The following is a 142,914-nucleotide window of genomic DNA, read 5'->3' on the forward strand; positions in this document are numbered from 1 at the left end:
TCAACACGATCTCTACACACATTAATGTTATTTTTATCTCTCCCAAATATTTTTGGGTTTGGAACATCTCAACTATGGTGTATGTGAATTGTTATTTTTATCTCTTCGAAATCTTGATATGGAAAATGGTTGAAGACCAAATTAATTTTTTCAGATATACTATTGGATTTGACATATTAAGGATACGATTGAATCGAAAGTGAAAATAATACGAAAGAAATAAGAAGAAAGAATAGAAAGAATAAAAGTAAATGTAAATTATAGAGATGATGAAAATAATTTTCTTTTTTCTAAAATAAATATTAATAATGTAAGGGGTATCAAAACAAAAATGTAAGAAGTGAAAGGTAATTTCCATGTATTGGTATAACAAAATTATATTGATAATCAATAAAAACATTTAAATACAAATTTTGAAGTAATAATTCAAAAATCAACATATTGGTCATACAAAATTGTATGCAATTAAATGGCAATATATAACATTCACTGTATTTTAGTTATTTAAAAGATATTCAACCTAAAAGTTAAACTTTCTATTGTTTCATTTTTCTGAACCTAAAATATCATTTAGTCTTCAAACATTTTTATATAAGTATTTCTTTAATATTAATATATTATTAGTATTTTTTTTAATAGTTTAAAATTAAACAAAAAAATTATTGACGAAGTGTTTTTAGTCAACCAACGAACATATTCATTTGACTTTCGGTTATTAAGGCTTTGACATAAAAGATCAATAATCATGTTTTTGGATAAACGTGATGATTTCAGACATTTTTATTTGTGAATTTCCATGGGACCCTCAAATAATTTTTAAAGAGATTTATATTTATAAACTTAAAAAACAATATAGTGCTGTAAAATAAATAAATAAATAAATATATATATATATATATATATATATATATATATATATATTTATTTATTTATCATACAAAAGTTAATTGATAAAATGAAAGTAGTAAAAATAATAGAGAATGGTAAAAGTACACCCAGCAATAAACTTCTGAAAAGAGATTTATATTTCAAACTCACAAAACATAACGCGTTTCAAAAAGTATACTGCTTATGGAGGAAATTTTTTACAAAGAGATGGAAATGAGAGGTTCAAATGATTTCTGAATGCCTTTTGTCTTCACCCAATTATCATTTAATAAGAATTTTTATACCCTTTAAATAAAAAACATTGTGTTACATTTTAAATTACTTATAACTTTTAATTCAATCATCACTTTCAATCCACCTTTTTTTATGTATTGTATTCTGTTGACAATCCTCTGTTTTAATTTTTACCAGTTTTTTTATTCCTTAATTATGGGAAACTTCAACATCTTTTTAAGTCCGTCAATGAATAATTGTATTTATTTTTCAACAATAATTATTTTTTATTCATGAATTATAGACGATAATATATAAATTAATTATGAAGGGTGTAGTCATAGTTTATGTAGACCTAAGAAGAGTGATTACAATTTCTAACAATTATCCTAAATATTTTCTAAATCAAGATTATTGTTTCTGGCCCTATTTTCTAAATTCTCTTATTTTATATTAGAATCTAGTGTAGGCAATACTCTTATAAGACTTTTCCTCAATTTAGTCTTAGTTTTTTTCATTAAAATTTATTTTAACCTAAAATCCCCTGAATTCTTTTTATGGGATTCTTGGACATTGTTTGCTCTTCCATAATTGAAATATTTTTTTCTTCATAGTATTCAATACACTGAAACACCTTCACCCTCAAGTAAATTTTTTTTCCTTCTTTTTAAAGGAGATTGCTTTATACTAATGGAATCGAAATGGTAAAAACCTAAATAAAACCATATTTTTAATAAAATTTTCTTAAATTTATGTTCTTGATTTACAATAAGTTTTTTTCTAAGATAATAATTTATTAAATTGCTTTGTAATTCTCTAATGCATAATAATATAGACTTTTTTTTAAAATAAGATTATATTTAATTTGAGTCTTACTCTAAGACTCACAAGACAATTAATATATATATATATATATATATATATATATATATATATATATATATATATATATATATATATATATATATATATATATATATATATATAGACTTTTAAGTATGCATATATCATATTCATACATATATTATATTTACTCTTGTTTCATTTAGTTTAGTAAATATAGTTTTTAATTCATTTAACATTATTAGAAATCAAATGTGTAATATCTCACCAAAAGGTGTTATCTCTCATGTGATAAATTCTTAATATTATAAATTAGAAACACTTAACTTGCATAATAAAGTTATATTAATAGGAACTCGTTTTACTCATATAACCTTATGACTTACCATTTTTTTAACAGTAGACTAGGTTATAGGAATTTATTTTATTCTTTTCACCTTATATTTTCTTTTTGTGTGAGAAGAGTCTTGACCATATTCTTTAATGTCTTAATTTCAATACATAACTAATATTTCTTTTCTAAAATTAATTATGTTAACAACACATCATATCTCATATCACAATCATACCATCATGGATTTTCATTCCTATACATCCAACTCAATTTAAATGCTCACAAATTACAATTAATTATCCATTATAATACAATAGTATTTAAATATAATATATATTAATCAAATATAAAAATAGTAAAAGACAAACCAAATTTAACATTTAAAAAAATTTAAAAACTTATTTCCTTAGAGTTTAGAAAACTCTATCTCACTCAAGTACTTTGCTCACCCAACAAATTAAACACATGTTGTAATTTATTTAGTTAAAGTCGTCAGCATATTCAATGAATTTTGACTCACCTAACGATAAAAAGACTGTCGAATTTTCAATTAAATAAATTTTGTCCGATGAAAGTTTGACTGATCCAACAAACAAATCACATGGAGTTTTATTTAAAAGATCATCCAACAACCAAACCTATCAATTAACTGAATTTATCCAGTGAGAGATGATTCACTGTATAATTCAAAAAATCAACAAAGCATATCTAGTAACCAAATTAATTCAGACTAAGTCTTTTTCTTCATTTTTTTTATGCCTACCATGATATTCTTTGGTTCTAAAATAGCATTAATGTGAACCAATATAACTGGATTTATTTATTCTAACTTTTCACTATTCAACTTAACATAAATACTAAACATATACCAATTAAGAAAACACACAAAACATGCATAAATAAGAAATATAATGACCAATTTAATCTATCATAGGATATTGTTAGAGACTTAACTAACTCCCCTTATTAAGACTTCTTGATTCAAGCTGGAACTCCCAAAAATCAGTAGTCTTATAGAAAAATTACACTTGTACACAAAAGACTATTATGCTAAATCCTTACAATCCTAAATTACTAAAGATTCATATTTGCCCTAACAACACCACATGCAAGATCTCCTCTCTCATGCATGCAAAACTCTCTAAAACTAACTCAAAAAAAAAAAAAGACAGGGAGGAACTTACTAAAAAATAAATTATAATCAAACATACTTGCTTTGTGTCACGTCTCATTTATTACTGTGCTGAATCACCTCTCTGCTTCCATTAATGCTCCGTGCCACGCGTCCAGTGCATTAAAAATCCACCACCGAGCCATGCATGCGCGCCACTTGTCAAATTGGAAACTTCTGAAGTCAGTGGTGGGGTGCAGGTGTCGACGAGAGGGACGCTCGTCCGTCTGACAGTGGGTTTTGAACAAAAGTGAATTTCTGGAAAAATCTCCCACTCTCTCTCACGCGCACCTTCTCCCCTTCCAAACTCAGAATCTTCATTTCTCCTCCTTCTCTCTAGAGCCCTTCTCCTTCTCTCTTCTGCAACTTACCACCCTTTTTCTCCGTTCACGTTTCAGCACCGTAGGAACGTTCCCTGCACCGTGAGCTTCATTTTAAACCGAACAACTTCCAGTTCTGGTAAGTTTCACTTGGACGCTCGTTTCTGGAGTTCTTGTAAAACTGTATTCCGTTGCATGCAATGGTGTGGATTAAGCCCTTCATTTTCTTTTGGTTAGTTTAGTTGGAGAGCTTAAGAGAAACGTTGAGAGAGCCTCTTTTAGACGAATCAAGATCCACTCATTTTAGGACGATCACTACTGAATCCGGGTAAGGGAAGCTTATTAGATTTAATTCTTATGATTTTACTGTACTGCATGTGCGTTATGTGTTGTTTGAAGTATGATTTATGATATTGGATGATTGGCATATGAGTATGATCCTGAATTGATGTATGGAAATGATGAAATGTTTTATGGTTTGATTAAACTGAAATATGAGCTGTATGATGAGATGAATGCATGAAAGTATATACTGAGAAAATGTATTTGATGTAAATGAAACTTTGAATATAAATTCTCATATGATATGGAACGTTCGTTATCGAAACGGTCTTTGACCGTTCGGTATTCTCAGTAAATTCTTTGAAATAGTCGAACCCTTTCATTTGGAAAGGATTCTATTTGAGGACGAACGCCCTCTTATAAATATCTTTACGTTTGAGCGTTCGGTCAAACGTAGATATCCTGAGTGTTGTGTGAGGATTTGAGAAGCTTGAGAATACCCATTCAGACACTTAGTCATATTGTCAAAAACATAACTTCACCATTTCTACTTATATAAAATCCTAATTCTATGATTTGGAATCAGCAAATGGTCTCGACCCATAGACGTACGTCCTAAAGCGTACGTGATAAGTAGCGCTCGGTCTTATACCGAACGCTCGTCCTAAAAGTGAAAATGATAAGTAGCGCTCGGTCCTATACCGAACGCTCGTTCTTTCCGTAATTAGCAACGAGCTGTAATAGCGTTCGTCCTGAATTGAAATAGCGTTCGTCCTGAATTCCCATAAGCGTTCGTCCATAAATTTAAATAGCGTTCGTCCAATAGATCTAGTAACGTTCGTCCAAGACTTCAGTGACGTTCGTTCAAAACTTCATTAAATGCCTATTTTCGCGCTCGGTCATTGACTGGCGGTTGGTCTCCTAAATTACCTCGTGTCCGGTTTATTTATCTAAACCAGTTTGGGACGTATCTATCCATTGGATTCGTTCCAGAGTTATTGAACTTAAATTATTCTAAGTATTTTCCAGATCGTACTAGATTCAGTTCATCTAACTGAGTCAAGTTAATATGAAGTCCGTCTAATAACCTGTATTGGTTTTATTCCACTCGTGAACGAACCTTCTTGGTATTGTATTAACGTTCGTCCTCTATTACAAAGAGGACTGGACGTTCGTCCTTTTATGAAAGTGGAACTAAGAATGAAAATGTGAATAAGAGGAAAGATTAAGATGTGCGAATGGTGTAAGAGATGAAATTATGATTGTTGAATTTGAACGAGCGTTCCAGGGAGGAACGACTCTTGAATGGAAATTGGGATTTGTAAAGTATGAATGTGGCAAGCTTAGCTGGCGGGTCATCCTGATATTCCGTGAGTGCCCGTTCTCAAGTAGAGAGGGGTATGTCATGTGTGGGAATGGCAGGAGGTCTTAGTCCATAACTGTAACTTGGACAGAACGGACTAACCTCAGGTGGCTGCTGACGAGTATTGCAGCTATCCCACCTAGGTGCACGGACGTCGTAGCTACACAGAATTCATACAGTCCGGACAGTCGGTCTAGTATCAGGATTTTGATTGAGTTAATGGATGAATTGAATGTATGTGTTGTGATTCATTTGATGTATTTGATATGTATGAAATGTATGTTTGACTTGAATTAAATTCAATAAGCTTATCCTTGCGTTTCCTTTGTGTTGTCTGTATATGTGTATCCGTCTTGTCCTTGCAATGATCATCCGTGTGGATGTGAGCAGAAGGAGAGGCTTCACTGGAGCAAACGCTTGAAGAGGAAATCATAGCTGAGGAGAATCTCGTAGAAGTAGAAGTGAAGGCCGAACTGTAGCGCGTTCGGTTTTTAGTTAGTGTATTTAGGATAGCGGGCCGCTTGTGAGCGAACGCCCTTTTGCTTGATGTAAATACTTGGACGTTCGGTATTTTATTTTGTAAACCGTTCGTCCTCATTGTTTTGTAAACACTCGTAACTTATGTATATGTGTAAGGCCGTTCGGCCATTCGCGAATTTAACCCCTCTTATTTTAGGACTGTTTTGTCATATTAATACATGTGATTATTCTAAGTATATAGTTGATGACTGTATAATTTTGGGATGTTACACTTTGTTTTTTTACAAAGATTCCTACAAAGTACTTTGATCTATAAAATGATGAGTGAATTTCTTAGAAATATAAAGAAAAGTAAAAAAAATTAAAGAGAAAGTATTTTCAAAAGGATGGTAGTTTTGATGCAATCATATATGAGTAGTTAACTTTTTATGTATAAATTTTATACTTTAATAATAAAATATGTATACTTCATCTTAGGTGTATCTCTTTCTACTTTTAAACAACTAGATCTTTTGACTAATAATTTTTTATTGGTATTACCTTTGATTTCAATGTATCTTAATTCATATCAGTATTAATTTCCACTGCAAGGACTTTAGAATTGAGTATTCAAAATACTATATTGGTTAGTTTTTTATGCCATGACTTAGAATTCTTTTTTTCAAGTCTATAGAATATATAATTCTCTTGTTTAAAATAATATACAATATATATTTTTGTTAAAAAGTAAATTTTAAATTTTACTCAATTTTAAAACTAGACATTAATTAGTAGTTCGATAATGATCTAATAACAAGTGCAATAATAAATATAATAAATAACTAATTTTGCAAAGACAAACTTTAATTCATGACTCTAATATCATGTTAAAATATATATTTTAAGTTTAATTCAACCTTATAAAATTCATTTGTAATATATATTTATCTTTAATGGACATGTTTCAAATATAAAGATCTTAATAACTTTTTTGTAATTTTTTTATATTTTTGTTTCCTTATAGCATTTTGAGTCAAATATATATACTTTTAACCGGTGGAATTATTGTTACATGGTATATTATATGTCCTAAAAAAACTTAGTTTAGATTGACTTCATGCCTTTAATTACTTTGGTTACGAAGAGTTTTGATTTAAATCCTAATGGAGTCGAGTCCTACACCTTTATGGTACATTAGCTTTAAAAATGCATTACCGAATAACTTCCCCATCTAACTTTATGAATAGTTTTACTGGATAGGACTTTTCAAAGCCATAACTATTCCAAAAATAATAAAAAAGAATTTTACAAACCCAACCTACTAAATTGAAACTACAACTATGAATGCTTAAATTTTGTTCAGATATGAAAGTAGATAGCTATGCCAAATATGTATTTGAAATATATGAACGTAAAGTAGTCTCATTCGAAAAATACCCTTTACTTAAGAGTTAATGTGTTTTCGAGAAAATGTTTCATTAAAATGAATAAAGCAAATTTTTGTTTGATGTAAAAACACTTTAATTAAAAATTTACGTATGAATTTAAATATCATATTAAATAAAAGTGAAGAAGTGAAAAAAAACCTTACAAATTTATCACTTAAAAAATTTAGACTAAAACTAGGGTGAGTTTAAATTGCTAAAATCAATAAAAAAAAAATTAAAAGATTGTCTTTAAAGTTATAATTTGTATTTTTCAAATTATGAGATGAGATGATGATTGTTAAAGGTTATAATTGTCCTTATATCTATGTCAACTTGCTGAGGATATTGAGAAACAATGTAATTGAGGGATATGACAGTTGTTGACATGTAAAAAGATGGAATAAATAACAAATTTAGTTACGATAGAATCTAACAATAGTTGTTATAGAAATAAACTTTAAGCATAACTTAACTTCAGAAAATTGACTTGTAAGATAAGATTTATACTCATTTATATACTCTAAATTAACATTATCTCTAATTGATATTAAACTCCCAATAAGAGAAATCGAGAAAAGGATACTCGAGATAAAGATTAAGACCAATTTAAGAAAAGGTTATATGCAATAACCACTATAGAATGTACAAGCAAATAGGACATCTGACATGATGTGGGCAGTTACCTTAATTTATATATTTTCATTTTATTTTATTCGACAAAGTAATTGTCAAATAGGGGAATTAAATGTAAAATATGAGTGATAAATTGTAAATACAATTTCAAACAAATTGACAACACTGCAAACAAGAATAAATGACAAAATCAATGTTGATTGTAACAATTTGGTTACCACTCTCATAAATTTAATTTACCAATTTCCATTTTATCCTTCATAATTTAGTTTTTTGTAATTTACATTTATGCAAACTCCTTCAACATCATTCTCTTCTTCATTTGTCATACTTCACTTTGTTTTGATTTTGATTCCTTCATTTTCCATCTTTAGCACAAAAAATACCCAAAATATGATATTTAGAAAGAAATGCACGATTTGGTGATTATAGTCAAAATAACGTGAGGATATAGCAAATTAAAAATTTGTGACTTTTGATTCAAAATATGAATGATTATTTTGTGAAATTTGTGAATTATCAAACAATAATTAAGCATTGAATCCAATTGTTCTGATCCCAAGTCTGTTCAGTGACATCGTTAAGGTCAATCACCTTTCATCCAATGCATTATTAGCTTTGGAGCATGTGCTCTGTCACGATTTATTCTTAAAAGATGCCTCAAAGGATGAAAGAAAGAATGAGTATTTAAACTGCCTTAGGTCTTGACTTTTAAGTGATGTGAAACTATTGAGCGTGATAGGAACATAATCCCCTTAGTCAAGGTCTAAGAGGAATGAATGTTTATCCCAATGAAGGGCTTAAGGGATCGATAATTCGTTTTAAGACCTCACAATATGTGCCAAATGTTCTTACCGGATTCGAAACATGGACTTTCGGACAAGTGACAAGATCTCAGTGGATTAAAAAGTCTTTATATATACTCCTAAGGGTTAGAACACATGAAAGTTTAGATCTTTATGAATAAAAGAGAGAATAAAAAAATGTGTATTTCTTGATGAAATACCATTTTCATTTATAGAGTTTTATAACTTATGTGATAAAATAAGATAATATCAATGTAATATTAAATAATATCAATACAAATAATAACTTACCGTATATATGAAATAATTATAATAATATGATATCTTACTTGATTAACTAAATAATATATCAAATAATATGTAAATATATAATAATAAAAAATATCATAAAATAATCAAACTATTAAGACTAATTGTTAATATATATTTACAGTGATAAGTACATCTTATAATATTATATAATAACTTTAGGTCAATAATATTTATAGAACTTGTTAGATCATATCACTTAACAATTTCCCAGTACATACAAAAACTAGTAAAGATTTCAAAGCTAACTTGAATGATCATTTGCAATTATGACAAAAAAATAATTACTCTTAGAAAAATATAATACCTTATCAACATCATAAAAGGGGGTGAAGATTCATGCCTATAAAAAGCACAAAATAAAAAAGGTAAAGATTGAAATTTGGTTGAGAATTTATAAATAATTAAAAATGCACGGTAATCATTTTTGAATTTGAGATGTAACAATTCTTATAAATTATTATGTCGGTGAAAGCGAAAGGCATCACTTAATAACTTGAGTTTTCCCTGTCAATTTTCTTGGGAATAATTCTCCTATTTGAAGCACGATTGTGTTTTAAAAATCTTTAAATATAAATTTATTTATGAATTTTCTATCCAGCTCTTCTCTTTTTTTTCGTGTTATTAATTAAATTTTGTGATATTATATTTATATATATATATATATATATGTGTGTGTGTGTGTATGTAGACTATCAATTCAATTATTACCATTTTAAAATGACTTACATAAAATAACCACACAAGTCCTTAACTGAAAAGTAATACAGAACCCCTTAATTTTTCTTCTTACAAAATTCATATTATATTTTTTACATCTAAAAATAGGAAAACATTGTATATTTTCGCTAATAATTATAAAAAATTAACGAAAATTCATATGAAATTTATTGTTTTTATGCTTTTCAGGTCTAGTAGAGTTGTAAAAAATGATCAAAATTAATTTAAAAAAATAAAAAAAAAATTATTAACGTGTATTGACAAAATTCGATGTCGTATATTAACAAAATTTGACATTAATTGTACGCAATTTTTATACTAGTAAAAAGTTTATTAATGAGTTTTCGCTTCATGAAAATTTATTATAAAAAAATACAAAGTAAATAGGAATACACCGAACTTAAGATAAAAATTACATTTCACAAAACATAGTTAACTATATCTATTATGTAAAAAATGTGAATAAATACATTGAGGTAAAATATTATATTGTTATGTATGAATCAAAACTAAATTAATTAACTTATCGACATAATGATTTTCTTCACAAAAAATATGAGAAACTTTGAACGATATATGATTACAAAAATGCAAGTATTGAATTATTTTCTCTAAAACTTCAAGAACCACAAAAGATGAATCATTATCCAACTAAAGATTTTGAAAGTCTTCCCTCCAAATATGTTCAAATGCATAAATAATCCCATAAATTCAACATAAATATAAGTCTATACTCCTGAAAAAGCTTAAAATATTTCTACATATTTACCTCAATTTCCTTTAAAAATATCAACACATAAAGTAAAACTAGGACAATCCCTACACCATCATTAAGTCAATTGATAGATGAAACTTGTCATATTACTTTCATAAATAAAACAACCTTATCTTTCATATAATGAATATTTTCAACGCAAAAAAATAAAAGAATATTATTAATATACTTTTTGAATTTATTTTAATTAAATCTCAAAATTTCAAATCATTCAAATAATTATAATAAAGACAATCACTTTAATTACTTAAAAAATATAATATCATAAACTCGACAACTAAATTCAAAAAATAAAAATGTAAATCCTGAAAATGTAATGTTCTTTAAACAGTAAGATTTATATTCTATTCCATATGTTTTTTTATCTATTTCTTTTCTTTTTATTTTCATTTATCCTTTATATATTTGAGAGAAAAGAGTTTAAGAAAAAGAATACATGTTAAAATTTAATAAATTGTAGAGAAAAAATAGAAAAAAAAGAGAATTAAGTTTTCTTCTTTTCTCTTTAACTAAATAAAGTAATACTATCTATATTTCTTTCTGTTTGGGGTTGCGTTTACAAGAATATTAGTAATATTTGTTCACGTATTATTTGTTAGACTATTATTGATTAAAATTATTTAAAAATAAATAAAAATATGTGCATCAGAAATTTGTCTGAAAACAGGGTGCATGAAAATAAAAGTAAAACTTATATAGTATAAACCATTTTACCGTAATTATAATTGATTTTACCGTAATTATGAGTGTGGAACATGTGGATATATATACACAATAAAATTTTGCGCATTTTTTTCAAGCATAGAAAATTTCAAAAGTGGGAGCCATCTCCTTCGTTTATACTTTGCTTTCATTTTTAATGCGATATTCCTGCGAATCCTCAGTCTCTACTTTCAAGTATCAATCCCAATTTGACCTCCTTCTAGAAAAGATTCTTCAAGAGCCAAGCAAAACTGAACCAGAAAAAAAAAAAGAATTTTATTATTATTATTATTATTATTTCTGCTGTAAAAGAAAAAGAAGAAAGAATATAGTATCATAATAAAAAAGTATTAAGAATAAAAAAGACTCCGTCACAATAATGATACCCTTCTTGTGTGTGAGCTGTGCTTTGGCAAGAGAGAATTTCTCGTTCTCTTACTTTCGAAAAACGAATAAGGCTTCACCGCTACGGTGTGTGTGCGCGCTTTGCTTCGCGTTTGTTATATTCTATTCTCACCTTCGATAGCTATTATTTCTCAGTCTTCTTTTTTTGTCTTCTTCATTTCACTCTCTCCGTCTTTTCCGTCGTTCAACATCACTACAACTGAAACCAGGTTTCGTGCGTTTTGCCATCTCACTCTCGCTTGCTATACATGTTTCTTTGCTTATCTCCAGTTTATTTTTTCATTTTCGTGTGATTTGTTCTGCTCTTAGATATGATTCAACTTCAAGGAACTCTCTATGATGTTGAATCTGAAGCTCTTCTCATGTATCATGTTCGAGATTCGTCGTTTTGCTTTGTTTCCTGCTTTGAAAAATTATAGAGGAAGAGGAAGTTTTAGTTGTGCGCTTTTTTTTTTTTTGTGGAGATTCTTTGCGAGTTTTTGACTCTGTAATTAACGGTTTTGTAGACAGCGGAGGAGTTATAAATAGGGTAAGTGAATACATTGAATTTGTTCCAGAGTGTGGAATAGTGATGTAGGGTTACTGCGAGTGCTTGTTTTTAATAGGGAAGGCTGTGCGAGAATGTGTTTTATTGAATAGGTAGTGGACTATGTTGTTAGGGTTCGCTACTTGTTGAAAATGTAGGATTCCTGAAAATTAGGAGTTGTAGGAACACTTGAAGAAAACACTGCGGGGTCGGGTTTGGCGTCGATTTGTGATTTCGTTCTTATAACATGTGATAAATATTACTATCCATGAGGAAGAGTCCCTGGAGAATACCGATTGACTGCTAGTCAACTACTACTGCCACTCTCTTCAACTGTGCCTCTACATTTGTATTTAGTCGTCGCAAGTCGTGAATTAATAGATTGACCGGATGTTGTGCATTCAGTGATTCCAAAAATAGTTGATAGATTTGGGATTCCACATGTATTCCGTATTGAAGTTAATATTGGTTGGCTTTTGCGGTCAGAGCTTAAAGTTATGTTTGTGTTTGATTTTTCTCTTTTTCTTCTCGTTATTTTCTGTTTTTGACGAAAGCTTCAGACAAGATTGAATTTTGTTCACTGAGCTTGGGTGAGTGAAACAAAAAAGCGCTGATGGATTTTTCTGTGGTAATGGTACTTTTAAAATAAAAATGTTGCACATATTAGGCATTTATTGCATGTTAAATTATGTTTTATAATTCCAGAAATATTATATCGGATATTTGGTTCATATTACATAAAGCAGATGTCTAAAACTCATTATTTGTACTTTTTTTTTATAAAAAAACTAAAATGTTTTGTCGGATAGGAAAGAGGGATAAGACTAATAATTGTAAATAATTGATACCCTAGTTGTGAGAAGATCATGTACGTATCCTAATGTTGAAGAAGATGATGATTATTCAAACTGGTGAATGAGACTTATGATACGAGTTAATAGCACAGTCTCAAATGACTGTGGATAATATGGTTATAGTGAACTATAAAGATCTCTATTGTATTGAACTAAAAAAAAAATGAATCACTGGAAAAGTTCATTTAGCTAAACTTCCCTGCTCAAAATTTAAGTCTACAGTTAATTACCTTCATATTTCATGCTTTTTTATCCTCCTAGTTTGTGCTATATAATGGAAGCTAATATTTTCTAGCTATTTTGCTTGGAAGGTCTACAAATGGAATCATATCTGATAAGTTATGCTTCATATATATAAAGGAGTATAGTTCATCTCTTTTACTCTGCAGGTGTCTACTTTCTGGCTACATATGTGCTGTTCACATTGTCTTCCAATAAGGTGAAATCTGATTGAAGACCAATGCAGAGGGATACTAGTACCACTGCCCCATCAACCACAAGTGGTCGGATTAGGCACCGAAAACGCTCAAATGAGGTTTGTTAATTAGAGTTTGATTAATCACTTAATCATCTTTTCCTTTTGCTTATTAAAAAGAATTTTGTATTAGTAGATTTCATATAGAAATTGATTCAACCTACTCTGTGTCATCTTGAAAATTGAAGAGAGAATGAAAAAGTGTCAAAATTATCTAATTATGAGTAACAAATAATTGGAAGCATGGTTAATTCTACTGTATTATTACTATTTGGTTCCTTCTTAATGTTGCTGTCTCCATAGATGAATTTGATGTGATAAGTTTCAATGAAATGATGTGAACTGAATCCTTGCAGTATCATTCTGGAAACAAAAAAATTCTGTATACTATTTGAATTTAATTTTATGATGTCTTTATCTAAGGTTATCCCGGAAGTTAGCAAAGCAAATGGGACCCAGTTACTTGTTAACGACAAAAGTAAATACAAGTCCATGCTAATTCGAGCATATTCATCCATATGGATGATTGGAGGCTTTGTGTTGATAATATATATGGGTCACCTCTACATCACTGCAATGGTGGTGGTTATTCAAATCTTCATGGCAAAGGAACTTTTCAATCTACTCAGGAGAGCTCATGAAGATAGGCAACTGCCTGGATTTAGGCTATTAAACTGGTATGTTCATAATTGTTACTCACATAAAAGTACAATCATTCTTTTTATGATGAATTAGTATCTAAATGGACAGGATATTTAAAAAACAAAAAAACCATTAAGTACATTTTCATTTTTCGTTCATGTACTTTCAGGCATTTTTTCTTCACTGCAATGTTATTTGTTTATGGACGTATTCTGAGTCCACGCCTGGTTAACACTGTAACTTCAGACATGGTTTTATATCGGCTAGTGAGCAGTCTAATTAAGTATCATATGGTTATCTGCTACGCCTTGTACATTGCAGGTAACTTACTTTTATTAATTTTATCCTTATAATGTTCATTAGCCAGTGCTTGTGCAATGTGTCTATTAGATTTGTGGCAAACATCAAGCTAGTTTTTTACCTTTGGAGCTAATACTTTGCTTATGCACGTTTTTATTGATTGAATGTAGGATTTATGTGGTTCATTCTCACATTGAAGAAGAAGATGTACAAGTACCAATTTGGCCAGTATGCTTGGACACATATGATTCTAATTGTTGTATTTGGCCAGTCCTCCTTCACTGTGGCGAGCATTTTCGAAGGGATTTTCTGGTAATATAACCTATAAACGGAAATGATGATTATGTAATAATAATGCTGAAAAATTTTCACCTCTTTTTTGAGGATTCTCTTTTGCATGAAATCGTATTATTCTTCACGATGCTCTTCCTCAAATATGTGGACACTTTTTATGCATGATTTTTTAAATGTTATTTTTCTGGTAATTGATGCAAAAACAATCACCTTGTGGAATTGTGTAAGCGAATCACATAATTTGTGGACTTGTTGGCTGAATTGCACAGAACGTGTTATCTGGTCTTGCCCAAATGGTGCAATCAAGTCCTTAGGATAGGAATGATGGAGAAAAGATTAGGGAGATGACCAAATAATTATATTCTCATCAAAGAGGACTATAAGAGAGACAATAAAACTGTAAAATAAGATCGATTGCCAACTTTTCAAAATGCAGGGGGCTGATTTTTAAAGTACATTCCCGTATGCTTTTGCTTGGGTTGATTGGAGGGTATTATTTTAATTTTTCCCCAATAAAAAACTGTACTGTTTAGTCATGATAGTCTGACATAATTAAACTGCTATGATTTAAAGTGACTTTATGCGTATGTCTATGTGCTTCCACAGAACCATCTTGTTCACACATTTTATTTAATGTTTGATCACTGCTATTATAGGAAATAAGTCATATCCTGTCCCCGTTGCTTTTAATTGTATTGACGTTGATGTCTTGCTTGTTTTATTGAACTGCTGTACAGGTTTCTTCTCCCAGCAACACTTATTGTCATTAATGATATTGCTGCTTATATCTTTGGTTTCTTCTTTGGAAAAACCCCTTTGATTAAGTTGTCTCCAAAGAAAACCTGGGAGGGTTTTATTGGGGCATCCGTTACCACCATCATCTCTGCATTTATGGTGAGCACAATTTCAATTTGTTATTGCCGGTACAAAAACTACTGGGATTTTTTTGGCAGGGGGTTTGTCACTTGTCACTGAACATGACTCACTTAGTAATGCTTTATATTCCTCTAATTATAGCATTATTAAATGATTGCAACAGCCTGAATAAGCTGTCCAAGAGCTTGCTCAGAATCATCATTTGTAGCAATTAAGTTTTTGCTTGAGTGTTTATACATCAATAAAGTTGTTATGAGCTAGATGATAATATTATCTTTGAAAACTTATTTTGTAGCTTGCTGACATCATGGGTCATTCTCAGTGGCTAACGTGTCCAAGGAAGGTAGCTGTGTAATGCATACCACAACTAACATTGTAAAGCATTATTCAACAATAAACTGATCAATGCTCACATCTCTTTGGTAATAACATGCAGGATTTGTCAACTGCTTGGCTTCACTGTGATCCTGGTCCTCTGTTTAAGCCAGAATCTTACTCCTTACGAGGATGGATCCCTCACTGGGTAAGCACTTGAAATTGAGCTGAATTTTGAATCTTGACTTACATCAATATCCACTTGAAAGTGTATGTGCATGGCCATATTGGTAAAAATATTCAACAAAAGCATAATTTAGATGCCTCAAATAACAAAATGAATCCTCAATTTTTTCTTAGAGAATAAAAAACTTGAAAAGTATTGAATGTGAACATTACTGATAAGGTTGAAAGACAATTAAGTCAACGAGTTGCATAGCCCAGCCAATGGCTCACTCAAATTGGCCCAGTCATTAGGATATTAGCTCGGAAATTTTTTATCATGAGTTTAAAGAAATTCAGATTTGGATATTTCATTTTAACTATCATTGTTTGGATAAAAGGAATATTTGGAAGAGATTGTGTGGTCTTATGACAGAAGTACTTGTGTAAACCGATAAAAAGGGCTCATGACCTGGAATAAAATATTTTCAGTTTATTCCAACAAGTTTTACAGAATAGATTATGAAACACCCTAAATGAGCTTGAGTGCTCTCTTCCTCTTTGATTTCAGTATAGTCCTTAAGGCCTGTTTGGGTATGCTTCTCTAAAAGTACTCTTAGAAGAAGAAAGTAAGAAGAATATGAAATAAAGTATTTCATAGGTAAAAACTAGCTTAACATAAGTTCAAATTCTAATTTTTTGGATAAGTTAAACGAGAATTTTTATAAATTAGTTTATGCATAATCTAGTCTTAATTTATGGAGAACCTGAATTAATTTTTCTTATTTTTTTCTTAAAAGTACTTTAGGAATATTCCAGCCAAACAGGCCCTTGAGCTTATCATGTAATCAGCACTTATTCAATAGGCGTGCAGTTAAGTTGTTTATCCAAACACACCAGTAGTTGCCACTACAAAACATATCTATTCTTAATAGGATTAGAAAACTAAATTTTCTAACGACCACTCTGTTAGATTTTCTATTTCCACTTTACATTTCACCATATAAAATGTGACTATTTTGTATAGATTATGAGACACCCTAAATGAGCTTGAGTGCTCTCTTCCTCTTTGATTTCAGTATAGTCCTTAAGGCCTGTTTGGGTATGCTTCTCTAAAAGTACTCTTAGAAGAAGAAAGTAAGAAGAATATGAAATAAAGTATTTCATAGGTAAAAACTAGCTTAACATAAGTTCAAATTCTAATTTTTGGATAAGTTAAACGAGAATTTTTATAAATTAGTTTATGCATAATCTAGTCTTAATTTATGGAGAACCTGAATTAATTTTTTTTATATTTTTCTTAAAAGTACTTTAGGAATATTCCAGCCAAACAGGCCCTTGAGCTTATCATGTAATCAGCACTCATTCAATAGGCGTGCAGTTAAGTTGTTTATCCAAACACACCAGTAGTTGCCACTACAAAACATACCTATTCTTAATAGGATTAGAAAACTAAATTTTCTAACGACCACTCTGTTAGATTTTCTATTTCCACTTTACATTTCACCATATAAAATGTGACTATTTTGTATAGATTATGAGACACCCTAAATGAGCTTGAGTGCTCTCTTCCTCTTTGATTTCAGTATAGTCCTTAAGGCCTGTTTGGGTATGCTTCTCTAAAAGTACTCTTAGAAGAAGAAAGTAAGAAGAATATGAAATAAAGTATTTCATAGGTAAAAACTAGCTTAACATAAGTTCAAATTCTAATTTTTGGATAAGTTAAACGAGAATTTTTATAAATTAGTTTATGCATAATCTAGTCTTAATTTATGGAGAACCTGAATTAATTTTTTTTATATTTTTCTTAAAAGTACTTTAGGAATATTCCAGCCAAACAGGCCCTTGAGCTTATCATGTAATCAGCACTCATTCAATAGGCGTGCAGTTAAGTTGTTTATCCAAACACACCAGTAGTTGCCACTACAAAACATACCTATTCTTAATAGGATTAGAAAACTAAATTTTCTAACGACCACTCTGTTAGATTTTCTATTTCCACTTTACATTTCACCATATAAAATGTGACTATTTTGTATAGATTATGAGACACCCTAAATGAGCTTGAGTGCTCTCTTCCTCTTTGATTTCAGTATAGTCCTTAAGGCCTGTTTGGGTATGCTTCTCTAAAAGTACTCTTAGAAGAAGAAAGTAAGAAGAATATGAAATAAAGTATTTCATAGGTAAAAACTAGCTTAACATAAGTTCAAATTCTAATTTTTGGATAAGTTAAACGAGAATTTTTATAAATTAGTTTATGCATAATCTAGTCTTAATTTATGGAGAACCTGAATTAATTTTTTTTATATTTTTCTTAAAAGTACTTTAGGAATATTCCAGCCAAACAGGCCCTTGAGCTTATCATGTAATCAGCACTCATTCAATAGGCGTGCACTTAAGTTGTTTATCCAAACACACCAGTAGTTGCCACTACAAAACATACCTATTCTTAATAGGATTAGAAAACTAAATTTTCTAACGACCACTCTGTTAGATTTTCTATTTCCACTTTACATTTCACCATATAAAATGTGACTATTTTGTATAGATTATGAGACACCCTAAATGAGCTTGAGTGCTCTCTTCCTCTTTGATTTCAGTATAGTCCTTAAGGCCTGTTTGGGTATGCTTCTCTAAAAGTACTCTTAGAAGAAGAAAGTAAGAAGAATATGAAATAAAGTATTTCATAGGTAAAAACTAGCTTAACATAAGTTCAAATTCTAATTTTTGGATAAGTTAAACGAGAATTTTTATAAATTAGTTTATGCATAATCTAGTCTTAATTTATGGAGAACCTGAATTAATTTTTTTTATATTTTTCTTAAAAGTACTTTAGGAATATTCCAGCCAAACAGGCCCTTGAGCTTATCATGTAATCAGCACTCATTCAATAGGCGTGCACTTAAGTTGTTTATCCAAACACACCAGTAGTTGCCACTACAAAACATACCTATTCTTAATAGGATTAGAAAACTAAATTTTCTAACGACCACTCTGTTAGATTTTCTATTTCCACTTTACATTTCAGCATATAAAATGTGACTATTCTGTAATCATGAGTTGCTAATCCAGGTTCTTGGAACATCTGAAAATATAACTTGCGACATGTTGTTCTATACAGTTTCCTTGGAAGGAGGTATCAATCCTACCTGTTCAATGGCATGCTTTATGTCTTGGCTTGTTTGCTTCGATTATTGCACCTTTTGGAGGTTTCTTTGCAAGTGGTTTTAAAAGGGCTTTCAAAATAAAGGTATGCAATTGTTTTTCTAATATGGAAGACCGCAAATATCAGCCATTTTGATCAAAGCATAAACAAACTTGCCGTGTGTTCTCAAATTTGCAGGATTTTGGTGATAGTATTCCTGGACATGGTGGAATTACCGACAGAATGGATTGCCAGGTAGACTATCTTTATGTTTCAATCTAGAAAATTGTATGTTTTTTTGTCTTTGTGCTCAACTTTTGATCTTCATATCACACAAACTAATGTGTTTTTTTTTCCACGATGACAAATAAACTTGTACCTTAATATCTCTCTCAGGAAATATACCTGGGTTGACAATACCCAACCTTTTGAATCCAGGACTGGGATGAGTATACGTGTCTATATATATATATATATACACACACACACACACATATATATATATATATATTTATATATTATATTGTTTCCATTTTAAATTATTAAGATATTTTTAGTTTATTTGGTACTATATTTTAAAATTTTATGCAATTATATATTATTTGGTGTTGAAGAAAAGAAAATGTGTTTTTCTATGTTGAATTCTTGATACTATAACGTTCTTTTACTTTAATTTTTACTTTTTGTAAAACATTATTTAATAATTATTTGAGCAGTTAAAAAAATCATTAACAAACTTTTACTAAGATATACATCAACCATGTAGTTAAAAAAATCACAAATATTGATATTTTTGAATTATTATCAATTGTTTAATATTTAAATAATTTTTTACATATGGTGGTAATTGAAATAATAATCTAAAATAAGAAATTTAAAATTTAATAAATTTTAATTGTCTTGTACAATTTGAAACGAATGTATTTAGATGTTTTAAAAATTATGAAATTTCCTCCTCTAACAAAATTAATTCAAGTGTGAAGTTCAATGAACTCAACAAGAAGGAATCTTTAGTGACCAATCAAGACGAGTAATCGGTAGAAGTCTTGGTGGTCCAGTCTAGTATGAATGTCAACTGCATACTGTTTAGACCCTGGCCTGATTTAATATATCTGTGAAAGTAGTTATAGGTATTTTATGCGAAACTGTTTGTCCATTTATAATTTTGATGCCATTCGAATAATCGTAACAGACCAAAATTTGCCCCTCCCTAACAACTCACTAACTTTTCACTCTCTTTTACATTCTGCTGCCTGACTCTATTTGTATCTTTAGTCCTGTTCATTCCATTGGCTGAGGGGCTAGCATTGGAAGTCAAAAGCTTCCTAGTACCAAGCTATTATGCATATGACGAGCAAAATTTGACTAATTTGTCTTGCTGTAGATGGTTATGGCCGTGTTTGCATATATATATCATCAGTCATTTGTTGTGCAACAAAGTCTCTCGGTTGAAATGATTTTGGACCAGGTATTATCTTTATTTTACAATTTATATTTCATATTTCTATCCAATAACATTTTAAGATGCTTAAGTTGTGGATCTACCGCTTGGCGTTTCAGATATTAATCAACCTATCATTCAATGAACAAGAAGCTCTATATTTGAGGCTTGGAGAAATTTTACAACAGGGGATTCCAAGGAACTCTTAGATTCATGGCGAGGTGTATTTGTTCTCACCTTCTATTGTATTCCTTTACATACATCTGTACAAGCGTTTTCTATCTTTTGAGTGAAACTAATCAAAGGTCCGGAAGCTGTCAAGATGTGCATAGTGTATGTTTACCGTTAGTTCCATTCTGTTTTTCTGGCTATAGTTGAATAGTTAATTGATGGCTTTGCATGAACACCTGCCGTTCACTCATGATCTTCAATATAAATAATTCACATGTTGGCTGAAAATGAACGCCTGTGCTGTATTTAATTCCTGGTGGTGAGGTGTGTTAATATTTTTCTAATACCTTAAATGTAGCTTGAATCACGTTTGATAATATATTTTAGTGCGATCGACAAATATTTTTGTTCAACTATCAAATGCTGCACCAATTATATGATGATATATATGATATATTTGTTTGTTTTTTTCCATTTCTATGGTACACTTTCGTTTTTATTTTGTTGACAGTTACTGTGGTTTTGGCATGCCTCAGATTCCTTAACAAGTGCAAATTTTGGTTGATTTTCTGGTATGTTTGAAGTTCAATTTGTAACTCAACTGTCGATACTGTTGCAATTGGAACAAAAGCCTCCTTTAGTTTATGAATAGATAATGATTCAATCATAAGAAATTGAAGGACTCTTATATTCCAGCAAGCCCAAAAGAATGCAATATTTCTCTATATGTAAAACTATCATTTTTCTCCAAATGAAAAACATGTTTTATATACATCAAGATCCAGAATACAACTTGTGCTTCGCAGAATAATATAGGTTACTACAAATTGCAGACATTTGTTTACACTTGCAACAGAAAGCAGACCATAGCGAACATGTTTTTCATGGTCTTATTATAATTTAATACATTATTGGAAATCAAATGACCTAGTTATTTTAATCGAGTGCAAAAAATGATTTATCTAGTCATGCATTTCGAATGCTACTCCTTAGTTATAAAAATGAATATGAACTTCGATGCACTTTTTCAGGGGATGAACATCTAGCTTTGGAAAGAATCTTAACGAAGTGGCTCTAGACAAAAGTTAACGTTAAAATGCCTAAACCTACTTTATTAAAGAAATTTATACCTTTAAACGCAATGCAATGGTGTCAACCTCGGTGTTGAGATTCAGGTAAAATTGGTCTAAACCAACTTAATATAAAACTATTTAACAGTTCATTATTTTAAAATTTCTTAAGAAACGTGAAATATTTGTTTTTTTATTCTCCATATAAACTTATCGTTATTGATATCTATTTCTGAAACTTTAATTGATGTATGATAACATGTTTTGTTTTTATTTTTATATTTATTTTAAATGTTAAAAACCTATAAGTTTATGTTTTAATTTAGTTTTCAACATCACAGAATTATGACATTATACTTTTAATATCATTCAATTATTATTATAATTTTATTAATACAAATAATTTAGTTTTGAGTAAATCACAGTTGAACTATTGAACGATGAATAAAATAGCCTGTCCAGTTGAAAAACCAGGCTAGTTTTAAAAACATTAGTTTAGTTGCAACTATATTTAGACTCAAGACTTTTTAGCAACTATTCAAACCTTTATCAGTAGACGGATTCTATTGAGTTTTAGAGCAGCATCAAACTGAGTTTGACGTTTAATGCTCCACAAAAATAACATACTAAATCACCCAGAAAGGGTTAAACAAAATTTTACATAAATATGTAGGATGATTCAACTGAATCCAATAACAACCAATATTACAAAAATTTTGGTTGTCATTAATGGAGTTTTGTCGGGCTTAAACAAACATCCAGTGTTGTGGCATAAATATGGTACATGTCCTAGGTGTAAAACACAATATCGAAAAACAAATAAATCATTATGTAAACCACTCTAAACCAAGAAAAAGGCCAAGAACATTGATACCTAACTACTCTTTACCCAAATGTATGATGACTGAAACCTTTTCATCTTGTATTGTTTTCTTTTACTGGTGTTTTGGCTTCTCAATCTTGACATAGGGCAAGACACCCATTACATGGACAACTTTTGGAGACCAGGCAAGTTGTTGAGCACGACAAAACATCAAGAATGTGTTTGCAAAGTAGGAATTGAAACCCATGAAGAGATGCCACAAAGCATGACCTTGTGGATTAATTGGCCAACTAGAAATTTGCTTGCAGAAAACATGATCGCATATCCAACACAAACCTCCCAATAGAAGAGTAACTACATAAAGCTTTCCCAGGCGCTTTGCAGACACATAATCAGTATAAATGTAATACTTGTACATTCTTGGACTGCAGAGGAGGCAGAGAATGATATAATGGACTTTGAAGCCAATTCCAAAACGGACCACTGAATGAACAATGGCAAAGATAACACAATACAAAAATAGGAAGATGGGCATTGTACGAGGATAGTGCCAATCCGGGGAATACAGGATGTACATGTATAGCAGAATCTCCCACATCATAGGAGTTTCATCGCTCTGTTGTTGCCTAAATCAAAGTGCAATAACTGGACAATAAATAAATACTCACTCAAAACAAAACAAACCTATGTCACCACTAAATTAACAATACGTCATAGTGGCCTTCTATATTAAGCATGTATAGTACAAATCCCAAACCAAACAACACAACTTCACTTACAACCTGCTTCAAATTTCTAAAACTTTTTTCACCAAAACTATGTCCAGAAGCTAATTAGCATGCTACTGTCTCAGAAAATTTTCCAACTCTCAATGATGAGAAAGAAACAGTTCAACAATAAACACTCATGGTATAACATCATATTGATCTCTCCTAATCCACTTGAAAAGAAAATACTTTCTCCCAAAGGGAAAAATAAGATCAAATAATGCCATTTAACATATGGAAACACAGAAATTCAAGGAAAAACATGGATGTAATGACATAAAAACTAGCCAGCGAAGTTAAATGCATTTGTGACTTGCTTGCATCATGGTATACCCTAACTGCATTAGATTGGATATTATTCATTAAAGGGTAGAAAATGCATAATTTTTTTTCTTTCTGAGCCATGAAAAGCAGTGCCAATTGTTGAAAAATAAGTCAATATTTTTTTGATCTATACCAAAATCAATATTTTGACCTGATATGAGGCTAATGTATGAATATGATGTGGCCATTGCAATCACCTTAAATAAGAATTCTTCAAATATTCAACAAACATTTATACAAAATGCCAAACTCATTTTGCATGACGCAGAATAACTCAGACAACATGAAAAAGTAAAAATCACCAACCAAAACCTTATATAAATTGCTGCAGGAATTGATAGAGTTCAATACTTACATACGCTGTAGCGTGGCATGGTACAACATGCTTCCAATGGCAAGTGCCATAATTGTTACATAAAGAACACAAAATCTTTTCTCAAACCGTTCTCTATAAGCATTTATAAGACCGACAAGAGCCAAAAGAATGGTCGGAATGGTGGATATTGTGTTATAAAATTCTGCAATATAAGATGAATATTCATAATTCTTTTCACAGCAATCTGTAGTTGATGTAACCGGACCCCAGAAGCTAGACATTTTCATCTCCATCTGGTTTATTTGTTTACCTAATTATCCGTATTCAAAGCTGCAGAGCTCACAAATCCCTGAAAAATCATGAGGCAACGTCAACATACCAAAATACAATCAACCCCACAACACAGAAACCTCAAAATCCTTGCAACAGAAACTGTAAATAGCTATTAGTGATTAAAATACATATTAAAGCAATAAAATAAGAGATTAAAAAATATTCATACTTGGAAAGATTATGTAAGAACCACGTAGATCTCATTCTCTCTTCTCTTCCTGTCTCTAACAATAATAAAATTCGGTGATATAGGGAGCTTCCCAAAATCAATTTTTCTTCTCTGTTATTTTTCAAACCCTATGTTAAAGAAACAAACTTTATTTGAAGTAGAATATGTTTGATGTTGTAACACAAAAAGAATGTGATGTATCCGATAGAGGCACAAACGGATGGTCAGTAGAAGGTGTTTTCGAGAGAAGCAGACAATGAAAGAAGGTTTCATTGTAGAGAAGAAGATGCAACCGTTATTACCGTTACGAATTGTGATTCATTGGTGTTAGAAAAAGGAAATAGAAGAGGCTGATACGTGTCGGACCACATACATGCACATGTGGGTCGGCCAGTTTCTTGCATTTTGGATATGGTGAAGGTGAACCAGTGTCTATAAACTCTAATTAAGGAATTAAAAATAGATTTTTTTGTTATCGAAACAGGTAAAAGATACATATTGTTTTATGATTTTTTTAATGCTTTTATATTATTTTCAACAGAAAAACATCTTTAATTTCTTAACCAGTATCCTAAATATAGAGGGTAGGAGTATCTCTGTTATTAAGCATATCCAACTCTTTGTATCCATGTGAAAAGTTCCTTGTTTCAAATTGCACATTGAAATTGACAAGCTGAAACAAATGAGTGACATTATGAGAAGTGATTCAAGAACGTAAACTCAAAAAAAATTGGAAAATGGTTATAGTGTAACTAATGACATGTTTGTTCAAACTTCCAAACAAGCTACGGAACTATTGTAGTTTGCTGTGGCACCATAATTTACTCATTGGCAGGGGCATGGTAGGTTGTATAGAAAAGAAGAAAGAAACAAACTTTATCCTGTTCCCAGAAAGGCTGCAATTTTCTTGGCAACACAATATGCAGTAGATTGTATAGTTATCATGGGATTCACACCAATTGCAGTTGGCAGCAAACTTGCATCACACACAAACAGACCTTCTGCTTCCCAACTCATCCCATTTACATCCACTGCACCTTCTTTTTCACTGATCCCCATCCTGCAACTCCCCATCTGGTGTGCTGAACTATATATACTCCATTTTTCTTCTTGTGACATTGACCCTCCTGTTGCATATATGGATTCCACAAACCTCTCCAATTCCTTTTCATTATTCCCATTACATTCAATTCTCTGTCCGTCACTTCTATGAGTACCTACCTCAACAGCTCCAGCTGCTATAAGAATTCTCAGTGCCTGCTTCACTCCATCCTTCATATTCTCTTTGTCCGATTCATCTAACTCATAGTGCACCCTACCCTCACTCCTAACTACTCCACAGCCCTTGTCCCTAATAATTGTGATCAGATGAACAGTCCTTGAATATTTCAGCATTCTTTCTTTGAAGTCAGGTCCAGACACCCAAGGAACCAGTGTAGATAACGCTGCTGGCCCCAGTGCTGGAGTTTCAACTATGGCTTTCACTTTAGACTCCTCGGATACCACCTTATGAACTGAAGTTATTATTCCCCCCTCATAGCATTTACCCTTGAGATCAGAATTTGAGTCTGGAAAATACCCCCACGACATTAGCACTGGATGCATGCGAAGATTCTTTCCAATGTGCTTGTTTTTCAATCCACTGGAGATCATTAAAGGTGGCGTCAGAAGAGCCCCACAGGCTGAAACTGTGACTTTGGCCTCAATTTTCAGTCTCCGAGTTACGTTATTTGTTAAAACATTGGCCATCACTCCTAAGCATTTCTTTCTTCTCGCTCTCCCTCCCTTGTTGTTTTCCAATATAAATCTTTCAGCTTTCGTTCCTGTTAGTATCACTGCATCATGATCCACAGCATCGACGAGCCATGTAACCTCTGTTCCTTGTTTTTCTCCTCTTGTACAACCGTAGTTGCAAGACCCACAGTAATGTCGTTCTGATGAGTTTCTTGGCACGTAATCAACTTGAAGACCAAGATTCTTACAACCTTTTCTGAGAACTTGATTCTGGAGCCCTTCCTCCACACACTTGTCGGTTACACCAATCCTTTTGCACACCATGTCCATGGCAGAAAGGTATTCATGGCTCGAAAAGATTGATAAGTTGTGGTCTTTTTCCCATTCCTTAAGCACACTTTCTGGTGTTCTAATAGATGCCGCCCAATTAACAGCAGATCCACCACCCACTGTTGACCCTGCCAGAATCGCCATTTTTCCATCCCAGGATGCAAAAGTTCCTCCTAATTCATAAAGCTCATTCAAAGAAGGCCCTTCTAGAGAAGAATAATCACCGGAGGCATAGTAGTTACCCTTCTCAAGAACAAGCACCTTGAAGCCTGAACTTGCTAGAATAGCAGCTGCAACTCCTCCCCCACAACCAGACCCAACAATTACCACATCACACTTTATTCCAAGGACATTGTTTTCAGCATCCATAGAAACTTCAAGACCTTTCTCAGCAAGAGACTTAGGCAGGCTCCAATCACTCTCATTCGCAGCTTCCACTATTCCCTTTTCAAGAGGCCTCTCTTTCTGAACCTTGCTTGTGATCCCATCAGTGTCAACCTTATATCCTATAGCTTCCCATGCTGGGTTTTCACCCTTCTCATCACACTGCACACAAGGGAATATTCCATTGCTCACACAATTAGTAACAGAGAGGAAAGAGATATGATGATGAATGAGAAGTTGTAGATGAAGAAAGTGGCATGACCTGAGAGAAGAAAACAAAGAGGCACAGAACTTTGACGTAAAGGAATGCAAGTCTAACAGGTGTGAGGAAGCGATGCTTAAACCATTTCTGCAGAACCTTTTCTCTGTTGGCCAAAGAAATATTTGAGAAGTTGTGGATGTAAGGCCATTTCTTACTGAGACAGAGAGTCCCACACAGCAACAAAGTGCCCAATCTTGTTGACAGCATCCATAGGATCAATCTCACAAATATCAATGCTTCTTTCAGAGCTCTTTCTATCAGTATATCTGCACACTACGCACATTTCACATTTTAGATTCTACTGAGTAAAACTAATGTCCTCTTATTTATATATATCTAAAAGTTCCTTAAAATTGAAGATATTCTTTTAAATGTATGACTTTTTTTTTTTTTACAAGAGCCGTGTTAGAATAATATTTTAATTAATAAAAAAATTCCGGAAGAAATTCTTTTGCAATGCTCTTAGGTGTTTTGATACGATGCAAACTTCAGATGGAAAAGAATGCACCCTAGACTCCCTTTCAGATTTTACCCTAGAGTAGTATACGGAATGCTACAATAGCATATTTTATTTAATGATTTTTTTTATTAGCAAAAACAAATATATTAAATAAGAAAGTTAAAATAAATTAAAAACCATGAATTCACAGAAGTAAACAAATTAAGTAAATAAAAAATATATTTAAATACTATTATTAATCCTTTAAATAATTATTAACTTCTCTTCTTAATCTTTTATGTAAGTTAGTTATTTTTAAACTTGATTCTTTTTCTTCTATTCTCTTTTTTTTATTATACTATTAATATCATATTGTTAGATAATTTTTTTACTAACTCATTATTATATTTCAAGAAAGTAATAATAATATATTTATTTTAATATCTGGATTATTTTTATAATATTTTATGTTTAATTATTTATTTTTAACCAATATATTAAATACTACAAAAAAACGTACAATTCGTGATAAAATCCTCGGTAATTTTTTAAAATTTGTCGTCAAATATATTTTTTTAAATTTTTTTATAAATTTTTGGGTGCCAATTTTTTCGTCAAATTTAATAAAACATTAGTTATAATAATTAATTGAAAATAAATAAGAAGAAAAAAAAACGAAAATGATAAGAAAAAAAGAAGAGACGATAATAACAAACACAAAAACAGTGTTGACAACAATAAAAATGGAAATGCCAACAGATGGAAGAAAAAGAAAAAAGAAAGAATGAGAACGAGGAAGAAAATGAGAAAAAAAAAAGAAGTAGAAAGGAAGAGGAAAAAGAAAAAGAACAAATCATAATATTTACTTACATGATTATTATTAATAAATTTTGGCTACTGACTATATACATATTGATTTTACTTTATTTTTAAACTTAACTGAAAATGTTTTAAAAATTAAAGTAAGATTGATAATACAATATTTCATCTACAAGTAAACAAATTTTAAGAGTTAAAAAATAATTTTAAATACCAAAAGTTATAAACATCTGATAATTTTTTCTCTAAACATAAAATAAAAATATCATATACAAAAATATAAATATCTGCATATTTATCCTTTATTACATATTCAGTTATTTCAACAGATCATTTATTATTTAAAATGTCAGTTTAAGAGTTTTGTATCACTGACTACCATTTTGATTATTTTCTTTAACTAGTTTTCGCAAACAAAGTCTTTCTCAATTTTGAGTAGTGATAAAATGGGTAAAAGTAATAATAACTATTCCATCATGATCATTAAAAAAAATCATCATCTTTTCTTGACAAAATTCCAAAGAAGAAAATCAAGTGTATTATAGTGAAACTAAATCAATGATTTGCGCATGGTTATTATAACATTAGAACACAGTGAATGCAATAAAAAGAAAAAGAAAAATATGAGTCCTAACAAGTTGGTGAGCCGATAGAAACTCATTAACTAATGAACCAAAAGTGGGTAGACTCATAAAAAGTTATGATAAAAATAATCATAATCACGAATATCATTCATTTCCATTTATAACATATGGAGGAGATGCCTTCTGTCTCCTTCAAATAAAAATATAATATAACAATAGAAAAAAGTTTTATTTTTATGGAAAAAATAATTAAAAACTCTTAACATTTAATACAGTCATATATATACAATATAAATAAACACAAAATCTGAATGGAAGAGGTGTACTGTTACTTGGTTAGGTGGAAGTTCAGTTCAATTTATTTTTTTTAAATATTTTAACAATTAAATTTCATTGGATTCTTGAGCTGGCTTTATTAATTAATAATCTAACTCAATTCAATTCCATTATATTAGGTTTGGTGGAGTTAATGGAGTTAAAAGAAAAAAAATAATAGTTATTCATTAAGAAAAAATGCACCAATATAAATGTTTTTTAATCATTATAAGATAGTGAAAATATTATAATATATATAAATCATAATAAATATAATATAGTTTTTTATAATATAGTTAATTTAAAATTCATGATTTCATTATAACTCAATTTAATTGAAGGTGTTAAATAAAATTCAACTCAAATCACAAAAATATAACCGAGTTTATGGATTCGTTGTAACTTCTTAATACATTGCTTGGTTAATTAAATAGTTACTGAAGGTAGAAAAATTTATATAAATTGTGAACTAAAATATCATTATATTTTAGTTATTTTCTTTTTGGTTGATATATTTTTAAAATTAGTTTTAATATTTTGATTTTTATATGGTTTTAATGAAATGAAATTTAAAAAAAAATACATAAATGATTACTAAATTTAAATAATTAAAATTAATTTTCTAAATTGGCATAAAAATTAACTAACTTTGAGTATATTCAAAGAACTTAATCACGCAACATCAAATTTTGTGAATGAAGAAAAAAAAAGTGAAATTTAAAGAAAATGAAAGTGGTAGGCGATTGTGGTCTTCAATCTTGAATGGTAACCCAACACGCACCTGCTAAGGATACCATAGAAGATGTGACAATGTTAAAAAAATACAACTTTCAAAGTTACTAATTTTGGTAATGCCACCGACAAACAAAATAAAATAACAATACAACAACCACAAGTTTTTGAAAATCTTTCTCTCTATCTTCTCCTACACAACCCTCATTCTCCCCATCAAATCAATTATCATTTCGCCCAATTCAAAACAAATTCCACACAGTCTATTTGATTATGGCTCCATGAACAAGACAAATATTCAATTTGCTGGTATCATTATATAAAACATGCAACAAATAAATAAGCAAAGAAACATGAGAAAGTTGTGATGATTGAGTGATACCTCTTGAGGGATGGAGAATTCAGAAGCAGAAGCTTTCCAGAAATGTTGCACAGCTTTGCTTTTTGTGTTGTGTTTTGTTGTGTCCAAATGTTCCAACTGCAGAGGAGGAAACAAAGCCTCACACATGCTGCTAAGTGATTCCATCTCAGCTGAAGAAAGAGAATCTCTACTGTGTCTGCTTCCTCTTCTTCCTCTTCTTCCTCCTCTCAGCAAAGGATGACACTCTCTCTTCATCTCTCTCCCTCCTCTGCAGTTACCACCACTCTCTGCTATGCAATTCACTAATCAATATGTGTTGCATTTATATATATATATATATATATATATATATATATACAGACATGGAACTATCTAAACCCCCAACAACTCAACTCCTTGTCGCATTCCATTTATAACCCTTTCTTCCAATAGATCAGCTAACTTGTTTAGATTATTTATTGTCAATGTAAATATATATAGTATGAATAAATGACTCTTTTTTCTATAAATTGTAATTAATTTACGTATTCTTTTAAATTTCATCTAATTTTATATAAATACTTATGAGTTTACAAGACTTGTTTAGGAAAAGCTCTCACAAATTAAACTTTTGTTTAAACTGTGTGTACGATGGTTTCGTTCGTTCAATTTTTTGGGAAATAAACTGTAAGAAAAAAATAAAATTGAGCTTCTGTATTAACTCGATTTAACTTATGTGTTTCATTTAAAAATAAATAAATATTTTCTTATAAAAGTTTATAACTTTGATAAACTCTGCTTTTTGTTATAAATGAAAGCTATCTAGATAAGCCATAAAGTCCTTCGTTATGAAGATGCTGTGTAGTTTTCAACCGTGAATTGCTTGTTATTTTATATTTTATTTCTGAAACCTCCTTCAAGAAAATGTCCATTCTAAAGTAACATAATTAACCCTATCTCAAGTTAAAGGCAGAATACTGAAATGAATCTTGGCCTAAATTTTGAAATAAATCTTAACCTCTAAGTCAATCAGATATAACCAAAACTATTGTGTTGTGATGAAGAAGCTGTATTGATTGTTACTCGGTACATGCCAGAATTTGTTAAAATGTTTCTTTCTCTTCCCATCCAAAGTTAAAAGACAGGTATCGAGTTGAGAAATTCAAATATAAATTTAAGTATTACATTAAGTAAAAATAAAAAATTCATGAATTTAATATTTTAAAATTTTGATTAGTGAATTATTTATATGAATCTTCTAGAATGTCATTATTTTTATTTTTTTGGCCTTACCTCTATATGTCATTCTTTAACTATATTCTAACAACTTTTTTGCAATGAAGGGCACTCAACAATTTGTGGCAGTGCAGTGATGAAAGGTTAAGAAGGCATTCATGATTGTAGAGGGTCCTGTCGGAGAGGACATGAATAGTACAGTTTCTTTAGATTCGTTAGCGTACGTAAAATAGCCCCTAATGCCATGTTTTTAAATCAATGTCCTAATATATAAAGTTATAAATTTCACGTCCTAATCATAAGTTAGATTTAAAATTGATTTTAAGATAATATAAAATCATTCCAAGTTTACTTTACATCATTTATTATTTATTGTATTTACCGTATCGAAATATTATTAAATTATTTGTTAATATTTAATATCATACAGAAAATATATGTCTCTATAAATTTAAATTTACAGTATATAAACTTCTGTTAAACTTTAAATCTAAGAATGAATTGTTTTATTATATTATACATGATATATACATTTTCCTCGTTAAGAGTTAGAAGACTTGAGAGTTTTATTAGATTTATGATCTAGTCGAATCAACATACTATCAAAGAATGGTTTTTTTACAGTATGGGCCAATTAGATTTTGAAATTACAGATATGCAGTAGCATGATCAATAATTTTGAAGAACCAAAATAATATACTTAAAATTTATATATTTAATTATTATTATTAATACAATAAAAGTTAATTTATATTATTAATATAATAAAAATTAATATATAATTTAATATATATTTTTTAAAAAAAGTTTCAGATTAAAAAATATTTTATCATAATCAAATAAAAAATTACTAGTATAAAAAACCTTTTTATACAAATTAAAAACAACTTTATACACCAATTTCAAAATCAATACAGATAAAAACAGTACAGAATGTTTATGTTTTCTATATCAATTTTAGAATAGATATAAAAATTTCACTTTTTAATATCAGTTAATTAAAGTCACACCCGGTATAATAACTTAAAGCTATTTTTTTCTTCTCTTTAATATGAATACAACATTTTTTTAGGCACATTGACCATAAATCTAGAACAAAACTAAAAAATCAAAAACAGTTATTCACTTATTGAAATACTTATTTAATAAAGTCACAATTAAAAATTGATCATTAAAAAATACATACGTTACTTTTTGTTTCGGTTTTCCGTAAAAGTTGAATATACAAAAGACTGATGAGATAAAAAATTAATGCTAACTATTAAATAAGTATTTCAATATTAAGTGAGAAGAGAGAATTACCTTTTTCTTGGATAGCGGTAGAGAACAAATGAGAAATGAAAACAAAAATAATAAATTTTATTTAGCTTCTTTTTTCTTAAAAAATAAAAGAAAACAATAAAATTTGTGGGAAACTTAAAAGACAATGAAAAAGAAAATAAAAAGTATCTTAATCATTTCTTTTATTTTTTATCATATTTAATTTTATGTTTTATTAACATTAAATGTTGTGATTTATATTAATTTTTATCAAGTTTTAATATATATATATATATATATAATATAAAAATAAAAATTGAGAGAGGAGGAACAAAAAAGAACTTAGACTAATAATCCAAAAACACATTTATAGAATTACAACAGAACAAGAAAAACAATCAAACTTCCTAAGGTCACTGATAAAATCGAGATAATCTAACTTATATACTTATCATCAATAGATCTTACAATGACATGGTAGAATTCTCTCATTAGGAATAAGTATCTTTATCATTTCAATCATATACAACTTTATTTTAAATCATTATACCAAAACAATTAGTAAAATTACATGAAAAAACAAAACAAAAAGAAAAACTACAGTAAGAAATGGTGTCTTGTGGTACAAGAAGGGCACCCAACACTCGCAACTTAGGGACTCATTATCAAGTGAGCGTCCAATGGTGTCATATAGTGTCCAATGTCAAAGACCGTTGGAGCTCACTAGAAGATGAGCTCTGAATGATGACCAAGTGTCTAACAATATGAACCCCTAGAGTTGATTGTGAATTGAGCGCTATCGATGAAACCGTAGCGTCTGATGCCTAGAACTCTCTATGTTTGATTTCAAAGCTGACATTCAATGCCTTGCCCACCTCGTCCAACGCCATCTCAAAAAATATCAAGGACTGTGAACATCTCAATTTGCTCAATTAGTACTCTTTCCACTTCAAAAGTTTAATTCTTGATATCAAATCAACTTTCAAGTGTACCAACAATTCTCAATTGTTCAAACCCTAATTCTCATCTTCAATTTTTCCTAGTTTCATACAACAATCATTCATGCACATCGATATCTAACTTATAATTCATTCAAAAATATTTTATCCACATAAATTTTACATATCATATCAATTCAACAACTAAACAAAATATCATATAATTAAATAAACAAAATATCATATAATTAAATAATTCAAAGTTATAGTTCTCAACCATTATCACAAGACAAAAATGAATTTATTTATTTGAGAAATTAATTGATTAGGAATTTTACTCTTGACACTAGAAATGTAACAGTATATTTGAATCTTAAAAAATTGGAGTTAGAATTATAGGAAAAGGAAACAAAGATTCTAGAGAAAGTTATGAAGATAAAGATAGTTTATAAAATGATTTTGTTTATAATAGAATTCTATTTATACCTAACGTCATTTAACAGTAAAATGTTAAAAAATTTATTTTATAAATTCTATTACTATTCTTAATCATTTTCTAGATTCCCATATAAAATATTTCAGAGTTTTATGTTTAAAGACATATTAGTATACACCTTCAAATATTATTTATTATAATAATAATTTTACACACACACACATATATATATATATATATATATATATATATATATATATTATTACAAGTATTTATTACAGAATTTGTTTTTATTACAAATGTTTATCGAATGATCAACAATATTCAAGTTTTTTTAATTTAGTTTATTCTCTGTTTTAATTTCTTATTTTTCCGTTATTTTTTTAAGTATGCATTGTATAACTAGTGGCTTAATTTTTAATAAACATTTAAAATAAAGAAATAAAAAAAAGCATACGTAAAGCATTACGTGGCGCTGAAAGGCGACCATAGAAAAATTCACACCTCTTCCTGTCGCCGTGTTCCATTGAGAGTCCGTTGTTCTGTCTTTCTCACTCAAATCTCAGTCACATACTCACCTCCTGCAAAAATCTCTTCCAAATTCCACACTTTCCCATTCCCAAACCCACCCTTTCTTCATGGCTTCCCTCAACCTTCTTCCCCACCCTCCACCCTCTTCTTTTTCCTCTTCTTCCTTTCACAGGCTCCGATGCAACACCCTTCTTCTCGCGCCAAAACCTTTTCAGCGCAGACCTTCTTTTCTAGTCAAATCTGCTGTAGGTGTGGCTGAACCTGCTGCATATTCTTCTGGCTACGCCGGGGACACTTCTGATTCCATCTCCTCTCTGAAGCTCAATCTGCTGGTGAGTGCTGCCCTTTTACAGCATCTTATGATTCTGATTTTCGTTATGGTTATGTTTCTTATGCTTGAGTTGAGCATTAAATAAGTGCAGAGCGCTGTTTCTGGGCTGAATAGAGGTCTTGCTGCTAGTGAAGATGATCTGCGAAAGGCTGATGGTGCGGCTAAGGAACTTGAGGCTGCTGGGGGACTTGTGGATCTTTCCGTTGGTCTTGATAAATTGCAAGGAAGATGGAAACTCATATATAGCAGTGCATTCTCATCTCGAACTCTAGGTGGTAGTCGCCCTGGACCTCCCATTGGAAGACTCCTTCCCATAACTCTTGGACAGGTTTGTTCAGTTCCCAACCACATATGCTACTATTGTGGTTTCATTGCTTCTCGTATAGAACAGGGAACCTTTCAAGTTAAAAATGACACACAATTATTCTGATAAAACCCTTTGTCCCTCAAATTCTTAGTGTCAATTGTCAGTGTAATGATATAATTTTTGTGCTGACTGCGCTCTCTTTTCTTTTTTTCCTTGAAGAAATGTATCAATTTTGACTCAAACCCAAATTCTAGTCTAAGAGGTGGGGGTTGCTCCTGTTTATATCCATTATTTTTGCCTTATCTCTATGTCAATGTGAGGCCTAACACTGTACTTCCTCTTACCCGAGGATGTCTTGAATGGACTTTACAGTTTGAATACCCATCACTAGGATAGACATTTCTGAATTTACTTATGGCTCAATTCAACCCCAAAATTTATGCCAGTATAGGGTTACCCCCATTTATATACATTTTTTTTGGTTAATCTCTTGTGGGGATCTCTAACAAAGATTGAGCAAGATGTTAGATTATATCAAATTATGATATATTTTTCTTATTTGTTTTCTTGTTTGTGCTGTGCATCTGCTTTTGTTTACAATCTCCGCAAGTTTTTTCTAATTACTAGTTATGTTATGCATAATATTTACAGCATTCATTTTTTTTTGTGTTGATAGGTTTTTCAACGAATTGACATCTTAAGCAAAGATTTTGATAACATAGTGGAGCTTCAGTTGGGTGCTCCATGGCCACTACCACCCCTTGAAGTAACAGCCACATTGGCTCACAAATTTGAACTTATAGGTTGGTTTTATTTTTCATGCTTTCGTTTATTATCTCTGTATATTTGTTGCAAGTTTTTCATGATTGCTTTCTACCAGTTGCCATATATGAGAATTGTTGTGTTGTTGTATTGTACAGTCTTAAGAGCTTTTCATGTTTTGTGGTTTTGCAAATGTGCCAGGATCTTCAAAGGTAAAGATAGTATTTGAGAAAACCACTGTGAAGACAACTGGGAATTTACAACAGGTGCCACAATTAGAGGTACCTCGAATTCCGGATGCATTGAGGCCTTCTTCCAATACAGGAAGTGGTGAATTTGAAGTTACATATCTTGACTCAGATACCCGCATCACAAGAGGGGACCGAGGCGAGCTAAGGGTCTTTGTGATTTCTTGAGTTTCTTCTGAATTCAACCTGAGTTTTTCATCTTCTTGCCCTTTTTTTCTTTATTCTTGATAGTATTTATTAATAGTTTCCCAACATTGTAAACAAGAATATATGGACGGAAGTAAACCCCACTGTAACATGTATTTACGGATGGAACTAAACCCTTCTACGTAGTTCCAAGGAAACACGGTACTTTATGTTTAAATGTAATATATTTCTTTCTTAAATTAAAAAATCCAGCTTAGATGTTAAGAATCATGGAGTATGCATTTAATTATTTATATTAATATTGGTTGTTATGTGATTCCTTGAATTCATTACAATTTGCATATCATTTTTTTTTTGTATAAGAACGAGATTTTGGATGATGTTAAGAATATTAAAGTGAAGGTTGATGATGAAGATAAGATTTTGCTTCTTCTTAATGCATTGTCTAAAATGTCTAAGCACTTGTGTTTGGGAAGGAACAAGTTATTACTATGAATGAGGTTCAAATCTAAATGAGGACAATTAAGAAGTTATAATTGGATGAATTCCAAAAAGTTTAAATCATAAGCAGATAAAATATAGTTGGTGTTATAATTAACACAAGAGATATTACTAATATGAAAAATTGTACAAAGAAGAAAGAAATAAGAGAGGAAGAAGATATGCATTTTTTCTTCTGATAATTTGTAGACATTATGGTTTTGTCTGATAATAACGAGTATGAAAGGATGTTGATGACATCGATTTCAAATACACAGAGGAGTTGAATCATGGACTTAGATTGCGCTTATCACAAGTTTCTTATAAAAGAGTTATTTTAAACCTTAAAATTAAAGGAAGAGGGTGCACTTCTTCTAGGAAACAATAAAACCTGTAAATTAAATTAAATATGTTTAACGACTAGGAGAAGTTGTAAGATGTAAGGCATGTTTCATAATTCATTTCAGTTAACATGTTTGATCTTTTGCAAAGATGGACTCAATTGTTAAAGAAGTAAAAAGAAATGGTCTTAACATTTTTTATGACTCAATTGGGATTATTCCTGCTTCCATGACTAGTGAGATCATGGGAGATAGTTAAATTCATTTTAAAATCATTATAATTTTTTTAATTAATAGACTTGTAGTGATTATTAATACAATTATTTTTCTTAATCAAAATGGTTTCATTGATAAAAAGAGTGTTAAAAATTGTATCTATACACATTTTTTTAATATATATTTTATATAATGACAAATGACTGAGATTTTGCTATATTAACATAAATAAGATAACGAGTTTATTCAAAAATAATATTTTGCTCACTATATTCCAAACTGTGTTTATTAATTAATTTAAACTTTTAGTTGAACAGCTAATTTTATATATTAGTATTTTTTTTATCAAAAATAATATATAATAGAATATTTTATACACATATTTTCTATTTTATTTTATCTTTAATAATATTTTAAAAATTTGATGTTCCAGACCTTAAAATTATTATTATTATTATTATTATGTAACTTATATAACAATGAAGAAAAAATATTGAAGGTAAACTACTTCACTGTTAATCTATAATAGAATAATTTTTTTTCATGCAAATCTACGTTATCACTTTACAATAAAATTATTTATTTTAATTTATATTAAACATTACATATGAGATATAAAAAATAATATTACTTATATTTTTATTTAAATAAGTATATAAAATTAAAACTGATATAAATATTAAATTTAACTTAACAAAATAAATAGTATAGTAAAAAATTCAGACTAACGGTAGCGCGTATGTTTTCCTAATTACCCATAAAATTATTAAATATTTTCAAAAACTGTTTTCTTAATTTTACACGAATTATTTGGTCATTGTTTATAACTTCGCCCGAGCTACAACAATACATGTTACTTTATTTAAAGTGGTTGCAGTTTAAAATGTAACATTGAGCAAAAAAAATTCAAATCCATATTCATCATCCCTATTTGAAATCATTATCAATACAATTAAGAAAGAATTGTAATTACAAAAATAATCTGCCATAAAATAGTAAATGCAAAAATAAGGGTTTATTTTATGTCATTTCCATTTTGTCCCGTGAAAAGATAAATTGAAAGACATATAGACGTTGTAAACTGTAACGGCTACATTTTGTTTGAAATTTCAAAACCCTCAGTTTTTTCTTCTTTCTCTACCGAATATTTTCATTTTCTTCGTCTCCTTATTCTACCTCTTCTTGCGGTATTCTTTCTTGTTTGGGTTACAAAATTGGATCGCAGATTCAACCCGAGAAGTCAATTCAATCTTTCTTCTCAATTCTTTCTTCTCAGTCCAATCTTTATTTCTCACAGTCAAATTTTCCACTATGGCTCCAACCCCTTCTTCCAAACAAAACTACCCCACCCAGATGAAGACTCCACAGTCCAAGCACCGTCTCAATTTCCATGGCCCCAAATCAGCACTGCAAATGCACCCTTCTCCCAACCCGAATTGTGCTGCAAACAAGGAACCCCCTCCTGAACACCCAATTGAAGTAGTTGCCAGAATCCGTGACTACCCAGATCGAAAGGATAAGCCTTTATCTGTTCTTCAAACCAGTTCCAACTTGAGTTCTATCCGGGTTCGAGCTGATTTTGGGTACCGAGATTTCACCCTTGATGGGGTTTCTGTGTCTGAGGAAGAGGACCTGGATGTGTTCTATAAAAAGTTTGTGGAGTCGAGGATCAATGGAGTTAAGCTTGGGGACAAGTGCACCATCATGATGTATGGACCAACCGGTTCTGGGAAGAGTCACACAATGTTTGGGTGCTCGAAGCAGGCAGGGATTGTGTATAGGTCTCTTAGGGACATTCTTGGGGATGGGGATAATGCAGATGGAGATTCTAGGGGTGATTCAAGAGAAGAGCATCTCGGGTTGGGGACTTTTGTTCAAGTCACTGTTTTGGAGATTTACAATGAGGAGATTTATGATCTGTTGTCCACCAATGGAGGAGGTGGAGGGGGAGGATTTGGATTTGGCTGGCCTAAGGGGGGTAGTGCTTCAAAGGTAATATAATCCATGTTACTTCGTCACTTTCTTTGGCTCTTGTGTCTGCAGGTTTTTGTGATCCTGATTTTATCTGAGAACTGTGACTTGTCTTTAGGATTTCTACTTGGGTTGCTTTCATTGTATACTCATGAAATTTTCATGTTGTTACTTTTGAAAAATGTGGCTCATTTGTTGTACGAAATTGGCTGGCTAAATATTTCATTTTTCGCTTATATGTTGTCAATTTTTGGTGGGCTGTGTTTGTGTTTGCTACTCTCTAAAGAACGGCTTTTGAAACTTTTCTTACCACAGAAAAAAGTTTCGGTTGTTGGTATTCTTTTTCCAAAAAAAAAAAATCATTCTTGACCGGAAAAACATGGTGTCTAACATTTGTAACACTTTTTTTATGTTCCCTTTCAAAGCATAAGGAACTGATTGCCTAATGGAATTTAATTTCGTATTGTAACTCATTAAAACAGTGGTATTATCCGCATAACGAAACGTCTACCAGTTTTTGTTTTCCATAGTAAAATTGTCTGTCATTGACAGATGTTAGTCTTGGAAGTATTAGCTGAACATTTGCTCTTTGATTTTATTGTCTGTGACTAACATATGGACGGCGTACTTTCTTTCTTTTCCTTTTGTACTTGTAGGTGAAACTTGAAGTGATGGGGAAAAAGGCCAAGAATGCTACCTATATATCTGGAAATGAAGCAGGGAAGATCTCAAAAGAAATTCAGAAAGTGGAGAAGCGGAGGATTGTTAAAAGCACACTTTGTAATGATAGAAGCTCCAGAAGTCACTGCATGGTATGCTTGCTTTTAGGGAAGGTTTTGATAAAAGTTTTTCAGCCTTTTTTTGGCAATTGATGACGTATCTTCTATTTTGATCAGGTAATCCTTGATGTCCCAACTGTGGGAGGGCGACTAATGCTCGTAGACATGGCAGGATCAGAAAATATTGAACAAGCTGGTCAAATTGGATTTGAGGCCAAAATGCAGGTAACCTTTTTGCCGTTTTGATTTTCTTTTCTGAATCATTAGTTCTCTGCTGATTATTCTACTGTCAATGAAAGTTTAGACTGCAAAAATCAATCAAGGAAATATAGCGCTGAAGAGAGTGGTGGAGTCCATTGCAAATGGTGATTCGCATGTACCATTTAGGGACAGCAAACTTACCATGCTTCTGCAGGTAAATATTATCGTCTTTCTTTTCTAATTCAGTGAAATGTAGATTCATGTTCTGTTATTCGAAGTTATATTGATGCCTTGCGAGTTTTTCTTCTACTTTTCCTTTTTAAGGATTCCTTTGAAGATGATAAGTCAAAAATTCTAATGATACTGTGTGCAAGTCCCGATCCTAAGGAGATACACAAGACAATCTCTACACTTGAATATGGGGCAAAAGCAAAATGCATAGTCCGTGGTCCTCATACTCCAGTGAAGGATGAGGAATCCTCTTCTGCTGTCATTTTGGGATCAAGAATTGCTGCAATGGATGAATTTATCTTGAAGCTACAAATGGAAAACAAACAAAGAGAGAAAGAGCGTAACGAAGCGCACAAAAAGCTTTTGAAGAAAGAAGAAGAAATTGCTGCATTAAGAAATAAATTGAACCAGGCAGAAGGAAAAGGAACTCCGCCAAGTGAGGAGGAAATTAACTTGAAGGTAAATGAACGCACTCGGCTTCTAAGACAAGAGTTGGAAAAGAAGTTGGCCGAGTGCCAAAGAATGACCAACGAGTTTGTTGAATTGGAGAGGAAGAGAATGGAGGAGAGGATACTGGAGCAGCAAGAGGAAGTTGAAACTCTGAGAAGGAGATTAGAAGAAATTGAGTTGCAGCTATCTTGTTCAAAGCAAGGGGGGAATTGTGAGGAAAACGAGTCAAAAGATATGGAATCAAGTGGGTTTATGAGAAGGCTATTGCGTGTTTACAAAAGTGAGGAGGATCCTGGAATGGTGAAGTCAATGGATTTGGACATGGATGACCAAGAACCCCTTGGCAGTGAAGTGAACATCGTTGGAGGAGTTATGTGTAGGACTGATTACAATGTTAAGCAAGACTTTTCAAACCTACCTTGTTCAAATACTTTGAATGGTGGAAAAGATGATGCTCATATCTTTGCACCCAACTTTGGCCAGAGGGTATGCCTTAGTACAGTATATGAGGAAGAGGGAGAAGGAGATGAAGACAAAGGGGGTGATGAGGAAGTAGAGAAAGAAGTGATAGAAGAAACCAAGGTATGTAGTGTTGAAAAGCCAAGTGCTGAAGGCTCCTTGGCAATATTAAATCTGTCGAACACAAGTCCAAAGAAAGACGATTGTTGTATCAATGTGGATGACAAGGATCTTGGGCCCTCTAGACTACTGAGAATTCAAAACATATTCACTCTTTGTGGCAACCAAAGAGAGCTGTCCCAGCACATTGGAACTCCACTTCCCACAAAAAAGAGAACCGGTGAAAATTTCGAGTTTTCTCCTGCCAAGACAATTGACAAGGATTCCGTTTTCAAGATCTCTAACAAGGAGAACTTCGAGCCACAAAATGTTCTGGGAAATTAGCTTCCGATTGTGTTTGTACAACATATGATGTTTCCTCCTGGAAACGTGACTACATTATCTAACCTTAGTATTACTTCTGTCTTTTTGCGGTTTTCATCGGTCTGTAGCTGTGTACAACTTTGTTCTATAAGTAGTATATATATGTCTCCCATTCTTTGTGTTATTTATTATTTGATTTGTAAAGTCAGTTTATAAGCATTTATATGATCTTCCAATGTTTTTTAGGTTCAAAATCAATCGAATTTGATCGCATTCTAAATCAATTCCTATTATTCCTACCCCGATCCATGCAGATGCACAGAGAAGCTAATTTTGCACAAAATACTTTAGTAGATAAGGTTCACTTTATACCAATTTAAAAAATTGTTACATGTTTTGGTAACAATTGAATCCAGAGGATCCAAATAGCCAGTGAGACACTATTACAAAAAAAGGAGGAACTGAACAAAATGAAGATAAAAAGTTGACATTGGTCAGAACACCAAGCAGGATTGGTTATATACTTATGTATGCGTACGTGGTACTTGATATCGGATGATGATTAATTTCTGGCCCCTGAAATCTCTCTCTAAACTGAATCTGCTGCTGGTCCACCGTTTCACTCTGTCTTTCTATTGAGGTCCAGATTCTGAGAAGGAGAATTCAGTTAAGGAACCCCCCTTCGAATGTCTTCGTCCTCGTGGCGCCCTCCTTGACGAACCTTCTTTGTCCTCCGACGACCTCCGAACGGACCCACCATCCTTGTCCTCCGACGACGTCTTCGACTTCCTGCGGGGTTTCGACGCTGTCGGGGGCTTCTCATCTTCCGATGATTGACGGTTCGCCTTTTTAGACGATTCCTGGTTTCGGCGGCTCGGCTTGGATCCCTCCGTCGAGCTCTCTCGGCTGGGAGAACTCATCGTGGATTGGTTCTCAGAAGAGCGAGGCCTTGACTTTCGGCCTCGCTTCCCTTCACCTTTGCTAGTAGCATCACTGTTATTAGCTTTGCTAGTAGCATCACTGTTATTAGCTTTGCTTGTAGCATCACTATTATTATTACCTTTGCTAGTAGCATCACTATTACTACCTGCATTATCCACCATTACCATCGTATCATCAGTTACTGATCAATAATATATCTCAATTTACTACTTGGCCATTCCAATACTACATAATATGAAATTATTAACGATCCAACCTTCAGGTGTAGCCTTGACGGGGTTCACCACTGTTCCAGACGAACCTTCTGATGATTCTTTGAACTCAGTTAGCTGCACAATTTCACGTTAGTTAATCCAATTTTTCATAGGAGATTGATTATTTTGCGGAATTGAAGCAGAGAAAGGAGAATGTACCCAGCTTGGTTGGCTTGCTTTAGCGTTTTCCGCTCCAATGTGTGCCAGATGCTTTACGTCTGTTGGAAACCCAATCTCTATCTGCTGCTTTTCATCCTCTTCATCTGCAATCAATTTTATTCTTCGTGTGTTTAACAATGATAAGGAAAATCGAATCTACGACCTTATATTATCTTTTGAACAGAACAATTTGGGGAAGTTATCGATAAACTTAAGCCTTCATATTTGATAGGAGAGAAGAATGTGGTTACCAAATATTTGGGATATGTATCTGAGTCCTTTGAGGAGGCCTTTCACCTGGCCTTTCACCTGGCCTTTCACCGCGCCCGACGACATTATTGGAGCCTTTAGATCTATCTTTGCACCTCAAAAGTTTAACCTCAAAATGTATTATAGTTCTCCCGCTTCTCAATGGAACCAGCTACAAATCTCTGAAACCAAAGACCAAACCATAAATCTTCGTTTTTTACCATCGATCTATTTCGTTAGAAAAAGGTACCTGATCACCTCCCGGTAAAATGTTTGCTAGAATCAATCGTTCGTATGATGCCTTCTCTGAGTTTGGCAATGAAGAACGAATGAATGTTCAAGACATAGAAAAAAATGTTTTGGAAGGTTTTCCTGTTCTTGATTGGATGTTATCGAGCATCCAACCGAAGAAGAGAAAGACTTCAGGTTGGAAAACTCAAAACTGTAGAATGGTGGCACTTGATTTTGATCTACCGCCCCCCCTGATGGTGGTTAGGCAAATCAAAACCAGTAGCTCAACATATTTTTTGATGCAAGGCCAGACATGTTACGTTGTAATTTTCATCTCCATGTCCTAAATTTGGCATAAATCTATAATACCTGTTTTTAGTTCAACTGCGACAATGACGGATTCAAAACCATAATCGTATGGCGTTTGTCACTTTGGTGAACCTTAATTAAATTAAATACAAAACTATTAACTAAGATTCGGAGAACATTGGGGGTTGTTTTTCATTTCTGTTCTCTTTGGCTTTCTTTCCTTTCCCCCTGCTAAAAAAACGAACAAAGCAGAATCGTAGGGAGTTTCCGACAGCCATTTTTTTCCAATTATAGTAAATATGATCCTTTTGGTTTCATTTATCATTAATTTGTGTTTTATTTCAGATCTCCCAACTTTTTTTAAAACATGATGGAATGGATGGGTGTGCATTTGATTACATAACTCATCTAATAGAATTTATTTCATGCAGCAAAGTTGATTATGATTTTAATAATAAGAATACGTTTAGAGGAGTTTGTTTTGATAAGCTACTAAGGGTATAGCCTGTCTAGGTTGAGATTCTTTTCATTTAATAATAAAAAAAACATTTTATTTCCATGAAGCAAACTTGAAATCATTAAAAATATTTATGAGCTTTAATCCTATTTTTTCTTTTCATTTTTATTTAAATTCCTAAAAATTAACAACTCTCTACTTCAAAAAGTTAAAACATGCTTGTCTGTAAACTTAAAAATCAAAATTTCAATATTAAAGTATTTTTTAGGCTTTACTAAACGGGGTAGAAATGCTTGTTAAAATAAACTGAAAAAATTATAATTGATTCTTTTAAACCTAAATAATTTTTTATGAACTATTTCACGTCCCATCCAAGATTTTACGTCATTAACGGGACGACATCAAAAAGAGACGGTGGATAGTGGTATTTATCATGTTCCCTATGAACTTTTATATAATAAGATATAATTTTTTATTGAAATAAAAATATGTAGTTTTAAAAAGTTAAAATTATATTTAAGTCTTTTTAATTTAAATATTTTTAATCGATTTTATGTTATTTAACTTTATTTCATTAATTGAATAAAATTTACGTTTTTTTTTACTACTTTGTCCTTCATCCATAGATATAATAGGTATTGATTTTAATGAAATTCATTTTTAAATCCGTGAATATAATAAAATGTCTGTTTAAATTAATTTTGACCATCAATTTCATCTACACTTGGGGTCAAGACAATTCCAGTCATGTAGACCGATACCATCCAAGATTTTTTTTAAGTAAAGCTACTCTTAATTAACTAACATCAAATATTAATTAGATGATTAAAAATGTTGGACTAACTAATATAGGTTTAGGTAAAAATCCACTAAAAATAATATAAATAGGTATTATTCATGAGCTAAAAAGGTGTCCATATGAAACAAGTTCAAAAGGGAAAGAGTGAGAGGATCCCAAAACCTGAATAGCAAGGCGTGGAGTCTATTATTGTGCTAATAAGTACATGGAGACATGTTTTATAAGAGGAATTAATTATCAATTACAGTCAAATGAACCCTTGAACTCTATAGAAGAACTTATCAAATCAGATAAAATTGTAGACACAAGCATAACACTCATCGGCATTTTTTACTTGTTTTGGTCTATGTGACAATACAATTGGGAAAGAAGAAAAAGCGATAAACACAACTATCAAAGCTTCTCCTTGTTTGATTGTTTGATAGCATAATGAAATAGGACAACAGAAAAATGTTTTTTTTTCTTCTGTAGAACACGAGAGCACGAACGTAAACACATTTTTTTCTTTTTCTTTATGCATATTTCCCATTACAAATTTGTATTATTTTTTCTTTCAAAAGATTATTTTTTCTTTCATGACTTTATAATCAACTAAAAAAATGGAAAGAAAGCTCAATATTTATTTATTTTTTCCTCTTAATCCAAACAATAAAATAAGTCCATAATTTTTTTACCACTTTCTTCTCCACTGCCAAACAATAATTTACTTTGGACTATATATGGTTTACAAAGAAATTGAAATACAAAAAATAAAATAAAAATCAGAGGTCAGAAATTTAATTAAATTTCAATAAAAAAAGATTGAAATATTTTTTTTTATTTTGGAAGATACATAATGTTGTATTTACTAAGTGATACTTTTAACCCATTTTAACGAATTTAAATTATGAACATTTTGAACAATAAAAAGATAAATTTAAACATGTTACGTGAAAAATGACAAAACAAACCGAATTTGCTTAATTTGAAAAGGAAAAAATACAACCAGTTGTTTAAAAAACTAAAACAACGTAAACCTCACAATATTCCAACTAAACATAAAAATGAAGTATAAATAAACCTATATAACTAATAATGTGTTTTAATAATTATAAATTAATCAGATGCGAAACTATAGTTCAACAAGTTATTTCTAATCCAGCCATATTGTGCTTACTCAAATATTCAATCCCAGGAAACAAAAACAATGAAACTGAGTCCATGATTAAAGTCATGTTGTATGGCATAAATATTAGGGAGTGAGAATGCAAGAGTCATTCATCAAGAGACTTCTTCGGATCATGAGTCCATCACTTCATGACGCCTTCATATCATCCAAACCACAACGACTCTGCGTCAAAAGAGTAAAGCTTTTAGTTCCTACATACTTTGTAATATTTTTTAAATAAATATCATCAACTTAATCCAGAACAGCATATTCAAGCATGCTAGTAAAAATGATGATCTATAAAATAGCTAAAAAAATCCGAGAGACATTTACCAGGAACTTGTGATTCTCTTCAAGGAGAGGAGAAAAGTCGGCACAAAATTTATGTATATCAGCACTGATATCACCACCAGTGCCTTGTATCACATCCATGAATTTCTTTCTATCAGGAGCAAGTTTCATTGCTACCTGCAAATGAAACATTTACTGTGTATTAAAAGCACGTTCAAGACAAATTACTTCCCCACCGAAATTAGAAAACCAAAAAAAGGACTAAAGACAATTACAATGTTAGTTGAACTAGTAAGTATTTTATGCATTGTAAGGGTATTTTTTTTAATTTAAAAATAAATATATTAATGAGTAAAACAACTCAAATTATAAAGGAAATATGTAATTAGTTTATCTATATCCCTCTCCTCTCCCTCCCTCCCTCTCTCTCTATATATAGAGAGAGAGATATATAGAGAGAGAAAGATTTAAAATCAATACAACAAGGGATTATCTTACTTTCAAGATCGTGGACTGTAATAGTCTAATTTATTACGAAGGGTGGATACACATGACTGAATAGACTTTAAATTGCTTTAGTTTAGCTAAAATAAAACTTACTATGCAGTACTACAATATAGGGATTCTAGTATATTTATTATCAAAAAATTCGATTGCTTCCAGGCGATCATTTCATCCAACCTGTACCTTAATGTGATACATTTCTAAATTACTGAAATTTGATAATTAAAGTAACTAACTCGAATGGATGCATGGATTTCTCACTGCATTAGAGTATCAAATATTCATGGGATTAGGAGGAAAGATTTTACCAAATGGATTAAACGACGGCCCAAATAGAAAACTTAATGCACTTCCTATGACAACTATTTTATGATCTAGAATATGACATTTTACAAACTTGGATCAATATGAAGCAAGATTTTTCAACAAAATGGTTTGGTTTCAGTGAAGAAAATTCAAGATTATAAGGGAGAAATAAAACAGCAGCAAAAGAACATTACAGAGAAGCTTGAACTAGCAAGCCAGCCATGCCACTTCTTTAGAGTTTTGTTATATGAATCTGTGCAGGCTTGTGCCATTGACCAATCTGCATGCTCAACTAAGTTTTGGAACAAGGCCACCAAGAAATCCATTGCTCTGAAAATTTTGCAGGTCAGAGAAATAAATGAATGAAAACTAAAACATGACAATTCAATGTAACTAATAACCATTTCTTGTGGTCTGTGGCTACAAAATAAAAATTAGTAAACTAATATAAGTGTTGGGAAAAATCCTCCTATTAAGGTTTACATTAGAAGAGCTAACGGGATGACAAAATGGGCAGGGGGAGGGAGTTAAGCAGAACTGACTGACACCCATGTAATTGTCTGTAACATAACGGTAGAGAGGTGAGAACGAAAATGGCATTCTCTTATTGGATGGGGGTAGATGTAATGTTAAGAACATTGAGGTCAGCCAAGAATTAAGTGGTAAGGTGTTGAAGGAAAGAAGTCCCTGGAAGAACCTTTGTGCTTTCTTTCTTAGTAAGCTCAGCAAATTAAATAAAAGGCTCTATAATTGAAGCCAGTGAAAAGAACCAACATTGAGCTAAAAGATAATAAAAGCAATGTGAATCTTCCAAATTCCACATCACCTTGAGAAAGTGACTCAACCAAAACAGACAAAGTAAATTCAAGCTTTTTATTTTAGAAAAATAGGCCAGGGTCAAATTGTTGATCCACAATTAGACTCATTGGAGGATATCATGGAAAATTTGTGTTGATAAACATCCCAGTACAATAGTCGTTCGTTCACAAATGGACACATTGGTGCTCTTCATAGTATCTCTATTAATTATTCATGTTGCATTTTGATCTCAAAATTTGAGAAGTACATGTTCTAACAGTGACTCTATTTTAAGAAATGTATTCCTAAAATCATGATTTATGAATTCAAAATTTCATCCATATCTCCATACCTTTTTAATCCTAATCACTTTTGTATTGGTTAGTTGTTTACTCATGGACAGAAGGCTTTGTGTTTGAAAGTTGAAACATTACAAATTAAAGAAATACTTATGTAAAATAAAAGATTTGAGAATTCCATACTAGTATGAATTACAAGATAAATGGTAGGTGCTTGGTGTTCTTTACCTTGTGAGCCACAGAAGTCCATTGGTACAACTGGATGATGACTTAGTCGTATTAGTTTCAATCTCAACTTGTACCAAAGTGTACAGGTAATTGAATCGGGTTGGATTTGAGGCATACTTAGTTTCCAATCTCTGCTTTGAAATGAAACATGGTATAGAGTGAGAACATATTGCATTTATGGTTTTGAACAATATTAAAGGTTTGGGTAGGTAATACATAACAAAAGCCAAAAAGAGTTGTATAAAAGTAAAGCATAAGCATGTATATGAAAGCCAGTAGCAGCACATGAAGAAGAAAAATGAATCAACACCCACGTTATACTTAAGGCAAAACCATGTAATTATAAGACAACAAAATATTAGTATTACATATAAATGCATGCGATAATTCATGTATACAAAAAAAAGTTATATAAGATAGAAACAGGTGTCAGAAACCAACCGATATGTTGCCACCAATGTCAGATTTAACAAGGGCCATAGAAGCTCCAAACTTATCTGCCATAAGAAAAAAATCAGTAGATATAATCCCAATACAAGTTAACAATTTGAGGCTCAACAAAGCAGCAAACGACAACAAAACGTTAACAATGTATTTTGCTATAAAATTTATGTTTTTAGAATTAGATTGTAACACCCTAATTCTACATATTAACATATGTAAGTTTCTTACCCTTAAGGGTTCATGATTCTCTTGTTTTTTACTCTTTCCTTTTAATGAAAGCCTTCCATATAAATAACAAGGATACATAATTACAGACACTTGAATAACCAAGAAAGCATGTCAAAAGCATACAGTGATAAGAGTTTGATCTAATACAGATACCAAATTTGATACGAAATACGAGATCAACTATCTTTTTTCTCCCAATTTTTAAATAAAAACATAGGTTTGGATAAGTTGTAAGTGAAATGGAGAAAAGCCAGAGGCTAGGAGAACTGAATCCATTACGGAAAAATCACTTACATGCATCTTGCCTTTTTCAAACGGAAAACAATCCATCAATATCTGTCAAATGCAATGTTCTCTTCACGTTGTTTAACATATTGTAGAATATTCAATAGGAGTAAAGGACCACCTTTGTTCCTCTCTTTCAACAAAGTACAGTATACAAAAGGAAAACACACTAGGAAAATGTCCACTTAACATATTTATCTTCTTTACCTTTGTCTTGCGACGATAACATTTCAAGGGAAATAAGAGCACGTACCAATAACAGGAAGTATATGCTTGCAAGCATCCAAAAAAGGTTGAGTCAGAATTTCTCCTTGCTCCGATTTTACAAGCTTAATTCCTTCCAATGCAGGAGTGAAAACAGACCCCTCCATCTCGTTGTTTACTACATATAAAATAGCCAAGAGCCAATAAATAGAGAAGTATAATTTAACAGAATCAAATAGGCATTTCTGCCAACACTGGTAAAGTACATAAATATGCTCCCTTTCTTTTTTTTCTCTCTATCTGATAAAGTTTAGAATGTGAAATGAAGGGAAGAAAAAATAGAACTTTAATCAGTACCAGGCAAGCAAGCTACAGTAAAGTCTGGATTCAATTAAGGAGAATAATGTCAAAAGTATCAAAAATCACAATTCACACTGATGAAGGGATGCAAAATAAACTAATTTACTGGGAACTGCACTTTTAATGAATCAAAAACTTATAAGTTAAGAAAATAACTTGAGGAAATAGTTCCTATCTTTCATAATGTTTACAGCTAAGCACATACAACTTGAATATGATTATCAGATTTGTTTCCTTTAACAAGATTGAACAACATTTTTGCTAATCACAGAATGCATGTGGAAGACGATATGATGGATAGATGAGGAAAGCTCTGAGGCCAGATCAAATAATTAAACTTTTACTGAACCAATGTATGATGAAATAAGAACGTCACATCTCGAATCAACAGAAAATTGAAAAACAGGAACAACCCATCAATTGAATTGAGTGCAGAAGCAGCCCAAGATCTAATTTATCGAAAATCTGAAAACTTCAATGTCAAATTTCTCAGGAAGACACAGAGACCGATCGATAAAAAAGAAATAACAAATACAATCGAGATAGACATACGTTGAACGAGGAAGACCTTGTTGATCGCAGACTGAGAACAACAACTGCAAGCGTATCACGGAAACTTGTAGTTAAGTTTTTATTATTATTTTTATTTGGTTTTGATGGATTTGGGAAGAGGGCAATTGTAAGAAAAAACTTTAGGATTTCATCTGTGAGGTGGATTTTCTATCCTTAAATTAAAATAAGAAAACTGGTAAAAAAATTTAATACCACAAAATTTTTAAACAGTTTTAATATCTAACTTAAATATCAATAAACTTAAATAAAATATCTAACTCAATGGAAGTTTAATTAATAATTTTTAAAAAGGAATAATAATTTGAATCAATTTTTCAGTTTTTGTTTTTGTCGGTTATGTTTGAGGGTGTTGAGTTTAGATGTGTTTCTTTCTGGAAGAAGTGCTGAAATATTTCACATCCAATTTATTTTAAATAAATTTTTGTATAATGCTTTTTATAAGAAAAAAAAACACAAATAAAAGGAAAATTCTTTTTTATAAAGTATAACCAGTTTGTATATTAAGTGAACGTAAAAAAAAATTAAAAAAATTATATGAGAAAGTATTTATATATTAGCTTTTTACATATAATTTTTTATTTATTTATGGAGAAGTTTAAGAAAAATGTACCTGTAAGTACGTACATAAATCTGACTGACGAATCTTCCTATGTTTCACCGGACGACACTGTTGTATGTATATGGACGAAACAAAAACTAATCAAGAGTCTATTTCCTGTAAAATATTAGTTAGGTGTTTGGATAGATTAAATGAATTAATACCATATTTCTTAAACAACATATTCAAACATAATATATAACATATAGTTATATAATAAATTACATTTAAAATAATATATGATCATATACAACAGTATATGATCTACAAAGTATCTTTATTATTTTTGGACTAAGTTACAATTAATGATATGCTGTCTAATAAAAAATATCATGTACGAAGTGAATCACTCACTCATACTCAATTCATTTCAATTCACATACAAGTTATGATAGGGAAAATTTAAAATTTTAGAGTATAGAATTTGAACTTTTCTATTTTAAATATTAATACTCACAATATACATTTTATATTTAAATCACATTTATCAAATTATATTAAATATATAATATATTTTTTATTTTCTTAGTAAGTCGTCTTAACGTCGGACCAATAAGCATATTCCCTCCCTCCATCCATTAAACCTATTGGTTTGGGTTGTTGATAAATAATCAATCAAGTAATAAAAACTTTTTGTGAGCTTTATATTTTTAGTCTCCAATTTCTGCACATGTGTGTTGAGAATTAAATATTAAAATTAAAAATGATAAAATGAGGTTTGGGCCTGAGATATGCACTGAGGCCCACTTTTACGAGGTAAGGAATAGGCTGAGAGGCCCATTTTAACGTGGATCCGAGGTTCTTTTATTAAACTACACGAAGTTGCAAACCTAAAACCCTAGATATTGTTCCACCACCCACCTATCCACCGTCTCTGCCTCTCTGCAATTGAAGCCGAAAATGGTGATTCCTCTTCCTCTCTTCTGCACTGCACTTACCTTTTTTTCTTTATAGTTTTCTGTTTCTAACTATAGCAAATTGCGTTTTCTGCGTTTCATGTTCAGCCTTTCAAGAGGTACGTTGAGATCGGGAGGGTTGCTCTCGTCAACTACGGCAAGGAATATGGGAGGCTCGTCGTCATCGTCGACGTCATTGATCAGAACAGAGTAACTCACCACCCAAGTTTTTACCTTTTCTCGCTTTTTATTGCTTTCTTAGAATCAGTTTTTTTTTTTTTCATAATAGGCACTTGTCGATGCCCCAGATATGGTGAGAACTCAAGTCAATTTCAAGAGGCTTTCCCTAACCGATATTAAGATTGAGATTAAGAGGGTCCCCAAGAAGAAAGATCTTGTTAAAGCCATGGAGGCTGCTGGTTCGTCCTACATGTTCACATATTTATTTATTTTCTTTGTTTATTATTATTATTATCAGTTTTTAATTGAAAATATTTGTTATGTATTTTTGATAATGAGCAGATGTTAAGAACAAATGGGAAAACAGCTCATGGGGCAGGAAACTCATTGTCAAAAAGAGAAGGGCAGCCCTCACTGACTTCGACAGGTTCAAGCTAATGTTGGCCAAGATCAAGGTATAGTTTTATTATCTTTCGTAAGAATTTTGTTGTTGTCTATAGTGGCAGTTAAATACGAGTCTTGTTTTTGGGTTTTGGTCAATGTGTTTCTTGTTTATTTTCATGCTAATATTTGGATTATAAATTTTTGCAGAGGGCAGCTGTTGTAAGGCAAGAAATCTCTAAGCTGAAAAAGAGCGCGTAGGCATTACTTCACGATATAATGTTCAAATTTTGTTATGAATTTTAGATTTGGTATGAGATTTTATGTAATTGAGACACTCGGTGAAAAGTTTTATCTTCAGATATTTATGTTAGGATTTATGATATAACTTGAAATCTTGTTGGTTTTATAATATTTATGATTGACAATTGTTTTACCCCCTAGGTAATTTGCGTACTGATTAATTTAGGCTTTGTTATTAGATACGTTCTGCCCTCTGCTAAATACAATTGGAGTGATTCTTCAGTAACTGCTATGCAGTTAGATTAGCCCAGTTAAATTTCTTCATCCATTATATTAGAATGTCTTGAACACACGACATGTAATTTATTTTCATATATTCTTCATTAAAGCGCCCCTCAAACCCAAAAGTATCATGAATGATGTTATGAATTACAATGGTTCTTTGTGGTTGTGTCTGCTGGGAGACCATATATGAAGTTAAAAAGGGCTGTTCAGTTAAACGTCGGATTTTGCAATTGTTTTGAAAAAAAATTGTTTAGTTAAACTCTTGTTTTTCTATCGGTTTACAAAGAGCCATATCGTTGAGGTGTTATTTTTATTATGCTGTCAGAATAAATGCTGAAATTGTTCTTCATTCTTTGTTTTATTTCGGTTCTTGAATTTGTACGCAATGCTTTTATCTCCCTTCATTCCTGTTAATTATCTCAATTTTTTTTCACTTCATTTTCATTCAACCGAATTACTCTAATTAGCTTTTTATTTATTTTCCACCTGAAATCATCGAAGCACTATTCTTTTGAAGTTGGAACGACGGGAACCCTTTCATTTTGTCTGAAGCTTTAAAATTAAAGAAGCTGAATTAGTTTTTAGAAGTAATTTTTCTTTTGTATGTAATTAAAGTATACTGGTATAACGTTGAAATTTTTTACTCTTGCACTATTTTAATTGAACTGTAACATCTCAAAACTGTTTCAGTGATATTTTACACTAGAAATAATGTTAGTCTACAATTATTTTGATACATAAAACATGCTTTATGCAATTTGACCTATATACATAATGGCTGTTTAGGTTTTATGAAGGACGAATAATTGAATTATTACGGGTTTGAATTGTTAGATGAATAATCAAATTAAATGTTTTGGTTTGAATTCTTAAATTGTGTATCTAAATTATTCGTATGTTTCTAAATAAATATGTTAAACCTAGAAGGGAAATTAGATTTAAGCCAGCAAATAAATAAGTGATGGTAATTCAACTTTTTTGATTGCAGATATCATGAATAAGGATTACATGGATAAAAATAAGTCACTTGTTAGTTTTGCTAAAAATTATATTATGAGAGGTTAAACTTTGTTATTTGTGGAGAAAATATTTTAGCTTAAACAAAGTTTTTAATGATTTTTATATCTCTTATTAGTAGTGTATAATTTACAGCGTACACGTGATGAAATCACTTATATGAGTGTCGAATGGGGCCGTTTGCATGAGATCTTGGCATGATCTCTAGAGCACTAAAAGCAAGCACAACACAACGATAAAAGCAATGATTATGGGAGTGTATTGTGATTGATAAACCTCTAACACACGTCAAGTGTCTTTGGTTTATATAGCTTACTATATCAACTACACTGTGTGTTAAGTTTTTTGATGTAAGACTGGTTCATATAGCTTGTTATACAAGCTCTGATAGATTACATCTTATGAGATCCGGGATAAAAGTTTCTTATCTCTTTTTTAATATTTGTTTAACTATAAAATAAAGATTTGCGCTATTGTTTTATATATAATCATTTTCCAAGTTTACAAGAAGAGGACATGTTTGGAAAAGAATTACTTGCAAAATGAAAATCACTTTTGAGACACAACTGTTGGGTCAAAGACATTTTTTTCTCTTTCTTATTGTTTTGCATTTTTGTCGTATGTGGGAGATTGTAATAAAAAGTTGTAATATCTTGAGAAACTTGCACAATACATCATTGATAAATCTTTAAGGACAGTGAAACTAAATGCTTCAAAAAATATTATTCGTGTTTTCGTCAGTATTTATACTACATTTTTTACCTTGACTTCAGCTTTGTAAAATCTTTTTAAAAGAAAATACTCTTACAATACAAAATAAACTCATAAAAAATACGTGAGTTGCATCGTTTGTGAAAAAAAACACACCGTATTTTGCATTATCTGTTATATAAAACTCGTGTCTAAAAAATGAAACATATCCATACTTTAAACTTTATTATTTAATATAACTCAATTAAAATAAACAGAGTTTGATGAGTTTTTCTCTAATAATCTCTCATTTTTATAGTGCTTAAAAGAATAAAGTTTAAAGATGAGTTTTCCAGAAAAAGAGTTAACATGGTCAAAAGCATTTTTGGAAAAACACAATACAATCTTAGATATAAAATTGAAGTATAAGTTTGATGGGATTTCAAAATTTTCAAAACAGTACATTTAATTAGATTATATCATATTAAAGAAATATAATTATATGTTTGAACACAAATATAGTCATCGAAATAAAAACACGGAATAACAAAAATAAGAATTTATAGATCAATCTATTATAATAATTGCTCAAAGAAAAGAAAAAAATTCTTCATCTTCTTTGCCTACTCGCCCTTAACATAAGCTCTTCTTTAGCTTGAAATTTATGTTATTTATATACGCGCTACCTCATATAATCTCTCTCCCTTTTTAAGCAACAACAACAAAGGGGTAATGGCCTTAATCAACTTCTTCCATCTCTTATTATCGGAGGATAACATCAAAGGAGCAGATGAAGATGTTGGAAAAAACAAATTAGACAAAAAACCAAGATAATAGCATGCCATGTCACTTCTTAGCTTTGCACTTATCCTTTAGGCCTTGTTCACTTGAGTGGATTTGAGGGAGAGTAATTGAGGAGATTTGAGAGGATTTGAAAATAATTTTTTTTATTGTTTATTTGAGTCAATTTGGAGGTAAGTGAGAATGAATTTGGAAGTAAAGTTTGTGAGAATTAGTGTAGGATTTGATTGACGTGACAGATTAAAAAAATTTACTTCCAAATCCAATCTCATTTACCTCCAAATTCACTCAAATAATCAACAAAAAAATTTATTTTCAAATCCTCTCAAATCCCCTCAATCACTCTCCCTCAAATCCACTCAAGTGAACAAGGCCTTAATGTTGTAAGCATCACATGTTAAGTCATCAAGATCAACCTTTTCAATAAATACATTAGAAAAGAAAATAAAGAAAAAAAAACTATTTTTTTCATAAGCTACAATTATATTCTGTCATGAAAATTACTTTACATTTGAATAAATTATAAAGCATGATACATATGATTATTAAACAGCCTATGTTGTTCTAACTAAGGACAAGACTCGTGCATCTTTCATTTTCCTCGTCTAAAACTCCTGCGGCACGATTTGGAAATTCTCATGCCACAAATTGGAATGGTGACATAACTGCGACGAAAATTAATGAGCTCTTGAGAATATTCTTTTGCTTATTCTCACAGTCAAACATTGTTCCTGTTATATATTTTTTAATATGCTTTTGGTGTTTGATTGTGTGAATTAGACACTTACAATTTATAAACTCGTATATTGGCTTTCCACCTACAAAGCCATAAACTCTATCATTAATACATTATTTATTCTTTATTATTGTCTAAAAACCACTACATTAATCTACCGACTTTTGCACTCTAAAAGTGAAAACATTCTCGAACAAATAAACAACCCAATTAAATCTATTACATTTAAATTTATCCTAACAGTTCCAATCCTCTGATTCGTCCTTCGACGGAGATTGAAGTTGCATGCTCCAACGGCCTTTTTAACAGTTAAATACAGCCATCTCTCTCCTAAATTATTTTAGAACTTGGATTTGTTCAGTTTCTTCATCACCTCGCTTCCCGGATTCACCAAAACAAGCTGAATGCATAGGAATGAAACATTAGAAAAAAAATATAATTTCTTAGTTTAATACATCATTTGGTCCCTACTTTTAGGGGTTTGGTTCAAAGTGATTATATCTTTTGAAAAAGTTCAATCCGGTCCTTTTCGCTCACACCGTTAAAAACATAACGATCTAAATGTCACTGTGGCCTAACCTAGTTAGCTGAGCTATGATGAATACGTGACACGATTGAAGAGGTTGCACTCTGTAAATATTTTAAAAAAATTAAAATGACGTAAGTTAGGTGCAAATCCCAACAACACTATCGCCACCACTGTCGGACCGAGACCGATGGTAAACCGCACCAACGTATCCCGGTGGATACTGGAGGGAGTCCGGCGAGACCCGGGGGAGCCACTAGCTGGGTATCCTCAACGACGGCGGCAGCGAGGAGGAAGAACGCGCGGCCTCCGACAACTTGTGTGCGAAATAAAAAACAACCCTAAGCTACATTCTAGAACAACTCGAGAGAGTGCGCAAGAGAGAAACCACCACTTTTTGTCCTTCACCTTGAGCATAGTGAGTAATAGGGAGAAGACTGTGAGTACCAAGGAGTTGTGCAGGGGGCCTTGTTGCAGTCACAGGATTTTCTAGGAACCAAGGGGCCTTTAAAGAATTCATCGAAAAACCCAAGTGAGGGGAGTTAACTTTTTGATGTATTGATTGAGCATGATGTGTTTCCTTTGAAACTTATTAATTTTGAGAAATGGTGTGGATAGATAATATACCCAATTGGAAGGTTATGAGTTGCTAAGGAAAAAAAATGGTTTGGGATTCCCGGAATATGAATGCACGGGTTGAAGGATTACAGTGTATGTGGTTTTCTAGTAAGGGATAAGTGCATATCGTGAATCTTTTGAGGGTAGCCATGGATTGGCTAGGTTAAGAATGTAAATAAGAGTAGGAAGTGTTAACGTGCTGTATGAGTGAAATATGATAATAGAGTGCATTGGTGATGGGTTGTGTTTTCAATAGAGATACCAACATGGGTTTATGGGTATAATAAATTATTATTTTGTAATTGCATGGAATGTTTGATGGGTATTAAATGTATGGAAGTAGTATAAATGCTGAGTAATGTAGTGTCATCACATAATGATATGAGTGCATGTTTTCTTTTTGCAAGTGAAGAATTTCAATGCATGTGGGGGCCACGGTAAGATGAAGAGAAATATTATATTTTCTTCCTGTATAGTATAGACGTTGGAATCCAGAGACCTAGAAGGGGTTCTTGATATTGACATTTAATGGTTTTCATGGTACCTACCTTGGAGGCAAATCATATTATGGTTAATACCAAGTGCATGAAATTGTTGTTGCGCATGTGCTGCTACGTCCCTTGTTGATAGGTAAAGTACGCAAATGATATTCTGAGGTTGCATGGGTGGATTATAAGAATGGTGAAGGGTTACAAGCTAAGGTTTTCGTTGTGCAGATTTTAAATTTTGTGTCTATAAAATAGGTCTAGTAAAGCTAAAAGAGTTTTCTTTAAAGATATAAAGAAATATTTTTTAACGAAATATGGAATCTTAATAAACTTTATTAAAAAGTAGAATCACTTTAAATCAAATCCCTAAAAGTAAGGACCATATTAAACCTAATTTCTTTAATGATAAAAATAATAATAGATGATAACACGAAAGAGAGAATTACTTGAAGTTCTCTTCTCTGAGTAATCTTCTGGACCTCTTCAAGCATACTTGTTCCACTTGTATAAATTTTTCCAACACCTGCCAATAAAATTACACTGCAACTCAGACTGAAATTTCTAAAACAAAAAGTGTTAACACATTCTTTTGCAAGTCCAATAATTAAATTCACAACATTACAAATGTGACTCATTTAATAGAAAGCAGAGACCTTCAGATTTTGTAATTTCTAAAAAGTTTTAGCAATCAAAACATCTGTTAGAGATTATCTCTGAGCAACGTTTTTTGTTTTACCAATAAGTAATCAAATGTGAGCTACCACATTTTTAGGTTCATCACTCACCACTCATATCCATTATAACATACTGCAAACTTGTCTTTCCAGTAGCTTTGATTCTGCTTTCTTCTTCATCAACCCATCTTGTGATCCTATGCAAAACAACAAAGTTTGGTGGTAAGTATTTACTATACTTCTTTTTTGGAATTTGAGAAAAACACTCCAAATTTGCAGGTTGATTACCTTTCTCTTAAATAGCTTGCATTGGCAAAGTAAACCGGTGCATCAATGTCTAGGATGAGGATTCCAGGAACATGTTTTGCATTTGGATATTGCTCAACATTTCTGTAAATCCTAAAATTTGGAATGTTTCCCAAAACGAATGTCCTTGGCCTTGCAATGAAAAGCCCCGAAGTACAGAAATTGCAACCTGAAATTATATATACATCCACATGAAATGAAACCACATATTAAGTTCATAAATCTTCATATTAAAATCTTATAATGAGCAATACAAAGTTCACCACAGTAAAGGGAGTTCACTGAAACTTACAGATATGACTAAGCCAATTTCAACACCGGCAAAGACCACACCAATGTATGCACTCATGCACACAACAAATCAAATTTATCAATCTTCCAGAGATGGATGACTGCTTCATAATCTGAGGCCAAGCATTGCAGATACAATAATGGCTGACAGCACCACCAGAGGAGTGTAATGGAACAAGGGTGTTAGGAATAGCAATGTCAACATCACTGCTATTGTCAACTATAATGCTGACATTACTATTCCTAACACCCTTGTTTCATTAGACTCCCCTGGTGGTGCTGTCAGCCATTATTGTATTTGCAATGCTTGGCCTCATAGATTATGAAGCAGCCATCCATCTCTGGAAGATTGATAAATTTGACTTTGTTATGTGCATGAGTGCATACATTGGCGTGATCTTTGCCAGTGTTGAAATTGGCTTAGTCATAACTGTAAGTTTCAGTTCACTGTGATGAATTTTGTATTGCTCGTTATAAGATTTTAATACGAAGATTTATGAACTTAATATGTTGTTTCATTTCATGTGGATGTATATAATTTCAGGTTGCAATTTCTGTATTTCGAGTACTGCTGTCTTGCATCCAGCATTATAGTTGACGGCTGAGCGTGAAAATGGCCCTGAAACAAATTCATTTTTTTAACACATAAGTTGATGTAGAAAAGAAATAATTCATTGATTGCTCTTAATTGACACTTAACAGTTAAAATATTTACCTGTTGTGATGTAGCAAGAGGTGAAAGAACCAACTGTGTTCATATGTACCCATAGCTATCATCTCTTTGTTAGCATCAATATTGTAATTTTTATACATTGCAAAGCTTCTTCCCACTGCTATTCCTTCCTGAACAATATATATCGTAAACTCAACATCAAGATCTTGTTGAAATGACATGGATGCCAGTTGTAGGATTTTGTGTTGGATTATGAGATCCATTTCCTTTCAATGGGAAAATAGGTAAAGTACGAATTGATATATATATATATATATATATATATATATATATATATATATATATATATATATATATATATATATATATATATATATAAATCTCTAGTTAGATGTGTTTTTCATATTGACTTGTAGCAAGAAAAAATAAAAATGACTTTTATATATTAAAATTAACTAATATACAAAGAAAAATAAAAAATTTGGAAAAGTTATGAGAAATTTTTATGTGTTAGTTTATTCGTAAGTTAGAAAAAAAATTTAACTAAAGCTTTTTTTTATAAATGAATTTATACCTAGACTAAATTTAACTTAATTAATTTTTTTATTTTAAAATCAAAGTGCCGTTTTATATAAAAAACGTAAATAAATAAAAAATATTTTAAAATAAAAGTGCCGTTTATAAGAAGTTGCACTTGCACCACTTTTCCAGCTTGAAATGCATTTGAAATACATGGAAGCAACTGAAATAAGTAAACAATTATAATCATACCAAACTAATACTAAATATGTAAACCAACTCACATTCAAGATATTCATCTGCCATTTGTCATTCTCCCACAATTTTCTGCAATTCTGTTTACTCTTTGATTCACATAATCAGAAAATGTGAACTTCACTTTGTTGCATATTCTAAACATTTATTTAATCATGGTCAACCTTTATTGTTTCTGACACCGACTTTATAAATAAATTAGAATCTACAATTGAGTTTTCAATTATCTGACTTTTTTAATGTTTCCTCTCTTATATATGTTTTTATTTTACACATTATTTTTTCTGTTTTTTTAGCCATAAAATATTTTTAGATCATTTTATTTCTATTTATTTTTTTATTGAATTCTTTGTATATTTTTCTTTTTTCTTAACTATGCCTCGCTTCCATTAGTTATTTTATGATATTGTTTTATAAAATTAGATACTATAGCTAATTGAAAAGTTTAAGAGTGCGTTTATTAAATAATGACTAAAAAGTTGATGAATTGCTACCATTATTTGGGTGGGATTAATTGTTATCTTGAAAAGGCTCCAGACACTAATTACACAAAAAATATGATTTATTTTAAGTTTTCAGTGGGAAAAGATTTAAAATTAGAAATTAAAGATTTTTTTTATTAAATTAAGAGTCTGGAGGTAGAACCAGAGAGAATAAAGGAAATAAGCAATAAAAAATCGACGGTGAAAAAAAAAGCAACTAACCAACCTTTATTTTAAGAAAGAAAAATGAGTGAAAAATATTTGGTGAAATGTTATAAATTAAGCCGGATAATTAATCTTAAAAGAATTTATAAATATTTTATTTAATTGAAATGTTAATTATTTATTTATTATGAATCTTAATTAAGCCGGATAAAATATTTATTTAAAAGTTAAATATGCTTTTGTTTTTTAATTTAATCATTGGAATTAGTATTTTTTTTTTAATTTTGATCCAATTTAGTCTTTCAAGTTTATACATATGAATGTGTTATTTTAATAAAATTTTACTAAATTTATATAACTTTTTAAATACATCTCATAATAATAATGTTTTATATATATTTTTTAATATTAATGAAAAAATACATTTAAAATCTCAAATAAATTTAATAAAAAATAATTAAAAAAATTAAATTCACCAGTTCAAAAAAATAAAAACTAAATTAATCCAAAATTTGAAAAGAAAATTAATTCTAACTTTTAAGGAAAAAAACATATTTAATAATGATATAAGTTCAAAATCTGTTTTGTTTATTAAAATATTTATTTACGAGTATTAATGATTGTACATTTTATTTAATTGAAATGTTATTTATGTATTATGAATTTTAGTTACGCGGGATAAAACATTTATTTCATAATGAGACGTGAAAAAGTCAACCGACTTCTCTATAGTTAATGCTTCCTACTGTTACACATTTCCAACGCGGAAAACTGAACAACAAATCTCAGAAAATTCTTAGTGGTCACTGAACGGAATATTCGACATGTTACCCAATTAATTAGCATACTTAAATTTCAATTTTCTTAATTAAAAAATAAAGCTTCACGCCCTTGACTTAAGTCTTTTTCAAACTTTCCTCCTAAATTACAATTAAAGCTAATTAATTTTCTCATTTAAGCAGCTCTACGGTTCTTGACTCAAGACCTTTCGTTTCACTAAACGGTACGGGTATCTTTGAGTTCAAGTTTTTTTTTTTTTTCTTTACCTTTTCTTTTTTCTTGGTAATCTTCTTCTAGATTCTGGCTCAAAGTTTGAACCAAGAAAGTGGTCAAAGAGAAAATTGGAAATTTCTAAGTTTTAATTGCTAGGCTTAATGCATGATTGAATTCCAATTGAGTGGACTTTACTGTTGTGTACGAATTATCAACCCATTAGAAGCACTTTGTGATCAGTGCTAGGGAGGGAATAAATTGTCAACCCCATTTTTTACTTCTCCAATATATTAACGTTACGCTTCATCTTATCTTCTATCTAGAAATTTTCATTTGCTAACTTTTCTGATCACCATTTGCATGTGCTCAGATTTTTGTAAAAGTCTGATGAAGCAATAGAGAAAAACATGGGATTCTATCTTAATCTCAAATTCAAGGTAAGCCAATCCTTTTCCTGTTAAATTATGTTTCTATAGAATCCATGAGAAGCATATTAATGCGAATTATCTTAGGGTACTGTCCCTTTTTTGTGTTTTTTCTTTTTCCTTGATTTTGATAAATGCTGAATCATTGCAAGAATTGGTCATTTACAGCAAGAGCTAATTTATCTATTGATTTGAGCAGGCGTTTCGGTTGAAACGGTTTCTGCTTGGACATGGACGCAGAAAAAGAAAGCACAAGGTGGCAAAGAAGCCCTCGTGGATGATGCCAATGACATATGGTTATCATGTGGTGGAACATAATATGAGCAGAGATGATTCTGATAACTCAGACTTTGATTCAGTTGTGGCACAGAGAGAGGAAATGAATCAAACAGAGTTGTGGTATTTTGGAATATTTGATGCACTGATTGGAGACAGGGTTAGCAAGTACATGCAGTCTCATTTCTTTGACAAGAAGCTTCAAGAGGTTATCTATCACTTGATTTCTTTTACATTTTACTTTGCTGCACTAAGCTTGTGCATTTTCAGTGAAAGTACTTTTAATTAGTTAACAAAATAATGCCTTTAAAAGGCTTCTGCTATAGCACTTGATCTAAATATTGGTTACTTTGTCTTGGAAAATTCTCCCATTATCCGTTTCTGTACAATTTTGAAAAGGAAAAGTAACATGGGAAAGAAGAAAAGCATGCTATACATAGCAATATAAGTAGGTTCAATAATGGATTATGAAAAGTTTTCCTTTAATTCGTCACATAATCATGACATATGTAAAATATAGGTAAAGATTGAGCGGCTTTATTCATAAATTCCTACTTTTTCTCCTACTTTTGGTTTCTTCTGTACTTAATGTTTTGTATTTACATGTCAGACTCGTTTAAGCAGTAAAAGTAAGGAAGCTCTGAAGAGAGCTTACCATGGCGTAAGAGCAAAGATTAGAGAGGAACACAAATTAGAGGAGACATGCAGAATGGGTTCAGCATCTGTTATACTGATCAATGGAGAAAAACTTGTAGTGGCCAACATGGGGGATTACAGAACTGTTGTGTGCAGAGATGGAATAGCTCATCAGACAACTGGCACATACCGACGAATAGAAAAAATGCACTGGTCTCGCCGACTCTTTGCAGGTATATTATATAATACAAAAGATGTATATGTCATTATCAGAATGTCTTCCCACTTTGGAAAAGGTAAAAACCAATGCTAAAAGGAGGCAACTACATACTCATTTGCTGTTTCAATGATTTTAAAAGTTCATATAACTTCTGTCACACATGCTACCTTGAGAACCCAAAATTCCTACTCAGAAGATGTTATGTTAGAATGACATTTAACTGATATATGTTTTCACAGTTTGTTTTTGTTTATCCACATCTTTTTGATTCACACATCTCATAATGTATACTTTATATGTGTTTTCACAAAGGATTCATGCTAGGATGTCAATCAGGAAATGCAAAACATTATAGAGGCTCCGATTTTGCGGTTAGAAGTGAAGTGCTTGATTCTGGTACTGAATTCTTGATATTAGCAAGCAATGGCATATGGGAGGTAAGCTTTTATATAGACCATCATTACATATTAAAGTACTCAATACTTAACTGCAATAATTTGTTGGGAATAAGCAAAAGAAAGTAATTGGAAGTGAATCTGCATATATGTGTAGGTGATGAAAAACCAAGAGGCTGTGAATCTGATCAGTCACATAGAGGATCCACAGGAAGCAGCTGAATGCTTGGCAAAGGAAGCTTTAATTAGGATGACCAAAAGCAACATCTCATGCTTAATCATTCGTTTTGACTGACACCTTATCATGCAGTCCTAATGGCAGATAAAGATTTTTCCTTAAAGCATGCGCAAAAGTATTGGTCCAGCTTTTCATCATTACACATCTCATTTTACTTCTCTTTTATAACAAAAAATACTTCTCATTGATACAAGATCAAAACCTTTCCTCGCCCACTCCATTGCTTAGCTTTATATAAGAGTTTGTATACAATTAAATTAAGATTAACCGATAAAAATTCCTTTTCTAAGTAAAAACACTTGTTTCTTGTGTATTTCTAAACAACCTTTTGAATGTCTAGATCTAGAATAGAACCAAAGATACCTATGGTAAGCATTCAATGATTGTGTGAATACATTTGTTGAAGAAGCAGAAAAGTTCATGACTCCATCACCATGAATATTGAGAAGGAACTATGTATTACATTATATCTTCCTCTTTGAGACCACTATATGTGAACACACACACACACACACTTCATTTAGAACTTTGCAAAGAGTTAAATGCATGCAGCCAGCAAGTAACAAGTCTTGTACAACAATGGGGTCTTAGGTGTCCATTTCTCTGTTGTAAACAAATTTATAGGAGTGTTTTATTTACAGATACATACATAATTTACGCTTCAATTATACAAACTTATTACCTCTCTTTTTTTACTTTTTTTTCTTTCTCGCCAATAATCCTGACATGATTAAAGCCGAAAAAGTGTTTTGCTTTCAATATATTTAAAATACTACATTTGACCCCTCCATAATTATTAACAATTGGTCTGTTGATTATTATAATTACCCTTTACTATATTGATTTTTGGTGAAAATATGTTCCTATGGGAATTTGAATTAGTCTTTAAAAAATTGTGTTGGTCATGTTTCAAATTTCAAAATGTTATTTAGATAAAACAGAAGGATAAGATTTTTTGTTTTTGGAGGAAAAAAATATGATCTTATTTTCTAGTTTTAGGAAGTTATCTGTTTAATTTTAAGATTAAGATATTGCTAGAATAAAGTCATGAATAAATTTGGTCTCCTAAAATATATCGTTTGGTATGATCCATTCCAACATAATTTTTTTTATTAACCGCTATTTGCACTAATATTAAAAAAAATAAACAAAATAATAATTAATTGCTGATGTCTTTTAACTCTAGTTTAAGTTGGATTGAGGGTTAATCACTGAACTTTAGCATTATGGATTTGTATTATTCAATTTGGATATAGATGGCTTATAAGTTAATATTTAGAGAAAATCAATTAAGTTGGTTAAAAATATGCTGTTAGGCTACTTATAACAATAAAAGTTATATCATAGGAGACCAAGATAATGTCATCTATACTATACCATACAAATTTAAGCATAATCATTGTAATAGGATAAGTTAAGATATACTGATGAATAGAATTTCGTTTATAAGATACACATTGTTAATTACTATTATTGCCGTGTTAGAATGTCTTGCAAACACGCTCTCCACATCTATAAGGAGGACAAAGATTATAGTATGAAGTTCAACGTCTGGAACACAAGGCACATTGACAAAAACAAGAGATCACAACCCTTATAAAATAAACAATTATTAGAAATTTCCAAAAATCTCAAGAGCTTAATTTTTTTTTTTGTCAAAATAGAATGAAATCTCAATTCTTAGCAATATGAATTTATGCTACTTATAGCAATGAAAATTGTCCATAAGATGCCAAGATGATGTCATACAAGGCTGATATGATATCATCCATAATAGATGACATCAGGCCTTTTAAGCATACTGTCCCATGTCTCAACATAAAAAGGGCAAAGGAACTCAACATCTTGAACACTAGACAGATCTGAAAAAAAGAAATCTTATAAGATTATCTCTCAACCCTTATAAAATATTAAAAATTTCCAAAAGTCTCAAGTTTAATTCATACGAAAATCATTTCCAGAATTTTTTGTAGACTAGAATCTCAAGCTTAATTTTTGTTAAATCAGAATGAAACCACAACTCTTAACTTTTGCACTTAATAATTTTATTATAAGAAAATTATAATAAAACATTAATGATTGGTGAGATTTTAAAATTGAACACTTTAGTTTTCTTGTGAACTCAAAAGATGCTAGTTAAAATATATTTTTTTTAAAAGAAAAAATTTACAATACAAGCAATTCAAGATAAGAAACTTTAAATCATATTAGTGTGGATTCCAACCAAGTAGAAAAACTGGTGACAGTAAATATATTTTTTGAGCACCCTCTAACACTGTTAGTTCAGATTTATACAAAATCACAATCTTGTAAGATATATATTTTTGTCAGATAAATAATTCAGTAGAGAAAACACCCTCGTTAATCCAGAAATATGTATAATGTGAAATGAAATCAGGTTGGAATAAAATATACAAATTACTTGGGCATATGCACAGCAAAACACAAATATACAACAACCAATTTCATAGCAATATTGCCCAGTCTTCTTTTCTAGGACTTTGGAAAAATATAAAAAGAATCAAGTAAAGGCTTGTCACTGCATCAATCTTTCTATCAAGCCATCATTATCCTTTTTTCGTTGCTCTTGCTTCTAAATGGGGATAGCAAAGAAAAAGAACGGGAAGCTGCACAACAATATGTTTGCCAAGTCAACAATCAGAAAAAGGATGTAGATGAATTAGGAAGAAAAGAGGGCACACTGATAACTGAAATAGTCTATTCAAATCCACTAAAGAAAATTTAGGATGAAGTGAGCCTTACACTTTTGTTGACTTGTGCTGGCAGTGGGTGTTTCATCCTGAGAGATCAAGTTCTTTAAAGTATGAACTGAAAAATAGCACGTAACATGGTGATCAGTTTAGGTACATATATGTCAAATAAAGTTGAATTTGGTGAACTTCTTCAGACACTAGTTACATAAAGGCAATTATGAAAATGAACATAATTGTACATGAGAAGGTCAATAAGATCAAGTTGTTTGGTTAGGTAGTATAGTGAAAATACACTTTTTCCAAATCAGTCTCAGTTATCTAAATTTACAACTAAATCACTGAATGGTGTAGGCTACTGACATTTTTTAATCAGTTATACATGTTTATTTTACTCTATGAACTCTAGTGTACACTTTGAATTTGAAGTTCTAGTGAAAACAATGTCATTCCTGAACATTAGGATCCAGGTTATTTAAGTGAACAGTAGTAAGCATACCTTTCCAGATAAATCAATATAATTTTTTTTTGTTACAGGTAACTGAAGTCGGACAGAAAATCATTATGCAGTAGTGTCCGAGGAAACTTTAACTGAATAATTAATTAATTAGTCAAAGAATACACTGAAATGACATAATCTTGCTTGACTCTTCTAAACCATAGTTTAGTTCTGTTCACACAAAGCTCACAAACACCTTTCCTTTTTATATATATCCTTTAAATGGCTCATTTATATATATCCTTTAAATGGCTTATAAAGAACAAGGGAGTATATGGCTAGCAAATTACCTTCATTAGAGGAACCATTGTTTCCAATCTCATCAGCCTCAGAACCATCTATGCTGACATTATCTGATTCCGAGCTGCGTTCAGCAACTGACCTATGACTCTTTTTTCCAAACTTTAGCAGTCGTCTAAACCCTTTGGAAGATGACTCCTTTACCTGAGGCTTCTCAATTGCTTCAGGAATCTTTTCAAGTGTCGAGTTCCCAATGTTAGACACGTGTGCTTTAGCAGTATCCACACCAATAGCTGCGGTCTCTAAACTTGTGGGTGCTGCTTTACCATACTCACTATTTCTAGTACTAGGATCCTCCATGGAAGAAACTCGAGCATATGGGGCTTGATATGTTTCCCCAGAAATACCAAGACTGGATGATTTTGAAGGTTCTCTCTCTGTATGGTCCATTTTGACCTGATTTTGGATGATATTAAATTCGAAATTAGCTTATGAACCAGTAAAAAGGTATCTCATCCATTAAGAATTTTTAAAAAAATATATATCTGGAGACGACTATAATAAAATTAAAAGTTCTTGCTCATATACAGTTAAGGCTTAAAATAACACGTAATTGTTGAAATTTAAAATCAACTATCAGCAAATTTCTAATTATCATAGAATTAAACATACTTATTTTCCAGACATAATTTAATATTTTAATTGTATAATAAATTAAATGTGAGGGAAAATGAAAAATTTTGAACACTAGAAGTACATGGTAGGACCAGATGACAGATCTTCTGAAAAAGGGAGGATGCTAATTTGTGATTGGACCAATGGGTTGCATCAGTGAAAATATTAGCAACTGTTCTACAGTTGAGATAGCAAGGGTTAGAGATCACACATCAACTAAAAATATGACTAAATTACAATATATAAGTGAGTAGAAACCTCATCTTATAATCAGTTTTGTAAGGTTGAGTCAAAGTTCCTAAGAGACAAGTTACACAACAACCATTCCTTGAATCAACAATGGTTTTCAAACCCTACACCACACCACCCAAAACTGAACTAAATCTTTTGGTATTATAAGGCTATTTCCACAGTTTGCAACAAAACAGAATTGTAAGTACATCCTTGGCAGAGGTAAAAATAGCTTGTAGGAAACATAACATACTAGGTGCAGTTTTCAAGTCTCATAATAAGTAATACGGGAGGAATATAGATGGCATTAAGAGATTATTGTAATCATCATACTTACTGTAATTTATTTGAAGAGGGTGTGCTGTCAGCAGCAGAACAGTTCTCATCCTAAAAGTTTTATGCCCTCTACAAGTGTATGAACTAACCAAGGCAGTTAAACCGTCTCCAGAGCTACCATAAGTTACGAATACGTACCTCAGTATATATGGATTGAAGGTGTGATTGGCTCTCTGAGGTTTCTTTATCAATTATATCCATGCTTAATGGTGAGACAGGAGCACGAATAGCAGCATAATTAGATGCTATCTCTGTTTTTTCAGTTACTTCATCGTTATCATATTGTTTATCTGGTATCTCAAAATTTTCTTCTGCATTATGAATAGGAGGGGCATATGGTCTCTCACACTCGAGCATCACAACAGTCTTTTCAACTACAGGATTGTCATCTCTATCACCATTGGATGAAGTACCAATATCTTTTTTCTTTGACATGGTACCTTGTGAAGCCATGGAAGACCTGCTATCATTCAACTTATGTCCCTTGTCTTTGACTGATGTTCTGTTCTGAGGAATGTCACTAGCTTTGGCTGTTCTAATTTTCAGTTCTGGAAGGGCTGCTGTCTTGCTTTTATCATGACTCACAATTGCAGAAATCTTTTTGCTCTCGGGACCATCAGCTGCTTTAGCCTTTGATATTGTTCCTGTGCCAAGTGGTTTAACTGAGGAAGTCTGACGAATGGCATTGACTTTTGGTTCTGACAATCTTCTAATCCTTCTCATTGATGCTTTAGTATCAGTTGCACTATCATCCTTCTCTAGCTTAGATTCAGGTAAAGAAGACACCGATCGGCTTAATTTGTTATTATCCAAGTAGCTTCTAGAAATCAATCTGCTGGTTTTTGACAATTTCAAAGAATCACTAGATTCAACAGATGCAGTTCTGATGGGGAATCTTTGAAGGGGTGACGATGCTCCTGGCACTGAATCACTAAATTTAGACCCTTTATGAGAGCTTGGTGAAAGTTTCGTAGAAAGTTGTTTCTTGGTAAGCTGTGATGGTGTAGTGGTTGAGCTGCTCTTGGCAGCAATCCTCTTTTGCCTCTCCGTCTTTAAGGCTTCTAGGCGTTTCATCTCTTCCTCTTCCTAATTATTATAAATGAAAGAAATAATCAATGTTGAATAATAGATGAACAGAAGGCATATTAAAACAGAACTCAATCATACGTTTAAAAAGGATGGATAAGAGTTTAATTAAAACAATGTTAACCATTCAGTTTGCTTGTGTAAAGTAATATTTACCCTTATCACCTCTCATGCTCTTAGTCTCACCACATATGTCCCTCAGAGTAATGCATATATAACGTTGCCTCTAGATTAAATGTTTCACATCCATTTTAAGCTAATTGTATGAAATAGAAACACAAAGGTGGGGGGAGGCTGGGAGCTATAAGATAGAAGCGAGTACCTTCTCTTTCTTCATTTTCTGGAGATCAGCTTTGTAGTTCCGTAAGCTCTCAGCACGTGCTCGTGCTTCATCCAGAGGACTAAGTTTAGAAGTTTTCCCTCTCCTTATTGGTCCACCACTCTTTCTTCTATCAGCATTGTTTGGGGTAACTTTTGATTTGGGCTCCTTATCCAACTTCTTAGATCCCGGTTTGGTGTCAGTAACTACCTCTTTATTCTTATTTTGTAAAGTACTACCAGCCTGAGCCTGCATTTCATAGTCGAAAGCAGGGTCATAACTCATTGATCCTCTTTCAGCTCCTCGTTCAGGCAGCATACTTAATTCATCCAACTCATTACTAATATGGTTTATCATAGCAGAAGACTTCTCTTCATTTTTCCGCACATTTGGGATCTCAGAATCCATGTCAATAGCATTTCTCTCAACAATTCCTGCATCATTGACTTCTATTGATCTATGTTCCAATATGTAGGAATCATCATTCATATCATGAAACAACTTCCTTTCTAGTTTATTGCTTGAATAACCTAGTGAAGTTTCCATATATGAGGAAGGGTAAGCATTGCTGAGTTCACTTTCTTGTTTGGAAGTGATAAAATAATCACCGGCAGCCTTTCTGTAACCACTCCTTTTCCCATATACTTCAAAAGATTGTACATCATCTCCAGACCGCCCATCACCAGATTGTCCTGTTCTTGCAGATAACAATAAATCATTATTGGATCTCTTAGGCATGTGAGTCAATCCTTTGCTAATGCTATGCATATCTAAAGAAGAACTTCCCTGACCTTCATGCATTTCCCTTTCAGTAAAAACTAAAGGATCATTGACATCTATGTGTTTTTTTCTTCTCATGTTATTCAACTTTTCCAAATCAAATTGGTCAGGGTCAATGGTATGCCTATCATCGTCAGCATCTCTTAGTAAACAGTTTTCAAATGCTTGCCAGTGGCCTCCATCTTCATCCTTCGCCTGGTCTGTTTTTTCCCTATCAGGCGAATCCAATTTCCCCAAAGCTTCTTTTCTGGAGTCCCTTCTCTTTGAGGTCTTCACAGATTCCTTGTTATCTTCATTGGTTTCTGAGGCAGAATCTGAATGTGATCCACTGTCAGAGGAATTTTCTGCCTTTGTAATGTAATTGATGTTCCGAATCACCACCATGCCAGATTTCTTCCCTGATCGCCTATCCTTCTTCCGTCGACCTCCAGTATGTGCACCATCCCTCTCTATATCCACGTCGTCCGTCAATTCTGATTCAGTGTTGCTGTGTCTGCTATCCATTGAATGCCTTCTGCATCCATTACTTTGACCAGCAAGTCTGGGGTCCTCCATGGGAGAATAATTTGGCTGCATAAATGGACTGTTTCCTGGATATGCTTGATAGTAGGGTATGCCTTGCACTGGACATGGCTGAAAGACTGGTACAGCACCTGGAGGAGAATGAATAGGCCAAGGAGAGAACATGTGCGGAAATTGACCTTGAATATTATCTTGGTTTCCTATAGATGGTTGGCGGTCCATCAGTGGCACGTCTGGAAATGTGTAAATAAAAATGTTTAGGTATGTTTCTAATTAAGAAAAAGGCAAGACATGGATGATTTATCAACATTTAAAAATTCTCAGCAGCGGAATCAAACCTTTATCTTACAAGAAATGAGAATTATAAGTGAGATATATTGTCTTAACAATTTGAACAAGTAGACTTGACTTGTAACTGGACAGGCAGCAGATCAATCTATGCTTAATGTGCAACAAATCTCGTAAGTTTGGTTTAGATTTGATTTTGAGACTGTTAGGATATTTATCCTATTTTATCATCATTATAGTGTGTCAAGGATTACCCTATTTATCATGATTATATTATGTCTAGGATTACCCTATTTATCATGATTATATTGTGTCTAGGGTTACCCTATTTATCATGTATTTGTGTATCAATTTATTCTTATAAATAGAAGATTGTGAGAGGGATCAATCAAGCCCTCTAGAATTATTTTACAGTTTCAATCTTAAGTTGGTATCAGAGCGGGTCGATCCCGCTCTGGTTTCTGTCTCGTAATATATATTTGTCCGGCGCCACAGTTCTTTGTCGCCCGCCGCTGCCCGCCGCTGCCCGCCGCCGGCCACCGTCAACCGTCGGCCACCGTCGGCCGTCGCCGGCCACCGTCCGGCCACCGTCTCCGGCCACCGTCCGGCCACCGTCTCCGGCCACCGTCTCCGGCCACCGTCCGGCCACCGTCACCGCCGGCCACCGCCTGCCATTGCCGACCACCGTCGTCCATCACTGTCAAAGTTTCCTTCGTCTAAACCCTTAGGGTTTTCTTGTTCTTCGTTAGTACTATTCGTCTTCTTCAGAAATGGTGTCTGGCAGTACTCTTTCCTTCTCTGGAAGTCCATCAATTACCTCCGAGAAGCTAAATGGAAAAAAATTATCTATCATGGTCTGCTGCCGTTGAAATGTGGTTCCTTGGCCAAGGGCATTATGACCACCTTGAGCGAGATGGAAGCCATGTGCCTACTGAAAAAGCTGATCAGTGGAAACAAGCAGATTTCCAGTTGTGTGCCCTGTTATGGCAATCAGTGGAACCCAAACTTTTTGTATCTTTGAGGGCTTTCAAAACTTGTCACTCCTTTTGGAAGAAAGCCCAAAGCATTTATGCCAACGATATTCAACGTCTCTATGACACTACGAATAAACTTGCATCTCTTAAAATGGCAGACCATGATATGGTGTCCTTCATGACTGAAGCCCAATCTGCTGTCGAAGAACTTAGGATGTTTTTGGAAGTAGATCCATTAGAGGATATAAAAAAGAAACTAGACAAATTCTACATGGTGTTGATCCTTCGTGCCCTACATCCCGATTTTGATCATCTCAGAGATCAACTTCTAACTAGTCATGAGGTCCCCTCTATGGAAACATTGACCACTCGCCTTCTGCGTGTCCCGGTATCTCAAACTCAAGAAGCGCATGAACTAGTGGAACCATCTGTCATGGTTGCCACACGAGGAAGAGGAGGACGTGGCACTAGAGGAGGAGGACGAGGAGGTCGGGGACGTACTCAATGCACATATTGTAAAAGGATGGGTCATACTCAAGAGAATTGCTACTCCTTACATGGTTTCCCTTCCAAAACCGCCAATATTTCGAAGACTGAAACTTCCACTTTGAAAACTGAAACCTCTACTTCTATGTTTTCTGAGGATGAATATCAAGAGTATTTAAGGTTAAAGTCTAACAGCTTGGCACAACCATCTCAATCTCCCAATACATCAACAGCCTGCGTTTCTCAATTTATGGAATGTCAAAATTCATGGGTAATTGACTCAGGTGCTTCTGATCACATTTCTGGTAATACCTCTTTGTTCTCATCTATTTCCTTTCGAGAAAAACCTCATTTCATAACCCTTGCAAATGGATCTAAAACTTCTTCCAAAGGAGTCGGTCATGTTTCTTTGTCTCCCTCCCTCAATCTCAACTCAGTCCTTTTTGTCCCTAATTGTCCTTTTAATTTAATTTCCTTAAGCCAGTTGACTAAAATGTTAAATTGTTCAATAACCTTTGATCATAAATCTTTTGTTATACAGGAGCGTGGTTCGGGGAGACAGATTGGAGAAGGATATGAAGCTGGCGGATTATACCATTTTGGATCTCGTCCAAGGGTGTCTTGTGTTGCTGCTCTTAATCCTAAAGTGCTACATGATCGACTTGGCCATCCTCATTTGTCCAAATTAAAAAAGATGTGTCCTGAACTTAGTGGTCTCCAAACCTTAGAATGTGAGTCATGTCAATTAGGAAAACATGTTAGATCTTCCTTTCCTAAAAGGTCTCAATCAATATGTAATTCTAGTTTTTCCATCATCCATTCTGATATATGGGGACCTAGTCGTATCTCCTCCTTTGGTTATAGATATTTTGTTACCTTTATTGATGAATATTCAAGATGTACTTGGGTTTATCTTATGAAAAATCGTTCTGAATTGTTAGCTATCTTTACATCCTTTTTGAATGAAATCAAGAATCAATTTGGTCAAGTAATCAAAATATTAAGAAGTGATAATGCCAAAGAGTATTTTTCATCCTCCTTTTCTGCCATCTTGAGTTCCCATGGTATCTTACATCAGTCTACTTGTCCTCATACACCACAGCAAAATGGTATAGCAGAACGAAAAAATAGACACTTGGTTGAAACTGCTCGTACCCTTTTGCTTGGTGCCCATATTCCTGTCCATCACTGGGGGGATGCCATCTTAACTGCATGTTATCTTATTAATAGGATGCCCTCCTCCTCTCTTGATAATAAAGTCCCTTTCTCCATTTTGTTTCCTAATGATCCTCTCTTTCATACATCTCCCCGAGTGTTTGGCTGTGTATGTTTTGTTCATGACATGTCTCCAGGTCTAGACAAACTCTCCGCTCGCGCTCTCAAATGTGTCTTCTTAGGCTATTCTCGACTTCAAAAAGGATATCGGTGTTACTCTTCTGAAACTAAGAAGTATTACATGTCTGCCAATGTCACATTCTTTGAACAGACTCCTTACTTCTCTCCATCTGTTCAGGATGTTTCTATCCTCCAGCAGGTCCTTCCTATTCCAATGGTTGAGTCAAATAGCTCCACTGTCTCTGTCATTCCCAGTCATGATCACAATCCTTCTACACCTGTTTCTCCACATACTGAGATCATCCCACACAGGGCCCCAATGGATAGTCCACCTCCCCAAGACAATGGTGAATCTCCTACTTCAGATTCTTCTCCCTCGTCACCTCCTCCCACGCCTCCTGGTGCAAATGATTCAGCATGGCCTATTGCCCTCAGAAAAGGTACTCGTTCCACTCGGAACCCTCATCCCATTTATAATTTTCTAAGCTATCATCGATTGTCGCCCTCCTATTTTTCTCTTTTATCCTCAGTGTCCTCTGTTGTTATACCCAAGAATGTGAAAGAAGCACTTGATCATCCTGGATGGCGACAAGCTATGATTGCAGAAATGCAGGCTCTTGACCACAGTAATACTTGGGAGCTGGTGCCCCTTCCCCCAGGAAAAAAGGCGGTTGGTTGTCGATGGGTGTATGCAGTTAAAGTTGGCCCTGATGGTGAAATTGATCGGCTCAAAGCTCGGCTTGTTGCAAAAGGTTACACTCAGGTTTATGGTCTTGATTATTGTGACACTTTCTCTCCTGTAGCCAAGATGACTACTATTCGTCTCTTCTTTGCCATGGCAGCCATTCGTCACTGGCCACTTCATCAATTGGATATCAAGAATGCCTTCCTACATGGTGATCTTGAGGAAGAAGTTTATATGGAGCAACCTCCAGGGTTTGTTGCTCAGGGGGAGTCTGGTATGGTATGCAAATTGCATCGATCTCTATATGGCCTCAAGCAATCCCCACGTGCTTGGTTTGGAAAGTTTAGCTCCATTGTTCAAAAATTTGGGCTAAAACGCAGTGAAGCAGACCATTCAATTTTTTATTGTCATTCTTCTCTCGGGAAATGTGTTTACTTAATAGTATATGTTGATGATATTGTCATTACAGGAAATGATGCTGTTGGAATATCTCAACTAAAAGAGTACTTGTGTAGACATTTTCAAACCAAGGATCTTGGAAGTCTCAAATATTTCTTAGGCATTGAAGTAGCGCAATCAAAAGATGGAGTTGTAATCTCCCAAAGGAAGTATGCTCTTGATATATTACAAGAAACAGGCATGATTGATTGTAGACCGGTAGACAGTCCCATGGACCCAAACCAGAAATTAAGGACAGAAGAAGGTGAATTATTCTCCGATCCAGAGAGGTATAGGAGGCTGGTTGGCAAACTGATTTATCTCACTATTACAAGGCCAGATCTATCCTTTGCAGTTGGAGTGGTTAGTCAGTTCATGCAGGCTCCATGTATTGACCATTGGAATGCTCTCATTCGCATTCTAAGGTATGTAAAGAAGGCTCCCGGGCAAGGATTGTTATATGAAGATAAAGGAAGCATTCATGTCTCTGGGTATTGTGATGCAGATTGGGCAGGTTCACCTATTGATAGACGGTCTACAACAGGATATTGTGTTTTTCTGGGAGGAAACATTATTTCATGGAAAAGTAAGAAACAGAATGTAGTAGCTCGATCAACCGCGGAAGCCGAGTATAGGGCAATGGCATCACTAACATGTGAACTTATATGGGTGAAACAATTCCTTCAAGAGGTTAAATTTTGTGACATCCATACTATGAAGATGTATTGCGACAATCAAGCTGCTCTCCACATTGCATCAAATCCAGTGTTTCACGAGAGGACTAAACATATAGAAATTGATTGTCATTTTGTTCGTGAAAAGTTGTTGACCAAAGAAATATGTACTGAGTTTATTGGGTCAAACGATCAACTCGCAGATGTATTGACCAAGTCATTAAGGGGTCCTCGGATTGAGTTTATTTGTTCCAAGCTTGGTACATACAATTTGTATGCTCCAGCTTGAGGGGGAGTGTTAGGATATTTATCCTATTTTATCATCATTATAGTGTGTCAAGGATTACCCTATTTATCATGATTATATTATGTCTAGGATTACCCTATTTATCATGATTATATTGTGTCTAGGGTTACCCTATTTATCATGTATTTGTGTATCAATTTATTCTTATAAATAGAAGATTGTGAGAGGGATCAATCAAGCCCTCTAGAATTATTTTACAGTTTCAATCTTAAGTGAGACTGATTCTAATAGTCCAAGGCATTACTTGTCCACAATCCATAACTAGGGCTATTATGATTTTATTTTGGCTGTAACTCAAGGGTTATTAGTTAGTAGGCATGGAAACAGACCAAGCAAAGCTGTGCCATGTTATATGGGACAAGCCCTTACTTTTCCACATCAGAAAACATGATAAGAAAACAGACAGGGAAAGCAAAAATAGATAGAAGGATTATCAAAATTAGCCATTCAGGTAGATCAATTTCAGCGTACAGGCATCTATATTCTTTGAAGTGCAAGTTTAATGTATTAAAAAATAAGAAGGAAAAGGAAACTGTTAAGAGCAGGTTTGGTCCAAACGTGTATGTCTGTGTGTATGGGCATTTAAAAAAGTGTAACGAGTTTTACAAATGTAAATACATCAAGCCATGAACAATTCATAAGTTCATGCAGGAAATTGTACCTGAACTTGCTTTCCCATCATTACTCCCGGAGTCCAATTCAGTATGGGACGCAGAGACCATATTGGGAAGTATAATGCCAGAAGCATTCAATGCAGAGAAGTCTGAGCGATTGGACATCGTTTCAGCAGCTTCAATTTCAAGCCATTGTCCAGTTTCATGTTTTCTTCTCCAAAGATCCCTGAATTTTGTGCATGCATCCCTGACATGTATCAAAAGTCAGCATAAGCAACATCATACAGCCCATATGTATGTTATGGGTCAATGAATGAAGAACCCAACAAATATGTAAGGTCATTGGTCTATGAAAAAAAACGAAAAGTTGTCTTACTTCATGCGAGATGCTCCAAAACATTCAGCAAATGACATCAAAGGTGGTATATGGTCCTCATCAAAACCAGCAGCAACAGCACGAGCAAATGCCATGCCTTGCTCTTTCTGCAATGCTGACTTACGCGTCTCTAGGACTTTCAGAAGATGAGCTCTAATACATGAGAAGTGAACAAGTTAAGAATATTTTTCATATAGTGCAAAGAACCTATATTAATAAACTTATGAATCATATTTATATCCACACAGCTCAAACCAACAGAGCTTTGGCTAAAAACTTGTAACAATGCAGAAATAGTTGTTCCAAAAGCTTAAGCAATAATAGAGGCAATAAACAACACCTCCTTTTTGTATACCTGCTCAATAATCATAAACAAAAATATAAATGCATAGCTACCAACATGCTACTTTCAGTACTCGCAGATAGTCAATAGTACTCAACAGATAATTATCAACTAAAAACTTATGGTCAAGCTTATATATGAATCACCAATAAAAATGTTTCTGTCTGACTCATAACAGGGATGCTCAAACTAAAAGTAGCTTTATCAGATTTTAATTGATTTTTCGAAGTAATTCCAGTGGCAGCCTTCCATGTTGTTATATATTTTCTTTACTCGCTTCATGTGTATTCCAGGAAGAGCATTAACTGATAGACTTTCAAACATGATTAATCATAAACAACTTAAACACTATATTTTTCTACTGAGACATGGTCATAGAAAATGGTGAAAAATGTAGGACAGAAGGAATTTACTTCGAGTTTCCTTCAGATGTGGTGGTCCCGTTAGCTTGAGGAGGCTGTGCATCAGGCTGGCACATAATCATGCGGAGTGATAAGAAAATAATAAAATGTATGAAAGAATAGGTATTAATTATTAAATATTCACTAACCTTGTAAAGTACAATTGCTCTCTCCTCATTATTGTCCTGCTGAGTCCTCCTGCCTGTGCAAAGCAGCTAGTTTTATTAGCTGTAATCAATCATAAAAACATAGCAGCGCTTCAAATACACCTATATTTGTTCGATACAAGTTAGTTGTATTTGTTCTTTCGGTAGTACCTTCAATGTTTTCAACATGATTCGTTTGATTTTCTTCCACCTGCACAAATACTCAACTACTGAAACGGACTTTTGAGTGCTAGTGAATGAATCAAATAGAGTATGCTAGATATTTACATACAGTGCTAATTCCCAGGGAATTATTTCCCTGAATAGCAATTGCCTCTTCAATTTGTAAGATTTCTGATTCTACAGTATACACACGTTCCAATATCTCGGGAGTGCTCACAAAACGAACAAACCTACAGAGGGAGAGAAAATTAGTCCAGTAGGATAACTTTAAGTCTCTAACCTTACAGTAAAAGGTCATAATATATATGTTAATTTCAAAACATGGTTTCACTACGATTTCGTATGCACTTTCCTTTGATTTGGAAAGAGTAAAACAAAAAGGGATATACAATGTCAATAATTTCTGGCTTCTTTCCTTCTTTAATTATTTTCTCTTTCAATACATAATACATCTTCAATGCAGTTCTTTCTAACAGTTTAATTATAATTCCTAATTTGTACAAGCTAAAAACGAAAAATATAATAATACAAAATCATCAGGCAGAATTTGTTCGTGAAATAAAAGGAAACAACAATAATAATAACGGATCCCACATTCGAACCATGACAAGCATACATTAATTTTAGTCCAATATCACAGCGACTAGAAGTGTGAATTGACTTTCAAACTGGTGGAATGGAACCATTTTGAGCACTGGATATAATACATTAATGTCAATGATAATCTCTAAGAAACGTGTTTAAAAGGTATCAGCTTTCAATCTCTACTCAACCCAACGATAATCCAAAGAACTAAAAAGTCAAACCTTTCAACAGTTCCCTTGGTAAACCACGACGTATCACTGTTACCATCAGGTGGCTCAAGAACTATTGAATAACCACCCTTGTCCATCTGATTCTGAGCAGCCTTCAAGTGGGAAAGAAATGGACTGAGCAAGCCTGAGGCAATCTTCTCCTTCTTTCCATTAACAATTATAACCAAGTCAAACCTGATTTACAGAAGAATCAAACAAACCCACAACACAAGTCAGGCTATAAACAAAATGTCAATGTTCTCAATGAGGTTTTATATAGATTACTTAAAGACATAAAATGATTATCCATTACCTTGTTCTAGTGGGTGTGAGCTGAAACACCGCTGAATCCAACCTTGTTGAAGCTTTCATTGTTTCGGACAAAGTAGCAACCGGAGAAACTGAGACCAACAACCCAGAAACTGGTTTTCACTAAGATCAGAGATTGCAAATCACAAAGGGTGTAAAAGAATCAATCACAGACCCAAAATGGGCTCAGCGAAAAAAAGAGAAACTTTTCTGAATTAAAAAGAGTGTTTAGTCTCAGGACTCAGAAGGAATAAAATAGAAAGGGAGGTTATGAGGTAGAGACGGTGAGAGAGAGAAAGCATCCAAAGATTGTTCTGTGTTGTTCTTCCTCTTTGGATACCTCCTCCAGGGTGACCAACCAATATCGATTTTTCTAATAGGATGGAAATAACGGGAAAGTTGAGGGCAAAACGGGAATTGAAAAAAATGACAGAAACTATTGGAGGCGCCGAAGGGTGACAGTGACAACCTCAGATGTACAGAACTCAATTTGTAGCAATCGAGCGGTGTGAGAAAGTACCATTCTACCCTCTGCCATTTTTAATTATCCACTCTGCCCTGTTTGGTGACTGCCAAGTTGGCTACCAGTTTCAACCGTGCCTTCATTATTAACTAATCACTTTCACTTAAAGCGCTTTCCTTCTTGACTTTATAATGCGAAGTTAAAGAAACAGACAAGATTCATCAGAAGAAGTTCTGGTCTTTATTTCTTTTTCCTTTTTTTTCTTCTTCTTTTCATTATTATACAGATAATTTGCATAATTATACAGATGTACTTTCAATATTTAAACAACGCTTATAAAAATAAAGACTTTTAAATGTTCTAATTTTGACAACTATTTTCTATAAAAAGTTTTCATTTATACGTAAATTGATTTTAATCTATAAAAAAATATTTTAATGTTATTATGAAAAAAATTGTAGCCATAAATTTGAAAAAAAATATAATGATTTACATATAGAGTAATTTTGTTTATAAAAAACCTCATTTGTTAATTTATGGTGTCTAGTATTTATTTAAAGATATTTTATAGTTATTAGCCTAGTCTTTAGCTTGGTTTTTTAAGATGTCATTAAATTTTAAATTTTTTGTAAATATAAATATTTTTAATTCAATTTTTTTGTTATATTAAGTATTAAAAAATATTTTTTTAATTGAATATTTATTGTTTAATTATTTTATTCTATTATTTGATTTTGTCTTAATAAATGTGAATTTTTTTTAATATAAAATGTTATTGATGTTAACAGAAAATGATAAATATTTTTTATTGGTTTTGTTGAAAAATATTAAATAAAAATATTATCATCTTCCTTGATAACTTCTACATTATGTTTACAATAATTAGGAACGGTCCACACACTTAATTATAATAGTCATTTATTATCTTTGTTAATATAAATAATAAAATTCATTATTTCTTTTATTGACTATAATATTATTTTATGTTAATCATAAAACTTTACATTGTTAATATTTGGAGATAATTAAAAACCATAACAGATAAAATAATAATAACATTATCCAATTAGTGAAAAAAATTAAAAATGTTCAATTTTAAGTATTCAATATATCAAAAATAAATACCCAATTTAAAATTAAAAACGCCTAAATTAATATGAGATGTAAGATTTTAAAATAGTTAATTTAATCAACAGGTTCAGTTGTTAATTCATAAATTATATTAATGAGATTTAGATTTTACTGATAAAAAATTGTGTAACTGTGTCTCATAATTGAAGTGTAACTGTGTCTCATATCATTAAATTTTTTAAAGTAATAAAAAACATTAATAAGGTGTTTTAAAATAATTAATGATTTGAGATGCAACTCACATCCTAAAGTTACTTTTTAGTGCATGAGATGGATGCCAATATAGATAACAAGACCTTACTAGAAAAGTGAGTCTTCTGAATCTCTTTCATTTATTCTGTTTATGTCAAGATAATTTTAAGAATAATGACTTAATTTGAAAAAAGTTTACAGATTAAAAGTACAATTAAGTAATTTTAAAAATAAACATACGTTGTTAAATTATTTATGGAGGAGTGAAAACAGGGTAGACATCATTGGTTAAGGACATTACAAAGAGAGATAGAAATTAATCATTTGAGAATTATAAACACATTTTTTCTGCATAGTTTTTTAACAGAGACTATCTCAGGAAGAATCTATATTTTTATTTATGATTAAGAAACTAAGCATGGTTACCACTCACCGCCTCAATAATTCAAAACAAAAAGAAAAACTATAAATAAAATATTTTATTTTCTCACTCAATCAAATTAATTATAAATAAACATTACATTGATATTAATATTTTTAAGGTTTTTTAATACCAATTGTCGATCCCATCTCCTCCTCCCCTCTCTCTATATATAATCATATTTATCTTTTCTATTTTAAACCTAGTTATTTTTCACTCTTCTTCTAGATAGTGCGTTTAATCCAAAATAAAACTAAAAACATAGAATAGATCATGGGTGAGGATGCAAACTTTTGGTATTATAAAATTATGTAGTTTAGTTGAGCGAATGTATTATAGCTGAGTGAGCATAACACTTATTGTTGAGCGAGTATAGTTATTGAGCAAGCAAAACCCATTGTTTTTGTTTTCGCACAGTGAGTCATGATGGTTGAGCGAGAGTTAACAAACACTTCTAGCTGAGCGAGCTGACTGAGCGAAAATATTAGATTCTCAAGTAAGTTTTTATATATTTATGAATTGAAAACAATATAGTGTGTGTGTGTGTGTGTGTGTGTGTGTGTGTGTGTGTGTGTGTGTGTGTGTGTGTGTGTGTGTGTGTGTGTGTGTGTGTGTGTGTGTGTGTGTGTGTGTGTGTGTGTGTGTGTGTGTGTGTGTGTGTGTGTGTGTGTGTGTGTGTGTGTGTGTGTGTGTGTGTGTGTGTGTGTGTGTGTGTGTGTGTGTGTGTGTGTGTGTGTGTGTGTGTGTGTGTGTGTGTGTGTGTGTGTGTGTGTGTGTGTGTGTGTGTGTGTGTGTGTGTGTGTGTGTGTGTGTGTGTGTGTGTGTGTGTGTGTGTGTGTGTGTGTGTGTGTGTGTGTGTGTGTGTGTGTGTGTGTGTGTGTGTGTGTGTGTGTGTGTGTGTGTGTGTGTGTGTGTGTGTGTGTGTGTGTGTGTGTGTGTGTGTGTGTGTGTGTGTGTGTGTGTGTGTGTGTGTGTGTGTGTGTGTGTGTGTGTGTGTGTGTGTGTGTGTGTGTGTGTGTGTGTGTGTGTGTGTGTGTGTGTGTGTGTGTGTGTGTGTGTGTGTGTGTGTGTGTGTGTGTGTGTGTGTGTGTGTGTGTGTGTGTGTGTGTGTGTGTGTGTGTGTGTGTGTGTGTGTGTGTGTGTGTGTGTGTGTGTGTGTGTGTGTGTGTGTGTGTGTGTGTGTGTGTGTGTGTGTGTGTGTGTGTGTGTGTGTGTGTGTGTGTGTGTGTGTGAGAGAGAGAGAGAGAGAGAGAGATTATGAAAGGGATATGTGGTTGATTATGTGAATGGTATTGATGGACGTAATTCTATGACTCATGGAGAAGTTACATGGTGATGCCCTATAGTGATGTTTGTATGAATGGCCGAAGTTAATCCGGAGGTTTATCCTGACGCTCTTAATAACCCTAATCTTAAGTAGAGATTAATCGTTATGTCGTGGAGAGTAGTAAGAGGTCTTAGTTTATGGTCACTGGTTAGGACTATAGGTGTTGACAGACTAAGCTTATGGATGACATGAGTTGGTATTTGGTATTTGGCTTTGAATAGGTATTGTTGGAGGCCACCACAAATGCATGAATCACCGTAGCTTGACATCCATACTATATCCGGATGGTCAAGTCTAAGTCTGTGACATATTTAGGATGAACGTTTATTGTATGTGTCAAATGTGATGTATAATGAAATTTTATTGTTTTATGATAAAATGTTTTATCATTAGTTTACCCTTGCTTTTATATTGTCTGTTTTTGGGTATGTTTTTTTTTTGCAATGATCACTTAAATAGTGTTAGCTCATGAAAGATATCTTTTAGGGAATTTAATTTTTGGTTGAAAGAGAAAAACAACATAATATACAATCTTTAATCTGTGATTGATAGGATCTTTTATTCTAGTAGTCTTAAGTTACTTGTAAGTTCTTATCTATGTACATCTTATTTTAGTAGTTTTATACTACTTAGTTAATGTTACACATTATATTAATATTTATATTTTTAAGGTTTTCTTAAACAATTCATGCATCTCATCTCCTCTAGTGTATATATAATCACATTTATCTTTTCTTATAAAATTGTATGTTAAGTCTAGTTGTTTCCCACTCTTTTCTAGTTCTTTTTTTATCACTTTTCATTAGACTTTATTAGGGATGGCAAAAAAATCCGCGCCCGCGGATATCCGCGGATAAAATCCGCGACGGATAGTTGGTATCCGCGGATATTTACTATCCGCGGGTTGCGGGTTGCGGGTATTTTAATACCCGCTTATAATCGGGTCGGGTTCGGGTATTACACTATCCATACCCGCGGGTACCCGTTACCCGCTAAAAAAATGGAAATAACAGTTTTACCCTTAGGGTTAAATGAGGTCAGGTCTTATTGTTTTGTATTCTTTACTTCTTTACGCTTTTGTCCAGCAGTTTTGTGGTGCCCGTGCTATGCCCTTCCCCTTTGTGCCACCATCGGAGAGTGTTGGATTTACAACTAGAAGAAACTCTGTGCCACCAACAGTGTTGGATTTACAAACCAGAGGACGCACACTCTAATGTCGGATATGGACCAAGAACGGTATTGTTTCTTCTAATTACCTCTTTTGGTAACATGTTTTTTAGGGTTCGGGGGCAAAAATCTTAAACCTTATTTTTCGATTGTTCTGCAAAAATCTTATAATTTAACTGGGATGATATGGTCTTCAAGTCTTGTTATCAAGATGATGTAATGAAACATCACAAAATGATCTCTGTAGTAAATGGAGCAGCACGTTATTTCTTGAGTTACAGTTGACTGAGCTGTTTGTTTTGCTTCCTATTAATATGTTCCAATTCCAAATCATTATTGCTCATCTTCATATGTGCGTGGAATACCTTTTTTGACTAGTTTATTGCCAAGTTTGGTTTAACCCGTGAAGTTGCGTTTTTATCATATTTTATTAGGTTTAGGCATTGTATTTTAATACTTAGGCATGTAGAAACATGATTATATCAGTAGCATTATATCAGTAGCATTATATCATTAGCATTATATCAGTAGCATTATCTGAGCCGTTTCTTATTTTATTCAAATTTAAATCAATTTTATTCATCTAACAACTCTGTTTGGTTAATTAATTTATTTTTTATTCAGTTCTTAAATTGTATATTGGCTTTGAGATTCGTAGAAGCATGTAGAAACATGATTATATCGGTAGAATTATTCATCTAACAACTGTGTTTTATTTTTATTTAGTTCTTAAGTTATGGTCATCAATTTTATTTTTAGGATGTCTACCCAAGATACATTTTCTCCTATAGATGATGGCCAACAAGGACAATTTTTAGAACCTAATGCAGGAGATTCAAATCAAAATGATGTTCCTGTAGATTCAAATCAAACCGAAAGTTCAACTCCTACTATTAACTCAAGAAGATTATTGTCAGATGTTTGGAATCACTTTAAGAGACAAAATGTAGATGGAAAATGGAAAGCGATGTGTAATTATTGTTCCAAAAGTCTTGTAGGTGATGCAAGGCAAGGTACGTCACATTTGAGAAACCATTTCAAGAGTTGCAAGCTTCAAACAACACGAGATATCAGACAATCTTTTTTAAAAACTCATAAAGAGGGTAGTGAAACCGTAGTTGTTGGCAATTATGTGTTTAATCAACAAATAGCTAGAGATGCACTCCGTAAGATGATAATTCTACATGAGTATCCAATGTCAATGGTTGATCACATAGGCTTTAAAGAATTTTGTGCTGCTGTACAACCTCTATTTAAAGTGGTTTCTTGAAACACCTTAAAAAAGGATATTATGAAGGATTACAATGCTGAAAAAGAGAAATTGAAATTATTGTTGTCAAGGATTCAAAGTCGAGTTGCAATTACAACTGATATGTGGACTGCTAGTAATCAAAACAGAGGCTACATGACTATAACTGCTCACTTTATTGATGATTTATGGAGGCTACAAAGTCGACTTGTAAGGTAATAACACTATACTCTATTTTAAGTGTAACTTTTATATTAACATTGTTCTTCTTCACCAAATTAATTCAATATGACTTTCAATTTTAGGTTTATGTATGTTCCTGCTCCTCATACTAGTCAAGTTCTTGCTGAATTATTGGTTGAATGTTTAATGGATTGGAATCTAGATAGAAAAGTTTCTACTTTGACAGTAGATAACTGCACTACAAATGATGCTATGATTGATCGCATTTTAGACAAGATTTCACCTAGGTCTCTTATTTTGGGTGGCCAATTGTTTCACATGCGATGTTGTGCACATATATTGAATTTGATTGTGAAGGATGGTTTGTCCATAATTGCTAATGTCGTTGAAAAGGTCAGAGAAAGTGCTAATTTTTGGACAGCCACACCTAAAAGAGAAGAGAAATTTATAGAGACATGTGCTCAACTAAATATTCCATTTAGAAGAAAATTAGTTGTTGATTGCAGAACTAGATGGAATTCTACATTTTTAATGCTTCAAGTAGCCATACAATACAAAGACGTATTTGATCGTTTGTCACAACGAGAGAGTCAATATAAAGTTGTGCCTAGCGCACATGATTGGCAAATGGCACATGAAATTTGCCAAAAGTTGGAAATATTTTATGATGTGACACTCTTGTTTTCTGGTACCTCTTATCCAACTGCCAACATTTTCTTTCCAAAGGTATGTGAAATTAAGTTGGCTTTGATGGAATGGCTTAACTCTCCCAATTCTATTATTCACCAAATGGCTGCATCTATGGTTTTAAAGTTTAACAAGTATTGGAGTGTGATTAATGGAGTGATGGCCATAGGTATTGTCTTAGATCCCAGGTACAAAATTGATTTGTTGGATTATTTTTTCCCTCAAATATATGGTAATGAATCTGATTGTGAAATTGAAAAGGTGAAGATTCTTTTGAAAGACTTGGTAAGAGAGTATGAAATATACATGAAAGGTAAGAAGTCAGTTTCTTCATGTCAAAATCCGAACATAAATGTAGGCCAAATACTTGATGTAAGAAAAGATGCTTGGAGGAGAGATTTTGCAAAACATCAAATTGCAAAGAAAAATGAACCATCACATTATAAGTTAGAACTTGATTATTACTTGGAGGAACCGACACTACCAGATTCAGATGAAGAATTTGACATTTTAATTTGGTGGAAGACTAATGGATTAAAATATCCAATCTTACAAATGATTGCAAGAGATTTTTTAGCCATTCCTATCTCAACAGTTGCTTCTGAGTCTTCTTTTAGTACTGGTGGCCGATTTCTTTCTCCACATCGGATTAGATTACACCCAGACACTTTAGAGGCACTGATGTGTGTTCAAGATTGGCTATGGAGTGACATACAAGGTAACTAAATGAACAATTCAAATTACATATTTATATTAATTTAAATGATTGGCTATGACAAATAAATTTGTTTTCCTTTTTCAGGTTCTTCAAAATTGAAATAGATAACATGAAGCTTAATACAATACTAGAGGAGATAATTGATGATGTTAGTAGTTTTATTTATAATATTTTAATCTAATTTTATTAATAGTATGACTTTGTCATTGATTGATGACTTTTTTGTATTTATTTGTTTCAGGAATTAAGTGGTCAAAATGAAGATATGGGAGAAGAAACATAAATCTTATAATGTTATTTTTAGAATAATTATTTTAAAATTACTTGTATTTGGATGTATGTTTTCCTATTAATTTGAATTTATGTTTTAATTTTTATTTACTTATCCATTGACTTTATTTGGATATATATTTTAAATATTATTGTTTTTTTTTTGCAATTTAATTTGGATTTTATTTAATTTTTTTTTTAAATATTCGCGAGTTGAAAACGGGTATCCAACGGATATCCGCGGGTAGAAAAATATCCGCGGATTTTTTTTATGCGGATATCCAGCGGGTAGCGGGTCGGGTTGCGGGTACAGTTTTATCCGGCAGGTCGGGTTGCGGGTAGACACTATCCGTACCCGACCCGACCCGTTGTCATCCCTAGACTTTATGTATAAAAAATGTTCATGATAAAAGAAGTTATAAATCAAGCAATTTTTTTCGTTTTTGAAAAAGGACTAATTACAAAAAAAAAAATACGTTTTGAAATATTTATTCGTTAATAGGATAAAGTTTGAAAATCAATTAAAATAAAATTAAAGTGTGTAATCTCTATATGCAAAAGGAGGAAAATTTAGGGAGGTTGAATCTCTCTTCTTTTTCGTTTTAAAATGTAACGAAAATTAGTCTTTTTATCTTCTGTTACGTGTAACTCTCAAATTCTAGTAAATTATCAATTAATTCTTCTTCTAGAGAATGCGTTTCATCCAAAATAAAACTAAAAACATCAACTTTTATCATCTTCAAACTCTAGTGCCTGGTTGAATAAAATCTTGAAAATGTATATATTCTTTAATAAAGTTTTTACTTATACACTTTTGGAATTACTTCCCATCTCAAATTCATTACAAACCACAAATATTTAGATCGAAAATGGGAATTTTAGGGGAAATAAAACTGGAAAAAATTCTTAATTTAGAGAATAAAAGGATTTAAAGGTGGAAAAAATTATACCAAAAAACAAGTCCTACAATTTCTTAGAAAAGTAAATATATTCCTTATCACTCAAGTCAAAGCTTATTAATATTAAATAAACGCTAAACCTATAAATTATAAAAATAACATTGTCAAATCTCAAATCTTATCTTTTGTTCATATTTGAAATAGTGGCACAAGGAAGTGCGTGTGATCCAAAGAGAAAAAAAAAACACTAATTTCTCGTCATAAGCAAAGGGAGATCATCAAAGCTTGAAATCATTAATTTCTGTTCAATGCACTGAAATGACTCACCTCAATTAGTTTATTTATGTCAAACTTAACATCTATTTAAAAATTAAAAAGATAGGATATTTTTTAAGAAAACTTCATAGGAGGTGAGCATAGTTTTATCACAATACTATCAAGTTAACTAAAGATTTTATATTAGTCAAAGTATCATTAACTAATCAATGTTAGAATCAAACTTAACTAAAAAATAATTATCTATAGTATGTGTTAGAATCTTGATTTAGTATTGGGATCGATAGTTTGTGTTTTTTTTCACTTTTTATCTTTAAATTCAATTTTTGTTTGTTAAAATTAGTTTGGTTCCGAAAGAAAAAACGATAAATGTGAGGAATTCTAACTGTTTTGCTGATTAAAAGATTGTCCGTCCTACTATCAATTAGTAAAAAAGAATATACTGTAATAATATTAATTAAAAAGACTAAAAGAAAAACACACAATTTGACTTTTTATATCAATACATATATTTTTTTAGAGAATCCTATATTTCTTATTGATAATGGAAAATCAGAATAGAAAGAAAAAAACTTAGCGTGATAAAAGGACGTAATCTATTTGTTGATATATAATTGTGCTTTATGTTTTTATTTATTTACCCATTACAAAATAGAATTTGAGACAACAATATTAATAGGTGTCATTGATATCTTTAATATATAATTACTCATAAAAATGTTAGATTATGGACCCAACAACAAATACTTGTGTTAAAATACGAACAAGCAGACCATATTTTCTAACTGAATTTCAAGTTTTATGTGATGCAGTGTGATAGACTGTCGTTGAAGCTATCAAATTAATACTATTTTTTAAGGCAACTTCAGTATTGCCAAATAGTATTTAAGAAAGTAGACAGGGTTAAAGTGACCCTGAGTCGTCTCCCAACGAATACGGAATTGCCTTTTAATATTTGAATTTTATGAATGCAATGCAATGTTCAAGAATAAAAATGATGTTTGGAGAATGTTTAAAGAACAAATAAGAAACTTAAAAACGATTATAATGAAATAGACTAATTTCACTGCTTTTCTAAGATAGATTCATCATCGGTTATTCAAAGATAATTGTTCAATTGATTATTATTTAAGTTTCAAATTAATTAAAGTACATTCTTAATTAATTTGAGAGCGATCATGCACTTAACCAAAGTAAATTCTCGATCAAATGCAAAATCTTTCTAGATTATTCACAATGAATTTAACCAAAGTACATTCTCAATCAAATCCTATTGTGTTTAATCATGTTTATTCTTAAATCTCCTAACCAAATTAAAAGTTAATCAATCAAAGTAAATTCTCAATTGATTATAGTTGAACTACCAATCAAAGTACATTCTCAATTGATAGTAAAAACCATTTAATCATATGAAAGTTCTTAAATTAAATCAAAGTAGATTCTCAATTAAACCTAGAAACCCTAGAACTCATATAATCAATATGCATGTAGATTCAAACACATTATGATGCAAGAATCTTTGTTTTTAATTTGATAGAGAGATGAAAGACATAGAGAGAACAACTTAAAGCAATAATCAAAATAAACAATTGCATTAACTCAATCTAACCTGAGAATCCATAATGGAATTACAGCAGAATAGCCTTAGATGCTTAGCTCTCCATGAATGGAGTTGAATACAAGATGAAATAAGAGAGAGAAGTGGTGAATGAATGAATGAAGTCAAGTCCTCTTTTCTGCCTCTCGTAGGTCTCTTTATATAGGGCTTGATTGGGCTTGGACTCTGAATATTCAGTTGATAGAATCTTTTATCTTATATCTTCCAAATAACTAAAAGATTTAGATAATTATAACATTATTTGGAAGATATTTTCTGTTGATATTCCCAAATTAAATTAATTCAACAACTGAATTTTATCTTTTAGCTTTTCTGAATTTCCAAAATTACACATAAGCCCTGAAATTTCCTCTATCTGCACTTTAGCCCAAACTGAATTTCCCAAAATTGCAATAGAACCCCTTAATTGAGCAGACTTTGAATGTTTGACCAGCTTTGACTCATATGGTCGTGGCCAATGGAAGCTTGCCACGTGGCAGCCCTCTTTCTCACCCAATTAGGGTTTCAGATTGGGAAAGGGCTTCCCCCTTTGCTCCTGTGGCGGCTTTGACGGTGGAGGATGATGAAGTCTCGCGGTGGCTGGGGTTTCAATGGGTGGAAGATGATGCTCAATTGTTAGGGTTGAGGTGGCATGTTCTGATTGGTTCACTAGTGAGTGCAAGGATCAGTGATGTGACATCATCTGAGTGGTTCAATCTGTTAGTGGTGGACTGCCATGTGGCATGATCTGGTGAAGTTTGGCTTAGGAGGGGTATGGGTAGGGAAATTTAGGAGGTGTATTTAGAATAGGGTTACTGTTTGGCTTAGTATTGGGCTTGGTTAAGAGAAGAGGGGTGTATGTAGGAAAATTGGGAGGTGCAAGGGTAAAAGTTGTTTGTTTGGCCCATCTGTACATTATTTTCCAAATAAAACCTGATTTTGGGTCTTGAATTCCCATTTGGACCAATAGAACTTATAAATTCAACTGCACAAATAAGAACGTAAGAACATCCAAGAATATTTTATGCGCTAAAACTCAGTTTTTACGTCTCTTTAATTCCCAAATCCAACAATTCCAATCATCACAAATCCTCTTTAAATCAATCATTCAAACACATGAATTTCATCAAAAATTTAATTTTAAAACATAAATGTGGGGATAAATATGCACTCATGAGAATGTATTTAATAAAATAAAAACGAAGGAGAACTCAAAAATTGATTGGAAAATAACATGGATTATACCTACAGTAGTGTAGAAAAGTTTTACCCTAGAAATATGTGTATAATTAAGTGTAGAAAAGTATTAAATATGATTTATTTCAGAAAAGCTGTACATGGCGAAGCATGATTTGATGATGTAAGGAACATTACACATTTGCCCCTCCACCACCCATCAAAGTGCTTTTTTCGTGAAGAGTCAAAAATTGTATTGTGAATCTTTAGAATTGTACCAAAACCATTTCATATTTCTTGGATTTTTCTCAAGCTTCTACTTTCAAACATATCATTCATCACTCCAAAATTGTTCATCTAATAATGCATCCTCCTATGAGTCACGGACCCAGTATCATATTTTCTTATCACTTTTTATTCATATTCTTTAACAATAAGTACAATTCAACATCAAACGTCCATATTTTTTTGTTCAATTGTTGTTCACAGGTATTATTAGTAGTCCTCCAGATCTCACACACGTGTATTCTCAAGCTAGGGAACTGCCCAGGCAAAAGACAAGACACGTGAATTCTGCAGAGTTATTTTCGATTTTCGATAAAAAAACAAAAACATCCTTAAAAAACATTCTTTTTATCGCTTAAAAGTTATAAAATTAGGTTTAATATCCTATATTGTCCCAATTTCGTTCGAAAATGTTAAATTAGTCAATTTTTTAAAAAATGCGTCAATTACGTTCTCATTTAATAAAATTTGCATCAATTAAATTCCTTCCGTTAAATCTGTACAAGCAGCTTAATTATCTTGATGCAAAATAATTAAGGCCGTTTGTACGGATTTAACAGAAGGGATTTCATTGATGTAAATTTTATTAATTGAGGACGTAATTGACACATTTTTTAAAGGATGGACTAATTTGACATTTTCGAGCGAAACTGGAGACAAAAGAGGGTATTATGCCTATAAAATTATTAATCTAATTTACTAAATAGGAAATCAAAGTCGCATAATTTTCTTCCTTTTAAAAAAGAGTTATTGAAGCAATATATTCATATTTTAATATCCTATTTTAATAAATTAAAGTTTAATATTTATATTAATTTAAGTTGATAGATTTAATGGTGATGCTTTATAAAAAGTTCTAAAAATCTAAGTATGAGATATTTTTATTAGGAGTAGGAGGGAACTGATAAAGTATGACAATTTTGAGATTAAAAATTGAATCTCATATAAAAGAGGAATTTGAATATGATATAATGAGTGAGTGAGTGTGACTAATGTGGCTTGGTTTTTGTGCCTTCAAAACCAAAATGAGTATTGACGATCAAATTTCTGTTGGGTGACCTTTTTGCCAACATCAGATAGGCATCTAAATTCAACCTTTCCACGTTTTTCTCCTTTGACGGGACTAACAGCAGAGATCTTTTCGAAAATTTCACCCACAAACCCTTTTGGTTTTTGCACATATTCATCTTCCGTAGAATCAATCAAAATATTCTTCTCTTCACCTGCAAAACCTTTCCAAAGGTGATTTTGGGTCACATGCTTCAAGTTCCTTGGTGGTAGCATTATATTAATATTGCTGTTATTTCCTATGGACCCTGATTTCTGTTTATTTAACTCATCATTAGAGTGAAACATGTTATCAGGGGTGCTTGTGGTGAAAAATGAATAAAACGATGAAGACCCTGCGGAGGACGACGATGTTGGAGATGGACACTTCACTGAACTTCCAAACCCTTGTATTCCGTTTGTTATTTTCAGAGCCTTCAAACGTGCTTCTGTCAGAGCTTCTGCATTCTGTAAAAGCTTCACTATTTCGTCTGATAGTTTTTGCATTCTGGATCCCCAATTGAACCTGTTGATTGCCATAGGTATACTTAAAAAATGGAAATCTATTAGCCCCCATGTTTTCGGTTTTTGATTTCATACCTTTGCTCCTTCGGTGTGGTTAAATTTATTTTGAACTATTACACTGTGATATCATACTTAAATGTTAAAATATTTTCAGACCCTCTTTTTTGTTTTATTTACTTCAAACTTGTTCACAATTTTCTACCTAGCATTCTGACACTTTTGCAACTTTTGTCTTTAGTTTCCACCCTTGTATACATTTTCCTCGTCCTTTCAGTTTTTAACTTGTATTATATATATACTTCAAAAACAAAAAAACTTGTGTGGTAAATTAGACAAACTATGATCCATATTTAACTGTTATTTACCACAGATAAACGGATTCAGATTTAAGGTTTACCCTTTTTCATCAATATGAGTAAATCCTCCTAGATCTTCAATAATTTCCACATCACATTGAAATTCAGGAGCAAACTCTTGAGGGCCATGGGTGAGCAAGAATTCCAGAAGAACCATTGTTTTGTATGCTTGCCTCCACTGCTCCCAATCCACGTTATACAACCTGCACTTTAAACGATATAGTAAAGAAGCAGTGGATATAAACTCCAGAGAAATGTATAATAATGTCAGCTTAAAGATATACAAAAAAGGGTGTCAATGAAGAAGCATACCTATGATGAAGAATATCAACAATTCTCCAATACTCATCTATGTCAAATGATGCCTCGGCAATTCTGGTCATAGTTTTGGCATCAGGACTGCAATCATCCTTATTTGTTGCTTCCTCTGCCAGCCTGATGATATTGTATTATAGGTATGTTAATGCCTCTCTAATCTCAAAGCTGCAACTCTTCTGGAAACTATGAATATGAATTAACAGTAAAGGAGCTACATTTATTTACTGGTCATATAAACTGTTATCAATAAATCATGCATTATTCTGTTATTCACAAACACACACATGCACTTACAATTCAGTTTCAGTAACATCAGTAAATGTCATCCTAGCAGATTTGTACTTTTCTTGTAGGAAATTTGTTGTCTGTTTTTTTATTTGCTCCAGGAATAGGCTACCCATTACTACTAAAATCAAAATTTTAAGTAGTTTTTAATGAATGTAGTTCTATTATTTCATGAACTGTAGCCTTTCGCTTAAAAGAATATGACACTCAATGGCAAATGGATCATGGATAAACCATGACAGTGAATTCACTGCAGGCTATAAGAACTTGTTAATATATGGATGGCCAAAATTATAGCTCAGACAATGCAGGAAAAGTGCTCATTGACAAAAGAATAAGAGAGGAAACGAGAAAAGAGAGAATGAACCAATAATAGAAAGTTGACCCAATTTACACAACATTGCTTGCACTGAAAACTAGGACCTTCACACAATATAGGATTCATACTTATATTCATCCTATTTCACCCTGTGAGGTGTCCTTTTCTTCCCTGGGATTCTCAATTCCGTCCCATGTTGAAGTCATTGAAAACTCATTTTTCATGAAGTCCTTTTTTCCTTCTCTGGGTTATAAAAGATCGATATAGTTGAATGTTGTTTTATGATATGTTAAAAAATTATAAATTGAGATATAGTTTTAATATTTAAATTTGTTAATTATATAAGAATTATTCAATTCATGTCATTGGTAAGTGAAGTGTGTACGTGTAAAAAATATTAGGTGGGACTGAGGAACTAAGTAGTAAATTTTCCATTTAAAAGAAATTCTCAAAGTATGCAGAACAAGTCAGGAGGTTAGTTTGATCAAAATTTCAGTTATTTCCAATTTAATGCGGTAAAATCAGACCTTAATGATCTCAAAATTAAGGTTATATTTGAAAACAAAAATATAACAGCTAGAAGTTAAAAAAAGAAAAGAAAAGAAAAAAACTTTGAAAGTGTGTCTGGTAAATCATTCTATAAGTTTATAGAAAATAATGTAGAAACTATCATTGTATAATTTTATTGTAAATAATTAACCCGTAACAAAAAAATAAGTGACTTTGTATTAGATAATTTTTCAGTTTTTTTACTTCATATGATCTTTTTAAATAAAAAATAAGATAAGCCAAAATAATTTAGTTATGACATATAAACAATCATATAAATACATAATTTATCACTTTTTATCCACATAATCATAATTATACTCAAAGTCACCAAATTGCTTTTCAATTAAATTTTTCGTTGTACTGAGGCCATAGGAATAAAATAAACTCAGACATGTATGAGACCTAACTAAATATAAGAATTTTGTAATTCCTCTTCTATTTTACTTGAAACTTAGTTTGATATCGAAGATTTCTTTTATTTAATTATTTTCTTGCTCAATACACACCAGTTTCATTTATATCAATTACTAGCTAGATCATTTCCATTCATATTAATCTAATTTAATTAAATACAAGCTTACTCCAATTTTAAAAACATAATTATTCTTCCAAATACTACTATCAATCTAATCATATAATAAACATTATTTAAATATTAAACACATTTGAGAATTGTTGATGGGGTATTGCTTCCTGTTGCCCCACAATTACTAACTGCACTTCACAACAACAGGGATGCATCACATTGCTTCTTCTATCATCACAGCCGTTGAAAAGGAAGAAGAAAAGAAGAAGAAAGCTACATAGGAAGAAAACGCGGAAAAAAATTTGTTGCATTTTATGTGTTATGTAAAGCTGCTTTCGGAACATCATATTTTATGTGAGAGTGTTCCGGAAAACTTGTTTCAAAAGACATTACGGTTTCAAAAAGTTTATTCACGAAAATTTGTTCTAAAATACATTTTATACGTCCCAAAAATTTTGTTTCAAAAATCTCGTTTCGAAAATTACATTCGGAAAATTTCAGAAAACTTTCTTCAAAAGGTTTGTAAAATCTGAAAATCATTTTTCTTACAAAAGGTAAAATGATGATTTAAAAATTTTGGGTATGAGAAGAAATTGCGAGAATGCGGAAGAAAAAGCCTTGGGCTATACTTCCACACCCCACTTTTTTCTTTGTGCACCCCATAAAAGCTATAATACCAACATTATTTTACATTATAAATATAATAAAATTTCTTACATTTTTTATTTTTAAAATTTTTTGAATTAATGATCCGAAATATATTTTCAAATATTTAGAAATAAAATTCGAAACAACAAATTCGAAATAAAAGAAATTTCAAAATAAGTATTTTAAGAAACATTTTTAAATCCAAAAATACCTTTTATAACACTTGTTCATATAATATCTTTGTATTTCAGAGCATCTAATTCAAAATATAAAATAAAATTCAAAATAAATATTTAAAAATATATTTCTGAATCTAAAAATATCTTTTCCGAAATTTTTTTATATGCACCACTAGAGCTTACTTACTATTCTTGTCTTGTTCTTTTATAACCTTTATTTTTATTTTTCTAATTAAAAATATAAGTTAAATAGGATTGTTTTTATATATATTTTTTTTTTTCTGAAAAACGAATGTGAAAAAAATACTCTTCAATCTCTTTCACGCCATTCATCCCAACACCTTCAAATACTCTTGTAAGAAAATTATTATAACCCAATTGAAAATCCTAATCCCCACAATAACAACAGAGAGAAACAGTGATGACCGGAACCCGCTCCATGAGGCGGCCGCAGCTTCCGAGGACGGCGTTGGAAAGACCCTCAGTCGTAGGAAGTGCCACGTTCATCAACGGCGCGTTGGTTGATCGCCTTGCTGGCTCGATAGTCTGGAAGAAGACGTTCTGAAAGAAGGATAATGGTAACGGAAGAAGGAGATGAAGAATGGTGAGGAGGTAATGGGGAGGCGCGATGCTGTGATTTAATTGAAGGGTGGAATTATGATTTTTAATATAATTTAATTGAAGGGTAGAATAGAGATATAATATTTTATGGGAGTACAGAAAGAAAAACAGGGAAGTGTAGGAAGAAGCACCCAAGCCTTGTTGATGGTTTATAAGAGAGTTCAAATTTAGATGAGCCTTCCTCCCTCCAACACCATGCACCCTTCACCTTTTCAAATTCTTATATTTCTAAACCATCTTTTCAAATTCTTTTATTTTTAAACCACCACGCCATATTCCTTCACCTCCTCAAATCTTTTATTTTTAAAACTATCTTTAAATTAAAAGTTAAAACTTTTTTACTTTTATCATAAATTTTTAATTTATTTCTCAAACCCTAATTTTACCTTATTTATATTCCCTAAACGCAGTAGTTACACTTGCATATCAACTCGATCTTCTTCTACCTATTTCTTCATTATATCCATTGATTTAAAAATTTATAAGTACAGTTTTGCTTGTATTTACACAATTTGTAAGTTCGGCAATGAAACTCTAAAGTCCTCTAAAATACATTCGTCAATTTGGAGGAATCAGATTTCATATCTGTATCCATCAAACTGGAGTAATATTTTACTATCCCAGACCAGGTAAGAACTTCTCATAGGAGGATGTCCTGGAAGAAAACATCTATATGAAAATGACTGTAACTTTCTTGCAACTTTTAAGGGTAAAAAAGTATAAGATTACAAGGACAATACTTTTATTTTAAAAACAAAGGGACAATATTCTGGGCTAAATGAAAAATGTGTATTATATACAAGGAAACAAACATTGATAGGAACACAGAGTCATCATTGACTATTCACTACTCTTCCACGCTTCCCGCAAGAGCTCATATCGTACAACCTTACGGCCTCCCTTAATTAGTGCAGTCGATGGTTCATCCATGCCAAGTGCAGAAAGTGGTGAATCCAACTCATCAAGTTCATCATCACTGGTATATAATTTTTTGAGAGCAAATGACCCACGTCTTAGTGAAGTTTTGGTTCCCGCTTCTTGTAGCATGCCTAGAATTGAAGAAGCTGGAAGTGGTGCATAGAACGTGGGACCAGCAGAACATGGCAAGCTTGTAATAGCTCCTACATCATCCTCAATATCCTAAAATAACAAAATCCAATAAAACAAAAAGACATGGAAATTAGAATGTTGAAATTTCAATAATCCATTCCTACACCATACTTATTGCTTGTTATTTTCACCAAGCATGCTAAAAATAAACCAACCTCACTGTTCAGGGCATCGAAAACAGCATCCGGGATAGGGCCTGGGGAGAATTCATCAGGAACAAAATTGTTGACAACTCGTTTAATCAATGAAATACCAAATCTAGGGCAAACCTGCAGAATTGTTTGCATGATACGTTTATAATTAGTTTCGCAAAGCATTAACAATGAAAGAAGAAAGACCAATCAACAATAAAGAAGTTTGATCCAACCTCTTTTCTCGTAGACCCATCTGCAAGCATGTCCAAGGGAAGCATCATCAAATCGCTTAAGGCATTGAGGAGAAGGAAAGGTTTGAAGGATGATTCACATTTGGGTTCATCGTTTTCATTGGTAACTTCGCAAGATTCACTATCATCAATGCTAAATAAATCTGAAAGCCATCTTGACCAGTCACCAATCTGAGTACAGATAATAAAAAGTTATCCGAGGGAACAAACATCACATATCCTTCATAGAATTGCAACAAAACTTATTTTATTAAGGTTGGCTATATGGATATTGGGCTCTATCAAGAACCAGTTTTTCAGTAGAACCATTTACAGGAGGGTATTTCTAAATGGTTTCTCAAGTTTTCTTAGGTCTTTCTCCACTCTTTTGATTGGACTAACTTACTTCCATTTGATACACTTTCCTAACTGAAGCATTATATTCAAAACTAAGCCAGTTTCCATCAACTTTCTCATTAGATACATTCTCTCCTACTCTTTCTTTTCTTGTATGCACTCATCCACCTCAGCATGCTTATTTCTGCTACATTCGTGTTTTTTTTATTAGCATTTCATTACTCAGCATGTGCTTGCATCACTGATTTTACAAATAATAGAATTTATTCAATTTAGGGCCATCATGCAACAAATTTACAAGTACAATGTATACATTAAAATTGAGAAGACATGTTTTAAGATGAGGGGCTGCCAGGAAAAAGAAATTTCATAATTCTAATTACTAAAGCATCCAAATTCAAAATTCAAAATCTTTGAATTTTTAGAAGTCTTTAAAGGGGTTGATGAATTGAAAATATACAGGGAACATCAAATTTATTTCTTGTGGTGAACTGCGTGTATTGGAGGAAAATTTCTGACCTAAAAGAAGTAAAAACTTTAGAGTTTGTCTCTAATATCCACTGTATGTTACAGCAGCATTTGTTTATTAAGATTCAACAACTAATAGGATTATATCTGTTTTCTAAATACTTGTACTAAAACATCATAAAATACTTAACATCTTTTATCAGCGAGTAAACTTTCTCAAAGTCTCAGTAAAGCACATTGCTGTGTTACAGAGGAAGCAAGCCTTACAGATGAAAAATATATAAAGATTATGATCAACTAAGTGTCTTTTGAAAGAAAGAAGGCATAGGACAAAAAAGTTTCATAACTCACAGCATTCTTCAGTTGTGCACCAGCCGCAAAACCTGATTTCCCAGCTGGAATTGGAAGAACCTTAGAATCACTAATGGGGTCAGATACAGGATCCATGGGCATCTCCTCAGCGGATTCCCGAAGAATAGCATTGAACATAGCGAAATCAAGTCTACTAACCAATTGCTCCATCACCTACAACCACAAAAACAGTCCTATTTCAATCAGGCAGCCTTTTATTTTATTTCTTGCATTCTCAAGATAGGAATCAATAGACACAATATTACCATTCAGAGAAAACAATAACATGTACATCCATACAACCGGGAACTATTCAACAATAAACAACCGATATAAATAATTCTACAAACAAAAAGTATTAACAAGAAGTAAATAACAATGAATGAACAGATGGAAGAGGCCAATGTTTCCAAACTGTCAAGAATCAAATCAACCCAAAAGCAGCACAAAATGGTTTTCATCCGACATAGAATTTAGGTGGGAAAGAGAAAGAAACAAAAAGGACAGAGAGGGTAAAGGGGGAGAAGAATGGGATAGAGAGAAAGAGTACAGTGACGGAGAGATCACAGAGACTATGCACAGCACTTCTATTCCAGCCTGTCTTAAATATCTTTATTTATAGGAAATTAGCCAACAACTATGAAATCTTAGCTAACTAACATTCTTTTCTGACATACAAATCAATTTATTATGAAGAAAGGCCATGGTGATGATTGCAGTCATGGCCACATGGTGAAAGAGGAGGGTCCTTTCCAAGTCAGGAACCAAATCAACCAGATCTTAGGATCAGGTGTTGGCCCAAAAATGATTTCTACCCATCCCCTACGTAACTAACAATAAGAAACTAGTCCAAGTCTGGAACCAAATCAGGCAGAAGCTTAGGATCATGTTTGTTTTAGCTTTTAATTTATGTATACTAGCACCTTCACAAGAACATTAACAACACCACCCTTGGGGTTCTAAAAATTAAGAGAATTAAAAGAACAAATGATTTTGTTACTGTTGAATATAGTGAAAAACTATATATGGGATTAATCTCTCTTGTGTTAAATACACATAGGGTTCTCTATTTATAATAGAAGAAATATGGGTTAAGCCCAAAATACAAATAAGAAATAATAACAAACTAACTAAAAGATAAAAGATATAATATATTTAACACTCCCCCTCAAGCTGTGCATACAAATTGTATGTACAAAAGCTTGTTACTAATATAATCCATAAAGACTTAGTGAAAATATCTACTTCTACACTCGAGTGACACCAAATTGCTAATGATTTGCAAGACGACATAGAAGACAAAATACCAACCCAAAAGACTCCCCCTGAGCAACAAATCTGGGAGGTTGCTCCATGTAAATCTCTTCTTGCAAATCACCGTTGAAGAATGCTACCAGTGGATAAAGATGTAATTGTTGAAGAGCCACCATGGCTATAAATAAACTAACAAGAACCATCTTTTCCATGGGAAAAAAGCATATATAGATGGGTCAAACACAATGATGACAAAAAAATGATGTCAGAAGAGACACCAGCGGAAGAAGCCATGGATGAATAAGAGAGAGAAACCATAAAAAATCCAAAATTCTCCAATCAAGACACCTGAAAAAGAAAAAAGAGCAACCTCGATGCTCTAAACAACTACCAAACATGCCACAATGCACAACGAAAAAGGGAGCAAATCCATAACTTTAAAAGGAACTCCGATGAAGGCGTCGTTAAAGGCATGGTAGTCGCCTGACCAAGACGATGAAAACAATGTGATCATCAGTCGAAACTAGAACTCCGGTAGTGATAGCGGTAGACGATGGCACCGCCGGCGGCAGTAGATGGCGCCGCCACCGGCAGCGGTGGATGTAGTGGCAGAGGCACGAGAAACTTTTTCTTCAAAAAAGAACCTTAAGCTCTAGATACCATGTTGAATATAGTGAAAAACTATATATGGGATTAATCTCTCTTGTGTTAAATACACATAGGGTTCTCTATTTATAATAGAAGAAATATGGGTTAAGCCCAAAATAAAAATAAGAAATAATAACAAACTAACTAAAAGATAAAAGATAAAGATAAAAGATATAATATATCTAACAGTTACTTTAAATAGATAAATACCCCCTTACCACTACTTCCAACATTTCCAGATAAGGTAGTGAAAAAGACACCCAGCTATATGTTTTGTCATATTATATAAGCTACATATACATCTACACCCATACATATGTATAAAAAAAATGAATATCCTGAAATCCAGCATTCAATACATTGCATATAGAAATATCAACTTTAAATTGTACCAATCTAGCTATCACAGCCAAGCAGCCACACTCATGAAAACCAGTCCGAAGAGGACAAAGCCTTTCACATGCATCCTTGAAAGCTCTTTTCCATAAATAAATAGAAAAATTTCCTTGATCTTGATCACCCACACGGGTTCTTCTTTCATCTGCTTTCTTAGAATTAGTGCTTTTTGCAACTCCAGATTGCATGTATGGTGTAAGAGTCTGGGGACAGCAAACATAAAAAAATATCAGGAAAATGTAAGAGGGATTTTAGTTTAAAATCAAAGTTAAGAGTGGAGATAAGAAGCAAAATAAGAAGAAATAGAAGGAGAAGATGAATGGTTTGGATTCAACCTGCCACCAGACAGACTCAACAATTCGAGAGAATATCCACGCTTCAACCTTTTCTAATGCAATTAAAAATGTTTTTGGATTCTCCCAGCTATGAAATTGTTTTTCTATGTTGCCATTTTCTTTACGAAGAGTGTTGCCAACTGCATCACATTCACTGTTGATGCATGAACCATCACCAAAGTGTATATTTTCAACTTCTTTGCTCACAATTGCTCTCAGCAATAATATATTTGAGAACCAAAATGTCAACCTATTCATGGATAAGAAACAGTAAGCTAAGAAATAATATCTAATAAATGATTGTAATAAGTATCCACATATCTTTTTTAAAACTGATGTTAAATAAACCAAACTTCATTAGATAAGCCTTACCCCATTAGTTGGAGTTGGCTACATTAATCAAACAATGCCATTGCATTTAAGAAAAAGCCATATTTTCACTTCACCCAAAAAAATTCTATTTAGCATCATAGATCAATGCTTGCAACCTTGCAAATGCATTTGTCCCAAACGCACTAGGCTCGGTTTTATCCCAAATACACGGGCTTGGTTGCCAGATGCAGAGGTCTCAACTTTGTCCAAGATACACTGGTCTCAGTTGTCCCATATGCATTGACCTCATATGTCCTAAAAGCTAATCTGGCCCTGCCTTCACCTATATATGCACTGACCTTGTTTCTATCCCAAAAATTATTATCAAACTTAGTTTAAAGTTTAACATTTTTGGTCTCCAATAATATTAGTTTGAAGCTTCCAAATTTAGTCATGAGAAGGACTTGCTTTTCTTGCCATGAATTGTTTACCGGGCAGATCATAATTCCAGCTATCTGACTAAGCAATTCTTCTTTCCAACTTCTCCAACATCTTGAGTTTCTTTTCCAACTATTGTCTTAGGTGGAGCTCAATGTTTTATGTTTTTAAGTTTTAATTTGAGGATATGTGAATTGTTTTCTCAACGAACTAAAGCTAAGCAAGCTTCAGTTTGAGAGAGTTAGAAATATAAGAAATATCTCAAGATATTATCTTAGAAATACAATAAATATCCCTTGTAATTTTTTATTTATTTTTATATTTTGATTTGTTTCTTTGTTTAATTAGAATCTTTATAATGATAGGAATGTTTTATTAGAATATTATTTATAGGCATTATCTGTTTTTAAATAAAATGAATTCTATTGGGGGAGTTCATATACACAATTTTCAGCAACTCTTCCATATATTTTTTTCTCTTCCAACAATTTTAATTTAGTTCATTTAGTACATGTTCCTTATTGGAACCTCTGTTGGTCTTACCCTCACAAGACCAAGGCACCTTAGATAAGTCTCAATAATCTCCTCAAATGTAGCTTCCCCAACTTTCTCCTAAATTTATTCACACTTCAATTGACAAAAAAAATAAAAATAAAAATTGGGCATTCTCACTATGCAAGTAGTCTTAGGCTCAGCTTTTTCCAACAAAATTTCTGTACTTTAGAATCATAAAACAAGATCTTCAGTTATTCCTGAACATTGTATGTTATTTCAGCATAATTAAGAAAATAACGAAATCAAGTTTTGTATACCTTGGAACGTCATTTCCACATGCTTTAGAAACCAAAACAAATCCCGAGACAGCACTCTGGGCTGCACTAGCTATTGTAGCAGGAGACCCAACTCTACAAGCGTGGAAATAGAATCTAGAAAGGCGCCGAGCAGGTGCATGGACCTTGTTTGACGAGCTACCATGTTCAGCAATAACTGAGTACATTGAAACTTCGAGAGCAGCAGCTTCCCTCAGCTCTTCTCGTAGCCTTTCAACTTCAGCCTTCAATTCAGTTTTATTGCTAAGAAACTTGCCACTTGTATTAATGTCTTCATGGCATGCGGTATAAACAGGAAAATCATTCAAAGTATTAATTTCCTCTGCCTGATTAAGGGTCTGATTGCTGATTTGCTCATAATTCTCAGCAGATTGTAGAGGAATTTCTACATTTTCCCCATCTCCGATTTTGTCACTCATCAATCTTGGGTGTTCATGTGGTTTCTTGTTTAGAAGAATAATACTATTTAGACTCCCTTTCTTCGCGGAATCATCATTGGAAAAAGTATTGAGCTCATTTTCTAAAGGTTCATTCCTCTCAATGAACTGTCTTTGTCCTTTTTCATGTGGTTTCTCGTTTAGAATAGTACTACCTAAATTCCCTTTCTTCAAAGAATCATCATCGGAAAAATTATTGAGCTTATTTTCTAAAGGTTCATTCTTCTCAATAAGTTGTTTTTGTCCTTTCCCACGTGGTTCCTCATTTAGAAGAGTAGTACTACATAAATTCCCTTTCTTGATAGAATCATCATTGTAGAACTTATTGAGCTCATTTTCTAAAAGTTCATTCCTCTCAGTAAACTGTCTTTGTCCTTTCCCATGTGGCTTCTCGTTTAGAAGAGCAGTACTATTCAAATTCATAGAATCATCATTGGAAAAATTGTTGAGCTCATTTTCTAAAGGTTCATTCTTCTCAGTAAGCTGTTTTTGTCCCTTCCCATGTGGTTCCTCATTTAGGAGAGTAGTACTACTTAAATTCCTTTCCATCAATGAATCATCATTGGAAAAATTATTGAGCTCATTTTCTAAAGGCTCATTACTCTCAGTGAACTGTTTTTGTCCTTCGCCAAGTTGTTTCTCACTTAGAAGAGCAATACTATTCAAATTCCCCTTCTTCATAGAATAATCATCGGAAAAATTATTGAGTTCATTTTCTAAAGGTTCATTCTTCTCAGTAAGCTGTTTTTGTCCCTTCCCATGTGGTTCCTCGTTTAGAAAAGTAGTACTACTTGAATTCACTTTCTTGGTAGAATCATCATTACAAGGCTTATTGAGCTCATTTTCTAAAAGTTCATTCCTCACAGTAAACGGTCTTTGTCCTCTCCCATGTGGTTTCTCGTTTAGAAGAGTAGTACTATTCAAATTCTCTTCCTTCAAAGAATCATCAACAGAAACATTATTGAGCTCATTTTCTAAAGGTTCATTCCTCTCAGTAAACTGTCTTTGTCCTATCCCATCTGGTTTCTCGTTTAGAAGAGAAGTACCGCTCAAATTCCCTTTCTTAGTAGAATCATCATTGGAAAACTTATCGAGCTCATTTTCTGAAAGTTCATTCCTCACAGGAAACTGTCTTTGTCCTTTCCCATGTGGTTTCTCGTTTAGAAGAGTAGTACTATTCAAATTCTCTTTCTTCATAGAATCATCAATGGAAACATTATTGAGCTCATTTTCTAAAGGTTCATTACTCTCAGTAAATTGTCTTTGGCCTTTCCCATGTGGTTTCTCGTTTAGAAGAGTGGTACTACTTAAATTCCCTTTCTTCATAGAATCATCATTGGAAACCTTATTGAGCTCATTTTCTAAAGGTTCATTCCTTTCAGTAAACTGTCTTTGTCCTTTTCCATGTGGTTTCTTGTGAGTAATACTTTTTAAATTTCCTTTCTTCATAGAATCATCATTGGAAACATTATTGAGCTCATTTTCTAAAGGTTCATTCCTCTTAGTAAACTGTCTTTGCCCTTTCCCAAGTGGTTTCTCCTTTAGAAGAGTAGTATTACTTAAATTCCCTTTCTTCGTAGAATCATCATTGGAAAACTTATTGAGCCCGTTTTCTAAAGGTTCATTCCTCTCATTAAACTGTTTTTGTCCTGTCCCCTGTGGTTTCTCGTTTAGAAGCGTAGTACTACTAAAATTCCCTTTCTTCATAGAATCATCATTGGAAAACTTATTGAGCTCATTTTCTAAACGTTCATTCCTCTCAATAAACTGTCTTTGTCCTTTCTTATGTGGTTTCTCGTTTAGAAGAGTATCACTACTTAAATTCCCTTTCTTCATAGAATCATCATTGGAAAAATTATTGAGCTCATTTTCTGAAGTCTCGTTCTCCTCACTAGACTGATTTTGTCCTTTCCCATGTGGTTTCTCGTTTAGAAGAGTAGTGTTAATCAAATTCCCTTTCTCCGTAGAATCATCATTGGAAAAGTTATTGAGCTCATTTTTTAAAGGCTCATTCTTCTCAGTAGACTGGTTTTGTCCTTTCCCATGCGATTTCTCGTTTAGAAGAGTAGTGCTAATCAAATTTCCTTTCTTCGTAGAATCATCATTAGAAAAATTATTGATCTCATTTTGTGAAGTTTCATTCTTCTCAGTAAATTTTCTTTGCCCTTTCCCTGGTGGTTTCTCGTTTAGAGCAGTAGTACCATTCAAATTCCATTTGTACGTGGAATCCTCTTCGGAAAAAATATTGGGCTTATCATCTAAAGGTTCATTCCTTTCAGTAAACTGTCTTTGTCCTTTCCCACGTGGTTTCTCGTTTAGAAGAGTAGTACTATTTAAATTCCCTTTCTTCATAGCATCATCATCATGGGGAAAATTGTTGAGCTCATTTTCTAAAGGTTCATTCCTCTCGGTAATCTGTCTTTGTTCTTTTCCATTTGGTTTCTCGATTGGAAGAGTAGTATTATTTAAATTTCCTTTCTTCATAGAATCATCATTGGAAAAATTACCGAGCTCATTTTCTGAAGGCTCGTTCTTCTCAGTAAACTGTCTTTGTGCTTTCCCATCTGGTTTCTCGTTTAGAAGAGTAGTGCTAATCAAATTCTCTTTCTTTGTAGAATCATCATTGGAAAAATTATTGAGCTCATTTTCTAGAGGTTCATTCTTCTCAGCAAGCTGTTTTTGTCCTTTCCTATGTGGTTCCTCATTTGAAAGAGTAATACTACTGAAATTTTCTTGCTTGGTAGAATCATCATTGCGGAACTTATTTAAAAGTTCATTCCTCTCCATAAACTGTTTTTGTTCTTTTCTTTGCTCCTCCATTTTTTCTTTGGCCTCCATAACCCCAACATCTGAAATACTGATAACTTTCTCAACAGCTTCTTTATTAAGTCTCTGATCTCTTGTGTCATCTTCTTTAATCACACTGTTCTCTTGAGTTACTTGAGAATTGAAAGGCCTTTCAAAGTTTGTTTGTATACTCGGTGAAATGCATGAAGCAGAAGATTGTTGAATATTTTCTTGAATTTCACAAATTGGATCAGAAAGTTTGACAGTTTCCACAGAAATTTTAGGCAATGAAGGGCGGCCATAGGCAGCATTTCCCATGTCTGATCCAAGAATTGTAGATGAAGGGGGAGATTTGATGCCATTGAACTGTGTGGGCGCTTCACTCCTTGTGTTTCCAACTAAGCTAGAAGTAGAACTTTCTGCGGATAGAACAAAATTTCCATGAGAGCCTTCTGCTCCTCCTTCCCTGATTTTGATACCGCCTGATATCAAATGGCAACAGGCTGTTAATATGGCAGAACTAGACAATTGTGTAGCTATATAGATTATTATTGGTCTGGAGATCAGATAATCAATAGTAAAATTGCGTCACCAGTAATACATCAGTATGGTTCTATCTACTTCTTTCACTATAGGTATGTTTCAATGAACTTCTTCAAGAACACTAACAGGAAACAGAAATAAAATAAGGTTTTCTATAAACTAAAATTAACTAACGCATATGTTTAAAATAAGCTTTTAAAGAAGCTAATATGATAGATCATTCAAAAATTAACTTAGCCATATATTTTATCTATAAAAGAGAGTATATTTAGTTTTTCCTTATTATTTTATCGAAAAAGACCCTATATCTATCTGCTTAACATCACATGTCAATACATTTAGAGTTCAAATGCTTGATCACCGTATGCAGAAATAAATTAACAGTTAAAAATCATAGAGGTAATTGATATACAAAATGTGTCATGAGCCAGCAAAATTAGTTTAATAATGTCATCTCATATCCTGAATATAGTAAGATCAAAACAACATGAATTGCAGTAGCACACTGCATACTAATGCATGTATGCATACCAATTAACAATTAAACACAATAACGATGTGATGTATGTGATTAATGTATATGGGCATACCGAAAGTAAAGAGGAATACAATCTATTAATACCAGAACAAATGGTTAAGCATCATAGCGATCTTTTGCTAGGAAAAATCCACTCAATAAGGTCTAAGCAGGAATGAGGTTAATTATTGCCAAATCATAACAATGTCTTGATAATATCCATACTATGTAAACAAATCCCTTCGGAAAAAGGGGTGACGTTTGATATTTTTGCATTAAGCACAATTAGACGAGAAAAAAACTTCAGTACTTTTTCATTTAGAGGGACAAACCTTCAGTAGTCTTGGAAGAAGATCTATTAGTTTGGGAGGTATTTGAAGGGAAGTCATCATTGTCGTCATCATCAGTAAAAGAGGCAATTTCAACATCATCGTCATCTTTCAATGACTGTGTCACCGATTCACTTCCTTCCTTGTCTAGTGACAACCCTTTTGAATAGCTGCTGCTTGGTGATGAGCTAGAACATTCTGTATCCAATGGCTGAATACTAACATAAAGAAATGGCTGTGAAGAATGCTTGGAGCTCTTCTTGCAGTTCAATAGAATGCGTAAGGCTTTAGTTTCCTTAATAATTCCAAAATCTGCAAAGTTTATTGAGGCTGATCCCAATAGTTGGCTCTTTGTTGTCTTGTCATACAAGTTAAACTCTAAGTAGTTCTTCTGAAAACTTTCACGGTGTTTGCTTTTCTTGGATGCTTCTCTCCACATAACAACTGAAAGCCTGAAAGATTCATTAAATTCGATGTTTTCAATGCCAGCAGTGGTGGATGCTAGAGACCCAGAAGTTTTATCACCATTTTCCCACTGCAGTAATACCGTTTGCACAGATCTCAGTGATTGTGAAGGGGGCCAAGGCTTGATCTCCTGAACATGGATTACGTAGTGAACTTGGACTGAGACAGTTTTTCTACTCTTTGTTCTTATTCCCAGTACCATCTTCACAAAATAATAATACCACTGCTACTCTGGGCAGTTATGCTGCTCACTCGAAACGATGAACCTAAAACAGAACAAAAATTAGAAAACAAATGAGATGTTCCAAAACATTCTAGAGATATTTGCCTGTCATAGTACCTAACAAAGGGGCAAACAACACATGATGCCAAGAACAAAAAACATTGCTAAAGTCAATACGCAATGCTTATTGAAGATATATTCCTTAACACCCCCAAACAAGAGGGAAAAAAAGCAGAGTGAAACTATTTTTAATTCTTCTTCTTTTCCTTACCAATAAAGATAACACGGATAAAATATTGACACCATTGAAAAATTATTTAAGGTAAGAGACAAAAGCTAAGCAGGGGAATGATGTAAGAAAGAAGAAAACAGATATCCAGATTCTAGAGGAAAGAGCATATGCATGCAAATGGAAGCAAAAAAGCAGAAAACAACACTTAAAATTTGACGAAGCTCAACTCAGCTATAAGCAAAGTGATAAAAAAGAAACAAGTGTTGGGAAATTACGTAATGATAGAAAATAATCAGCAATTAAACAAACCAGTTAATTAATTAATGCAATTCAAACCCAGAACGACGGATGACAGAAATATGCTAACTTGGAATGATATGAACAAAAGATGACCAATAACATGGCCCAATAGAGCTGATAGACGGTGGGACCCATTTGAAAAAAAAAATGAAAAGGGAATTGGTGGGTATAATGGGAGAGGAAAGTGATTTGTGATTGATTATTCAATTGATTGCAATGAAAGGGGTCAAAGGTTGAAACTGAGAGGCTAAGAAAAGGAAAAGTAGAATTGAAGGAAATACCAGAACTGAAAAAGAAAAAGCGGGTCCCACGCATTGAGGAACTACTTATAATAATTTTCTTTTCATTTTTTACTATATTAATTATTTTAACCTATTTTTTTCAACATAACTTTATTATATAATTTAAATTTATGTGAAAAAACTCAATTTCTCGTTTATTTTTATATTTTTCCAGGATAATACCATTTTTACCAACTAAAGTATGACGTGTTTTGATTTACCCTAAATAGTGTCGGGGTAGTTAGGGTATCCATGTTACCATGCTACTTTTTTATGCATATATATATATATATATATATATATATTTCATAATAAAATATTTAACAGATGTATTGAGTGCCGGCTTGTTTGCAATTTAGTTGCGCTGGCACATCATTAGGTAAAACGCGTACCGTTCTTTTTAGGCAGAGTTAGTCGTTTAGATTTCGGAAAATAAAAACAAATGGGTAATTAGTAAGCATTTCTTAAGAGTTTAGTATTTTATGAGGGATTATGATACTGTGGATGAGATGGACTTTGTTTAATTTTATTATCATTAATGATGGATTTCACACTCGCATTTGTCTCCTATATAGTAAGTATTTCTTAAGAGATTGATGTTTAATCTAATAGCAAGTTAAAAAAGAAGGTGGATGGGTAATTTGTTTATGAATTAGCGATCAAACAACCTAAACATGGACAATTCTTACGGATTTTGAAGAGTTGAGTGGGTGGAATTAAGTTTAACCCGTTTAATTGCTAACTACTTCACGATCAGTTTGACCTTTCCAATTAATATTTCTAGAATTATGGTTCTCTTGTAAGGATTGTAAGAAGATTTTGAAATTTGTATTGCTCAAGACTTTACCATTTCTTATGTTACAAATAGAATTGGATTTCATGGAGATTGTCAGAATAGACTTTTATGGAGATTACCAGTATTGGATTTCATAACATCTTTTATTATTATTATTTTTGTTAAATATGTTTTTAGTTCCTCAACTATCATGCGATTTTAGATTTAATCATTCTTTCAAACTTTGGTACACTTTGATCCTTGTCCTTAAGAAAACTATAATTTTTCGTCCTCCAAAATCAACGTCGTTAAAATTAGGCTGAGTTGGTTAATGTTTGGCCACTTCTGATAACATGTTTCATGGTAACATTGTGTCACGTTGTTGTTTTTCAATAGAAACTAAGAATAAGGGTTTATTAACTTGAACCCAATGTGATATGTGAGATCCAAAGTGTGTTCTGTATGCAATTGGGCAAAGAGATGAAATCATCATTTAAGGTTGAAAGAAAGCGGAAGAGTAAAAGGTTGGATTTGGTCTTCTTCGGGATGTAAGTTGATTTTTGTTTTTCATGGGAATGGAGGGATGGATTGGGGATATAGGATTTTGGTGGGAATAGAGGAAACTAAGTTGATTTAGGTTATTTACTTTTGAAATCATTGTTGTAGTGAAATGAAAGGTGACAGTGGAGGATTTGGTTGCATGCGAAGGAGCATTGGTTTGGGAATGTCGTAAACATGTGGATCCTCTCCTCGGTTAGCAACATCAAAAATTTGTAGTTGTGGGAAAAGATTGTTGTTGTTGAAGGCAACTACATTGAAGAAAAGAGGAAGACTATTTCTGAAATGTAGAAATTAGGGAGTTTTAAACAAAACACGCTCATTTGTATAAACATGATTGTTGTCATTTAAAATCAAACAGTTTGAAGAACTTTACAAGTTTATGATATAAGTTGATGCTTTAGTCCCATCCAACTCCACCTTTTATTAAGAAATGCAAACAAATATAACATTCTAAGTAATGACCAAATCTGCAACTTGAATGCTCCAATTGGACTTCACAACACCATTGAAATCAGCCAACACAATCACTAAACAGAATAGTCACTCCACCAATTTTTGGTTTTTAGAAGTGATTTTGTGCACAAGTGATTCTGACACTTTACTAACCATTTGAACATTTTCAAATCATCAAAATACACTTGTTTAAACTCAATTTCTACTCAAAAAAGAACTGCACCTCAAATTCACTTTTTAAGTTCCCAAAATCACTAAAAATGAGGGTTTTAACATACTAATTTACACACAGGTCAATCTGACTTCAATTGAATTATTGTAACAATTTTAAGACATTAAATTAGACTTGTTTAAACTGATAAACATCACAAAAATCACTACAGCACAAAAAATTGATCTAAGTGCAGAATAGTATAGTAAACCATGATTTTTGAGCCAAAATTGGAAGTTGCAAGGTGATTTTCTGTAACAATATGATTTTAAGTCATTTTAGAGTTTGAACACATTTAAAATCACTAAACAAAGTTGCTGGAGTAATCAATTTTCAGTTAGAGCCAATGTTGAGCAAAATTGAGTTTCAAACCACTAATTTCAAGCCGTTTTGCTGTTGCAAGAGTTGAAAATTAAGTGCAGATTTTGAATGGTAGCATTTATATTCTGTGTGACACTTTAAACAAATCTAAAATGATGTTTTAAAACTGCTAGCAAGATTCAATTCATGACATGTTGGTCTAAGTGCAGAATAGTATAGTAAAACATGATTTTTGAACCAAAATTCAAAGTTGTAAGGTGATTTTTTGTAACAGTCATTTCAGAGTTTGAACACATTTAAAATCACTAAACCAAGTTGCTGAAGTGATCAATTTTGAGTTAGAGCCAGTGTTGAGAAAAATTGAGTTTCAAACCACCAAATGCAGCAACCACTACACTCACAAGAAGCGCTCAAGCAAATTGGTCAAAACAAAACTAACTCACAAATTGTAATCGCGATTTTGGATTTACATTCAAGATAAAAGTTACTTACAAACCTTAATCTTCATTCGCGTAAAAAAATTCCTAATTTAACTAAGTTAGGAACCCTAATTTGCTTCAACTAAATTACTCACTGACCACATGACATCAAACATGTCATGAAACGTTGCAAATGTTAGCCATTACAGATAATCATCAGACGTGGCCAGACGTTAGCCAGCTCAGCTTAATTTTAACAATGTTGATTTTGGAGAACGACAAATTATAATTTATTTAAGGACAATGATCAAAGTGTACTAAAGTTTGAAAGATGGACTAAATCTAAAATTGCATGATAATTGAAGGACTAAAATCATATTTAACTCTTTTTCTTCATGACGCTACAACTTGTTGGATGATTTCATAAAATAATAAACATGACAAAGAGTTAAAGTTCATGATTTGTGCATTGTTATGTCTCTTCAAAGAATTTCAATTATTGTTTGTTGTAATTAATAATTTGATTTTAAATCTATGATTTGTTTTTATTCTATATTTTTAAATAAAGTAAATATAATCTCTTCCATTAAATAAAACTAATGATGTTAATAGGGATAATTTGTTAGTCCAAATCATACCACCGTGACAACAACCACCACCCCCACCCTCCTCCCCTCCTAGTAATGCATCCTATCTGCTTCTGCAAAACTATTTGCAGGACTTTTGCTGCCATATCAACCTTTTTCCTTTTCAATTGAACTAGACCCCTCAATTATCACAATCACTTACATCGTGAAACAAAATTCATTGTGCTCAAAAGATAAATTAAATTAACCTCCTCTCTTTTCCTCAATTATATGCAGTCCTAATTGCAAAAAGAATGAAACAGTTTCCACAGTTCTGTAGTCCCAAATGGAGGGAAGCATTCAGAAAGATATAGATAGATATTTTCCCAGTTGCAGGAAAATAATTTCCAATAGAAGTACAGAAAATACCGTCCACTCAATTTCACCAATTTCTACAAATTTGAGTCCTCACAACATGAAAGGTGAAAACTTTATCTCATTAGACCATACAGTTCATGTTTTGGTTGTCAAAGTTCTCCTCACAATCTCCTCAGTGCTTGTAAAAGGGAAACTACAAGATGAAAAAGAAATGTCCCAAAAAGCTTAATCCCTTGGCAGTCCAACTTGAAAGAAAACCTTGATGAGTTTCACTTACAAAACCACATAATAACTTGTATGTCAACAGCCACAAACAATGCAAATAAAGAGAGCGCGCAATTATCTAGCACACTCTTACAGTGGATACAAAACAAGCAGAGGAACAATGCAAAGGTGTCTGTCTCAATGGAAGGAGAGACACTGATAAGAGAAAAATATGGGGAAGGAGGGGGTTCAAGAACAATGCCATCGGTAGGAGAGGAGGGTGGGTGGTGGTGGGTGCTGTCACGGTGGTGGTGGTGGGCGTCCGGCTATGGTGGTGGTGGCGGGTGTCATCAGGATGGTGGGATTGTGTCGCCAAAAAAGCATGGGTTGGAGAGGAAAAATAGAATTTGAACTTACACATGGTCACATTTTATAACATCTTTAATGCTAAAGGACCACATTGACTCTATTTAAAAAATATAAAGACTGTGTAAAAAATATAAGGACTCCGTAAAAAAATATATAAGAATAAAAATGAATCATAAACTTAAAATAAAAATCAAATTACTAATTAAGTCATCATTATTTTGACAGTTATTGTCAAACAACTTTATCCAAATAAACCGTTGATTCCAAAACCAAACCATGGTGATGCAGTGGTCATTATCACTATTCATTAATGAAATCCACGATTTACTAACACAAAATTGCCCCAATGAAAAGAATAGAACACAAATTTCACCATTGCTCAGATGATTTCTCAGGCTTAGTTGAGTAATAATAGCTACAAAATATAAGATGATTGAGATATGAAAGTTTCGATTTACTTAGACTCACCTATATTTCCAAGTCAGAGGCACTGATTGCCTCATTTCAATTCTTTCTATACACTGGTACATTTTATACCCTACAATTATAGGGAAAACTCATCACAACTATAAATAAAAATAAATTACATAGTTCAAAGGCAAACAAATCAGGAATCATGAATTCATGACTAAGCATATTTCCTTGCATAGCTGAGAATCATAACCAAGCACAGTGACAGGGCTGGTAGAGAGAGGTTTGGGCACAATGGGTAGTTTATGCTTCACAATTACAGAACACAGTCAAGTTGCTTTATCTACAGAACCAACCTCACCAAGTGCAAGAAGGCCCGGTGATTGTTATTATTGTCAATATATATGTTCAACTTAAATTTTCCACAAAGAACTCTAGGACATCATAGAATTGAAATCATAATATAGTGCATATTATATTTCAAAAACAACTCCAAAAGATGATATTCCCGTGTAAACACAATTCAAGCATACCATGCAACACTAATCTTGAAGCAAAATACTTCATTAAGAACGGAATGTTACACGAATCAAAGCTAAGAAGAAATGAAAGAAACATGCTAAAATTATGAAAATAATTCTATTCCACATTTAAGTAGTGAGAAATTCAAGGCCCTAATCACAGAGTCAAGAAGGATCCATTTGAAATCCATCATCAAATGATCTAAAGAGTGGTAACTTAATTCCATTTTGTTCCATCCCATTTAAATGCTCAACACTGGATGTCCAAACATCAGCTGGATCATAACATCATAACATCATGGCCTCTTTATCATTTCATTGTAGCTTACAAGAATTATTAAAATAATACACATTCAAAGGAAAAACAAACGTCTTTACCATGTTTGAAGGAAACGCAATTGTAGAAAAGATATATAAAAATAATACTGGCAAACCATAACTTACCTAGAAAAGAACAAGACTAATGCACCTGATTCAAATTCTAAAAATTTTATCACACCTTTTATAGAAAAGTCATACCATTCACTTTGTACAAAAGAGAAAAACCAAATTGCAGAGACAACATTAGTTGCCTAAATGCAATTCTTTAGCTGATCTCCTGCTCCTTGGAAGAAACAACAAGAAAGAGCAAAATCGGCGATGAAGATGCCTACTAGAGAAATAACCACAGCTGACGTTGTTGATTCCCCAACACCTTTAGCACCTCCCAAAGTTGTAACTCCCCACGCACAACTCACAATAGATATGATAGCACCAAAAACCTGTGACTTGATCATTGCACTAATAATATCCCATGATCTGAGAGCCCGCTGAGCTGAATCCAGGATAATGTTGATGCTCACCCCATAAACACCATCAGCAAGAATGGCACTAGATGCCAACCCTAATGTAAAACACAATAGGGTCAAAAGAGGTAGGGCAATACAAGTGGCTATCACTCTTGGTGTCACCAGGTAATCAACAGGGTCTGAACCAAGAACTCTCAATGTATCAGTTTGCTCAGAAACCTGCATAGTTCCTAACTCTGCTGCAAAAGCACTTCCAATGCGCCCTGCAACCACAATTGCTGTAACCACAGGACTTAACTCCCTTGAGAAAGCCAGAGCTAAAACCCCACCTACAGACCTGTTCAATCCTAACCTTGTGAACTCTCTTACAAATTGAATTGTGAAGGCCATGCCCACAAAAGCCGAAGTTAAAAGACACACCCCAACTGATCTTGGACCAACTCTCTCCAGTTGTTGAAGAGTGTTCCTCCAATGAATCTTTCCCTTTAGAGTTTTGACAATCACCTGCCCTGCCAGGATTAAAACTGATAACCCCCTCCACAGATACCTTGGAGGTGACCAATTGCTGAGAAATGCTGGTGATGAGCCATTTGGAGCATGGTTTGTGTTCATTTCATCACCTACCGTAGAAGCAGATGGATGGCTGTCATCTGTGTTATGAAGCACAAACAATCTTTTTGGTTTTATGGGGCCAGGAGAATTATAAATTTGAGGTCTCCCATTGAATTCACATTTCCGATCCCATTGAGAGGGAAACGGTGCACAGAATTTCACCTTATATTTATTCTTCCCATTTGCACTGATGTTTCTGCAACAACATATTGTTCCATTGTACGTTCAATATACATTAATTTTAGAAAACAGAAAATTATATAATAAAAATCAAGGGAAAAGGTAAGTATAAACCTGCAAGAGAAACAGATTAAAGGATGACTATACGATGTTGTTTGCATGGTGAGATCCTTGACTAACAGACTCTGTTTGAATTTGAGGTCATCCAGTCCAATTTCATACATTAGAGAAAAGATCGAAGCATAACATTGTCAAGTATTCATACTGATAGTTGGCACTAAATAGTTTTCACGAAGCAAACTGCCGTTTCTTTGTGAAAATTAACTACATATATGCATTGTACATAAAGAAATTCTACAGAAGTCTCTGATGTAGAAGAATGAAATTATCTGAAATTCTTATGTACATAAATCAATTTCATTTACCTAGAATGATTTCTTTTGGTGCCCTATAGTAAGAAATGGTTAGAGCCTTGAACCTCTCCTGCCAGTCGCAATATATGATATGTTATTTTAGGTAAATATAACACAAAACAAAAAAGCAAACAAACAACTAAGGAGCCGCCAAAAAACGATTTCAACATTGCAATTCACCTAAATTCTGGTTCTCGTAATTGTTCGGTTCTCAATATTTTTTTTTACAATTCTGATCCCAATGAAATAATCTTAAATTGCAACCAAAAATATTTTCATAAAATAATTAAAATAACCAATGATTGAACGACTACACAAGCATAGGCTGGAGCAACACCACTTACGATTTTGATGAACTAATTCAAACTCTTTGCGCTTGCACTTAACAACAATTCAGAGTAAACATGTCGTTTAGAAGTAATAGAGAGGAATAAAATCACATTTTCATATAATAATAACTAGCTGAATCTCCCAGAGAAAAAGTACGAGTCAAAAGAATGCAATACAGGGGGTTCACCAGCTAAACCCTAACATGGATCAACCGGTTTGAGTAGGGATCAGAAATGAACTTGAGTTTTCCACATGGAATTAATTATTAAGTAATAAATTTACAAAAAAAAAAGTAAAATAAAAAGTATATGGAGGCGAATCCTACAGATTTTGAGACGGAAACAGAGGGAATCATAAACAGAAATGGAATTGAAGAATAGAAGATGCACCGGAGATTGAAAAATGACGGCTTGAAGTGGTTCGCAGCGAGTGAGTCACCGACTACAAATTAGAAAAAAAACTAAAGCTTTAGGAAATCAACGAATCCAACGTTGCTTTGTAGTTAGGCAACTCAGCCATAGGGATTTTGATTTCGGCGTACCATCTGAGTTATTAAGATATCGAAAATAGGAACTTTTTTCATTTTTTGCACTTGAGGACGGTAATTAGCAATAGATTATTATTCAGTTGTATATTTATAAAAAAATGAAATTTTAAACAAACAAGTTTATAACTTACATTTATACTAAAAATAATAATTTCGAATATATATATTTATATTTAGTTTTTCAAAATAAACATATGTACTGAAAACAATAAAACAATTTAATTTGTATATAATTTAAGTTATTTAAAAATTCCACATTGTGTTTTCACGCATTATTATCTATATTTTTTTCTAAAGAAAAAAAATAATTATTTTACACAGTACATCTTTATTGGGTTGGTTTATTTGACTATTTAACTCAACTGGAATGTGGATTAAGTTTTAACTTAACTCAAACTAATTCATCATGATAGGGATTGTACAGTAATATGAACTATAGTCCCTCCCATGGTACGTTTTATTTATACTGGTTTCACATTTAATATGTGAAAAGTAGATAGGAATAACTTGACTGGTCCTACATTTGGCATATGAAAAGTGAATCGAAGTATCTTGTCCCATGTAAAAAATTGTGGGTTAATTTTAATTGTTCTCTTCACATGATAATTAGTTTACATGTCTGCAAGCCAACGCACAAAATATCTAAAAAATTTAGGTATAAATGTTGCAGTAATAATTTTTTGGTTTAATTTCTAGTTTGATTTTTAATTTCATTTGAATTTTCAAAAAAGACATATAATTATTAGTTTTTCCAATCTAATCCTTTAGTTTTTTAAAAATATCAAATTTAGCTATTTTTTTAATTTGGTTGCTAGTTTTCTGCTTGACCATGGTGGTTTAAGAAAAATAAATATAAGATCTCTATCAAACTCCAGAAAATGATATTTTAAAAGTGGTGGTAGTCTAAAAATAGTGAGACTCAATTATTTTAATATTAAACGATTTTATTATAAATAATTTTGTTATAAACGAGTTTCATTATTTTAAAAACGTATCATCTTTCTAGAAACTACTTTTCTAGAGTTCTCTACCATCTCTCTAACCTTTCTCACTCTTGGATCATCTATTCGACGATCAGGAAGTGCCTAGACAATCCTTGCATCAAGGGAAATAATCTCTACCGATCAATTTCTTGTTTTAAGCCGGGTTTCCTAGAGTTACCTTGCGGTGCAAGCATCGAATGTAGTTTTCTAGAGCTGGGCGGTATGTCTCTCAGGTAAGGGAAGCTAGGAAATTTCTTTAATTTGTCTAATTTCTTGTGTATGTTTATGAAAAAGATGATCCTTGAGTTATTTGAATTGAAATGATGTTTTGTGGTATATGAACAATATGTGAATTGATGATTTTGAATGTAATTGCATGAATTGATATTCTGGACTGTTTTGAATTATGAATTGATCAGTTTTGGTGGTATAAAAGGTTGGGAATCTGTGAGAGGAAAGTTGTACTGAGGTTGATTGATTATGAATGGTAGTAGTTTGTCTTTGTTTAAGTCATTATGAGGAAGTGGAGTAGTGAAAATGAGATTTTGAAGCTGTTGTTTTGGTCTATTGGGATAGCTTTGGTAAGTCAAGTGTGACTTGTTTCAGTCATCAAAATGGTCAAAAACATGTTCAAAGTGGTAGATTGTGATTTGGGTCCTTAAGTTGATAAATTTGATGTTCTATAGTAGGAATTGATCCATAAACACTTTAGATTGATGTTAGGAAGGTTTAGAATCGTTTAGTCAAGTATAATTAGGTATATAACACAATTTAGGAGTGTTAGAAGTTGGGAAAAATATAGTTAGAATTGGTAAACTTGGGTGGAGTTGCTTAATTTTGTAGAATTCGTGTTGCAGAATTATGTAGGCTCCTTTGCGAATGGATTCGCACAGTGAATGGTCTTGGTGAGTTGTTCTGTGTTTGAGTAACTCGCACAGCGAGAGGGTGCGATGTGCAAATGGTTATGGGGTTTGCTCTCTGTTTGATGATTCGCACAACGAATCATTTAGCTGAGCGACTAGAGGTGGTCTGGGGTCATTGTCAAATTAATTCGAATAGCGAAAGGTGGCGCATAGCGAGTGTTCGGGGGGTCTGGACCACTGTTTAGACTTTCGTATACGAATTTGGGACGTTATGCGAGGGGTTGGGGTCTAATATCACTGGGAGTTTTATTCGCACAGCGAGATGAGTCGCTGTGCGAGAAATCTCTGGATTCGCTATGCGAGACTGAGCGAATAGTCCAGGTTTTAGTTCACTCTTTTCTTTTTAGTCTTAAGTTGATCTGAATGACTTGTTGACTGCAATATGAAGTATGTTTGAGTTTGTCTTACAGTATATGATTGATTACGTTATGAGTTATGTTCCAAAGTCAAAGTATGTGATTTTAAATTATGGTTGATGGACGTAATTCCATCATCCTCAAGGAGAGGGTATATAGTGGTGCCCTATGTTGTGATCCAAAGTGAATTCTCTCGTTGAGGCCCTATGTAAGTCTAGAATGATTGCAGCAAGCTCAGTCTTGGGGGTTATCTTGAAACTCCAATCGTCTTTCACTCTCACGTAGAGAAGATTGATCCATGTCGTGAGGAGTAGTAGGAGGTCCTAGTCTTGGGTGCTTCCAGTATGATCCAAGGTGAGTGATAACGGACTAACCTCGTGAGTGTGGTAGGGTGAAACCCATTGACAATGGCTTTGCAAAGCAGTATTAGAAGCCATCACGAGTGCACGACCCGCCATAGCTTGGCAATCATTCTAAGTCCGGACGGTCAAAGTCAGTATAGTATCATGCATCAAGTATTATATGTTGAAAATGACTGTATATGATTTGTATAAAATATAGTTGATAAATATAATAGTTTTCTTTTATTTAAACTAGCTTACCCTTGCATTTATGTAGTCTGTGTTTGTTTGTTGTTTCTTTTTTGCGATGATCACCTTAATGGTGTGAGCTTAGGGATACAATCTTTCAGTTGTCTCAGCAGGAGGTTGGGAGTGAAGCTTGTAGTGTAGGTGGTACTTTTGTTCTTCAGGTGAAGAATTTTATTCTTCGTAAAACTGTAGTTTTGTTCTATCATTATCTATGTAATGTTCATTTTAATAGTTTTATATTACTAAATTAGGATGTTACAATCTTCATAGATAGAGAAGAGAAATAATGGTTGAAAGTTAAAGGACTAATAACATAGTTAAAAAAATCAAATTGGATGTCTTTAAAAACACTGAAGAACTAAATTAGAAAAATCAATAACTGCAAATATTTTTAAAAATTTGATTGAAATTAGAGACCAAATTAAGAATTAAGTTTTTTTTAATGTTTGTATTTTTATTGCACCCATGAGTCTATCATTAATGATAAAAATTAAAATAATTTAACTAAACATAAAATTAACATCTATATTAAATAAATATATCAAAGATAAATCTTTTGAAAATATTAAAATATAAATATAAATTATTATATAAACTACTAAAATACTATATGTAACAAATGCTAAATGCATTGTCTTAAATATTCAAATATGAAGTGATGAAATAACAAAATAAAAGAAAATAAAATAGTTTTAATTGACTTATGGTTTAAAATATATTGAATTTTTGTTATTAGTTATGTACTTTTGTTATTGTGGGTTATGTGTGCCAACTTATCTTGCCCTATCATTAACATGCAAGGTGGACCTAAGCAGACTAACTAATAAAATAAAGGCTTAAACCCTTTAGTTGTCCCTATTTATGTGAGTTTTTTCCAGTTTGATCTCCGACTTATTAGAATCCCCAATTGAGTCCTTAAAAGTGCTAATTTGAGTCAATTGAGTCACTACCGTTAAAATTTAGTTAACGGGGTTAAGTTTTTGTACAGGTGGGAGGTTGATGTGTAATTTTTTGAAACGTGGCATGCTGATGTCAAATCCTTCATAGTGCCAGCGATGCTCGTCCCCCACCACCAACGCAAACCCTCACGCCACCGTAAGAAGAAGCCATCGCGAGTTTCGTCAGAGTCATCATGAAATCTCAAAACTTGTAGCGCAAAAGCTCTAAAATCACAACGTCACCATGAGCACCACTGCAAAACGAAGCTCCTCGCTTCATCTCCTTTATCGCGAAACACTTCCTTGCAACCTACAAAACCTGAAACACAGAAAACCTCAAATCTCTTCGCACCAGAAACCCTAAATTGCGACTTCGCTCATCTTCCAAATTGAATCCCAAATTTAGATTAGAATTGATTTTTTTTACTTGCTTTCCTGCTATAGGTAATACATTATGATCTTCCCAATTCTTCAAAAATATTTGTTCATAGATCTGGACGGACAGGTCGTGTTGGTAAGTAGATATGGGCTGTGAGGCTTATTGAGCGTGATGTGAGAAGTAGATTTACAGAGGTGATATCCTTTGATGGCATCTTATTGAATTTTGTCTATCTTTTGCACTGGAAGTTGTACCTTTTTAATTACTAATTTTCTGGTCATTGAGATTGAGGCTACACTATTAAGGAAGCATATATTCCTGCTGCCTAAAATCCCATCCTTCCTATGCACAATTTGATCTGAACCTGTTTATGATTAGTTTGCGAGTCAGATTGCCCTGGAAATTGATAAAATCAATCTGAATTTTTCTCTATTCAATATATCTAAACAGCCAGGGACCTATTATCCCTTAGTTATTATTACTGTTTTCCAGTGTTCTAACTAATATGCTAATTACATTTTAAAGTTTGGTATTTTTTATTTATATAATTATTTATTGATTGTTTTCTGTTCCTGTATTCATATTTTTCAGCTACCAAGGATAGTTGTTGATAGTGCATCCATGGACACAGTTGGCATGGGTGGTGGGCAGTTTGGCTCTTTCGGAGGAACTAGGGATCGACGTTATGGTGACACGGGTTTTGGCCGTGGTTCTGGGTTTGGCCGTTCTGGTGGCTACAATAATAGTGGATTTGGTCGATCATCCGGTGGGTCTAGGTTTAGTCATCCAGATGATTTTGGGGGATTTAGTGGTTCAGATCGTTCGGGAGGTTTTGGAGAATTTGGCTGTTTGGAGAAGATGAAGAATTTGGCTTTTCAGAAATTCATATTATTATAATTTTACAAGTTGCCAAATTTCACGTTTCAACTCTCACCATGCCACATGTTCAAAAATTGACACATCACCCTCCCATTTGTGCATAAACTTAACTCCGTTAACTAAATTTAACGGCAGAGGCTCAATTGACTCAAATTAGCACTTGTAAGGACTCAATTGGGGATTCTAATAAGTCGGGGATCAAATTGGGAAAAACCCACATAAATAGAGACAACTAAAGGGTTTAAACCTAAAATAAAATATTCAGTCTTTTATGTATTTTTTTTAATGAATTAGCGAGTTGATTTGTTTTGTCATCCTTAATTATAGATAAATTGTGTTATTTTTATTTTTATATATAAATTATTTTGGACAAATCAGACTTATTGACTTAAAGTTCTGAATTAATCTTTGTAAAAATTATATTATTTTATAATTATGATATACTTAAAAACTATAATTGAAAAAATATTTAAAAATTTTGACCTTATTTTGCTAATATAATATAATTATATAAGAGTGAGTTAGATTGGATTGGTATTAAGATAAAAAAAAATTAAACATTCTTTGGATTCCTATTTGCATTCACTTTGTTCAATGTTAAACTTATTTTTTTCTTTTTGGATTTTCAATGTAATTCTGATTGTGTTAAATTTCAATTTGATTATTTTTCATGGGAGATTCTAAATTGTTAGTAGAAAAGTGTACATAGTAAAAGCATTTGAATGAGCGTGCGGTTTTTACTTATGTGACCCGTTGTGTACGGAGTTGGATTTAATTGAATCAGTAAAAGGTTATTCGAAGAAAATCATCTACTTATATGTTGTTAAAAAACTTATATTCATCTTTGATTTTGCAGTGATACTGTTATTTAGGGTTTCGTGTTTTCAAATGGTGATGGTGGCACGATGGATGAGCAGCAATGTGTGTGGTTCGTCGCGTTTTCACGTTTGTGATGACGTGACGTTGACATTGCTATGATGGTTGATTGCTCGCATTGAGTTGTGTTTATGAGGTGGTGGCTTGCAGTGGTCGAAGATGACACTATAATGGTGGCTGCTAAGGTTTTATTTTAGAGAAAATCTCGTTGTGGTTCTGTGATTTGAGTGCGCGTCCTAGTTCGTGATTTAGGGCTTTGCTATGGATCTTTGGTGGTGGCGCGATTAGAGTTTGCATGTTAACGTCTGATGCATCACTTAATTTTTTTTTATTAAAACAAAATTAGTAATCAATAAATAAAACAAATAAAAATTAAGTCAGCACATTCACACAGAAAATAAGTCAAATATAGCATGAGATATTAGAATATGAGTGAATATATGATACACCAAATAAAGCATAGATGTAAAATCATAACGCCAAAATGCCATTGGTGGGTTCACTTCAGTTCCTGACGGTGCTAGAACAACCAACTATACCCTACAAGAATATCTACAAACTTCCAAAACATTCTCCTAAAAAGAGTACGAAATGCCATGGAATAAAAATTTCAAATTCTTTAATAAATATTTAATGGTAAAATTAGTGATTTTAAATTTGAAATGATAAAAAAAACTTCACGGAAATCAATATTAGAATGTACCCATTTTTGGAACTATAAACATATTTAAAAAGTTAACTATATATGTATCATCATGTAATTATATCTTTCTCGTTATCATAAGTTGGTAATAATATTATATATATATATATATATATATATATATATATATATATATATATATATATATATATATATATATATATATATTTTCCTTATATGACTAGGAGAATTAAGACAATGAGGAAGTTAACTTGTGAATTTGTTGTGCTAATAACATTTCCAATAAATAACAAAAGCAACAGGAAGGGGGAGAAAAATAGGTCTATATTAATCCTGACGTAATTTATGAAACAACTGAAAGAAGTAGTAAAAAAAGGGAAAAGAAGAATGGAAGGGAAAGAAGATGGAGTTAGGGTTGTTGGATGTGTGTGAATCATGTGCATACAAAACCCTTTGGGACATTCTTTGAGCAAGTGTTGATAAGCTTGGTAAAGGAGATGGGAATGTTGAGGTTGAAGCCCAAAATGTTTGCTTTGAGTGCAGTGCAAAGGCACACTGCAATTTCAAAGTCTGCAAAACCATCGATCACAGCGCAACAATGTGCCCTTGCGGGCATACCCGTCGAAAAGTTCATCCACCCGTTTAGAAAACCCGAACACGCCGCAAGTTTGAGCGTGTCACGTGGGCCGTTGATGGAGGAGCACAGCGAACACCACCACCAATGCTATTACTAGTCAAGTTCATCATTGGAGGGCAATTCTCACATCCACATACAACTCCAAACAACGCTGCAACGCTAAGTGCCGCCAAAACACACCTTTCAGGAGCCATCATTTTCGATGTTTTCGTCGCTTTCACTGGCAGTGGCGTTTTTCTGGAAATGGTAGAAAGTCACTTTATTGTGCTACTGATTCCTTGGTTTGTGGTAAACAGAATGTAGAGAAATCACTCAAATGCTACTAATAGCATTTGCACGTGGAACGCTAAAATTACGCAGTGTTGGTACCGATTCCACATTGTGCCTTGTCGGCGTAATAATGTAAAATTTGAAAAGGAATTATGTATGTACATGATGCATGGATGATCACGTTGTGGATATTACTGATATTAAACAGAGTCTAATTATCAACTAAATCCAATCCAAAATACGTACTCTAAGAATAGTAAATAATTTATCCAATAATTGCCAAAATCTGTTTTAATAAAGAATCAAGCTGAGTTAATAAATCTTTCTCAACAAAAACGATAAATTTCTTTAAAAGAAAAAATAAAATAAAAACAGCACTGCAGATCCTTAGTTAAAGGATATGACACTTTCTCTTCACTGTATAACAAGAAAAACCTTGAAAGTTTAATACAATTGAACGGTGATAAAATTTGTAAAAAAAAAAACAAGGAAACAAAAAACTGAAGAAAAAAAACTCCATGATTTTTTTACAGAAATTTAATTTGATAAGATAATTCTAAGAAATGTGAATATGAACAAGAACAACAAATCTGCACGTGCTCGTACCCTGTTGAAGGCGCTTACTATTCTTAGTTTCTTACTAAAACAGATATCAGGGGGAGTTCTCTCTAGAGCACAGCACACTATTAGTAGACATTTACCGTCATGTCATGTTCAGGGGCCAGAATATATCGCCTTCGATTCACCTGCATTTATCATGATGTCTGTTTAGGCCTAAAACCAAATGTATTTCCACTGTTATGATGATATTCTATGTTATGTTTATTAAGATTTAGAATACAATCCAAAGTAGTCCCAGAATTTTTTTTATATTTCCAACATATCTTCTCATGTTTTCAACTGAGTCAGATGCTCCAATATTATTTTGAAAGGCCTACTTTGTTAAATTTTCAAGCTGTAAATGACAGGGTAGAAGACTGACACAACTTTACCTTCGCAAGTTGGGGTATTACCTTAGTCACATAGATTCATGAATTTGACATTGACAACATAAATGTTGACAAGAAAACTTTTATAATAATAATAATACTGAGTTTTCACTATTAACCAAGGTTTATGTAATAATGGGGTAAAATATGAGTTGCATCCTCGTGCAAACTAAACCAACTTATTAAATAAATATATGGCTGTAACCACCTACCTAATTAAACCTCAGAAAGGGGCTTCAAGTGATTCTTCCCAGACATCTCCACTTGCATTTGACATATCTTCACCATCTTCTTCCATGGAAAGCCTAATATACTCTCTATGTGCAAATCGATCCCATTCAGTCAAATTTGGATCCTCACGTTCCTAAACAAAACTCGTTATTAGATGTAACCAACATTACTAAAGCCTTCATGTCAGCAATATAGGATCTCAAACTTAATTCTACCTGCCGTATGAGAAACGGATCACGAGTCTCGAAAGCAATAAATTTGTTGAGATTGAAAAGAATGTTGAAAACATTTCCAGAAAGTTTGCTTCCTTTAACATCTCGTAATGTGATATATCCCTCATTCTGCAAAAGTAGGACAGTTACCACTTGGTATATATACTGCACAGGAATAAAACAAAAAACAAGTAAAAAGAGCAACGATGCAAGATAAGAACAAAGAGAAACCTCTGGTCCAATCATATCTACAATCTGACACAATATATCTTCAAAAAGCACGGGCTCTTGGGCCATGCACTCCATCCGATGCAACTGCTCCTCATAAAAGAACTGCATTTCATTTGGTGTCAGCACTCCATTTCCATCCAAATCAATGCATTTGAACCTACAAGAATTAAAAAAAAAAAATCATAAGTTTCACTTAAAAATTTGAGGAAAAGTGACAAAAATTGCAGCAAGTTAACTTCTAAAATTGTTACTGAGATACTGAATTTACAACGTAGAAATATATTGAACACTCAAAAACCTTTAGTAAGCAGTAAGTTCCAATAATCTTAAAACGAATACTAAAGTTAAATTATTGACTTGCTAAAAGAAACAGGTAAAAAACAATGCAGAACAAATACACCAATTCATACAAATACAAAGTTATGAAGTGTGGAGCAGGATGTTATTGAGGACAAGGAAAAGTATCAATGACTTGTGAACAAACTCAAGTACTTATCCCACACTAGGCCAGACATTGCCTTTATAGTGAGCATACCGAATTATGCATCAACCAAAGGAAACACAGTTACTAGCTGCCTTTAGAATTGTCCAGTTGCCAAGAAGAGGTATTTTGTTCACATGAAATAATAGTGTAAATCTTAAGGCATATATGAATGTTGATTATGGGGGGTCAAACGTGAATAGAAGATCAATTACTGGATATTACACCCTCCTTGATGGAAACCCAGTCACTTGGAAGAGAAACAAATAGTGTGGTGGCCAAATCTAGTGCTGAAGCAAGATTTCGGGTAATGTCCCAAAAAATATGAACGTTTGTGGTTGTGCATCTTACTGGAAGATTTGAATATAGCCCACAACCTGGTGCAATATAATAGAACTAGACATACCGAGGTGGAAAGAATCTTTACCATAGAAAAGCTAGAAAGTGGCTTAATTTGCACATGTGTCCACTCAAAGCCAACTTGCGAATATAATTATCAAGGGACTGAACGGCAAAAGCTTCAAATGAATTAAATCCAAGTTGGGACTGCAGAGCATATATTCACTAATTTAAGGGGGAGTGTTAAAATGTGTTGCTCCTTGCAATTTAGGAAGTTTTATAGTAGCCTTGTATTTTTCTATGGATACTGGACTTGTATATTTAGAAACAATCCCATAATCACATGGATTTGTCCTCCAAGTAAGTTATCCCTATTTCCCAAAAAATAGTAAGCATGCTGATGTCTATGGGTGTATATAAATCTAATGTATCTCACAACAATGCAATCATTCAATTTTTCTAAATTTAAGAGAATGGTATGAAGAAAAGTGAGGGAGTGGAATGAGAAAAAAGGAAGAGAAAGAGGTCAGAAATGAGTGGAAATGAAAGCAGTTTAGATTAAAGTAAATGAAGAAAAAATACATTAAAGTATTTTTATTATAACCTTTTTTATTTACATACTATTATTATTTTATTTATTATATTTAAAAATTTGGAAAAAAAATGATTGCATATATGTCACTCCATAATCAATTTTGTGGTCTTCACAATCAATTATAGGGTGATTTTTAACGTGAAAAGTGGTAGAAAAACACAACATAATCAATTACGTGATGCTATTCAACTTTCCACTTATTTCATCCTACATTTGGGCATAAAGTTTCTCACACACTCTTCTTTAATTTTCCTGATATGAAAGATGGTTTGATGCCTTTCAGTATTGTTATTTTTACTATAAATAATGTTACAAATATTTACAATAATTATTACTCATTATTACAAAATATCCTATACTCTAAAATTAGGAAGAACAAATCAATCTATGAATTGCTTAACTTATTATTAGGAAATTATATCAAAATATTTAAAGAGACAAATTAATTCTTGATTAACACAAATCAATCTATGAATTGCCCAACTTATTCTTAGAAAATCATATCAAAATATTTAAGGAAACAAATTATTTCCTGATTGACATTTCCAACTTTCCACCCCCTTCTTCATAAGAAAACCGGTGACCTCCCCTCACTTTTCTCTTGTCTTTGCAGTCCCAATTTCGTGGGATGCAAATGAAGGCTAACAGAAAAGACAACCAATGAAATACCTATTCAAGATGTCTGTATTAAAGAAAGTTTTAGCACAAGACAGGTAAATGGTAAAAAAAACAGATATAATGTTTATCCATATTATTATAATATTATTAGAAAATTTTCAAAGTAAAACAATGAAGAAAATAACTTGCATTCATTTTATGATCCAACCTGTCATATTAGTCAAGACGTAATTTCTATTGTTGCTAAAAGTATCTTCAGTATTTAAGATGGGTGGGAAGAATACCAGTATTCTAGACTAGGTTCGGATGACTTATCTTCCTCCGCAAGTATAAAATAAACAAAATCTTCGTAGTTCATCTTCCCTTCAACTTTACTGGTAAATTTCCTTGGAACCTAGAACAGTTTAAAGCATATATGAGAGGAAATATGTGTTAAAATACAAAAACGATTTTAAGTAATCAGTTCTCTTGCTTGGAAATCATTATCAGGTAAAAAAATTGAAATGATTAATTAAATTAAATTCCACATTTGGGATACCTTAAAAATGAATGGAACTCATTTCATTCAAGTAATTTACTTTATTACCCTAAAATATGTTAAAATACAACAAAAGATTAGTAATCAGTTCTCTCGTTTTAAAGTAATTATCATGGAAAAATTGAAATGATTTGCAAATCAAATTCCACATTTAGGATACCTGAAAAAAGAATGGAACTCATTTCATTTAAGTAATTTACTTTATTGCCCCAGAATATTCACAGTGGGTAGCATCGAACAAGGGAAAAATTAATTTATAAATCAAATCAATTCATAATTTTTTTGCTCCAAACACACTATCAATTCTATCAACAATCCGATACACAGTAGAGCAGAACTGAACTTGTCACATTGGCAAAAGCGAAAAATTTATACAGACCTGGGAAAAAATTCTATCAACAATCCGATAGGTAAGAGAATGGTTCCCATATTTAATAAGATTCTCTCTATCAATGAAAAAGTCATGATCTGTGTCGAGCTCCCAAAACTTGCAGTAAATGACATAAAAGTGCTCATATGAGAAGTACCTGAAATTCCATAAGGGAATTAATGAAGCAAATACAAAAAAAAAAAAAAAAAAAAAACAAAACTGAATTCTACAGAGATAACTAAATTGAAAATGAAAGCCAAATATGAATTTACAATATCTTTGGGATAAAATTTCTCAAGACTGAACATCGACCAAACACATGTAAGAATAAAGGAAGTTGCCCACATATTAAAGGTTGCTTCTTTGCATCCAATAATGATATGGGATAGATCTGTCAGGATGTTTACTGTTCTATTGTTCAATTCAATTAATATATTCAGATCTAGCTAACCAAGAAACGCAATAATAACTCATCAGATTCCAAATTCAGAGAATCTCCATTTGCTCCCAGACTTCTCTTCTGACCTTGAATTCTTTCAAGCTATGTTCTTTCATTTATCTTTGGTGTTTTGCTTGTGAGGTTTTAAGAAAGTCTTGAGCCCTAAAATTAAGGACCACAATTTGGGTGATGGATTTGGGAGGGAATTGATAATTAATTAGGATTAGGGTGGTTAAACATTCCTGCATTATTCCTCCAGCAGTTCATTTATATCGAAGCATAAACCAAAAATGATTAAATAAGCATGATCAAATATTTCTGGGTTCTTTTTCCACTAGTTAGTATAAATTGAGATTTGAGACATAAGCTTGAGGCAATTGCTTGTTCAGTTGTTCTTCAACCTGAAATGTCTATATTGTCTCTCACTAGCTCTTCTAAGCTTTCCTTTTCTAATTAAAAGTTAAAGCAAGAAATGATAACAGAAAAACATTCTTTTAAGTAAACCGACCCTTAAATTTTACTTGTTCCAGTGCCTTAGCCAGCCCTTCAGAAAACAAGTAACAGGGATAAAACAATCCATTGAATTCAATAGCTATAAGGAGTATGACAACTTTTTCAGGGTATAAGCACTATTCTATAGGAGTTCATGCCAATAAACAAAAGAAGGAAACTTCTAGAACAAGGGTATGCCTCCAATAGAACATCTAGTGATTTTTCAGCTAAAAAGCCTTTACCTCAGCACTTTGTTAATGTCCTCTTCCTCGTCTACATGAAGCATTGCATCAATTAGGTTCCCACGTTTCAATTCTCTCAGTGTAAGTCGGCCATTTCCTGACCTATTCATGTAGTAAAATATTCTATGTATGACAGTCTCAGCTGTTTTAAAAAACACATAGCACAGCAGTGAGAAATAGCCTGAGAACTTCTAGATAACAAATGTAGAAAAGGAACCTTAAATACAAGAATATGTTAAAAGAATTGAAATTCATTAGTTGAAGCTCAGTGAGACAAAAATTCCTGAGACGTAATATATCTAATATGGTAAGTTGATTGTACTAATTATATTATGATGACAACCCACCTAGAATATACACTCTTGAAAGTTAAAACCCCAAGTTATATATATGTTACTAATTGATATTTATTTTCCCAAGAGCACCCTTCCAAGTTATATTTTTTGGGATTGAACTGAGACAGCATGCTTAAGGGAACTAAGCTGATAGCTGTCGACACAGGCTAGCCTGCTTACCCTGGCCCACTTTACAAAGTAGTTGGCCCAACCTAGCTCACTTAAAATGTAAACTGAAAAATATTAGTCCAGTTCAGGTGGGTCCAACTAACTAAATTTTAAAAAGTCATTTTTAAAATGAAAAATTAAAAAATCTACTATTTAATTTTTTATGTATTTAACAAAACAAGATACACGAAAATTAAGATTCCGCAATTAAGAAATTGGAGAATTAAAATTTCAATTTAACATTATCTTTGCAATTAGTGAATTTTTTTAAATGGGTCAACCCGACTATATCACATGTTCAATCTAAGTGGGTTGGGTTCAATATTTTGACCCATTGTTGAAAGATTTCATTCCATGCCTAGCTGGAACACATCTTGGACAGGGTTGCCCCATGCGTTTGGACCTTTTTGATGGCTCTATCCAAGCCCCTTCCACTTATACCAACCGAAGTTGATACATTATAACTTAATATAATTAGCAGAAGATCATATCCTCATAATGAATTAAGAAAAACTACACATGAAGTTGATACAGTAACCAAAAAAAGAAACTAGAAAAAAAAAAATCAGACCTAAAGAGACATCATGTATGTATGGGTATAATATTTTTTGTTTATGGATACTGTATAATTAACCCCATTATCAATGTGTTCAGAATAAGATGTTTTTTTGTCATATTAGTGAACCACACAGGTCAGACTTATGCTGATATGATCCTGCAACCAGAGTTTATATTTGAATATATACACAGACAAACAGAGTCCAATCTTTTAAATTAGGCAGTGATATACAATTTAAAGCCATCCTTTTCTTGCTCTTCCTCTGTAGATGCTAGCTGGAGCTGGTTTCTCAAAGGAAACCAAGACACCACCAGCTACAGTGAAATGAACTAATAAATAACAAACAAAATTCATGAATAGCTTTAAAAAGGTCAAATACCCTCTCCTTAGACTCTACAAGATGGAAAATTGCCTGATTCAAAACAAAATACAAATATCAAACACCTTTGGACACGATGGTGTTTTAGGTTTGTTAGATGTAATGGGCTTAGGCCCGTCTCTTTGTATTTTCTTATTTATAAATGCATAACCCAATGTGCTCTATACACGTTAAGAATTCAACCTATGCCTTTCTTTTATTTTAACTAGGTTGAATCCAGGGTTTGTTTAGTTTGTCTCTGCAGTTTTTGAACATGTTGGACAAATTCCAGATTGGTGGCTAGTGAGTTGTTATTTTATGTGGATTGTTGATTTATTAAAGTGAGGGTACTGCTCTGCTAGTGCTCTAGTATGATGTAATGGTATTTTTACTCAGATTTCCAATTTCAAAGGAGGATAAAGAATGCGCTCCATCATGACTCTTTTACAAGTAGAATGTCAAAGAGCCTGCATTCTAGCATGCCCACTTTAAATGAAAAAAGTGGGGGGAAATTAAAGGAAATCATATCTTAAATGGAGATTTTTACTATTCCCAGACTTTCACTAAGAAATTAGCCCCAAAACAACAAACTAAAAACAGACAATCCAACCATGCCATCAGAATTAAATGCCCTTCATAAAATTTAGGTGAGACTAGTGACTATGATATCTATTGATTTAACTAAAATTTTAAGAAATAAAGACACTATCTAATTCAGATGACCGTACCATATCTTTCCTGAAATTCAGGCGTGCTTTGCAAAAATTCCAATCCAGGATGAGTGGACAATAGTTCCCTCAGGACAGGTTTGAAATCATCCTACAATCAAAATAGAAAATCCAAATGCAATTTTAATATTTAATTTAAAGCCCCATATAGTTCATGATGAGAGACCGAAAGTAGCAATAGCACATTGGACTACATAAATGACAGCGTACAAAAGAAAGCAAACCTGTGCAAGGTATGTTCGATATGGTTGCTTCAGTATGGTATATATTTGTGTGGTTAAATCCATAGCTAACATATTGCCCCGAATCCAATAGTCTATAAATTGATCCCTACAAATATATGTCATGAAATTGAGAAATTAGTTCAACAGGCAGTACCACCAATACGAAATGTCCCAAACAGCAACATAGTAAATTATGAACATTCAATTTCTCTAGGAAAGTCAGTCATGATCCATTAAGATAATAGACATTTTACAGAAAAGCAAGAATCATAATGAAAAAGGGAGGGCGATATCAATTCCAGCTACATTTTAAAAATAATTATGTGAGTCATCTCAAAAGAATAAATAAAAATGTAAAACACTGGACAACAATCAAACATATCTTATAAGCACATTCAATTTTATGCCCAACTGATATCTAATAGGGAAGGCATTTGCTCCTTCATAACTAGTTAGCGCTATGAAATAAATAACATTGACTAAGCAACTATCAAATGTTTGCAGAAGCACAATAAACATCGGTCTTGAACAAATGAACAACTGTGTTTCCCATATCTCAAAAATGTTTTAAAATGTCACTTTCAATTTTCTGTTACACGGTGCAGCAAATGAAAATTATTTAAAGTGGTGCAGTCATGAAAACTAGATGAAGGGGTGCCTGTGCTCAATTTCTTATTCTTCTGAAAACTATTTAATGTGGTGCTTATATTCATTTTTTTTTTCTTGTCAGATTTTATGGGGAGTGCATTCTGTCACTTCTTTTGTCTTCTTCCTCTGATATTTTTTTTCCTTTAAATATAGGATATTATTTTTTATTCACTCTCTTAAAAAATAGATTTGAAATCTAACTCAACCTCATAAAACTAACTTATATACTATAATTTAGTCATATATCTAGTCAATATGATCTTCAACACACCCTCTCTCACAGTTAGGACTAAACATATCAAACTTGAGACTGGATATTTGTGGGTAGTCTGATAACTAGTATGAGATAGATCCAATAAATCTTACTAGGATAAGCTTTGATATCATTTTAGAAACTGAACTCTAAGATGAGGTTTGTCCCACTTACATGGTATAATTTAGTCAAATCTCTAGTCAATGTAGCATTTTCAACACATTCTTTTTTATTATTTATTTTTAAATAAAGGCAATATTTTGATAAGGTTGGAAACCTTACACTGGCAGGATTATCTCCTGATGAACCATATATATAGAAATTCTCTTATTTACATATGATGCTCAAGGAGGGGATGAAATTGATACTATTCCTATTTTTAGGCAACAGGTAATAAGTAGTGATTTACAATTTTTATTTTATATTTAGCAATGTTAAAGACTAGGTGTCATTGCTAGTTTATATATACAATTTAGTTTCGGATATTTAGTATGTTCAATTTGGATAATAGTATTGCAATTTTAGAATGGTTTTTAAAAAGATTACAAAAGCATTTATTTCATTTTTTGAATTATATATAAGCTCACATACATATTCCAAATGTATTGTATGCTATATTTTACATGAGATAAATCCCCCTGTCGTATCCACTACTGGTATTGTAACCGATCATAGCATAAATAAGAGAAAAATCCTTTTATAATAGACATCAAATACTTAATCAAGCTTGAATTCATAATTATATGTAAAGAAAGTCAATAAATAAAATCGTCAAACTCATAAGTAACTCATGAGTTACAAGAGGTAATAATTTCTTCCATCTTCGTCACAGAAACAGTAACAGTGAACACAAATACAGAAATAGACCAGAAAATTATACATTCCAATATATATTTACAGCTGAGAACGATTTGAACATACATCCTAATTATGTCGGCAGTTTAAAATTAATTCTATCAAAATCAATTCTAGTCAACTTCAAAATAAAAGGGCCCTTCTAAATTGAATTCAAACAACATAATGTGAATCTAGTTAAGTGAGTCCTCCAAAAACGAATTCTAAAATCATCAACCAGAAAAGTAGTCAAATTACCAACCAAGGTACTTCTTTATCAGGGTCATCGAAGCACAAATAATTGCCATCCAGTATAAATAAACTGGTTTAGAATATAAGTGGTTTTATCTAAGGTTACTATATTTTTCCTTCATTTGAGAGAAAAAATGGAAGTTTCACTAAACAGATTGATTAAAGCATTTGGGGCAAGCTCCCTTTAAAGCTAGTTGCTAAGAAAGAACCCAACACTTAAATATGCTATTAGGCATTTCAAATTAACCGTGTGAGACTTAGGCACCTTCCGAATACCCAAAATCCTATCATAGCACGGCCCTTGAGACCAGACACCTCCAAAAGTAGCTTATTCTGAGACTGGCAACCAGTTATGCCATGCACTCAAGCACTTGAAAAGCCCTACCTTACAAGCTAGTTAAGGGAGGAGAACCAAACACTTAAACAAACACCTCCATCGAGGGACTTAGACACTTCATAATACTCAATCCCTGTCTCAAGCACAACCCGAAAAAGCATAACCACATCCAGCAAGTAAACCACTTTCAAAAGGTCATTTTATCAGCAAAACTCTGGCAGCCCAATTTTTCTTAGCATATATGAAACAACCCACAGACATTGTGATAGATTTAGAGTTCAGACATTCAATAACTTTAGTATTTCATCTGATGCAATAAAATATTCAAATGAAATGACACAATAAGAGAGTTGGTACCTTGTTATGGTTCCAGTAAAATTGACATCAATCTTTCTGAAAAGAGCAGTGGAGAAAAATGAGGGAAGTTTGCAGAGCTCTTTTGCAACAGACTTAAATTCTGCAAATTAACAACAAAAGTTGAAAAATTTCTGCACAATAACTATCATAATTGACAATTTAGAACTAATTAACTCACAAATACCATGTTCTCAGTAAGGAATTCTCACCATGTAATTGCAGACCATTCACATGGCCATAAAACCGACTTTCAATTTGATACATAAAATGCTCTTTCATCTCATTTGGTGGTGGACGACCATTTTTGAAGTAGAACTGAAAGCATAATATAATATAAAAAAAGGAATTAATTGATTCTTTCTATTCTAGTATAACCAAAACAGAAGTATAGAGGAAAAATAAAGAATCGGTCAATACTAACAAATACCTGTGGAATGACCTCCCTTACAGGTTCACTGACTAATTTTAGTGGAGATCCTAATGAAGGACTATTCCTCTGTTTTGTGGTGCGTGGGGAACCAGATGAACTACGCGGAGAAAGCGGTGGTGTGCTCCCGGCAGGAAATAAGGAAGGTAGAGAGTTGCTTGACAGAGAATTTGTGCTTGTTGAGTTCTCCAGTGCACTCAAACCAGCTCCTGCCTTTGCATCAGCAAGCAATGACTTAACCTGTTTCCATAGTGCACCAATGAAAATAATTAAACAGACGAGTGAAAGTAACATAAAAATATAGCTAGAAAAGAACAATAAAGGTGGTGTTTTGGAGATGCTAATTAAAAAATAGAATACAACATCTATACTCTGACTGCATAGCTTAGTTACTCTAATCTATAGCCTAGCTATTAAACTAATTAATGAGATGTTTCTTCCGTTTATTTATTTTTAAGAAGTGAATTTAAGCCTAACTTAACCCCACAAAACCGGTTTCTAAGGTTAGGTTTGCACCCACTTATATATTCTAAATTGGCCTTATCTCTAGTCGATGTGGGACTTCCAACACACCTCCCTCACGCTGAGTTATATATACATCTCGAGCGTGAGACTAGACATTAATGAGTGGTCCGATAGCGGTCCGATAGCGAGTAGAACAATATGCCCAATAAACAACAAATATCGTTAGGATAGGTTCTAACCTGACTCTGATATCATGTTAAGAAGTGGACTTTAAGCCTAACTCAACCCCACAAAACCGGCTTGTAAGGTAAAGTTTGCATCCACTTATATATTCTAAATTGTCTTTATCTCTAGTTGATGTGGGACTTCCAACAATTATTTAAAGTTAAATGAGAATCATTTAATGCATCTAGAATAAAATGCCCTTTCCTGCTTTTAGTTTATTCTCAATTTACTCAAAATTTCCCTAACCACTTAATCCAGGCCAGGCCAGGCTAATAATTGATTTTCAGGTTGCACGGTTGACTCATGGTTTACTTTCCTCAATAGATTTATGACATGAAAAAATAAATTACAAAGAGAAATGTTTCCCCTAAACCTACTATTGAGCAAGAAAGGAAAAAAAACAAATTCTCAGATTTCCTTTGTCAATACCATGCAAAACTGTCATATTTCAGTAATCATTACATCCAACATTGTTACGGGGTCAAACATTATAGTGGTTGAGCCTGTTTGTTTCTTTTTAAAAAGCAACAAAATAAAGAAAAGAGCATGTTTGGTAAGAGTAGTTTTCGAAAACCATTTTCTAAACTAATATCTTTGTAAGTTTTTATAACAGCATCTCTAAGTTGATTTAGTTTTCTATTCTCATGTTCTTTCGTGTACTTCTACATTGTCCCTACTTCTACTCTATGAACTCTATGAAAGCTGTTTTATAAAATAGTTTTTAAAATCAAAGGTACAACTAAACACACACTTATTTTTCAACATATTGTTATTGACACAGGTCGTCCTCCTTTAGCAACTCTAGTTATTGCTCATAAATATTATTTTGTGATGTTTCTACAGGGTAAGACACAAACTTCCTTTAATGTGTCATGTCCCTAAAAAATCTAAATTTAACTGAAAGTATGAATAGCACCCTCCTCAAATGGCCAGATGAACTCCCAATAAAAACTTAATATTTTAGCAACGTTTGAATAATTCAATTTAAATTAATTCTATTATCAAATTATGGCAGTAAATGCACCCGATTGGACACAACTGGCATAAAACCAAGACATCAACATCACTTCAAAAATCTCATAATAACATTATCTTTTCACGTTTGTTAAAATAAAAGAGAGATTCAGTAAAAGCTAGTGCTTAAGATGACTTATAAATGATAAACTACGACTGCCAAGCTACAAAGTGTCAATAGAACCACAACATTACAAATCTTCATTGTATGATCTAGAAATGAAAGCACATCACCAAAAGCAAGGTAGACAAATTCAAGAGTCTGCTCAAACAAAGGGGAAACAGAATAAAATGGTGGAATGTATCACCGTGCATAACATTTCTCAAGATTCATAAAACCCATACATATTCACAAAACTTACATAACTAAGAAAAATACCTTTAAAATACATTCTTTCAATTAAGCTTAAATTCACAATCACAAGCATAAGAAAGTCAATAAATAAATTCATATGGAACTCATACCTCGGAACAAAACAACTTAAGCAGTGCCTACTCCTAGTACGAAACACCTAGACCTCAAATATAGATCATTCAAATTAAAATCATACAGAGATCGACATTGTCCAACTCCTTAGCCACAAATAGCAAACAGAAAGAGAAACAAACCAGAAAAAGTGAATCAGACAAACCAGGGGAAGAACTGCAGCCTGACATAACAGAGCCAGATGAAACAGTGAAGAGTGGTAGAAGCAGCAGAGTCATGTTTTGGGAGACAAGGTCGATGAAGACAAGCAATGGTTTTTATTGGTTTCTTGTTGGGGTTAGTGAGCACCTCGTTTATGGACCTAGGTTTGTGTAAGCCCAAATTCGGCAAAACACTTTTGAACCTGACAGTAAGCAGATCAAGAAACTCTACAATTCTTCTAAGTTTACAATTCTGTGCTGCAATTCTACCCATTTCTGAATTTTATGTCACAGCAAACACATCCAGGCACCACTGAAGCATAAAAGCATACATTTCTATGACTCAGCATGCAATTTTGATGACAATGAACATGAGAGCTGTATAATTCCTATACTAGAACCCTCTTTTAGATTGCGATTAAATTGAACACAAAATAACAATATCTGTCGATTTTAAGAACTGTAACTCAAGACATTGGAATGGAGGTCACCTCTCCTGTGGTTAGGTCATTGGACTCTAAAAGTTCCATCAAGGCACTTGGCGGGAGATGGAAAGGGTCATTTATTATGTTTAAATTATAAAAGCCAAACTGGATAGTAACGTTTCAAGATCAGAGAATCAGAAATCTCTTCCAAGTGGCAATGAACTCTAGGTTAGTATTGTACACTAAAAAGCTACTTTAAAAGGAAGAAAAGGAATGCTCAAACAAGTTATTCACTAAAGAGCATGTAGAGAAGAGTAAATGAATGTAAACGGTTAAATTACAATCACGTGACTCAAGGGATTCACAATCTCCAGCACGATTGGAACGATAAGTCGTTAGGAATTAACTGACTTAATTATCAGGATTAGTATTTTACCATTACAAAAGTTGTCTATCTTCACAGTTGTTTTGGATTTTTAACATCTTCGGTCACATTTTAATTCAATTTGGCTAACTAAAACCCCCATGCAACAAAAGAAAAACACTCAATTTGCTGGTAAAAAACCCTACACAACTCTATCTCTGCACCATGTCCACTAGTCAAGTGAATAGCCAAAATCATTCATTGATTCATAGAAAAGCATAAGAGGTTCAGTTCAAATGAACTACGTGTGTATATATGTACCAGGCGACAAGTATCCGGAAGCGAAAGCCACTGCGTGAATAGCTCCTCAACAACACAATGACTCGATTTCAGTGCAAAAGGAGACACCTCCTGAAGCTGCAACAAATCTGTGTCCAAAGACACAAACTCCTCAGTTTCCTCCACATCCATCACAGCACAATTCTACCTCTCATGCACTCAACAACCCTAATTCAATCACAAATTCCGTAGCCCGCCAAAAACCCTAAACCCCACTTTTTTAACAATTACTCCGATTCCTCCTCCCACCCTTCTTCAACCACTTGGGTTACCAAAACCCAGCAACCAAGTTAACAACTTTCAGCCAAAAACAATCATGGGTACCGGAGAAGATGAACACAGAGGGTCCTGCAGCTTGGCTTCTCTGAAACACGCTCCATAATTGCAAATTCCAGGAAATTTGAATAGATGAGAGGGAAAAACGGTTTTGGTGAGAATCAAGGAAGGAAAGAATTTGGGAGAGGAGAAAATTGGAGTCTGAAGTGGAGGGAGGAAATGGGAAATTAAAGAAAAAAAATAAAAAGAAAGAAAAGAAAACCCTTGTTTGGTTTCGAGGTTTGAAAAAGGAACGAGGGCGAGGCAAAGAAAACAAAACGAAACGGTAGAGATGAATGAGAAAACAAAAGAAAACACAAATGAAAAGAGGTAAAATAAAACAGTAGAGTTGTATTTATCTGTTGTGTCCGTGTTCTGTGCACGCACTGTACCAACTGAAACTGTCGAGAGAGAGCGAGTGAGTGAGTGATTGCTGATTACCAAACCTTTCTTTTACCTGCCAGAATAATTTTGAATTTTTTTTCGGGTGGGAAAATAGAGAAAACTATTTTATTTTACAGGTTTAGTTTCAACGGGGTTTTGAGATGAAAATGTAAAAAATTAAGATAATTTGCCTATAATATTAAAAAATAGCATTATATATTCAAAAATAAAATTTTAATATAACAATCTAATTATAAGTAATGAAATTAGCTTTCTTAAATATCTAAATATTTTCAGTGTTTGACTTTAATTAAAGTACACACTTATTATCAATGAAAAAAATTTCATTTTAGTTTAAGAATTACAAATGTTTAAAGAGTTCTACT

General features: G+C 32.6%; 14 protein-coding genes across 23 annotated transcripts; 5 read left to right on the forward strand and 9 right to left on the reverse strand.

The window, feature by feature from the left end:
- The first annotated feature begins 11,601 nt into the window (after positions 1-11,601).
- LOC108326313 (phosphatidate cytidylyltransferase 1) lies at positions 11,602-21,264 on the forward strand. Of its 4 annotated transcripts, none has more exons than XM_017559742.2 (12): positions 11,602-11,716; positions 13,420-13,565; positions 13,929-14,182; positions 14,317-14,468; positions 14,618-14,759; positions 15,479-15,635; positions 15,913-15,960; positions 16,054-16,140; positions 19,216-19,344; positions 19,438-19,494; positions 20,624-20,707; positions 20,800-21,264. In XM_017559742.2, the coding sequence occupies exons 2-12, from the start codon at positions 13,491-13,493 to the stop codon at positions 20,887-20,889; spliced, it is 1,275 nt and encodes a 424-aa protein (XP_017415231.1). In that variant the 5' UTR covers positions 11,602-11,716; positions 13,420-13,490; the 3' UTR covers positions 20,890-21,264. The 4 variants fall into 4 exon arrangements, with proteins under 4 accessions (XP_017415231.1, XP_017415229.1, XP_017415230.1 ...); XM_017559740.2 differs by having other exon boundaries at positions 11,617-11,859; XM_017559741.2 differs by having other exon boundaries at positions 11,618-11,864.
- Positions 21,265-22,529: 1,265 nt separating this feature from the next.
- On the reverse strand, positions 22,530-25,223 carry LOC108325704 (alkaline ceramidase-like). The gene is made up of 3 exons (XM_017558800.2): positions 24,654-25,223; positions 24,191-24,500; positions 22,530-23,370 (listed from the first exon to the last, which is right to left on the reverse strand). The coding sequence occupies exons 2-3, from the start codon at positions 24,442-24,444 to the stop codon at positions 22,857-22,859; spliced, it is 768 nt and encodes a 255-aa protein (XP_017414289.1). The 5' UTR covers positions 24,445-24,500; positions 24,654-25,223; the 3' UTR covers positions 22,530-22,856.
- A 144-nt stretch (positions 25,224-25,367) lies between these two features.
- On the reverse strand, positions 25,368-30,936 carry LOC108324120 (long-chain-alcohol oxidase FAO1-like). Its single transcript, XM_017556952.2, has 3 exons — positions 30,635-30,936; positions 27,364-27,636; positions 25,368-27,263 (listed from the first exon to the last, which is right to left on the reverse strand). The coding sequence occupies exons 1-3, from the start codon at positions 30,866-30,868 to the stop codon at positions 25,530-25,532; spliced, it is 2,241 nt and encodes a 746-aa protein (XP_017412441.1). The 5' UTR covers positions 30,869-30,936; the 3' UTR covers positions 25,368-25,529.
- A 4,025-nt stretch (positions 30,937-34,961) lies between these two features.
- LOC108325086 (plastid-lipid-associated protein 6, chloroplastic) lies at positions 34,962-37,055 on the forward strand. The gene is made up of 4 exons (XM_017558091.2): positions 34,962-35,325; positions 35,416-35,652; positions 36,308-36,434; positions 36,595-37,055. The coding sequence occupies exons 1-4, from the start codon at positions 35,101-35,103 to the stop codon at positions 36,807-36,809; spliced, it is 804 nt and encodes a 267-aa protein (XP_017413580.1). The 5' UTR covers positions 34,962-35,100; the 3' UTR covers positions 36,810-37,055.
- A 1,897-nt stretch (positions 37,056-38,952) lies between these two features.
- Positions 38,953-42,525, forward strand: LOC108324299 (kinesin-like protein KIN-10A). Its single transcript, XM_017557214.1, has 5 exons — positions 38,953-39,817; positions 40,453-40,608; positions 40,693-40,800; positions 40,880-40,990; positions 41,101-42,525. Exons 1-5 carry the CDS (start codon positions 39,137-39,139, stop codon positions 42,358-42,360), a joined length of 2,316 nt encoding a protein of 771 aa, XP_017412703.1. The 5' UTR covers positions 38,953-39,136; the 3' UTR covers positions 42,361-42,525.
- Positions 42,526-42,704: 179 nt separating this feature from the next.
- On the reverse strand, positions 42,705-44,472 carry LOC108325726 (CRIB domain-containing protein RIC10). Its single transcript, XM_017558821.2, has 5 exons — positions 44,194-44,472; positions 43,946-44,125; positions 43,695-43,798; positions 43,538-43,610; positions 42,705-43,426 (listed from the first exon to the last, which is right to left on the reverse strand). The coding sequence occupies exons 2-5, from the start codon at positions 44,028-44,030 to the stop codon at positions 42,972-42,974; spliced, it is 717 nt and encodes a 238-aa protein (XP_017414310.2). The 5' UTR covers positions 44,031-44,125; positions 44,194-44,472; the 3' UTR covers positions 42,705-42,971.
- A 2,335-nt stretch (positions 44,473-46,807) lies between these two features.
- On the reverse strand, positions 46,808-51,530 carry LOC108324313 (glycolipid transfer protein 1). The gene is made up of 7 exons (XM_017557234.2): positions 51,386-51,530; positions 50,523-50,651; positions 49,754-49,809; positions 49,313-49,443; positions 48,182-48,317; positions 47,220-47,354; positions 46,808-47,069 (listed from the first exon to the last, which is right to left on the reverse strand). Exons 2-7 carry the CDS (start codon positions 50,638-50,640, stop codon positions 47,034-47,036), a joined length of 612 nt encoding a protein of 203 aa, XP_017412723.1. The 5' UTR covers positions 50,641-50,651; positions 51,386-51,530; the 3' UTR covers positions 46,808-47,033.
- A 1,226-nt stretch (positions 51,531-52,756) lies between these two features.
- On the forward strand, positions 52,757-53,889 carry LOC108325243 (probable 60S ribosomal protein L14). Its single transcript, XM_017558281.2, has 5 exons — positions 52,757-52,907; positions 53,009-53,110; positions 53,190-53,319; positions 53,423-53,535; positions 53,672-53,889. The coding sequence occupies exons 1-5, from the start codon at positions 52,905-52,907 to the stop codon at positions 53,720-53,722; spliced, it is 399 nt and encodes a 132-aa protein (XP_017413770.1). The 5' UTR covers positions 52,757-52,904; the 3' UTR covers positions 53,723-53,889.
- A 9,305-nt stretch (positions 53,890-63,194) lies between these two features.
- Positions 63,195-65,880, forward strand: LOC108325698 (putative protein phosphatase 2C-like protein 44). The gene is made up of 6 exons (XM_017558794.2): positions 63,195-63,233; positions 63,594-63,660; positions 63,848-64,132; positions 64,535-64,793; positions 65,093-65,217; positions 65,333-65,880. The coding sequence occupies exons 2-6, from the start codon at positions 63,631-63,633 to the stop codon at positions 65,468-65,470; spliced, it is 837 nt and encodes a 278-aa protein (XP_017414283.1). The 5' UTR covers positions 63,195-63,233; positions 63,594-63,630; the 3' UTR covers positions 65,471-65,880.
- Positions 65,881-67,752: 1,872 nt separating this feature from the next.
- Positions 67,753-81,727, reverse strand: LOC108326064 (COP1-interacting protein 7). Its single transcript, XM_017559315.2, has 13 exons — positions 81,170-81,727; positions 80,869-81,051; positions 80,172-80,292; positions 80,051-80,090; positions 79,883-79,935; positions 79,746-79,801; positions 78,990-79,142; positions 78,661-78,860; positions 71,514-73,045; positions 70,244-71,191; positions 68,914-69,319; positions 68,177-68,242; positions 67,753-68,040 (listed from the first exon to the last, which is right to left on the reverse strand). The coding sequence occupies exons 1-13, from the start codon at positions 81,226-81,228 to the stop codon at positions 67,970-67,972; spliced, it is 3,888 nt and encodes a 1,295-aa protein (XP_017414804.1). The 5' UTR covers positions 81,229-81,727; the 3' UTR covers positions 67,753-67,969.
- Positions 81,728-94,205: 12,478 nt separating this feature from the next.
- LOC108324704 (epsin-3) lies at positions 94,206-95,853 on the reverse strand. The gene is made up of 4 exons (XM_017557640.2): positions 95,747-95,853; positions 95,411-95,569; positions 95,176-95,337; positions 94,206-94,833 (listed from the first exon to the last, which is right to left on the reverse strand). The coding sequence occupies exons 1-4, from the start codon at positions 95,851-95,853 to the stop codon at positions 94,221-94,223; spliced, it is 1,041 nt and encodes a 346-aa protein (XP_017413129.2). The 3' UTR covers positions 94,206-94,220.
- A 3,399-nt stretch (positions 95,854-99,252) lies between these two features.
- Positions 99,253-111,511, reverse strand: LOC108326001 (uncharacterized). Of its 6 annotated transcripts, none has more exons than XM_017559199.2 (9): positions 111,346-111,499; positions 110,062-110,789; positions 105,428-109,151; positions 103,866-104,115; positions 103,527-103,733; positions 101,233-101,406; positions 100,060-100,248; positions 99,848-99,961; positions 99,253-99,722 (listed from the first exon to the last, which is right to left on the reverse strand). In XM_017559199.2, exons 2-9 carry the CDS (start codon positions 110,723-110,725, stop codon positions 99,423-99,425), a joined length of 5,622 nt encoding a protein of 1,873 aa, XP_017414688.1. In that variant the 5' UTR covers positions 110,726-110,789; positions 111,346-111,499; the 3' UTR covers positions 99,253-99,422. The 6 variants fall into 6 exon arrangements, with proteins under 6 accessions (XP_017414688.1, XP_017414686.1, XP_017414687.1 ...); XM_017559197.2 differs by having other exon boundaries at positions 111,288-111,499; XM_017559198.2 differs by having other exon boundaries at positions 111,254-111,499.
- A 5,710-nt stretch (positions 111,512-117,221) lies between these two features.
- Positions 117,222-119,661, reverse strand: LOC108326628 (protein TRIGALACTOSYLDIACYLGLYCEROL 1, chloroplastic). 2 transcript variants are annotated; one of them, XM_017560229.2, is made up of 4 exons: positions 119,461-119,661; positions 118,754-118,811; positions 118,443-118,513; positions 117,222-118,344 (listed from the first exon to the last, which is right to left on the reverse strand). In XM_017560229.2, the coding sequence occupies exons 3-4, from the start codon at positions 118,487-118,489 to the stop codon at positions 117,321-117,323; spliced, it is 1,071 nt and encodes a 356-aa protein (XP_017415718.1). In that variant the 5' UTR covers positions 118,490-118,513; positions 118,754-118,811; positions 119,461-119,661; the 3' UTR covers positions 117,222-117,320. The 2 variants fall into 2 exon arrangements, with proteins under 2 accessions (XP_017415718.1, XP_017415720.1); XM_017560231.2 differs by having other exon boundaries at positions 119,397-119,661.
- Positions 119,662-127,474: 7,813 nt separating this feature from the next.
- Positions 127,475-142,529, reverse strand: LOC108326186 (serine/threonine protein phosphatase 2A regulatory subunit B''beta). The gene is made up of 13 exons (XM_017559520.2): positions 141,812-142,529; positions 138,371-138,610; positions 138,153-138,258; positions 137,944-138,043; positions 135,263-135,368; positions 135,039-135,129; positions 132,891-133,032; positions 131,727-131,874; positions 131,094-131,203; positions 128,777-128,933; positions 128,549-128,674; positions 128,315-128,466; positions 127,475-127,859 (listed from the first exon to the last, which is right to left on the reverse strand). The coding sequence occupies exons 1-12, from the start codon at positions 141,959-141,961 to the stop codon at positions 128,326-128,328; spliced, it is 1,617 nt and encodes a 538-aa protein (XP_017415009.1). The 5' UTR covers positions 141,962-142,529; the 3' UTR covers positions 127,475-127,859; positions 128,315-128,325.
- Positions 142,530-142,914: the final 385 nt, after the last annotated feature.

The sequence above is a fragment of the Vigna angularis genome, chromosome 3 (assembly GCF_016808095.1).
Source record: "Vigna angularis cultivar LongXiaoDou No.4 chromosome 3, ASM1680809v1, whole genome shotgun sequence".
NCBI lineage: Eukaryota > Viridiplantae > Streptophyta > Magnoliopsida > Fabales > Fabaceae > Vigna > Vigna angularis.

Coding starts and splice junctions, on each gene's coding strand:
- LOC108325698 (XM_017558794.2), top strand. CDS start 63,631: ATGGGATTCTATCTTAATCTCAAATTCAAG. Junction 64,133..64,534: donor TTGACAAGAAGCTTCAAGAG/GTTATCTATCAC, acceptor TTTACATGTCAG/ACTCGTTTAAGCAGTAAAAG. Junction 64,794..65,092: donor GTCTCGCCGACTCTTTGCAG/GTATATTATATA, acceptor GTTTTCACAAAG/GATTCATGCTAGGATGTCAA.
- LOC108325243 (XM_017558281.2), top strand. Junction 53,320..53,422: donor TAAAGCCATGGAGGCTGCTG/GTTCGTCCTACA, acceptor GATAATGAGCAG/ATGTTAAGAACAAATGGGAA. Junction 53,536..53,671: donor TAATGTTGGCCAAGATCAAG/GTATAGTTTTAT, acceptor AAATTTTTGCAG/AGGGCAGCTGTTGTAAGGCA.
- LOC108326628 (XM_017560229.2), bottom strand. CDS start 118,489: ATGCAAACAACATCGTATAGTCATCCTTTAATCTGTTTCTCTTGCAG. Junction 118,345..118,442: donor TTAATCTGTTTCTCTTGCAG/GTTTATACTTAC, acceptor ATGTTGTTGCAG/AAACATCAGTGCAAATGGGA.
- LOC108325726 (XM_017558821.2), bottom strand. CDS start 44,030: ATGTCGTCGGGCGCGGTGAAAGGCCAGGTGAAAGGCCAGGTGAAAGGC. Junction 43,611..43,694: donor AAGCAAGCCAACCAAGCTGG/GTACATTCTCCT, acceptor GAAATTGTGCAG/CTAACTGAGTTCAAAGAATC. Junction 43,427..43,537: donor CGTCAAGGCTACACCTGAAG/GTTGGATCGTTA, acceptor TGGATAATGCAG/GTAGTAATAGTGATGCTACT.
- LOC108326001 (XM_017559199.2), bottom strand. CDS start 110,725: ATGGTACTGGGAATAAGAACAAAGAGTAGAAAAACTGTCTCAGTCCAA. Junction 103,734..103,865: donor TTGAGTCTGTCTGGTGGCAG/GTTGAATCCAAA, acceptor TGCTGTCCCCAG/ACTCTTACACCATACATGCA. Junction 99,962..100,059: donor ATGGGTCTACGAGAAAAGAG/GTTGGATCAAAC, acceptor ACAATTCTGCAG/GTTTGCCCTAGATTTGGTAT.
- LOC108324299 (XM_017557214.1), top strand. CDS start 39,137: ATGGCTCCAACCCCTTCTTCCAAACAAAACTACCCCACCCAGATGAAG. Junction 40,609..40,692: donor GCTCCAGAAGTCACTGCATG/GTATGCTTGCTT, acceptor TATTTTGATCAG/GTAATCCTTGATGTCCCAAC. Junction 40,801..40,879: donor GATTTGAGGCCAAAATGCAG/GTAACCTTTTTG, acceptor ATGAAAGTTTAG/ACTGCAAAAATCAATCAAGG.
- LOC108324313 (XM_017557234.2), bottom strand. CDS start 50,640: ATGGAGGGGTCTGTTTTCACTCCTGCATTGGAAGGAATTAAGCTTGTA. Junction 49,810..50,522: donor GCATATACTTCCTGTTATTG/GTACGTGCTCTT, acceptor TTCTTATGGCAG/ATAAGTTTGGAGCTTCTATG. Junction 49,444..49,753: donor ACATTGGTGGCAACATATCG/GTTGGTTTCTGA, acceptor ATTTCAAAGCAG/AGATTGGAAACTAAGTATGC.
- LOC108324704 (XM_017557640.2), bottom strand. CDS start 95,853: ATGGGTAGCCTATTCCTGGAGCAAATAAAAAAACAGACAACAAATTTC. Junction 95,570..95,746: donor GATGTTACTGAAACTGAATT/GTAAGTGCATGT, acceptor CAATATCATCAG/GCTGGCAGAGGAAGCAACAA. Junction 95,338..95,410: donor ACACCCTTTTTTGTATATCT/TTAAGCTGACAT, acceptor TTTAAAGTGCAG/GTTGTATAACGTGGATTGGG.
- LOC108324120 (XM_017556952.2), bottom strand. CDS start 30,868: ATGAAGAGAGAGTGTCATCCTTTGCTGAGAGGAGGAAGAAGAGGAAGA. Junction 27,637..30,634: donor AATTCTCCATCCCTCAAGAG/GTATCACTCAAT, acceptor AAATGTGCGTAG/TGTGCAGATATACTGATAGA. Junction 27,264..27,363: donor TCTTTGTTTTCTTCTCTCAG/GTCATGCCACTT, acceptor CCTTGTGTGCAG/TGTGATGAGAAGGGTGAAAA.
- LOC108325704 (XM_017558800.2), bottom strand. CDS start 24,444: ATGGAGATGAAAATGTCTAGCTTCTGGGGTCCGGTTACATCAACTACA. Junction 23,371..24,190: donor CATGCCACGCTACAGCGTAT/GTAAGTATTGAA, acceptor ACTTTGATTTAG/GCAACAACAGAGCGATGAAA.
- LOC108326313 (XM_017559742.2), top strand. CDS start 13,491: ATGCAGAGGGATACTAGTACCACTGCCCCATCAACCACAAGTGGTCGG. Junction 14,469..14,617: donor CTACGCCTTGTACATTGCAG/GTAACTTACTTT, acceptor GATTGAATGTAG/GATTTATGTGGTTCATTCTC. Junction 15,636..15,912: donor CCATCATCTCTGCATTTATG/GTGAGCACAATT, acceptor CTTATTTTGTAG/CTTGCTGACATCATGGGTCA.
- LOC108325086 (XM_017558091.2), top strand. CDS start 35,101: ATGGCTTCCCTCAACCTTCTTCCCCACCCTCCACCCTCTTCTTTTTCC. Junction 35,653..36,307: donor TTCCCATAACTCTTGGACAG/GTTTGTTCAGTT, acceptor TTGTGTTGATAG/GTTTTTCAACGAATTGACAT. Junction 36,435..36,594: donor TCACAAATTTGAACTTATAG/GTTGGTTTTATT, acceptor CAAATGTGCCAG/GATCTTCAAAGGTAAAGATA.
- LOC108326186 (XM_017559520.2), bottom strand. CDS start 141,961: ATGGATGTGGAGGAAACTGAGGAGTTTGTGTCTTTGGACACAGATTTG. Junction 138,044..138,152: donor GAATGGTCTGCAATTACATG/GTGAGAATTCCT, acceptor GTTAATTTGCAG/AATTTAAGTCTGTTGCAAAA. Junction 128,934..131,093: donor GAACCTAGTCTAGAATACTG/GTATTCTTCCCA, acceptor TAATTCTTGTAG/GTTCAAATGCATTGATTTGG.
- LOC108326064 (XM_017559315.2), bottom strand. CDS start 81,228: ATGAAAGCTTCAACAAGGTTGGATTCAGCGGTGTTTCAGCTCACACCC. Junction 81,052..81,169: donor CTCACACCCACTAGAACAAG/GTAATGGATAAT, acceptor TCTGTAAATCAG/GTTTGACTTGGTTATAATTG. Junction 80,091..80,171: donor ATTCCCTGGGAATTAGCACT/GTATGTAAATAT, acceptor GTATTTGTGCAG/GTGGAAGAAAATCAAACGAA.